The sequence below is a fragment of the Ranitomeya variabilis genome, chromosome 1 (genome assembly GCF_051348905.1).
Source record: "Ranitomeya variabilis isolate aRanVar5 chromosome 1, aRanVar5.hap1, whole genome shotgun sequence".
Classification (NCBI taxonomy): Eukaryota; Metazoa; Chordata; class Amphibia; order Anura; family Dendrobatidae; genus Ranitomeya; species Ranitomeya variabilis.
The window spans coordinates 314,726,683-314,870,861 of record NC_135232.1 but is presented as its reverse complement, the minus strand read 5'-3'; the positions used below and the strand labels follow the sequence as shown (position 1 = coordinate 314,870,861).

At 44.1% G+C, this 144,179-nt stretch overlaps 1 protein-coding gene across 1 annotated transcript; it reads right to left on the bottom strand.

Moving 5' to 3' along the window:
- Positions 1–38,420: 38,420 nt before the first annotated feature.
- Positions 38,421–143,859, bottom strand: LOC143816657 (TPR repeat-containing protein DDB_G0287407-like). Its single transcript, XM_077297314.1, has 15 exons — positions 143,725–143,859; positions 139,841–140,014; positions 139,571–139,755; positions 139,075–139,399; positions 132,497–132,615; positions 132,017–132,254; positions 131,823–131,931; positions 93,608–93,744; positions 92,462–92,665; positions 92,086–92,298; positions 91,778–91,978; positions 54,019–54,240; positions 53,804–53,899; positions 39,160–39,248; positions 38,421–39,086 (listed from the first exon to the last, which is right to left on the bottom strand). The coding sequence occupies exons 1-15, from the start codon at positions 143,785–143,787 to the stop codon at positions 38,966–38,968; spliced, it is 2,496 nt and encodes an 831-aa protein (XP_077153429.1). The 5' UTR covers positions 143,788–143,859; the 3' UTR covers positions 38,421–38,965.
- Between the last annotated feature and the right edge of the window lie 320 nt (positions 143,860–144,179).

The following is a 144,179-nucleotide window of genomic DNA, read 5'->3' as shown; positions in this document are numbered from 1 at the left end:
TCTCTGAATGTGTCTGCTCTTTCAGGCTCCACCTATGGTTTATCTCTAAAAATACATACCTTTATTGATGGTTATTCTTCTTCATCCCCCCGGGGTCCGGGTACTTGGATTTTGGTTTTAATTGGTTTTTAATACTTTTTAATAATTTGTGTTTTCTGTTTCCTTTTGTTTATGTTTGTTATCTTAAGCAGGAACTCCTTTGACTTTCTGCCATCTACTTGATACCTGCCGATGCTGGAATTACCTGTACATCTGGAATGCACAAATACACACAAGAGACTGGTGCCACATTGTATTCGAAACTGGATTTAAACCTGAATATGACACTTTGTCTATATGTCTGCTATCACTATTGTATATCTCCAGTCGTTCCCCATCTCTATGCATTCTCCCCTTCCCCTTTTTTAGGTGTATATGGGGTTATTTATAAATTGTATGCGTCTATTCCTTTCATTGGTGTCACAGTGGGGGTGCGCCTGCGCGCTGTGATCTTGGCCTCCGGCGATGCAGCGGCGTGTCTTTTTTCCTCGTCCGCACGAGCGGGGATTGCTCCTCCTCCTGTTTAATGACTGGATGTGGAGTTACTGTGGCGCTTTGATGTTTTTACTGTATTACTTGTTGTTGTGACTGTGTGTGTTATAGATATACCATTTGTATTAATAAAATTTCTATTTTTAATATATCTGATTGCTCTTGGCCTCTTTGATAATACAAGTTCTAATTTTTGAGCAGGATTTGTTTTTCTCGCTGTTCTTGTGACATGCATGTAAAATTATTGGGGTTTTTGTGTCTCATAATTGTTTCTGTGTTTTTCACAGTTGACCTCAAGTCTAAAATGGACTTTTGCGCACGTGACCACACGTGGCGCACGCTGATTAATGATGCTATGCAGGATAACTCAGTGGGGCTGACCGGGGGAATGGATAAAATTATACAGGATGACATTACCAGGTTTAAAGATCTGTTTAGAAAAAGGACTCGTGTGTGGTGGAACCATGCGTTCCTGGAGAAATACATTCAGAGAGACCTAATACCTAGAGGGCTTAGGATACAGGTGTTCCCTTCGTTTCCCATCCAAGATGAGGAATTTAAAAATAAATGGGAAAATTATGCAAATATGTGTTCGAAGGGTTTCCTTGAATTGCTAAGAGATATGAATGCTACAACCTTATCCTCTCTCGAAAAAGAGATTGAGGAGATTCAGATCACATTACATCGTGAATTGAGCAATGATGCCTTAAAGAAATTTAATGAGGAAATCGAAAATCTCTCCCAGAAATGGGTGCAAGAGGTCCAGTCTACCAAGACAAAAAAATTTCAGAGAGATGTGGAGGATAAAAGACTCCTACGTGTATATTGATGGTGCAATGTGTCTAGCCGGTCCAGACCTAGATCTAGAAATTTCTCTTATTCAAGATCTCGATCAACTTCCATGAGATCCAATGTGTCCGGTGAGGACGAACCAATACCAAGGGGTCCCTTGCAGGGAGTTCCCCCACCAAATACAAATACATCTAAACGTACAACAAGACAAACAACTAAATCTAAACAAAATGGAGGATATTTCAACCCACAAGGGGGATTGCAGGTAGTTAACCTATCTTCACATGTTCTAACTGCAGCCCAACTGAGGGTTCTTAGCAAGGGATTTTCATTTGCTCCCACTAATTCCTTTAATTTTTTCACAGCTATGAAGGATCTCAATTTATTCTCTCGAAAATTACTTCTCAGAAAATTACACCACAAGAAAGATTCGTGTGAGATGATGTCTGAGATTGAAAGAGAGACCCTTCATAACTTAGAGGACCTTCTTGAGGAGCAGGAGGACCCTATTACAAGTAGGTTTCCACCCTCTGCTGTGGCCAGATCAACCAGCTTTCCCCCCCTGTCACTCAGTCCCGTTATTGACACTTTTACAAAATTAGTGACCGAGGAATTTAAGCACCTATCCACCAGACGGCGCTTTGATAACCTCACAAGAGAGGAAAGAACTGCAATCTCGGATCTTCAAAAGTTACCTAATGTTGTCTTTAAGGTGGCTGACAAGGGGGGAAATATCGTTATCTGGCCTCAGGAAAAATATGAACGCGAGGCGTTCCGCCAACTGAGGGATCGGGACACCTACCATAGATTGTCCTTTAATCCCATAAATTCTTATTCTCTAGAGCTTCAGGGGATCCTGATTAGAGCTCTGGATAAGGGTCTGATTACAAAACAGGTCCTGGATGGCCTGACCATAAAATCTCCCAAAGTCTCGACTTTCTATTTGCTACCTAAGATCCACAAGAATGCCCTCGATCCTCCCGGGCACCCGATAGTGTCAGGGATCGGTAGCTTGTGCGATCCGATCTGTCAATTCATAGACTTCTACTTAAAACCTTTAGTGGAAACTCTTCCATCATATGTACGCGACACCACGGACGCCCTGGCTCGGGTCGATGGCATTCTTGTGGATCATGGTACCCTCCTTGTAACGGCAGATGTAGAGAGCCTGTACACATGCATCAATCACCAGCATGGCGATCAATCACCCCTCTTCCTGGGGGCTTCCGACCGGGCCAGCCCTTTCTGCGAATTTATCCTCAAGCTGCTACACTATGTCCTTACCCACAATTTTTTCGTTTTTAAAGATCTATTTTACTTGCAGATGCGCGGCACAGCCATGGGCGCGGCCTGTGCGCCCTCGTACGCAAATCTCTTCCTGGGGGCCTGGGAGAGATCCCTTTTTGGCGACGAGGGCCCACGGGCCGCCTCCCATGTGCTGTGCTGGCATCGTTATATTGATGATGTCTTTTTTCTGTGGGATGGGACGGTGCGGCAGCTCGAGGAGTTTATGGGGCGCTGAACTAGAATGCTTTTAACATCCGTTTAACACATATATTTGACACAAAGAAAGTCAATTTTTTGGATGTTACCTTTGAGGTTGATGAAAGCGGTCGCATTCAGACGGATGTATACCGTAAACCAACCTCAGTTAATGCACTGATTCATGCGTCCTCTGCACATAATCCTTCTACGATTAGGGCTGTCCCGGTCGGTCAGTTCCTGAGGATGAGGCGGATTTGCTCCTCAGATGCCAAATTTGAGAAACAGGCTGCCGATCTCAAGTTGCGGTTTTCCGCACGCGGGTACTCTAATAGATGTATTAGACATGGATACCAACGTGCTAGAGGCACCTCACGAGGAGATTTGTTACAACCATCCAGGAACAAGAAAAGGATATATAATAATGGCCAAATAAGATTCATATCCACATTCAACCATGAATGGGAGGAGATGCGTTATATATTAAAAAAACATTGGTTTATTTTAAACGCTGAACCTTCACTAAGTGGAATGTTGGGGCCAGGACCATCAATGACTGCAAAAAAATCTAAAAATTTGAAAGATCTCTTGGCTAAAAGCCATTATGTCCCATCGCGTGTGTGCCCATTTGGGGCGGTAAGATCAAATTTTGCGTCTATACCTTGCGGTCACTGCCTTGCTTGCACGAATGTCCTGCGCTGTAACACGTTCAGCTCCTCTGATGGTGTCAAACATTTCGATATTAGACAACGCATTTCATGCGGTAGTACCAACGTTATCTATTATGCCACTTGTGGCTGTTCGAAAATCTATGTCGGCTTGACATCTAGGGAGCTGAGAATACGTGTACGTGAACATGTGCGGGACATCTGTGCAGCAAGGACAGTGACTGACATATCCCTCCTCAAAACCATCCCGCGCCATTTTAGACAATTTCATGGAGGGGATCCTTCATCATTTATGGTGCGGGGTATCGATATGATACATTTGGGGATTAGAGGGGGAGATTATAAAAAAAACTCTCGCACAGGTGGAGGCAAAATGGATTGTGGTCTTGGGCACTATGACCCCTAGAGGACTAAATGAGTCTCTCTCCTTTTCTTCTTTTCTCTGAATGTGTCTGCTCTTTCAGGCTCCACCTATGGTTTATCTCTAAAAATACATACCTTTATTGATGGTTATTCTTCTTCATCCCCCCGGGGTCCGGGTACTTGGATTTTGGTTTTAATTGGTTTTTAATACTTTTTAATAATTTGTGTTTTCTGTTTCCTTTTGTTTATGTTTGTTATCTTAAGCAGGAACTCCTTTGACTTTCTGCCATCTACTTGATACCTGCCGATGCTGGAATTACCTGTACATCTGGAATGCACAAATACACACAAGAGACTGGTGCCACATTGTATTCGAAACTGGATTTAAACCTGAATATGACACTTTGTCTATATGTCTGCTATCACTATTGTATATCTCCAGTCGTTCCCCATCTCTATGCATTCTCCCCTTCCCCTTTTTTAGGTGTATATGGGGTTATTTATAAATTGTATGCGTCTATTCCTTTCATTGGTGTCACAATTGCTCCTCCTCCCCACTCGTGCGTGATGATGAGGACGCTCTGCTTCATCTGCTGGGAGCCTCTGATCTGCAGCGCGCATGCGCCGACACGCTCCCTATGATTGGCCGACCGGACATCACATGCCGGTTCAAAGGATCATAAAAGGTCCTGTTCTAAAGAAAACTACATCCCCTTGATAAAGCGGGTCTGTTTACCCGCGAAACGCGCGTCGGGGCACCGGTACCCGGTCCAGGACTCCTGTACTTCGGTCTTTGGTGAGCACTCCATTCCCAGAAACATGTAACTTGATACTTGTGATAATATTGTAGCCTGGGGCTGATGGTGATGTCGCCTATATACGCTGATGTTGCACATTGCACTCTTTTTTTTTTTTTTTTCTATGGCATACTGTTTGCACTCAGCAATTAATGACTGGATGTGGAGTTACTGTGGCGCTTTGATGTTTTTCCTGCATTACTTGTTGTTGTGACTGTGTGTGTTATAGATATACCATTTGTATTAATAAAATTTCTATTTTTAATATATCTGATTGCTCTTGGCCTCTTTGATAATACAAGTTCTAATTTTTGAGCAGGATTTGTTTTTCTCGCTGTTCTTGTGACATGCATGTAAAATTATTGGGGTTTTTGTGTCCCACTAGATCACAGCAGCGGAGCATAAAGCCCATTCACATGTTCCTTTCTTTCTGGTGTATTCCCATGCACACATTCCCACCGAAAAAAAGTATGCGGTTCATGGTTTCTTCTTCTGGTTTCCTGCATCATATCAACAGGTTCATAATGCAACATTCACTCCAAATTTTTAGAGGGTAGTCATGCGGCCCTCACTCCAAATTTTTAGGTCATCAGGCAGCTCTCGATCTAAATTTTTAGAGGTATATCAGGCGGCCCTCACTCATAATTTTAAGAGGATCATCACCCCCTCGGTCCAGATTTTCAGAGGGTCATCAGGTTCCAAATTTTTAAAGGGTCATCAGTTGGCCCTCGCTCATAATTTTGAGAGGGTCATCAGGCAGCCCTCAGTCCAAATTTTTAGAGGGTCATTAGGTGATACTCACTTCAAATTTTTAGAGGGTCATTAGGTGAAACTCACTTCAAATTTTTAGAGGGTCATTAGGTGATACTCACTTCAAATTTTTAGAAGGTCATTAGGTGATACTCACTTCAAATTTTTAGAGGGTCATCGGTTGGACCTCACTCCAAATTTTTAGAGGATCATCATGTGGCTCTCATTCCAAATTTTTATAGGGTCATCATATGGCTCCCGCACCAAATTTTTAGAGGGTCATCATGTGGCACTCGTTGCAAATTTTTAGAGGGTTAACAGGCAGTCCTCACTCATAATTTTTAGAGAGTCATCAAGCAGTCCTCCCTCATAATTTTTAGAGGGTCATCAGATAGCCCTCACTTATAATTTTTAGAAGGTCATCAGGCGGATCTCGCTCAAAATTTTTAGAAGTTTATCAAGCAGCCCTCGCTCATAATTTTTAGAGGGTCTTCAGGTGGCCCTCATTTAATTTTTAGAGGGTCATCATGCGGTCCTAGGACCAAATTTTTAGAGGGTCATCAGGCGACACTTGCTCCAAATTTTTAGAGTGTCATCATGTGACCCTCGCTCTAAGTTTTTAAAGAGTCATCATGTGGCGCTCGTTGCAAATTTTTAGAGGGTTAACAGGCAGTCCTCACTCATAATTTTTAGAGAGTCATCAAGCAGTCCTCCCTCATAATTTTTAGAGGGTCATCAGATAGCCCTCACTTATAATTTTTAGAAGGTCATCAGGCGGATCTCGCTGAAAATTTTTAGACATTTATCAAGCAGCCCTCGCTCATAATTTTTAGAAGGTCATCAGTTGGCCCTCGCTCATAATTTTGAGAGGGTCATCAGGCAGCCCTCACTCAATTTTTAGAGGGTCATCATGCGGCCCTCAGTCCAAATTTTTAGAGGGTCATTAGGTGATACTCACTTCAAATTTTTAGAGGGTCATCGGTTGGACCTCACTCCAAATTTTTAGAGGATCATCATGCAGCTCTCGTTCCAAATTTTTAGAAGGTCATCAGGCGGATCTCGCTGAAAATTTTTAGACGTTTATCAAGCAGCCCTCACTCATAATTTTTAGAAGGTCATCAGGTGGCCCTCACTCATAATTTTTAGAGGGTCATCATGCGGTCCTCACTCATAATTTTTAGAGTGTCATCATGTGACCCTCGCTCTAAATTTTTAAGGAGTCACCATGTGGCGCTCATTCTTAATTTTTAGAGGGTCATCATGCGGTCCTCGTTCCGGAGACCACCCGAGTATTTCAGCGTGCTTGGAGATTTAGTTTATGTTGACGCACCTGCATGATTTGCAACTGCTAGACAGGTTGAATACATGTGGGGCTTGCCTTTTGCTTCATAACCTTAGGCCCATACCTGTCAGTCACCTGTCACTAAATGAACAATTACTAGTTATTTTCTTAAATGGTGTGCCTGAACAACACTCTTATGCCTAACAATTTTAGGCATAATGTGGCCTTCTGAATTTTCACTGCAACACAGTTTTATCACAAACAATTAACCCCAATATTAGACCTAACGATTTTTAAATGGAAATGTGACTTCCTGATTTCTGACTACAATACAGTTTTATCACAAACGATTTGGATTAGCAAATGGGGACACCTGGCTGAACCCCTATATTAGGTCTAACAATTTTTAAGAGGAAATGGGTCTCCTGATTCCTTACTGCAACACAGTTTTAGCACAATCTAGTTAGATAATGGAAGATCGATTTCACACAGGACAGGATCCTATCTCACTATATAACATATTCAGCAGCGCTTTACAGTTTGCACACATTATCATCGCTGTCCCCAATGGGGCTCACAATCTAAATTCCCTATCAGTATGTCTTTGGAATGTGGGAGGAAACCGGAGTACCCGAAGGAAACCCACGCAAACACGGGTAGAACATACAAACTCCTTGCAGATGTTGTCCTTGGTGGCATTTGAACCCAGGACTCCAGCCCTGCAAGGCTGCAGTGCTAACCACTGAGCTACCGTGCTGCCCGATATGACAACTGGCAGCAGCAACAGCAAGCAGTAGAAGCCTCTCTGCACTTCTTCACTGAGAAAATGGCGCCACCAGAACAACATGTCCATTTTTTATATGGAGAGGAACATGTGACATCAATAGACAATGACAGAACCCTTAAGTCTGGATTTTGTGGATGTTTCTATGCCCCGATTGCCTACCGAATGTACACACATTAAGTTAGTACAAAAAAATTACACTGTATCGCTCCTCTGACCGTTCCCCAAACACTCCCTTCATAAAACATATCCATCACCTCCGCCTGCTCACCATACAGAAGTAAAGAACTATCACTTCCGCATCCTCCTCTGCTTCATCCTCTTCCTCTGGGGCCACCATATTCTCACACAGACTATTCAAAGTGTGATCCAGCATGTAGATGACTGGAATAGTGATGCTGATGATGGTAATGGCAGCAATCACCATCTTAGTATACATTTTGAAACTGTGCTGTAGGGTCCAGAGGTCATTCATCTGTGCCCAAGCGTGATTTGCTACACATTCGTACTGCGTTGGGACAGACTATGCAAAATGTCATACCAGGGTTAGTCGCTGCAGCCACAGTTACCGCAACATGTGCAGAATGGAATTCCACAGTGTTGGCACAGCACATATCAACCGGATACATGGTAGCCCAAAAGACCTCTGTAGTGATACAAGTCAATGATACACAGGGTGTGGACTCCAGAAATGAGCACACAGCGACTGTTTTCTGCAGTAGGGCATCCAGGCTGGGATAGTGGCATAGACATTGCTGTATTACCAGGTTGAGTATGTCAGCTATGCAAGGCAAGTGTGCGAGGTTGCCCTGGCATAGGTCTATCACCAGGTTCACAGCATTATCGCACACGGCCTTCCCTGACTCCAGGTTCAGTGTAGACAGCCATTCCTGACACTTGGCCTGGATAGCTGTCCACAACACTTGAGCTGTGTGACTGCGATCTCCAAGGCATATTAATTTAAAATACTGCCCGATTGCGGTTTTCCCTGGCTGCGCAGTACAGAAGTGGGGGGATTCTCTCTGCACTGTTGGAAAGCGTGTCTCATTAATGCAGAGGTTGAGGGCACAGGTGGAGGCCCTAGAGGAGGTGGAGAAGACAGAAGCAGTGGAGGAAGTGTTGGATACCCAGGTTTGTCCCTCAAGCCTTGGGGTTTACAAGATTTTCTGTCTAGTGACACCTTGTTGTCTACGGTTTTATTTCATTATCCCTTGGTGTGTAGTGGATTAGTTCTCCATCCCTTGGTGTGTAGTGGTTTCCTTTTCTCCATCCCCCGTTGTGTAGTGGTTTACTTCTCAATCCCTTGGCATATAGAAGTTAATGTCTCCAAAAGTAGGTGTTTTGTAGTTTAGTCCTCCAACCCGTTGTCTAGTAGTTTAGTTCACCATCTTATGATGTGTAATGGTTCTACATTCCCAAGCGCCCTGCAAACCTTGGGGATTCCAAGACTTGTGGAGCAGTCCCTTCCCCGCCTGTCCCCACAGCCACCAGAGTCACCCAGTGCCCAGTAAGCAAGATGTAACGTCACTGCCCATGTTTGCTTCTTCAAGTGTCAGCGCAGGCAGATCTTTCTTAGAGAAGTAATGGCAACTGGACAACTGATACTAGAGAACTGTGACAACCATCAGCTTTGGGAAACCATCTGTATCCACCAGGCAGAAAGGCTGCATTTCCATGGCCAACAAATTTGTCAAGGATTTCATTCCATTATCATAGATATCACAGGCCAAGAGTCACACAGAAACACCCACTGTAATCTTTGGAGCTCTCAGTAGGCCCCTATCTTCCAGATAAGCGGTTACCAATAATTAGTTATTGGAAAACGATCAGTGTGTACGTGTGGCGCCCCAGGGGTCCGGGTACCACAGTGGTATTGTCTACCTCTTGGGGAGGGTGATGCCATGCCTGGAAGTGAGAAGGGATTCCCTTAACAGGTAACACTAGCATACAACACTTTTCAGGGTAGCTTCCCTATAAGTTCTGGTCTGGAGGAGGAGTTAGTAGTCAGTCTGTGTGAGACAGTGAAGGGAGAGGAAGCACAGGAGGAGAGAGAAGCTGGGAGTGGAGCTGCGATTGAACTCACCCCAGGATTGAGCGCAAGAAACCGGACACTGGAATCCGAGCTTGTGTGGGAACTGAATGCCCCACAGCAGAAACCGGAGGGCAGGAGATTGCAGGTCTCCTGGCCACAGCTGACACCCGAAGGCACGAGAGAGGGACACCTGTAAAAAGGCTCGAACTGCCTGCCATGCGGGTAGTGTTCTATCTGAGGGACAGATTGAGAGAAGGACTTGAGGAAAGCTAATGCATCAAGAACCCAGAGTTCAACGCAGAAAGGAAGGCTTCCAACCCCACCTGGCTAGGGGGATTCCGAACTGCTTCCAGGCTGACTGGATTTTAAAGATCACATCTAACCTTTGCCTCGGACTGTACTGGCAATTAAAAGATAAAGAGACTGCAAACCCTGTGTCCTCCAATTATTTCCTGCACCCCAACATCTACAATCCCTCAGACTGTCCTGGTAGCCATAGAGCTTCTGCTCCACCTGTAGGGAGCAAAACCATCTAAGCTACATCACCATCGGCCCCAGCGGATCCCTTTAAGCAGCATCGGCCATTCCTGGCCGAGTACCACAGGTGGGGTCATGAACATTACTCCATAGACTTTGTCACTACACTTCATCCCCTTTAATTGGATGCCCAGGGCCATGGACCGGGTCCCTGCTTCTGTGACCACCCCTTTAAATACCGCCAGACTCAACCCGAGTACCCTACGGTCCTAGTGGGTGCTCCATACGGCATATTCACCTCCAGATTATACCGCCGTACGATCCCTGCTAACTCCACGATAACCCCGCACTACTCGCTGAAACCACCAATTTTTTATTTATTTAAATAAATATAGGTCGATTAGACCACATTCTTCTTTTGAGGTCCACACCATTAGGCTCTTCCATCCTCTCTCATTGTAGCGGTCATATAACATCCCCCAGACTCAGCCACCCACTTCCTTGACCACTTTTGTGCCTGGCTGCTGCACTTCATGTCCTCAGAATTGCCAACCCTTATCCTGGGAAACTTCAACATCCCCATCTCCCCAACTGCATCCCAGCTTGTATCTCTAGCCACTTCTCTTGGCCTCTCACGACTTTCAACCTTTGAGACACACAAAGATGGTAACACCTTTGATCTGGTCTTTGTCCAGCTCTGTTCAATCTCCTAGCAAGATAATTCACCTCTCTACTTCAAGAAATTAGGACAAACTGCAACTTACAGTTTTAGGTACTCCCCAAAATGACACCTGTTCAGGGCAGCCTATCACGTTCCCTAATCAAAGTCCTTTTTACATATAGCCCATTCTCTACTTTTCGGAACATAATTTGCCAACAAACTCCACCGCACCCAAAAGCACTACAAATATTGGCTGGTAACTACCTCAGTCTTCCTTTATTTACCCCCCATTTAACAAGATGGCTGGGCCATCATTGTAAATAAGCACCTGTACCTTGTGTCACCCCAACCTCATTGCACATTGTAGCCTCTTACGAGCAGGGTCATCATTATTTTGGCTTTAATGATTGGATTATTGTTCACTTTGTAACTTTTATACGACCTGCTACTCATAAAGCACTGCAGAATATGTTTACGCTACATAAAGAAAGATTATTATTATTATTAGTAGATTGGAGATGGTAAAGTTCAAGCTCTTAGCTTTGCCATGCATAGGAGGAAACAATCTTTTTCGTGACCACAATGGCGCGAACGAGGGCTGGCTGCTGTGCTGAGGGAGGGTAGACACAACAAACTGCTGTACTGTGAGTGAGGTGCAGGCAGGGATGTTATGGTGGATTGAGAAAGATGTGATGTGCTCAGTGTCTGAGATTGGACAAAAACAGCAGACATGTCCACTTGCATGGCAGCTGACAGGCTGCCACTCACCACAATATACCGGGTAAACAAATGGAGGTTCTGTGTTTGGAGACCTGGGTGAGAACACTTGCCACTTTGAGGGAGGAGGAAGAAGCAGCAGCAGATGTGGTTGATAGGATGGCCAGTGGTTGGCGAGGTCTGCTAGTACATATTTCAGGGCAGTTAGATTCCCAGACTAACACATATTGATTCCACATGTGCTAGTTCATGCATGTAATAGTCAATTTATTGATTTTTTTCATCTCTACTCAGTCATTTTTTTTTTTTTACAAAGTTGGCAGCTAACCTGAGTTGGGTCATCTTTTGCAGTCTCCAAAAAGGGCCAGGTTAGCCAACCCTTGCCACCCCTGCAAACTGTAGACTCTCAACCACTGTTTGCCAGAGTTGTGACTCAGGATGCAATGCTTCTCATGGTAGCATCACTCAATGTCTGTGTGGGAAGCCACAATGTCACTTACCCGTCTTCCTCCTCCTCTGATGAGCTACTCAGCTGCGTGCCTCTAGGTTCATACCAAGTGGGGTCTACAACCTCATCATCATCCTCTGTTCTCCAACTGCTGTTTCTGAGAATCACCCTCATCCTTCCTGCCGTGACAGTACAGTACAGTCTGCATGCGCCTCAGGTATCTGAAGATCACCTCCACCCCCAATGGTTAATGTCTGGTGACAAGGTTTCGGATCCTACTTCATCCGGTCCCAGATCCAACTGGAAAAATTTTTAACCATCGATGCAGATCCTTTCCTCCTCTTGAGTCTGTGAATTTTTGGAGCATACCTTTAAATCATGGAATAGAATGTGCAAACAGCTCTGCAGACTTGCCCATCTGTCCCCACAGTCAGTTGGGGAGTTGTGACACAGGGGGAAACAAGGGTAATTTGAGTGCCACTTCTAAGGACTGTACTGTGTGTGATGTTAAGGTGGAGGAAGAGAGGCCACTTGATGCAGAGCTTGTCATCCACTGGAGCACATGCTCTTTCTGGCCCTCCTCTACAAAGAATACCACTGTGTGGCTGTCAAAGAAAGGGAGTCGAGTAGCCAGTCCAGTAACAGAAGTTGTCAAAATGCTGCGCAATTACTCACTGCAGCAAAACAAATCTAATTCTCATCTCATATCATCCCTGTCTCACAAACAACCATAAACAGCTATTAAGTACTTTCAATTATCTCCTCCGTCTCCCAGTTCCCCCTCCCTCTCCATTCATCTCAGCTGAAGACTTTGCCTAATTCTTCAAGCAGAATGACAACATAAGGCAAAGCTTTTGCCTAAAGCCCCACAGCCGATCTTCAACTCTTCTCCTCCAAAATAAAGTACTCCACCATCACGAAAGATTAACTTTTTTCTTTAATCTCCAAATCATGTCTCCCCACCTGTGAACTTGATTCAATCCGGTGCCACCTCATTCCAAACCTTACCACAGTCTTCATCCCAACCCTAACCCACCTCTTCAATATGTCACTAACAACTGTTGTCTTTCCCTCATACTTGAAACATACCTCGATCACACCCATCCTCAAAAAGCCCTCTCTTGACCCATTCTTTGTGTATAGTTATTGCCCCATATCACTTATCCCTTATGCCTCAAAACTACTGGAACAACACATCCATTTTGAACTGTCCTTCCACTTCTCTTCCTGTTCCCTCTTTGACCGCTTACAATCTGGCTTTCGATAGCACCATTCCACTAAAACTGCCCTGACTAAAGTCACCACCTACTAATCACCTCTTCCAAGCGACACTACTTTGTCCTCCTCCTGGAGAACCTGTCATCTGCCTTCGACACAGTGGACCATTCCTTCTTAATACAAACTATCTCATCTCTTGGCATTACAGACTTGGCTTTATCTTGGATCTCCTCATACCTAACAGGCAGGACATTCAGTGTCCCCCACTTACACACCACCTACTCATCTATCTGTCGGTGTCACCCAAGGTTCAGTTCTAGGACCCTTGCTCTTCTCCATCTATACATTCGGTATGGCACAACTCATGGAGTCTCACGGCTTTCAGTATCACCTCTATGCTGATGACACACAGATCTACTTCTCTGGACCGGATATTACCTCCTTACTTACCAGAATCCAACACTGTCTGTCTGCTATTTCATCTTTTTTCTCTGCTAGATATCTAAAACTTAACATGTAATCAAATTCATCATCTTTCCGTCATCTGATTTAACCACCCCAACTGACCTATCCATCAAAGTTAATATCTGTCCACTTTCCCCAGTCCCACAAGCTTGACTCTGATCTCTCCTTCAAATCTGAGAACCAAGCCCTTTCCACTTCCTGCCGTATCCAACTAAAAAATAACTTCCAGATCCACACATTCCTCAACCATGAATCTGCAAAAACACTAGTGCGTGTCCTCATCATCTCCCACCTCACCTACTGCAACCTCCTGCTCTGTGGCCTCCATACCAACATTCTGGCACTCATCCAATCTATCCTAAACTCTGCTGTCTGACCAATACACCTGTCACCCCACTATTCTCCCATCTTTCAATCCCTGCACTGGATCCCTGTTGCTCAGAGATTCCTGTTCAAAACCCTCCTCCATACATTTGTGACCTAGTCTCCCGGTACTTACTTGCACGCAACCTGCAATCCTCACAAGCCATCTCTATTCCTCTTTTATCTCCTCTTCCCACAATCCCATACTAGATTTCTCCCATAGATAGCCTGTACTCTGGAATTGTGTACCACAACATATATTCTCATCTACCATGGGAACCTTTAAAAGGATAGATAAACCTATAAACCTACCTTTAAAAGGAACCTGAAAAACCACTTCTTCCAACAAGCCTACAACCTACTGTAACCATCGCTCCACCATACCGCTGCACAAGCAGCTCTACCCTCACCTATTGTATCCTCGCCCATCCCTTGTAGACTGTGAGCCCTCACGGGTAGGGTCCTCTCTACTCCAGTAGCAGTTGGTGACTTGTATTGTTTAAATTATTGTCCTTGTTTTTATTATGTATACTCCTTTTCACATGTAACGCGCCATGGAATAAATGGCGCTATAACAAATAATAATAATACCGTTGTGCAGCTGCCAAACAATTGGAGCCATGTAGACTGTACAGTAAGTTTTCAAACATATGCGAGTAGAATATCCTATTTCTACTCTGGGGAACTTGATGACACTTTAGTGGTGTGTAGCAATAATTTTGGGATGTTTGTACTCTACGTTGGGTCTGCTTCATGTGTGTTACCTGAATTTTGCAGGGCTCCTAGCACAGCAGGCCTACCTTGGTCCCTCAACCACCTCTTAATTTCAACAAAATGTAAAAGCCGTAAATGCTTTCCCAGACCCTGATACCTCATGCATGGCCAATGGCTGACTGCTTCTGTGCCATTATAATATGTTCTACTGTGGGTCAATTTATCAGTCAACTACCTGTGTTACTATCCTTACATTTTTCTACCAATAGTAGTCTATGAAACTGATGTTTGTGCCAGCTGATTGTGGCTGGTAAAAAAATAATTGAGCTGTTGCATGAGGTATCAAGGCTCCCAGCAAAGAAGCCTTATACCACTCCCTTACTTACCACGTCATAGTTGAAAATTCAATTCAAAGGTCTAAATGCTGACCCTGATACCTCTCATGCATGGCTCATGGCTGACTGCTGCTGTGCCATTCTAAAATTTTTACTGGGGGTGAAATGATCAGTCAACTACTTGTGCTACTATCCTTAAATTGTTCTAACATTGGTGGTCTACCAAGCTGATATTTGTGCCACCTTAGTAAAAAAAAAACAAAAAAAAAACAGCAGCTTTTTGCCCCCTGAAGGTGTTGCCTATGCATTTGATTTTGCCTTCCATTGAATTCAATGGGGTTCGAATATGAACGCTTTGATGAACCGTTCAGCGAACATTGGGACATTCGCTGAATCCGAACTGAACCTGGAAAGGTTCGCTCATTTCTGGTATATACTAGTTTTGCAGACTATATCATAGATGACAGTATGATTATATTTAGTGACTCTAGGGAAGTACATAACATTAGTGCCACCTGTGCAGTGGCAAAGAGGACCAAGAGGTAAGAGGGGTCACTTCCACCTCCAAATCTGAAAGCAGATTCGGTCACTGACACATGGTGGGCTGCAAAGAGTCCGTGTACTGTTTTTACACAGCAGCCCTCATCTGCCTGTGTCTGCTCCTGAGTGCAGGGCTGCCATCAGGAATTTCAGGGCCCTATACTGGCAACATTTTCGGGCCCCCTTGAGACACTGCTCAGGCTCCACCACAGCTCCGCCTCCAACCCTCGAACCTTCCACAGTCCCACCACCCACTCTTGGAAAAACTCCACTTCTGCACCACGTCCTCACCAATCACACATTCACAGTTCCCATCTAACACCAGATCACATACATAGCCATCAGCTTTTGTTTTGGCCAAATGATTTTTTGAGCCGCCACCACAACAAGGGAGACTCTTTTGACCGGGCCCTACTCTATTTTTACCTATTAAAACATTCGTTAAAATATTCTGAACTCTTTTTAGGTATATTTTTATTTATGCTTCTTTAAAGGAATGTGTCACATACATTTTTTGAAAGAACAATAATACCATTTACAAGGGACAAATAACATCACACCATGGCTGTACCACATATTACTATCACATAGTGACTGAATAATACCCCATACAAGGAACAGATACCACCACATGATGACCAGACCACATATCACCAACACATAGTGGATTAATAATTCCCCATAAAAGGAACAAATACAGCCACACCATGACTAGACCACATATTACCACCACATAGTGACCGAATAATACCACATACAGTACAAGGAAAAAATACTGCCACATCATGAGCAGACAATATATTACCACCATATGCAAGATACAAATACCGCCACACCATGACCAGATCACATAGTGAATGAATAATACCACATGCAAGGGACAAATACTGTCACACCATGACCAGACCAGATATTACCACCGCATAGTGACCGAATACTACAATACTAATCAATAAAAAAACACAATACTAATATTACCATAAGGGCCATTATACACAGGAGCTCTGTACATAGTATACAGCGTATAGTGTCAGTGTACACGTAATACAGTGATCACCGGTGACATTACACACAGAGCTCTGTAAATAGGGTCAGTATACAGGTAATACAGGGATCACCATTGACAATATACACAGGAGCTCTGTATGTAGAATACAGTATACAGATAATACACTGATCACCAGTGGCTTTATACACATGAGCTCTGCACAGGTAACACACTGATGTCTCTAGTCGAAGTCCTTCATCTTCATCCAACGCACACCACCAACACTTCTTCCAGCCAGGTCTCATCTCTGCAGAAAATAACAGTTCTCTAGAGCACATTCCCCAATTTTTCCCCTACGTCTACACTACGCAAAATGAAGAAAAACAGCGACAGTGTCGCCCTGCACAGTAACTGGGCCTCTCCTCCCCCACACAGAAAACAGTATCATCAAATATAAAATACACCACAGCAGTTATAATACCCCTTAATTAGCCCCTACAGTAACAATGTCCCACATCCTGCTCCCATATGTACTCTATTTTGGTTCTGGACCCAACGTGTATCATTCATGGCCCTATGTGTTTCAAACCTACCCCCATAAAATGTGGCTTTACACCAAAAAGTGTAAAAAAGTTTCTCCTTACCTAGCCAAGGTCCAGCGGTGTTCTCTTCCCGATTCATCTGATGCGCCGATGCGCTGGCGTATGGCAGAAACATTAGCCTAGCGACGTGCACACTGATGGCTGGCATCCTGTGATTAGCTGGCGGCTGTTAACTGTTGCAGCAAGGCTTCATGCATGGCAATATAGATTTTAACTGAAAGAAACATCCAAGGACGCACTTTCAATTACTGAACTGGCAGAATCCTGATGCGGGGGCCTGGTGAGCAGAAGAGAGGTGGCCCTGAGCTCACCGGGCCACATGTGCAGAAAATTAATATGCAAATTGCCTCTTGAGAGAGATGGAGGACTAAAACTTTAGTGCCACCTAATGGAAGCATCAATTCTGAAAGTAAATATCAACCCTTTAACGAGCCTTGCTATAAGATTTAGAATAAAAGCCAAACCAGAATCTCAATTTGCAGACAAAGTGTTTTGGGGTATTGCCCATTGTCAGTGCAAAGTATGATCTGATTTCACTAGGTAAGATGATTAAGAATGGGATCTAAGGGTAATGGTCACTCTCCACAAGGATAAACATTACCCCTTAGATCCCAGAAAATTAATAAGAACAAAATACATGTATTATTTTTATATATTAAACTAAGCCCGGATCCGGACCAGCCAATAGCACAGTCAGATACCTGATGGAGGCAAAGTGATGCAGTGATGTTATCTGCTTGCTTCTGGACACGTCCTGTGCATACTTCTGCCATTCTGTAAGCCACCTGCAGTCTACAAAATGGAAAGTGGTAGGATATTGTGCCCATGGCTCCCTACTCTACTGAAGGGTTTAACTGTATCAGTGTTCTATGCAGGCTAATACAGTTAAGAGTGGAGGTCGATCCAGGTGGGCTACAGTGTGTTAGTAGGCCTGTGGTCACTGTCCCTGGTAGCTATGCTACTACTTTTTGGTACTGGGTTTCTCAACAACCACATTTGTATCGGGATTGCCAGAGTTAAGTGGGGATTGTTACTAAAAATTTCTATTTATCTGGTACAAAAGAGCCATCATTGTTATGAACCATTTTTCTACTGTTCATTCTAAGTTTTCTTTTCTTTCTTAATTTAATTTATCTAGTTATTTTCCACATTTCTTCTGGTGTGTTGCTCATTTCCTTTCTGATAGCAATAAATTCTCTTATTTAATTATACTCTTGTTACATAGACACTTGATGTTACATCCTAAATTACGGCCAATTACTGAGCACCGGTGATTGTTATGTATTTGATGGAAGACAAATGAGAATGAGATAAAGGAAAACAGATCATGTTTAGTAGATATAAATGCAGCGCCCCCACTGCCGCAGGGCCGAGGAGTACCCGGTACCGGGCCTCTGAGTCTCTGCTCTGGGATTGTCACGGTGGCTAGACCCAGTCCGTGACCCTGCTGAGGGGCGCCCAATAATAGTTGTGGATGGTGGTGGTAGTGCGGTGCAGTGCTGGTCACAGTAAATAACGAGGACACCGGGTTGCAGTCTTTTTACCTTTTCTTTACTGGAGGTTTGGAGGTGCCCAATCCAGAGCACTGTTAACAGGGCTGGCTGAGACCGGCCGGTCCAACGGCACATCCGGAGCTCCCTTTTCAGGTGGGAATCAGTGTCTACCTTCTAGCGCCTGTGTGTTGTAGTCCTTCCTTGCTGAACACCCCAGGATAGTCCTCACAACTTATTCTGTCTGTCTCTGATGTTCGTTCTCTCCATCCCCCAGATGATATGGCTAGGACGCACCCATATGATGGGGTAGGCCTGGAGTTCTTCCGGGACTCTAGAGTCGCCCCTCTCCCACAGCTGCCTCCGTTGTCTGCTTAGGTGTTTAAGTGAGGCAGCCAACCTATAATTAGCTGCCCTGCCGTGGTTTGAAGTAATACTTAAAGTCTCTTACTTTCTCGGCGTTCCGGCCACCGACTGTTTGCGCCTCAGAAGGATGTTGCCTCGGTCTTACAGCACAACTCCTTCTGGTCCTATTGCCTCTTTGCTGTATTCCTGCTTTTCTCACTCGGCACACAATAAACTTCGCTTCTTGTCCTTTCTTAGGAATCTGTCAGGATCCCATCCCTGACAGGTCCTCTCTCTAGCTCTTCCCAGTTACTTCTCTCTGTCTTCCTGTCCAACCCCCAGTTTTACCAGAGTGTGAGGAGTGGCCTACTAGATAGAACCACTCCCCCTGGTGGCCGGAGTGTGAAGTGTAGTGTGAGTGTTACCTGATCAGGTGAACTCCTTTAGTGCAGTCAGACGTAACATCACTCCCCTTAGCGGCAGAGCGACATTACTGCAACGACCAGGACTCTGGGGCGCTGCACTCCCCCCCGGTTAAATCCAGTACTCCCGGACTGGGAAAGCAAGAACAACAATACATGTTAACAGGAAACACACAACAATTTGAAATATCATAAACAATTAAACATAACAGTGCTTCCCTTTATGGGAGGTGAGGACTTCTTGAACGTTGCGAAAGTTAGGTCATGCACAGTTTATGACTCTCAGTTCAGTGGTTAAAACAGCGGGGACCCCAGGTAAACAAAGGGGTCCCCTTTTAGAAGTTTTTGGAGCAATTCACTGTCCATTACTCCGTTGTCCATTTTTAAAACCTGTAACAGAAGATATGCACACAAACATTTTCAACTAAATAGCAGCCCTCATTAATACCTCCAAGTTTTGTAGCGGAGGGGAGTTTGATTCTGAGTGCTGCGTGTGGACCTTCGCAGCGCAGTGGTCGCTATTGACCTAGCAGGGCCCGCTATGCTTGCTACCGCTGGTGTAGTGCACTGTCTTCTGGCTACACTTCTAGTGAGTCTGGGTAGCACTGGCAGGCTAGAGCTCTCAGGGCTGCTGCTACCAACAGTGGGTACGATAGATTCGCCGATAGCAGAGGGAGGATTTGCCAGTTCCACGGTCGGCACGGCATCTTCAGGTAGGGCTTGTTGAGGCTGCGGGGCCGGATGATCTGGTACCACCCTTGTTTCTGGTGGGTTCGGCTGGGGGAACGTTAGAACAGGTACCACGATGGCCTGATTTATCTGAGTCCAGGACTGGGGAAAGTCACCAAGGACAGTGTGGATCATCTTCTCCTTTTCTACAGGTGGGGAGATTCCTGGAGCCGTTTTCCTCTCTCTCAACTTATCAGGGCAGACCTTAAGGTGATCCCGGGATATCGCCGTCGAGGTCTCCCCTCTGTCCTTGCTGATGAGACAGACCTTCGTGTTGTCGAAATCGGATGGCAGGATGGTATACGGTTCCGCTTCCCACTGGTCATCGAGCTTGTGTAGTCTCCTCTTTCATTTGAGTACTTGCTCACCAGGTGACAGGGGAATCGCAGGAGCGTGCTGGTTGTAGTCCCTTTCTTGTTTCTGCCTAGCCTGGGCGAGACTTCTTTCCACGCACTCCTGTACTTTGCGGTACCTTCGCTGCCTTTCTGCATCCCAATCTGCATCCGGCGAGGTATCTTCGGGGACTAGGACCCCCATGTCCAGATCAACGGGTAACTGGCTAGTCTTTCCTCGCATCAGGTACGCTGGAGTGCAGTTCGTAGAATTTATTGGGATGTGATTGTATATATCCACCAAGTCAGGCAACTTTGTCGGCCACAGGTTCCGTACCTCTACGGGCAAGGTCTTCAATAAGTCGATCACCACTTGGTTCATCTTTTCGCACATCCCATTGGTTTGAGGATGGTACGGTGTGGTTCTGATCTTCTTACACCCGTACAGTTGGCAGAACTCTTGGAACACTTCTGCTTCGAATGCTGGTCCCTGATCCGTCAGTACCTTCTCCGGGTAGCCATGGGGCCTACAAAAGTACTGCTGGAAGGCCTTGGCGGCAGTCCTGGCCATCAGATCCTTGACAGGTACAACCACCAAAAATCTGGAGTAGTGATCTACGATGGTAAGAGCGTAAATATAGCCTGACCGGCTAGGTGTCAGCTTCACATGATCCAGCGCGACCAGTTCGAGCGGCCGCCTGGTGATGATAGGCTGCAAGGGAGCCCGCTGGCTGCCACGGTCCCTCCTGCGTAGGCTACATGGACCGCACTCTCGACACCACTTCTCAATGGCTCTCTTCATGCCAATCCAATAGAACCTCCCTCGGAGTAGCCTCTCCAGCTTCCTCCACCCGAAGTGTCCGGCTCCATCGTGGTAGGCTCCTAGGACCATGGGCGCATCTCGCCTTGGCACCACTATCTGCCATACCAATTCGTGAGTACGTGGGTCAATGCTTCTCCGGCACAGCTTGCCATCATGGATAAACAGTTTGCTTCTCCCCTTCCACAGCTGTTGGGTCTCCTGTAGATCATCTGGGTCGGGATGCAACCCTGCCTGCGTCAAGAGCTCTTTCACCCGACGGACCGCGGGGTCACCATCCTGGGTTTCCGCCCATCCGTGATGGGGCAGAGGATTCAGCGTGGCATCCGGTTGGTTCTTGTGCCTGTTCTTCACATGATGGGAGTTCTGAGTGGCTTTGGGGCGATGGAATGCAGGCAGCTCCACCTCTTCAAGTGCCTCCGGATCTTCCCCCGTTTCTGGCAAATTGGGCATTCGAGACAAGGCATCGGCATTTGCATTCTTGTGTCCTGCCCGGTACTTGATGGTGAAGTCGTAGTTGGACAGCCGGGCCATCCACCGCTGTTCCAAGGCCCCGAGTTTGGCGGTATCCAGATGCGTTAGCGGATTGTTATCCGTGAAGACGGTGAATTTCGCTGAGGCCAGGTAGTGTTTGAACCTCTCTGTCACTGCCCAGATGATGGCAAGGAACTCCAGCTTAAAGGAACTGTAGTTGTCAGGGTTCCTTTCCGTGGGACGAAGCTTCCTGCTGGCATAAGCGATTACCCTCTCCTTGCCTTTCTGGACCTGGGACAGCACGGCTCCCAATCCTACATTGCTGGCATCCGTGTACAGCACAAACGGTTGGTCGTATTCGGGGTAGGCCAGTACCTCTTCTCCCGTCAGCGCAGACTTTAAACAAGTGAAGGATTCCTCCAGCCCCTCGTTCCAATCAAATGGGGTGTTCCTCCCCTTGGTCTTCTTTGGTTGGCCCACCAACAGGTTTTGCAAGGGCGCGGCCTTCTTGGTGAAGTCCTTAATGAACCTCCGGTAATAGCCTACCAGCCCGATGAACGGCCGGACTTCATGGAGGTTGCTGGGCTGTGGCCAGTCCTGGATCACCGTGACCTTGTCAGGGTCTGGGGCCACTCCTTCGGCGCTCACCACATGGTCCAGGTACTGCACCTTTGGTTTCAGCAGATGACATTTGGACGGTTTCACCTTTAAGCCAAAGTTGGACAGGGCTTCAAACACCTCAGCCAGGTGCTTCAGATGGTCTTCGTAGGTCTTAGAGAAGACAATGACATCATCCAAATACAGCAGTACGGTTTCAAAGTTCTTGTGCCCCAGGCAGCACTCCATCATCCTCTGGAACGTCCCTGGTGCATTGCACAATCCGAAGGGCATGTAGTTAAATTCGCAGAGACCCATCGGTGTCGTGAAGGCCGTCTTCTCTTTGTCCGCCTCCGCCACGGGAACCTGCCAGTACCCACTGGTGAGATCTAAGGTATAGAAGTAGTTAGCAGATTTTAAGGCAGCCAGAGACTCCTCTATCCTGGGCAGTGGGTAGGCATCCTTATGTGTAATGCGATTCAACTGCCTGTAATCAACACACATCCTCATTGTACCATCTTTCTTTTTAACAAGGACTAATGGAGCTGCCCAGGGGCTACAACTGTCTCTCACCACCCCAGCCTCCTTCATTTCTCGCAACATGTCCTTGGCACACTGGTACTGAGCTGGGGATACAGGGCGATATCTCTCTTTTATGGGTCGGTGATCTCCCGTGGGGATATGATGTTGGATACCCTTCACCTGTCCAAAATCTAAGGGGTGTTTGCTGAATACCTGCTCGTAGTCGTGAACTACCCTGTAGGCCCCCTGTTTCTGATGGGATGGGGTAGAGTCAGTGCCCACATGCAATTCTTGACACCAATCTTTCGAGTGTCCTGCAGAACCGTTGTCCTCCGCCACGTTTGACGGGGTCAAGGGTTCAGGTGTCTGTATCACACTATTATTGACAGTGAACAGTTTGGCGAGCGTGGCATACTTGGTGAGGTGAACCTCTTCCTCCCCACAATTGAGGACACGTACGGGCACCCTCCCCTGGCGGACGTCGACCACCCCCCGGGCTGTCAGGATAGTAGGCCTATTGTCTGAATATACGGGTTCTACCAAGGCCTGGTAGTCCTTACCCCTGAGGCCTATGGCTGCCCGACACCATATTAACATCTCACTCCTGGGGGGTATCGCGATGGGTTTTGAATCACTCACAGTGACACGACCAATCTCACCACCAGTCAGCTCTACCTGCTGTCTCTGCATCAGAGCTCTGATTTCTTTTTGCAGGGCGCGTTGTTCACTGTGGCCAGCGGTTTCTGCTACCTGTTGCAACAAAACAATAACTTCTGCAAGACAATTTTCTATAACATTAGTACCGATAGTCATCATGGGATTACATTCTCGGCGATCAATATCAACAATCACAATCCCTTGGGCTTTCAATTCCACCCGCCCCACCTTGATGGTGGCCTCTTTATACCCCACTTGTGGCAACGGCTGACCATTACTGGCTATTATGGTGAAATCGTCATCAGGGCCACGAGTAATATCGGTGTCCTTCCAATACCGTTTATAAAGCACGTAAGGCATAGTCGTCTCCTGGGAACCGGTGTCCAGCAAAGCGTTCAGGGGGATGCCGTCAACCACCACAGGAAGGACTGGTCGCCCTCCAACGTATTTGGCTCTCCAATGCTGCGGGCCTGACCGTCCTACTCCTGGGGGTTGGCCCTTTGCCCCAGGGGTTGCTCGTTTAAAGGACAGTACCTTGCAAGGTGGCCCACCTGGTGACAGCGGCGGCAGATGGGTTGTCCGTCCTGATGGAAACGATCGCTGTCCCGGCCTCTGGTCGGCGGAGTCCTCCTCTGTCGCATCCAGGGGACATCTTCTGGTCTGGAGGCCAGCTGGATCTTTTCCTTGGGGGCCTCCTGTAGGGACTGCACCGTCCGGGCTAGGGCAGCAATGCTCTTGGTCAGCTTCTGCATCTGGAGGCGGAGTCCTACAGGGGAGTCGTCCTTTAGGCTCTGGGCATCGGCCTCGGCGGCGACTGGGGCATCCGACGCCACCTCCTGGTGGTATGTGAGAGCGGGACGCCTGGGAGGCGCTGTACGGCTGGGCTGTCGCTCCTGCAATGCCTGGATAGCTTTATCCTTGAATTGCGCAAAAGTCAAGTCTGGATTTTGCATGGCCAGGAAATGCAATTGGCCCCGTTGGTGACTGCACAGGAGCCCCTCAATGAACCGCTCCTTCAGGAGTTTATCCTCATCCTGCATGCTGCCAGGGTCACTCTGCTTAATGGCCCGCATCGCCTCCTGGAGATTAAGGGCATAGTCCCGTAAGCTATCCTGCGGTCTCTGTTTGCATCCATAGAAAGTCAGTTTAATTTCTGTAGCAGTGCGGGTATCGAAGGTGGCTTTAAGCTTTGCAAAAACCTGCTGTGCAGTTCCCTTATCCGCGGTGGGCCAGGACTTCACTTCTCTCAGAGCCGCCCCGAAGAGTTGGCCGATTATCATATGAACCTTCTGAGGCTCTGTCAGGGGATAGAACTCAAGCAGGCTGCAGATCCCTTCTTTAAAGTCAGTGAACGTATGCGACTCCCCGGAGTATCGTGGGAGCCAGGCCGCTCCGGGCAGGTACGGCATAGAGAAGGGCATTATGGCCTTTGTGGCAGCGGCAGTGTCCGACTGGCTGATGGGGGCAGCAGGTTCTGCGGCACTTGGTGGTGGTATTAGGGCCGCGGCTACGTCCGCTGCGGGGACCGGAGCTGCCCCCGTGTCCACGGCTGCGACCGCCGCCTCCGCTCCTCCCGACTCGGACATGGCTGTCCCTTCCTCCCACTAACCTGCTGGAGGTCGGGGTTCCTCTTCCGGGGTTGGCGCTTTGCCGCGTTTTCTCATTCCGTGCTTCTTTTGACCAGTTCCGCCCACGAAGCTAAGGCTCCTCCCTCCGGGTGCGGAGATAACGAATTGTGGCGGGAACTCTTGGCGGCAATAGTAATGCACAGTCTTTGCAATAAGTCACAGTCCAAGCACAACAAATCACAGTTCCAAGTATAATAAATCACAGTTCCAAGGCACACATGACCTGATTCTTCAGGCTTAAGTAGATCCTGTTCGTGACGCCAAGTTGCAGCGCCCCCACTGCCGCAGGGCTGAGGGGTACCCAGTACTGGGCCTCTGAGTCTCTGCTCTGGGATTGTCACGGTGGCTAGACCCAGTCCGTGACCCTGCTGAGGGGCGCCCAATAATAGATGTGGATGGTGGTGGTAGTGCGGTGCAGTGCTGGTCACAGTAAATAACGAGGACACCGGGTTGCAGTCTTTTTACCTTTTCTTTACTGGAGGTTTGGAGGTGCCCAATCCAGAGCACTGTTAACAGGGCTGGCTGAGACCGGCCGGTCCAACGGCACATCCGGAGCTCCCTTTTCAGGTGGGAATCAGTGTCTACCTTCTAGCGCCTGTGTGTTGTAGTCCTTCCTTGCTGAACACCCCAGGATAGTCCTCACAACTTATTCTGTCTGTCTCTGATGTTCGTTCTCTCCGTCCCCCAGATGATATGGCTAGGACGCACCCGTATGACGGGGTAGGCCTGGAGTTCTTCCGGGACTCTAGAGTCGCCCCTCTCCCACAGCTGCCTCCGTTGTCTGCTTAGGTGTTTAAGTGAGGCAGCCAACCTATAATTAGCTGCCCTGCCGTGGTTTGAAGTAATACTTAAAGTCTCTTACTTTCTCGGCGTTCCGGCCACCGACTGTTTGCGCCACAGAAGGATGTTGCCTCGGTCTTACAGCACAACTCCTTCTGGTCCTATTGCCTCTTTGCTGTATTCCTGCTTTTCTCACTCGGCACAATAAACTTCGCTTCTTGTCCTTTCTTAGGAATCTGTCAGGATCCCATCCCTGACAGGTCCTCTCTCTAGCTCTTCCCAGTTACTTCTCTCTGTCTTCCTTTCCAACCCCCAGTTTTACCAGAGTGTGAGGAGTGGCCTACTAGATAGAACCACTCCCCCTGGTGGCCGGAGTGTGAAGTGTAGTGTGAGTGTTACCTGATCAGGTGAACTCCTTTAGTGCAGTCAGACGTAACATCACTCCCCTTAGCGGCAGAGCGACATTACTGCAACGACCAGGACTCTGGGGCGCTGCATAAATATGGAGAAAGAGAGAAAGAGGAAGCGAAATGAAAGATGCACATTGATTTAATTGTTTTTGTTCAGACTTGGTTAGACTTCAAATGATTGGGCTTTAAATTTTCATGGTTTTCCACTCTTTGGTAAAGAAAGGTCAAATAGAAAAGGAAGAGGAGCATGTTAGGAATGATCTGAAAGCGAGTGTGGGAGAAGCAAAAGGAATGATTGGAATTTCACCCACAAGATTTCAACTTCCTCACATAGAGAGGTAAACGCTGAACAAGTAATTTTTGGTGTCAGCTATAGACCCCCCAACATCCCTAAGGAGTTGGTAGATCAGCTGTACAATCAGCTGGCGCAGGCTGCCCTGGCTGCTTCAGTAGTGATTAGGGGAGATGTTAACTACCCAGATACCGAGAGGTGATAGTTCTACCTCAGCTGCAAAGGGAAGAAATTATAGTTAGTTTGTAGTAGGATAATTTTATGGGCCAGTTTGTGGAAGACCCAATAAGAGGTGACGCTCTGTTGGCTCTGGATATTTCCAGCTATGCAGAGCTTGGTGGAAATGTGACCATCATATCATTTCATTTTGCATACACTGTAAAAAAAAACAAAAAACAAAAACATACTCTGACAGAGGGGCAAAAACTATTTTAAACAGGCCAATTTTCCCAGGTTGAAGGCTGCACTTCAGAACATTGACTGGGAGCAGTTTTAATTCTATACTGTTCAATCAGACTGCAAAATATATTACTATAGGTAACAAGTGTAGACAACAAAAATTAAACCTCACATGGCTTACACCTACAATGCGGAAGGCTATTAGTGACAAAAGGAATCTGAGGGGGTCAGTCCTAGCCAATTAATTGTGACTGATTTAAAAGTCTCCTACTATTTCCCAGGTAATGGTCAAAGGGGTTGCTTAAGGTCAAAGTTCGGACTGACTCTTAAATGTCAGACTATTCTGGATATATGTGGTATATTGAAATATGTACGTACTTTGATATAGTATGTTATCTGGGTGAGGTTGTGAAAAGTTAATGGTTTATATTTTTATAATGATTAATAAATAAGATAAAGATATTTATATAACTGGATTGGGTTTACATTTTATGGATAACAATACTGTGATGGCATGTCATGTAATTATAAACATGTTATTGCTAATTGGCTGGCTTGTAATATTGTGATATATTTTCTCTTCTCAATAATAAACACCTGCTTACCTTCTACTCAGTAGTCAACCTTCACAACACTAGAGCCTTTTCTATCGAATCCTGCAGCCCAGAAATGAAAATCTCAATCCCAATTTCATTCAAATAAACACCATTTCACAATAGAATATCTTTATTATCCCTCCTGGCATTGTGTGCTGTGCTGCCACTTTACCTAATGTTTCCATAAATTTGGACATTCTAATTGTTTTCTGGCCAGTTTCCTAGCACCATGCCAAACACCATAAGTATCAAGAAACCCTTTAAAAGGAACCTGTCACCAGAAAAAAACACTATTAACCTGTAGATATGGGGTTAATAGAATTATTAACCTGCCCGGCGTCCGCTCTTAGCTGCAGGGAGAAAATGAACTTTATTCCCCCCTGCAGCATTCAGGTTTCAGTCACAGGGGCAGCACCGCTCTGAGTATACAGAGCGGTAGCTGTAGCATGCCCCAACCCTTACCGACAGCTGGCCCTAATGCTAAATAAGTCAAAATATTTTCAAGATATTGAGCATCATATCGGTAAACATGTGTGTACATAAAACTTTCTTTCTAGATGGCAAATGATTAAGTAAAAACAACTCTCATGAACTGGCCAAGGGACGAAAGTCAGATTCTATATCTGACTTAGCCATAAGGGCATCCAGACTGGCCCATCTACCAAATATACAGCAGCATTGATGACCTATAAGACACAACCACTTCATCTTTTGGTATAACATCATTTACCAGTTCTCAAGAAGGAAAAGATAAATGATGTATCATCCGAAACCTTCCCCTCAACTTCTTGGGGAGTAGACCAAGTGTCGAAACCGATAAATTCTGAAATGGCAGATCATCAAATGGGCCTGCAATGCATCTTGCTAACTTGTCCCTAACTATATCCAAATAATCAAAAACAGACTTTACATTTTCATCCAGCAAAAGCACCATAAGTAGTATTAAAACAATTCCATATGAAACACTCACGCAGCACTCTTGCCTCCTACCTTCTGGGATATCGTACGACCCTTTGTTTCATCTCACTAGTGTTCTCAGGTGTACAAGCCACTCCAACCCTTGTAGACTGATGGGTTTTTTTTAAACATCACAACAAGGAGTGAGCCCCTCATGGATGGAGAACTTGTGCCAGACCTTACAACTGGACAGGAAACAACAGTACCCATCGTCGAAGAGTCAGCATGCTCTCGTGGGGTGCTGTGTCACCTTCCCGGAAGTGGTGCCAAGCGGCAGGCAGCGGCCTCTGGAAAGGGACGAAATTGTCATTTGGCCACGATCCAGACATCTGTCACCTTGCAGTCCCAACCGATATTTGGGGACAGGGCTAAATTACAGCCTACGATTCACAAAATATTCAAAAAGTTGTGATTTAGTTGAAAATTCCAGAAACTGACCTTTAAATGGCTAATTATTTTCTATCCCATTCCTCAGTACATATACTGTAATACATAAATATATATTCATATTGACTGACTGAGTAAAACTGTAATTGACTGGTTCAGATCCTTGGAGAATATTATTTGAAATGCAAAATACTACCATATCCCCTAAATAGACACATGATCATTTTAAATTTATATAAGTGGTATTATCTCAGCTTGAACTATTAATAGCATGATAATGTCATATTCTTCTAAAAAGTAAAAAGAAATCCAGCAGATGTGGCGATATACTGGAAATACTGTACATGGAATCAGATAATTTAGTTATCATTGATATAACTTCATAGATACTGATATGTTTCTAGTGCAGACTGCCAGCATTTATTTACTGAAAAGCCTTTGGAATAATGAGCAGTTACAGAACACCTACCTAACAAATTCTACATACCGTAAATAAAAGCAAAACAGAAATCTACAGTATATTTCAGCACATTCCTGATTTTATTGAGAAATATTGTCATTCTACAAGAAGGATAAAGAAATCATACAGCCAATTAGGATAAAAACTGACTTAACCCCTTAGTGACAGAGCCAATTTGCAGCTTAATGACCAGGCCAATTTTTACAATTCTGACCACTGTCACTTTATGTGGTTATAACTCTGAAATACCTTAAAGGATCCCGCTGATTCGGAGAATGTTTTTTGTGACATATTGTACTTTATGTTAGTGGTAAAATTTCTTCGATATGACTTGCATTTATTTATGAAAAATTGGAAATATGGCAAAAAAATTTAAAATTTTACAAATTTCCAACTTTTAACTTTTATGCCCTTAAATCAGAGAGATATGTGCAGCGCCCCAGAGTCCTGGTCGTTGCAGTACTGAAGCTCTGCCGCTAAGGGGAGCTATGGTACGTCTGATGGCACTGAAGGAGTTCATCTGACCAGGTATCACATACACCAATACATTTCACAGTCGGGCCTCCAGGGGGAGCTAAGGGTGTTATTTATTAGGCCACTCCTCACCACTGTGGGTAAACTGGGGGTCAGGCAGGAAGTTAGTTGAGAAAGCTGACTGGGTTGGACCAGACAACACCTGGTGGCAGAGGGTGTTGTGGGGGAAGATTCGGTAGGGTCCCTGTCAGGTTTGGGACCCTGACAGAGGCCTGGCAACAGGAAGGAACGTTACGGGACCGTGCCTGCTCAGCATAGCGGCGGTGCCCTAAGAAAGGATCAGAAGCGAGATATATTGTGCTGAGTGAGAAACGAGATCAAAGCAAGAAGGAGAATACCAGTAGGAGTCGTGCTGTAAGACCGAGGCAACATCCTACTGAGGCGCACAACCGGCGGCCGGAACGCCGAGGAAGTATTACTATATTCAGCTTCAGGCAATACTTCAAACCAACGGCAGGACAGTCAGTCATAGGCGGGCTGTCTCACCTAAATCACCTATGCAGTCTTGGGGGGCAACTTGTGGAGAGGGGCGACTCTAGGGTCCCGGAAGAGCTCCGAGCCTACCCGTCATACGGGTGCCGTCCTAACCGTAACATCAGGGAGGGACGGAAGATTAGCAGAACATCATCTAATCGAGTTGTGAGGAAACTTAAGAAACAGACACAACAGTTGTGGGGACTTTCCGTAAGCACAGCAGGGAAGGACCACAACACATAGCGCTAGCAGGTAGGCACAGATTTCCACCTGCAAAGAGAACTCTGGAGGTGCCATTGGACCGGCCGGACTTGTGCAGCCTGGTGAACCGTATTCCGGACTGAGGACCCAGAGACCTTCAGTAAAGAGGTAAAGAGACTGCAACCTGGTGTCCTCGTTATTTACTGCACCGCACCACCATCCACATCTATCATTTACTGTGCGCCCCTCAGCAGGGTCACGGACCGGGCCTAGCCACCGTGACAACCCCAGAGCAGAGACTCAGAGGCCCGGTACCGGGTACCCCTCGGCCCTGCGGCAGTGGGGGCGCTACAAACTTGGCGTCACGAACAGGATCTACTTAAGCCTGAAGAATCAGGTCATGTGTGCCTTGGAACTGTGATTTACTGTGCTTGGACTGTACTTTATTGCAAGGACTGTGCCATTTACCGCCAAAATCTGCCACCATTGCAGCGCTGAGGAGAGCGCAGGAGAAGAAGAGGGGCGTGGAGTAGGCGTGGACAAGCTGAAGGGCGCGAAGGACAATGGCCGCCCAGTCTAAATATTTCTGTACTGTGAGGACGTGTCCGTCAGCAGCGGAGATCCGCCTCCTGATCCTCAACGGAGGGCGGAGACCGAGGAGACGACACCGCCCACGAAGGAGAGAGCGGGAAAAGGACCAGGAAGTGACCCACGTGGAGGACGCCATGGCCAGCAGCTCTGAACCCGAAAGTGGGGTTGAAGCGGAAGTCTCCCCCAACTACCCGGATGAGCACAGCAGCCAGTTCTCCGCGGGCAGCACCGAATTCCTGCAGGTCGAGATGGAGAGCTTGCTCGACCAGCTCCTTCAGCTGAACGTAAAGGCCCAGGCTCCGCACCAGGCAGCGCCGGATAACAGTTTTCCAGCATCGGATCTTATACTGTTGCCGAGGACCTCGCCGACGCCGCCAGAGGGACCCGCCGCGGAGGGAGAGCCTGCATCGGCTGGTGAGTCCGCCGACCCCGTCCCGCCGGCCGAGGGCCTGCTAGTAGGCCCCGTTGCAGCACCCCCTCTCCCTGGAACCCATAGACTTCAGCGCCTGTTGCCATGGGAGGATCCCACGGGCATGGAACACCGCTTAGAGGCCCCGCTTCGACCCACTGCCCTGCTGTGTGAAGTCCGCGCAGAGCGCACAGTGTGCCGCTGGGTGAACCCAGGATCTGACCTTATGGGGTTCCCCGGGGTGAAGACCCAAGAGGGGGAGATGGTACAGGCCCTAAGCTGGGAGGAATACTGGGTTCAGCTCGAGCAGCAGTGGGGGAAGCAACGGAAAGAATACCAGGCCGGGCTAGAGGCCTACCACCAGAAAGATTTGGCGGTCAAGGATCGGGCCCGCAAGGACCCCACCGCTCACCAGGCCCCGCGCAGGCAGGGCGTTATCACCACCTTCAAGCTCCGCGGAGGCTGGGGCTTCATTAAAGAGCTGGGCCTGTATGCAGAAGTGTTTGTTAACCGGAGGGATGTCGAGTCTCACTTGAGGGAGGGTCACCCGGACCGGGACCTCTACCCAGGGGATGAAGTGACCTACACCCGGCACTTTGGAGAGAAGGGGTGGTTCGCTTTAAATGTCTGCAAGCGGAAGTCAATGGAACCCCCGACTAAGGTGCCAGAGAAGCTGGCCCCCGTGGCCAAGGTGGCCCCTTGTGGACGGCCTACGATCACCACTGAGACCACCGTGGTCACCCCAACATGCACCATTGTAAAGACCACGACTTGTAGCATTATGACCTCCACCGCTGTCGTAGCCAAGGAAGCACCTCCTCAGGTGGCCGGTGTTCCTGCTGCCCCAGAATCGAAGACTGTGAGCACACAGACCCCAGATGGGACAGTACTCCCCCATATGCAGTACCAGGCGGTGGGCAATATCCAAAGGGGTTGCCTCCGCCGGTGCTGCCCCCTGATTGGTTTAAGTAAGATCTTAAAACTCTGAATATGTACATAGTTCTTCTAACTGTTTGTTTCCCGTTATGTTGCTGCTAAACCCGTCCAGGGTTAACTCTTAAAGGGATCCCTTTGTTGACCCGGGATCCCTATTGTTTCTGCTGTTTGGTTTGTTTTTCTACCTTTTGTTCCGTTACCAAGAACTGCCGCAATCATGAACAGTGCATGATACAAACTGCTTGTAAATAGTTTGCACCTTCTTAAAGGTGCTCCCTACTGGTTTTACTTAAAGAAGGACTCTTTGCGAAGATACCACACCGGAGCCTTTGCTGAGTATGAACTGGTAGCTTGAGAAGATGTGTTACCTCATACAGACTGGATCCCCTCTTAAAGGGGATGTTCACTTGTTGCACTTAAAGAATGGTATTGCTTTAAGACAGATAGATGGCAATAATGTCTTGACAAAAAGAAAATGATGATGATGCTCACGTGTAAAAGTTATATGTATCCAACTAGTTGATTGTAAGAAATGTTCAATAATGTTAATGGAAGGATGAGGACAGGAAGTGAACCCGTAGGGGTTAGTGGTGAGTCCTCTTAGGAGCCATATAGAGATGGCTCAGTGATCTCAAACTGAAAGAAAAACATGTTCTATACTGTGTATAGTAGTGGAAGGACAGAAGGCTCGGGCAGAAAGGAGCGGTCCTGTGATAGAAAGGAGAGGCAGTAGGTCTGGAGCCGTTAGGACAGGCGGTCCTGCAGATGTAAAGTAGGAGAATGTAGCACAGTTGCTTAAGCCTTATAATGTGTTATAAGAAGGTCTTTAGTGGATTTAGAGTGTACATCCTTAAAGGCAATGTTGAATTAATGTTTAAAAATTTTGCACTTAGTAGAATACCCAGTTGGGTAAGAAGAGTTATTTATAGAAAAGTTATTTAAAAGTATTTAACCATGTTTGTAACGTTCAAGTGTCCTCACCTCCCATAAAGGGAAGCTCTGTTCAAGTATGCTTATTGTTATTGCACTCACAAAAATTGTATGTCTTTTTGCTGACATGTATTGTTGTTTTCTTCCCAGTCCCGGAGTACTGGATTTAACCGGGGGGGAGTGCAGTGCCCCAGAGTCCTGGTCGTTGCAGTACTGAAGCTCTGCCGCTAAGGGGAGCTATGGTACGTCTGATGGCACTGAAGGAGTTCATCTGACCAGGTATCACATACACCAATACATTTCACAGTCGGGCCTCCAGGGGGAGCTAAGGGTGTTATTTATTAGGCCACTCCTCACCACTGTGGGTAAACTGGGGGTCAGGCAGGAAGTTAGTTGAGAAAGCTGACTGGGTTGGACCAGACAACACCTGGTGGCAGAGGGTGTTGTGGGGGAAGATTCGGTAGGGTCCCTGTCAGGTTTGGGACCCTGACAGAGGCCTGGCAACAGGAAGGAACGTTACGGGACCGTGCCTGCTCAGCATAGCGGCGGTGCCCTAAGAAAGGATCAGAAGCAAGATATATTGTGCTGAGTGAGAAACGAGATCAAAGCAAGAAGGAGAATACCAGTAGGAGTCGTGCTGTAAGACCGAGGCAACATCCTACTGAGGCGCACAACCGGCGGCCGGAACGCCGAGGAAGTATTACTATATTCAGCTTCAGGCAATACTTCAAACCAACGGCAGGACAGTCAGTCATAGGCGGGCTGTCTCACCTAAATCACCTATGCAGTCTTGGGGGGCAACTTGTGGAGAGGGGCGACTCTAGGGTCCCGGAAGAGCTCCGAGCCTACCCGTCATACGGGTGCCGTCCTAACCGTAACATCAGGGAGGGACGGAAGATTAGCAGAACATCATCTAATCGAGTTGTGAGGGAACTTAAGAAACAGACACAACAGTTGTGGGGACTTTCCGTAAGCACAGCAGGGAAGGACCACAACACATAGCGCTAGCAGGTAGGCACAGATTTCCACCTGCAAAGAGAACTCTGGAGGTGCCATTGGACCGGCCGGACTTGCGCAGCCTGGTGAACCGTATTCCGGACTGAGGACCCAGAGACCTTCAGTAAAGAGGTAAAGAGACTGCAACCTGGTGTCCTCGTTATTTACTGCACCGCACCACCACCACCATCCACATCTATAATTTACTGTGCGCCCCTCAGCAGGGTCACGGACCGGGCCTAGCCACCATGACAACCCCAGAGCAGAGACTCAGAGGCCCGGTACCGGGTACCCCTCGGCCCTGCGGCAGTGGGGGCGCTACATATGTCACACAAAATAGTTAATAAATAACATTTCCCACATGTCTACTTTACATCAGCACTATTTTGGAAACAAATTTTTTTTTGTTAGGAAGTTATAAGGGTTAAAAGTTGACCAGCGATTTCTCATTTTTACAACAAAATGTACAAAACCATTTTGTTAGGGACCACGTCACCTTTGAAGTCACTTTGAGGGGTGTAATTGACAGAAAATACCCAAAAGTGACACCACTCTAAAAACTGCACCCCTCAAGGTGGTCAAAACCACATTCAGTAAGTTAATGAACTCTTTTCGTGCAGCAAGCAATGTGGAAGGAAAAAATTAACATTTAACTTTTTTCAAACATTTTATTTCAGAACCAGTTTTTTATTTTTATTTTCACAAATGTAAAAAAAGAAAATGAACCACAAAATTTGTTGTGCAATTTCTCCTGAATACACCGATACCCCATATGTGGGGGTAAACCACAGTTTGGGCGCATGGCAGAGCTTGGAAGAGAAGGAGTGCCGTTTGACTTTTTCAATGCAGAATTGGCTGGAATTGAGATCGGACGCCATGTTGCGTTTGGAGAGCCCCTGATGTGCCTAAACAGTGGAAACCCCCATAAGTGATACCATTTTGGAAACTAGACCCCCCAAGGAACTTATCTAGATGTGTGATGAGCACTTTGAACCCCCAAGTGCTTCACAGAAGTTTATAATGTAGAGCCGTGAAAATAAAAAAAATCATATTTTATCCACAAAAATTATCTTTTCACTCTCAAATTTTTTATTTTACCAAGGGTAACAGGAGAAATTAGACTCAGAAATTTGTTGTGGAATTTGTCCTGAATATGCCAATACCCCCACTGTTTGGGTGCATGGCAAAGCTTGGTTTAAGTACCCTTAATTGCTGCCATGAAAAGGCGCATTGGCGGTCTTTAAATACTGGATATTTCTAAATCTTCCTTTATTGTATCATCATTAAAAGTTACACATATGGTGTGTCAATGTTTTGGCCAAAAACAGCCCTTTCTCATGCAAAGCAGTTAAGAAACTATATAGACTCCCATTTTGCGTTTCTAAATATATACCTATTTGGAAAGACCTGAATTTTATACAAGGTTCGCAGATTAAATGATTTAAAATATGGAGGGAGAGGGGAATTAATCCTTTGGGGTATGTTTTATAAACTGACAAAGGGAGACTGTAGAGCAGGACAGAATTCTCGGCCAAATATGGGTTGGAAAATAGTCATTTTCTACAATTCTTACAGTTAACAAAACATTATACAACATTTGTAAAAGATTTAGGAAAGGTGGAGAAAACAAACACCTTTGATAGTTTGATTGGTCTGGCTACAACTTCAGATTCTCTTTCCAACATTCACAATCATATTCAAACACAAACACAAGATCCCTGGAGAACTAAAATATTTGATGCATGGAGTAAGATTATCTCAGATGAGGACTTGTATTAGAAGATCTTAGTAGGGTGGACTAAAGTAAGAAAAGTTATGATTAATGAGCAATGGAAGGAAATGCATTTCAAATTGTTGTGCCACCTTATCTATGCCTTTAATTTCTCTTACAGGAATACCCCTGCCTATTTTCTTGTCAGCTGTCCGAAATGTAATTTATATAGAGCTAATTTACTACGTTGCATTTGGGAGTGTCCATTTATTCAAAGGGCTTGGGAGGAGGTAATTGAATATGTTCAAGAAATCTGGAAGGTTAAGATACCTAAAACTATTCAGGCATGTTTGTTTCATTTCTTCAGTCTGGAAAATGGCACTAGTAATAAGCTTTATAATGTTCCTGACATTATACATATAGTTTTACTGGTTGTAAAAAAAGCGCATTCTGAGGCATTGGCTGGAAAAGCAGAAACCTAGAATTTCTGAAATAGACACCTTAAAATCTTTATTACAGATAGACGCGGAGTCATAAAAGGAGAGGAACACAGGAATCTTCTTCAGAAAATGGGGAACTGTTACTGAATGCCGTTACATGCAAGCAGAAATTACTCAATTGATGATGACGTTTAAAGGACCGTACAGACCAAAAGTTTGGACACGCCTTCTCATTTACATATTATTCTGTATTTTCATGACTTTTAAAATTGTACATTCACACTGAAGGCATCAAAACTATGAATTAACACATGTGGAATTATATACTTAACAAAAAAGTGTGAAACAACTGAAATTATGTCTTATATTCTAGGTTCTTCAAAGTAGGCAGCTTTTGCTTTGATGACTGTTTTGCACACTCTTGGCATTCTCTTGATTAGATTTAAGAGGTAGTCACCGGGAATGGTTTTTACTTCACAGGTGTGCCCTGTCAGGTTTAATAAGTGGGATTTCTTGCCTTATAAATGGGGTTGGGACCATCAGTTGTGTTGTGCAGAAGTCTGGTGGATACACAGCTGATAGTCCTACTGAATAGACTGTTAGAATTTGAATTATGGCAAGAAAAAAGCAGCTAAGTAAAGAAACACAAGTAGCCATCATTACTTTAAGAAATTAAGGTCAGTAAGTCCGAAAAATTGGGAAAACTTTGAAAGTTTCCCCAAGTGCAGTGGCAAAAACCAACAAGTGTTACAAAGAAACTGGCTCACATGAGGACCGCCCAGGAAAGGAAGACCAAGAGTCACCTCTGCTTCTGAGGATAAGTTTATCCAAGTCACCCGCCTCAGAAATCACAAGTTAACAGCAGCTCAGATTAGAGACCAGGTCAATGCCACACAGAGTTCTAGCAGCAGACACATCTCTACAATAACTGTTAAGAGGAGACTTTGTGCAGCAGGCCTTCATGGTAAAGTAGCTGCTAGGAAACCACTGCCAAGGACCGGCAACAAGCAGAAGAGACTTGTTTGGGCTAAAGAACACAAGGAATGGACATTAAACCAGTGGAAATCTGTGCTTTGGTCTGATGAGTCCAAATTTGAGATCTTTGGTTCCAACCACCGTGTCTTTGTGAGACACAGAAAAGGTGAACGGATGGACTCTACATGCCTGGTTCCCACCGTGAAGCATGGAGGAGGTGTGATGGTGTGGGGGTGCTTTGCTGGTGACTCTGTTGGGGATTTAGTCAAAATTGAAGGCATACTGAACTAGCATGGCTACCACAGCATCGTGCAGTGGCATGCTATTCCATCCGGTTTACGTTCAGTTGGACCATCATTTATTTTTCAACAGGACAATGACCCCAAACACACCTCCAGGCCGTGTAAGGGCTATTTGACCAAGAAGGAGAGTGATGGGGTGCTGCGCCAGATGACCTGGCCTCCACAGTCACCAGACCTGAACCCAATCGAGATGGTTTGGGGTGAGCTGGACAGCAGAGTGAAGGCAAAAGGGCCAACAAGTGCTAAGCATCTCTGGGAACTCCTTCAAGATTGTTGGAAGACCATTCCCGGTGACTACCTCTTGAAGCTCATCAAGAGAATGCCAAGAGTGTGCAAAGCAGTCATCAAAGCAAAAGGTGGCTGCTTTGAAGAACCTAGAATATAAGACATAATTTCAGTTGTTTCACACTTTTTTGTTAAGTATATAATTCCACATGTGTTAATTCATAGTTTTGATGCCTTAAGTGTGAATGTACAATTTTCATAGTCATGAAAATACAGAAAAATCTTTAAATGAGAAGGTGTGTCCAAACTTTTGGTCTGTACTGTACATCCTGGTATAACCTTGAGGACCTGGGGGGTAACTTGGGGAGTTTGAGGGCCTGATCTTGTTTTTGTTTTTGTTTTTCGTATTCCATTGTTTGATTTGTACTAATCGGTTGAAGTATTGTTGTAACATATAAAAGATAAATAGAAAAAGGATGAGAATAACCTTGTAATTGTAACAGTTGTAAATTTGATTCAAAGTGATTGTATGTAGACTCATCGAATGAAAAGATTTTGAAAAAAAAAAAAAACCAGCCATTCTCAATCCAAAATTGAAATAAAAAGACAATAATTTTGGCTTGATAAGGCCAATTTCTGTCTGAAACGTCATCATGCCATATTTGTAAGCTTTTAATAATTATGAAATAAAGGAAGATTTGGAAATATTTTATGTTTTGGAAGTCCGCTTTCTGTTCCGGAGTTGAGCGACTGGGTGGAAACTTGCTCCCAAGGAGCACAGAGATTACAGGAGAGGTGCAGGGATTCCAACTTTGAATCATACAGCAAATTATTCAACCACATTCTAAATTAGGTTTATTAGAAACATTGACAAGCATTTTAACAAATCAAACACGAACAATTTAAAAAGTTTAACATAATTAATGTAAAAGAAATTACATTTTTAAGGCAATACATGTTTCCTGGAAGCCACACATTTGGCACAGAAGAGCAGTAGAGGGTGGTGGATGCTCCAGAATCGGTAATTTGCAAATAAAACATTGGGATATGCCAATCCTGGAACAATAGAAGATTTGTAAGGCTCTTAGATAAATTCTAACAGTGCTAATGCTAGCTCCTGATTAGTTACCTGTAATGCTGAGGACATAAGAAGGCTTCTCTCCCCATGATGGTGACATACATTCCGCACAGAACACAGCTCTGCTTATTCACAAACAGCTGTTTGTAAAGAAAAAACATATATTTGTAACATACCAGTATACTGAGCACAAAACACCTGTTTGCTTAAAAAGGACCCATCACCAAGTTAAAATAGCCAGTAATTGCTCTTATTTTATTCTCACTGCTCCCATGGATATTCCATTTTTGGGTTGCTGGGCGTTTTTTTCCATTTGATTCCAGATTTCTGGGCCTGTTTATTTAGTGCTTCCCTTTATGGTCTTAAGAAAAGGGATGTAAATGGAAGTGCCCTAGGTTGTACATGTATATATGTATTAGCTTGCTAGCTATAAATGTGTATATATATATATATATATATATATATATATATATATATATATATATATATATATATATATATATATATATTCGAGTATAAGCCAACCCGAGTATAAGCCAAGGCACCTAATTTTGCCATGGAAAACTGGGTAAGCTTAATGACTTGAGTATAAGCCGGGTATGCATTGTCCCCTCATCCCCATCCAGGTATGCACAGCTCCCCCATCCTGTCCTGGTATGTGTGGCTCCCTCTGTTATATGCATGGCTCCCCCGGTCCCATCGTTGTATGCATGGCTCCCCCGGTCCCATCGCCGTATGCATGGCAACGGCGCCAGGAGGGTGAGTATGATGTCTTCAGAGACACCAACTCCTGCCGCTGCTCCCCCTCCCTCCACCAGCTTCTTGGACAATGACACGTGTATAAGCCGAGAGGGGGGGGGGGGCGTTTTCAGCACAAAAATATGCTGAAAATCTCGGCTTATACATGAGTATACGGTATGGACAACATTTTTCTAATTTTGGTTATAGACATTACCACAATGAATTTTAAACGAAACAATTCAGATGCAGTTGAAGTTCAGACTTTCAGCTTTCATTTGAGGGTGTCCACATTAAAATTGGATGAAGGGTTTAGGAGTTTCAGCTCCTTAACATGTGCCACCCTGTTTTTAAAGGGACCGAAAGTAATTGGACAGATTCAATAATTTTAAATAAAATGTTCCTTTTTAGTACTTGGTTGAAAACCCTTTGTTGGCAATGACTGCCTGAAGTCTTGAACTCATGGACATCACCAGACGCTGTGTTTCCTCCTCTTTGATGCTCTGCCAGGCCTTCACTGCGATGGTTTTCAGTTGCTGTTTGTTTGTGGGCCTTTCTGTCTGAAGTTTAGTCTTTAACAAGTGAAATGCATGCTCAATTGGGTTGAGATCAGGTGACTGACTTGGCCATTCAAGAATATTCCACTTATGCTTTTGTTAGATATGACCAGAACAAGAAATGTCTGGGCATATCAAAGAAAGATGGACAGATGTCCATTTGTGGTCTGTGATTATTTACTGACATGGTTAATTACCATGTAAGGAGATAGCCACTCTGCCAGGACAAAAGGATCAAAGAGATGCTTGGTTCTGGCAGCAGTCCATACCGGCAGGGGTCCGGACACAAGCGCTGATATAATCATATTGGTGTGGGCGCCTGGCACCTGAAAGAGCTCTGCCGCATTGTCAGGGTGCGAGCAGGGATACGCGTGGCCGGGTAGTGACGTCACATGCACCACAACGGCGCTCGTGCTCTGCCTGCACACTTGCAGGAGGTGTTTGGGGTGTAACCAAATGAGAGGCAGCATCGTTCCCACACTCTCTTCTCTTCTATCCTGCCTGCTCCCATCTGTCCTACCACCCTCTACAGTCCCACGTGTCCTCACAACATCCACGGTCCCTTCCTCTCTTTCCCTACACAAGCTGACAATTAATATACGGTATACCACCCTGTAACAGGGGGCATACTTTACATGGCAATAATGATGAGCAGCCTAAAAGCAGCATATGAGATACACCCCTTTGTAACGACAATAAAAACTACTGCTAAATAAAAAGTCTCATGTCCCTGGAACCATATGAAAAATAACCCCATATTCCTTAACCCCCCCCAAAAAAAAAAAAAAAATTAATAAAAAAAAACTAAAAATTCTCAGGGGAGCAGCAGGAATAAAATAATAGTAAAATTTGGACACTTCTGACCCGGCGACGGGTCCTCTGTAAGTTAGCTATACATATAGACTCACATAACAGAACAGCGACAGTCATCTAATATTGGACAATTACTCCATACACACAATTTGATCTATCCGCTATTTATCATGTTAAATTTTAAAACAATTATACACAAAATTGTTCAAAAGTAGTGGTGAGCGAGCGTGCTTGTCACTCGCTCAAGCATCAGTGTACTCGAGATGCTCGTTACTCAGCTAGTAGTTTTGAATGCTCGTGCGCAAGCACGAGTCCCCACCCCGCATATTTGGTGCTTTTTAGACAGCCAATAAACATGTGGGGATTGACTGCCAGTCACTGTAATGCCATAGCCATCTTGGTTGTGGCATTACAGTAATTGGCTGGCCACATAGAGTCATCAGGTCTATATGAGACTCGTGATGCCATGCTCGGCACAGCATACCAACAGACACAGGCACAGCAGGGAGAGATGCCACGCTGCTGAGCTATAGACAGAGTTGTGCATCAAAAGCATACAGGCAGACTTTGTTGGTTAGCAATAGCATTGCCATATTTCTCCTGCACTGTAATAAATCCATCTGAAGTGGGCAAATTTTCCTGCAATTGCAATCCTGGGCGCCACGTATGTCATTCATTATGTGAGCTGCCGCGCCATCCCCTGCTTGCCGTGGGTGCCGTACCTTCACCCACATGGAAGTCCAGGGGCGCATGCGCTGGATAGTTATCCGGCAATGATTCCTTTACTTCCGGGGTCACCAATGTTGGTATGCCGCGGCTCATGTTGCTTTCACTCTCATAAATCTGTTGTCCAATCGTCAGTTACCTTTACAGGTGACAGGCGAGGTCTCATTATTTGCGGTCTCTATCATTGGTTCTTCCGTGTATATATACTATAACTGGCCAGTACCCAACCACCACTGGACGAAGCATTTCTTGCGAAACGCGCGTCGGGTGTGGTGGGTCCTCTGTGCGCTCCCCCAATTGGTAACTATACCTTGGTCTTTATATATTTCATATGATACATTTTGTTTGCGGTGTTACATGCCTGCTCACATTGTGCACATACAGGATTTTTTTTGCTACATTGATGCATAGATATTCCTTATTTTGGATTTACATACATTTTATCTTTTTGTCGTGCTTAATTGCACTGCATTATCCTGTATGACACTTTTGGAGCTTTCTGTGAACTTATTGAATTGTATATATTAATTTCTTATGTGTACTGTGCAAATTTATTGTTGCCATAAGAAGTAGGAGCTAGGGGTTGACGCTCAGAGGTATTCCACCTTTCTTTCCTGTATTGTGGGAATTGCTGTGCTATTTTCAGTGTGTAATAAAGATATATAGTCTATTATGTTGCCTTGTGTGAAGTTGTTCTTTTCGGTTTTCTAGAAATAGCATTGCCATATTTCTCCTGCACTGTAATAAATCCATGTGAAGTGGGCAAATTTTCCTGCAACTGCAATCCTGCAAAAAAAATTTTCAGCAAGGGAATATTATACGCCATTTATACTACACCTGTTCTGCGTCAAAAGCATTCAGCCAGGGGGGTGTGGCCTGGCAGCTGACTAAAAGGGCTGTGTGAGTAATGAGCTTCCTCTCACCCAGAGCCAGTTCAGCAACGTATGCAGCATTCATTCTACTTTTTGTGGCTCATCCCTCTCATCTAACACTTGGCATGATGACCCGAGGTAGAAGAAATCAGAAGACCCAAGGAAAGCTAGAGTTTTACTCCACAGAAGACCGGAGCAAGGAGGGCACCGAGACCTCCATTAACAGCTGAGTCTCCGCGTGTTGCCCCCTGTGACCCGGACACCTCCAGCGGAGTTGCGCTCCCCACCCGCAATGAGTACGGGATCCGCCGGGTTCCTTCCTGCAGCAAAATCACTCACTGGGTTCAAGATTTAGTCCCCTGGCAGACATGGAGGAGGATGTAGTCCTGTCGGGGAGGTGGAGGGATATTTCCTCTCCCACAGTTAACCTAGCTGCACACAGCCAGAGACTGGGGGAGGAGCTGCAAGTGTCAGCAGGGGAATCAGCCAGCCTGCTACATCTAGCACTTCAATAGCTCTGGCACAGTTCACAACATCAGATGAACCAGCATCAGGCAACTTACTTAGACACATGCTGGTAGCATTCAGCAGTTCTATGCAAAAGGTCTTTGCCACTTTAGTATTGCCTATACAAACTCTAAGGAACTAGATAAAAGTATCTCACATGGAAAATAAAATGGGAGACTTTGCTAAATCACATAACAAGCTGATAGATGCATGTAATAAACTCTCAAATGATTTGGAAGCCATTCAAAATAAACTTGTAGATTTGGAAGCTCGCTCTAGGCAAAACAATGTAAAATTGCAAGGGATACCAGAAGATGTGCCTCCTCAAGAAATGAGGGGATTCCTTCAAGATTTGATTAAAGCAGCTATCCCTAACTGCTCCCCATTAGACACTATCATTGACAGAATCCATAGGGTACAGAACCTAAAGCATATACTTGAATCAATGCCCAGAGATGTCTTGGCTCGTATTCATTTCTTTCATGTTAAAGAAGACCTTCTACTCTTTTCTGGATAAAAGGGAGAACTCCCACACCCTTATCAAAAAATTAAGATCTTCACAGATGTTTCAGCAGGGACTCTCTGTTTCCGCAGATTATTGAATCCCATCACTTTGACTCTGAGAGAAAAGGAAGTGACATATAGAGGGGGTTTCACGCTGAAGCTTCGCATAAATTACAGAGGAGAGTGGCACACTTACCTCCTTGGAAGAGGGAGAAAACCTCATGCGTAACTGGAACATTACACTAATAGAACCTCCTCGCCCTCACAGATCCCACCCACAATTTGTGGAAGTCGGCTGGCAACTTTCTTCAACTAAAAACAAGTCTAAGTGCTGAATGATAGAATCTTCTTCATCTGGGTAGAGAGGGAATCATGTACATTTTTCAGCCAATCAGGCAGAACTATTCACACCTCTTCTGGGATACTGACTAGTCAGTTGCACAGAATAAGTAGATCCTTTAGTTGATCTGCTACTTAATTGTTAATGTTAGTCAAATTAATGTTTTGTATTTTGATAAAGATGGAGTTGATGTTGCACACAGATGTTTGGTTGATTGGTTGGTCACAGATTTTATCTGTCTTCAACATTTTCCGAAATATAAAAATGGTGCTTAAGATATGTTCAATTAATGTTAATGGTCTTAACGGTTCACAGAAAAGATCTTTTATGTGGAAAGGGGCGGTTTCCTCTAAATGCAACATCTTTTGTGCCCAGGAAACTCATATCTGTAGAGATGCTGGTAGACTGCGACACCCCCTTTTTCCACATGTGTTACAGGCCAATTATAAGAAAATACAGTGGTGTAATGGTAGCTATCAGCAACTCTGTGGCTCTATCGCCAATATGCTTGGACGCTGACTCACAAGGGAGATACATTATTCAAGTATGTTCCATTAATAACGTAATATATACCATTGTAGTAGTTTATGCGCCTAATATTTCTCAATTAAACTTTCTGCGTAAGTTAATGAAAAATGTAAACCAAGTAAAACAAGGCCATATCATCTACTGTGGAGATTTCAATTTAACACATGATCATGAATTGGACTCTTCATCAATTTCCAAAAGACACTTCCGCCGGTAGCATCTTTAATTAACAAAGAAGATCTATATGATATTTGGAGAATCCATCATATGACTGAAAGAGATGATTCCTTCTTCTCATCTGTGCATAACACATACTCATGCATAGATTTATTCCTGGTGAGCAGATCGCTTCTAGATGATATTGTACTCTCGTCCATAGGCCTCATTACATGGTCGGACCATGCTCCGCTAATGTTACATGTGGAGGAGAGACCCTCGTCCCCTCCCACTAATCTTTGGAAAGCTGATTCGTATCTTTTATCCTATCTACAAAACGTACAGTACCTCTAAAATGATCTACAAGAATATTTTCAAATTATCGCCAATTCAATAGATAGCTCCGCTATGTTACTCACACAAGGCATACATGCGAGGGATTCTTATTAAACTAGACCATAAAATTAAACGATAAAGGGATAAAAAATTCAATGAAATTCTCTGAAATCTTGAATCTAAAAGACTTAAACAAACGTTCCTTCAATAGAGAAAGAGCTGGTAAACTATGTAATCTTCGAATTCAATTGAAAGAATGTTTATTGTATAAATATGGGAAAAATCTTTAAAAAATAAAAGCACATTACTATTCTCAAGACAATAAAGCTGGGAAATTATTAGCAAATAGACTAAAATCCAGAGAAATTAAAGCAAAAATCCCCCATCTCAAAAATGGCTCTCAACAACAGAAATTATACAGCCCTAAAGATATTGCAAATACATTTAAGGAATATTGTTCCTCACTTTATAACTTATTCTCTGCTCCTGACCATATTCCTCCCAAATTTGCTGGACATTGAGTCCTTCCTGTCTAATCTTAGTCTTCCTTCTCTGTCTAAGGATCAGTTGGAACAGCTGAGTGCCCCTCTAACTAATGCAGAAAAAAGAAAACCATCTTATTTCTAACATCACATACATTTTTTTTTCAAACATGTATTATAAAGTCTTTATACATCAGTTAACTCCATATCTGACAGAGACCCTTCAGTATGCGGTTTTTCAGGGTTCAGTTCCCAAAGAGATGTTATCAGCCACAATAATAACAATATCAAAACCCGGTAAGCAGCCGGATATCCCACAAAATTTTAGACCCATATCCTTATTAGGCTACTTTCACACTAGCGTCGTGCACTGCACGTCGCTATGCGTCGTTTTGCAGAAAAAAACGCATCCTGCAAAAGTGCTTGCAGGATGCGTTTTTTCTCCATTGACTTTTATTACAGACGCATTGTCACACGTTGCAAGCGTCGTGCGACGGTAGCGTCGTGTTGCATCGGACCGTCGCCACAAAAAAAGTTACATGTAACGTTTTTTGGTGCGTCGTCTGCAGCATTTCCGACCGCGCATGCACGGCCGGAACTCCGCCCCCGCCTCCCCGCACCTCACTATGGGGCAGCGGATGCGTTGAAAAACAGCATCCGCTGCCCCCGTTGTGCGGCGCTTTCACTGTTAGCGTTGTTGCGCTGCAACGTCGCATAGCGACGTGCAGTGCACGACGCTAGTGTGAAAGTAGCCTTAAATACTGACATTAAGATCTACGCTAAATGCCTAGCGACACGCCCCATTCTCCTATCAAATATCATTAGATCAAACTGGCTTTGAGACAGGCAGCACATAACACAAGGAGGGTCAGACTTGATTGATGTCATAAACAAAAGGAGGGGTCCGGCGGTCCTGATGGCTTTGGATGCCGAGAAGGCGTTCGACCGGGTTAACTGGTCGTTTGCCTTCTCGGTGTTGGATCGAATGGGGTTCAAGTGCTCAATGCTAAATGCAATTAAAGCCCTTTACTCAACACCCTCAGCAAAAGTTTACGCTAATGGCACCTTATCGGAAGAAATTTTAATAACAAACGGAACAAGAAAGGGATGTCCCCTGTCGCCAATGGTGTTTGTGCTCACTATCGAACCTTTTGCACAGGCCATTAGGCAAAATGAAAGAATAAAGGGGGTGCAGATTTCTGGAAGTTCACACAGCATTTCGTTATATGCATGATATGGCGTCATCTTAACCTTAGTGGAGCCTGTGAATTCACTTGGGGAAACCTTAGAGACTATCAAACATTTTGGAAGCATGTCATACTATAAAATAAATGAAAACAAATCCCAGATTCTGCCTTTAAACAGCCCAGGTGAGGTTCTACTACATTTACAGAAGAATGATCCCCTTGATTGGGGTCAGGATCATATTACATATTTAGGAATGTCAATAACTATATCTACATCAAATTTATATAAATCAAATTATATTCCTTTATTGCAGACTCTAGAATCTGACCTAAATAAAGTAGGCCAATATGAGATTTCATGTGTGGGACGTGTTGCAGCCTTTCAGATGTTCTCATTACCTAAATTAATATACTTGTTTCGCACTGTTCCAATCTCCCTCCCAAAAAACGTTTTCCTATCAGTTAAACAGAATCTCAAACACTTTTGTGTGGAGGAACAAAAGACCTCACTTACCTAATCAACTCATGAAAAGACCTAAAAAATTTGGAGGGCTCAACCTTCCTAATATCCAAGATTACTATCTAGCTACCCAATTAGATCAAGTTAGAGCATGGTGGAATGGAAATAAAACTTGTAATTGGGTTTATATTGAATCGCAATGTGTGGCCTCTAAAAATCTAAAAGCTCTATTTAGTGCTTCTTTGATTGCTCCAACTAAAAAGATAGATGCTCTTCCTCTGACAGTGTCATTCATCTCCAGCAGCATTTCATAAAAAAAAGGTTCTAATGCCTCAGCCCTAGTTATGTCCATAACTCCTTTGGAAACCTTAGAACTCCTAATACCAGATCTTAATATTAAAGATTGGACAAAACAGGGCATTGAACTAGTGAAAGATTTGTATGAAGGTCCTAACCTCCTCTCTTTTGCTTCTTTACATAACTATTTCAAAATTCCCAATAAAGAGTTCTATTAATATTTCCAAATTTGGCACTCATTACAACATTTTCCAATATCAGAGGGAATGGCTAGTTCAGGATTAATATTGACTCTTTCAAATGTTTAATTCAATAAAGTGGGCCTTAAACCCATATATGTAATTTAATAGACATGAAAAATATTTTTATAAAGTCGACTCTCTTTTTATCGTGGGAAAAAGAATTGTATAAAACATTCTCGAGCAGTGAATGGACTAGTTTTTGCAGCTCACACCTTCAAATGTGCCTCTTATCTTGAGTCCTATATGAAAACAGTTTTAAGATGGTATTACACCCCAATGAGGCTTCACTCTCTGTTCCCCTCTTCTACTCAACTCTGCTAACGTAACTGTGGCCAAAAAGTTCTTTAATCCACACATTTTGGAGCTGTCCAATAATCACTTCCACCTGGTCGCTTACTTACCAAATAAAAAGATATTGTTAAAAAAAAAACATACAGCCAGACTTTTTTGGTTAGCAGTAGCATTGCTATATTGCTCCAGCACTTTAATAAGACCATTTGAGGTGGGTAAATTTTCATGAGATACTAATCCAGCAAAGTTTTCTCAACAGTGATATATCATACGTAATTTAAAATAGGCAAGGCACATGGTAAGGGACAGGGAAGTGGATGTAATGCTAATGGTGAGTGCGGAGGCAGAGGCAGTGAGCAATATGAAACAGACATCATGTCGATCTAGCTTCCTGTGCCACTTTGCAGGGGGGTGCGGAAAACTACTCTTCAAGCCAGACCAGTGTGAAAATGTTGTTGGATAGATGGCGGATAATGCTTTTAGTCACTTAGCCAACACAACCCTGTCTTCCACACAGTCCAGTCTCAGTAGCTGTGATTCTGGACCACATAATCCTGACCGTGATCCTCCTTCCTCCCACCATGGCGACTGCCCAGAGACAAGTGATCCAACACTTGGACACTCTGAAGAGCTGTTCACATTTCCATTTATAGATTTTGGCCTCTCTCCCTGCCCTTTTCAAGTAGGACATGAGGAGATCGCATGTAGTGATGCCAAAATATTTGAACACCCACGCTCACAAGAAGGCGACGGTGAGAAAATGCAAATACTGTCGCAAGAGATGGATGATGATGAGACACAATTGCAAACACGTGATGCTGTTAAGTCAGCAAGTCAGGTGGAGGACCAGCGTGGGAAAGTGGAAGACGAGGTAGTGGACAATGAAGTCACTGACCCAACCTGGGAAGTTGACATGCAGAATGAGCAGCACAGAGGGGGATGGTTCCACAGCGCCATAACAGGCAGGAGGAGGCAATGGGGTCGCCAGAGACACAAGACGGACTACTGTTCCCCTACTAACACAGGTGTTGCCAGGCCAAGGGTTAGGTGTTCCCAAATCTGGCTTTTTTTAAGACAGTCCAGTTAACCCAAAAAGGGGCCATTTGCAGCATCCGCCATGCCAGCATCAGCAAAGGCAGCGTGACTACCAGCCTGACCACCACCAGCCTACTCAGGCACATGAAAGTTGGGTCGGACGCCAGGGTCCAGAAACCGTGTCAGCGGGTGATACCACTGCAATTTCCCCTGTTCTACGTGCACACCAATAGCCTGTCCATGACGCAGGTGAATTTGCCTCCCACCCTGCACCTGTTGCACACTTGCAACAACTGTCACCAACCACAACCTTGTTCCAGCTCAGCGTTCAGTTGTCCTACCCCAGTCCTTGGAACACAAGCATAAATACACAGCATGCACCCACAGGCCACAATACTAAACAACTACATTTCCAGACTGCTTGCCCTGGAAATGTTGCTGTTTTGGGTTGCGGAGACAGAAGCTTTCCGCAACCTCATGGAGGCGGCTGTCCCTCAGTACTCGGTTCCCAGCTGCCACTATTTGTCCAGGTGTGCCGTCCCCACCTTACACAAGCACTTGTCCCATAAAATCAGCCGTGCCCTGACCAACGCTGTTACTGTGAAGGTCCACTTAACTCTGGACACGTGGACAAGTGCTTTTGGCCAGGGATGCTACATTTCTCTGACGGCACACATTTGGTAAACATTGTAGAAGCTGGGACCTAGTCGGACTCTCGGATGGAACATGTGCTAGCGACACCGAGGATTGTAGGCCCTGGTTCTATCATGGTTTCCCCCACCTTCTACAGAAGTTCCTGCACCTCTTCCTCACCCTCCGTCTCTGAATCAGTCACAAGCTGGAAGCACTGTAGCTCTGCTTCGGCCTGGCGGCATAAGGCTCTGCTGAGGCTAAGGCTACTTTCACACATCAGGTTTTCAGTGTCAGGCTAAATCCAGCTAATTTTCAAAAAAACGGATCAGGCGAATGTTGCTGCCGGATCAGGTTTTTTTCCCATAGACTTGTATTAGTGCCGGATTGCACCGGATGACATTGCATTTCGTCCGGTTTTCGCAAATCTGCCGCTTCCGGTTTCTTGAAAAAACGTCCATTGCAACGTTTTTTGTCTCCAGCGAAAAAAGCCTGAAGCGCCGGATCCGGCGCTTCCGGCTGTTTGCTACAATGGAAGCCTATGGGAGCCGGAAGGTGCCGGATCCGTAAAAAGGCGGATCTGGCGGCCTGATCAGTTTTTTTAAACTGAGCATGCTCCAAATTTTTTTTAGCCAATAATCTAGATAGGCTATCCGGATCCGTAAAAAAAACCGGATCCGTCGCTTCAGTTTTTCAAAATCTGCGCCGGATCCAGTTTTTCCAACATTCGTCAGATTTAGCCTGACACTGAAAACCTGATGTGTGAAAGTATCCTTATCTGTTTAGGTGACAAACCGCACATGCCACAGAGTTATTGAAAGGTCTAACAGACCAGACTGATCTGTCTCTGTTGCCCCTGAGCCTACAACCAGGCATGGTCGTGTGTGACAATGCCCGGAACCTGGTGGCGCTCTGAAGCTTGGCAACCTTGCACAAGTACCATGCCCAGTCCACATGCTCAACTTAGTGGTTCCGCGGGTTCTCAAAACTTACCCAAGATCTGCCTGAGCTACTTGTAAAAATATGCTGTGTGTGTGCCTATTTCCGCAAGTCAGCTACAGCTGCTACCTCCCTGATAGTGTTGCCTCAGCATTTGCAAATTCCAGCTCACTGACTGGTGTGCGATGCCACCATGCAATGGGAACTCAAAGTTACATATGTTGGCAAGACTTTATGAGCAGCAGAGGGCATTACTTGAATACCAGCTGCAAAATGCCAGTCTGTATTCCGGTCAGCCTCTGCACATAAGAGCTGATGAGTGGGCATGGATGTCTGACATCTGTGTGGTTCTCCAAAATTTTGAGGACTTAACCAAGATGGTGAGTGGCGATGAAGCCATAATAAGCGTCACCATCCCGCTTCTTTGTCTATTGAAACGGTCATTGCTCACAATTAAAGAGGATGCTTTGCAGGCGGATCAAGTTGAGATGGAGCAAGAAACTATACAGGGTGATACTACACAGCCCAGCCTCATCCCTTGCACTTAGTGCATACGCTTTACCAGTCTAAGAGACCCCATCCTTAGTAATGGAAAAAAGTACTTTTCTGAGGCTCCATCTTCTAGCTGAGGAAAATTTTTGGAAACAAAACCGGTGGGTTCTATTAGTATATGATCCAATGCCTTGTTGTTGGCTGTCAGGTGGTCATCACATAGTTCTCACACTGCATACAGGAGTTCACAGCCGGGACAGGAGACTTTGTACTAGTAAGTACAGAAGATCCTGGTCTCCTCCATATCAAGCTGCGTAGATGCAAAACGCATCTGCTGGAAATTGGTGTTTGTAAGCAGGTTGTGGGATGCATTGACAGACAGAAGGCAGAGCAAGGGTTAACAAATATAACAGTTTTAATTTAACAGGGGGGTTAACTTCTCACAGCGAGGTGCAGGGTTAAATGGGGGAGAATAACAGTCCAGTTGTAAAGGATATGCAGAGTTAAGGAACAATGAATCAAATAATGGCAGTTCCTGTGAATGCTGCGGGGGGAGTCAATAGCGCCAACAACGGTTGGCGTGGTGCTGGTACAAGAAGGTTCAACTGGTAATGGTGGTCCATCTTCTGGCGGCAGCGGTCTGTCTCCGGTACCTTCCGCTGAGCCCCTAGTCCATGAACATATGCAGCTGGAGCAATCAAGGCGGCAGCACGATTAGGGTCTCCCGTGGGCACGAAGGTATATGCTGGTAAGGTGGGCTGAAAACGTCTGTCCAGTACCCGGTTCTCTCTTTGCGGCATGTGTGCTGTACTCACGATCACGAAGCCACACAGCACCTCCCTCTCTGCCAGCTACTGGGCACGCTGCACTTCTCTCTCTACTGTGCGCTGCCTGTTCCCGCCATGACTGATGTGCTGACAACAGCTGGAACGATGTTTCTCCAACGAGGTTCTGCAGACCAAGGTCCGACGACGAGGGCAGCAATGAACAGTCCTGAACTCTGCCCTGGCTCTTAGGCTGGCGTGCGGCGATTAGCTGAACAGGTCTCCCGGCTCTTTCTTTATTACTGCGGTGGGCTACGGCATCGGATCGGCGGCGTGTCGTTGCGGCCCGGCTGCGCACACACCTTGCCTCTGTCACCACTGGCGGGAAACTGACGACGCTGCGCACGCCTTTACTTATAACCGTGCCCCCATCTTCCGGGTGAGGGAACCTGTCTGGGCCTTTTTGTCTCCCCCCGGACAACATGGGATGCAGTCTCAGCAGTTCCGGCCCGGTCTGGCCCAGGTACTCACAGTCCAGTCTTCCTCCTTACATATTAATTCTGGTCACATACATCTCTTCCACAGTCCATAATTTGATGCACTCACTGACAGATTCATGTTTTTTATGGTGAGCTGTACTGAAAAGTTCATTAAAGCTGGCAGTGTTGCTTGCATTCCTCCAGAGTTTGTCGCTGCCGTGTACAAAAAAAAAATTGGGGGTGTTTCTTGAAGTATGTTTGTTTGGGGTCATTGTCCTGTTGGAAGACCCATGACCAAGGAAGCAAACCCAGCTTTCGGACACTGGACACTACATTGTGACCCTAAATCATTTGGGAATTTTCACTTTTCATGATGCCTTGCACACAGTCAAGGCACCCATTGCCAGAGGCAGCAAAACAACCCGAAAATATCTTTGAACCTCCACCATATTTGACTAACTACTATATTCTTTGTGTTATGTGCTTTATCAAAAGCTCTATCTTGGTCTCATCTGTCCACAAGATGCCTGCTGGCACTCTAAAAATAGTGGAGGCCACCTGCCGGACCTCTAAAATAGTGAGAGCCGCCTAATGGCCTGGAAAAATTTTTTGGGGGGACTTTCAGAGTCCCGCCTTCATAAATGAAACAGGATGTGTCTGATCAAGTCTCACACACTACATGGCCTGATAAGGTAGTAAAATGTTAAAATTACATTTCCTGGTGAATGTCACCATTGAAAGCAATGCAAATGTGCAAAAAACAGTACATGTGAACATAGCCCAAGGTGTACAAGAGTATTTTTGCTTCTCTTATTTATTTTGCCTTATATACAAGTCATTATCCTGGAAACTCTGTAAAAGTGGCGTAATACTCTGCCAACATTGTTCCCAGCAGAGATCTGGGATTCAGATATGCTTTTAGGGGTCTTCTTCATGCTGTTCCCATGCCATTTCACTGCTGTTTCCATCGTTTTCAGCAGTTTTTAGAGCCCTCCAGACTTCCGGCGAGTGGGGGGCCGCTGGAAAAATGCTAGAGTTCCCCCCGTTGACTTCCAGTATACTTGTTACTCGGGTCGAGTACCCGAGCATTAATTTGCTCAACTTGAGTAATGAGCATCACTATTCAAAATTCAACATTTCATTCAACTTTCATACTTTGGACAGTATATATATATATATATATATATATATATATATATATATATATAGTGGATTTCACATTTTTAGCACGAAACCCAGAATAAACATGAGGAGAAGAAGTAGGAGATTGAGATAATAACAACCAACATTTAGAAGCTCTACAGTATATATTGTAGTCACCTGACCGAATGCTCCAATTTTCATTGAACACATGCCACACATCATAGCTTGAGACCTGAGAAAGCCATCACTGCATACATGAGTGCATCGCAGACCCTAAAAAGCACACACATGGAATAGTAAACATCTAGCCAACAACACTATCAACTTTATAACATTCAGATTTGACAATTAATATTATGCAATAAAGAATGGCAATGCCCTTTGGTTTTTACCTTTAGGTACCGTGCTCTGGTGTGAGCCTGAATGCCGTGAGCACGGGGATCCTTTCTCAGGAAATTGACCAGGCGACTGTTCAGCATGGCTTCCCGCAGGAGTCGTGGCAATTGGTGTACCACTGTGGCATTATCGATGCAATTGTACTCATAGTAATCAGTCAGGCTTACTAAATATATAAATTTTGAGTTGTCAGGACTTAGCAAACACTGATCCACTGCCTAAAATAAGAAAAAAAACCGTACAATTATTGCAAAATAGAAGCATGTAAGAAGTGTTACAGTGCCTTGCGAAAGTATTTGGCCCCCTGGAACTTTTCAACCTTTTCCCACAAATCATGCTTCAAACATAAAGATACCAAATGTAAATTTTTGGTGAAGAATCAGCAACAAGTGGAACACAATTGTTAAGTTGAACAAAATTTATTGGTTATTTTAAATTTTTGTGGAAATTTGGGTTGTGCCTGCAAGGGTTGATCTATCTCCCCTCTCTCAGTCCAGCATTCAACCTCTGTTCTATGCTGTAATGGGAGCATAAATCACACACCAACCCAGGCCACGCTGCCACTCACCGAACACACGGGCGATGAGTCCGGAATTATTACTACTACTGTCTGCCAATCAGAAGGCTCACACAGTTTAAGGCTATGGATTCTTTAGAACATGCAAGGTTCAACTTGTTAAAGTTTTATGCTTTAATACAAAAAGGTGCAGTGCTTACAATAAAAAGGGTATAAAAATAAGGTAATAAAAAGACATACAAATATGCAAAACAGTTATAAAAATAAACGGGAGAAAACTTACAGAAATTATCTAACTCTGTAGTCTGCTTTCTGCTCCCTGAGGGGGGACAAATATGGACTAGAACACATCAGCTTGGCTGCCCCTCAATCTGTGAACACGATTCTATGTATACAGGCCTAATTTATAGAGTCACCCGGGAGGTCAGATTTCTAGACCAGCCTCTCAGGTTGATATTATAATTGCTTGTCTCTGATTGGACCATGGCCACTCCACCAATGAATATATTTCCTCTGAAATTCTCTGTGTACGTTTCTCACAGATAGTGTCAGGCTGTAATTGACATCTCCCTTCAAGAGAGCCTAAGGTGTGAAACGTTTCCCCTTTCTGGTTCTTAGCAAGACCCCCTGGTGAGATTGGAGACAGTAGACTGCTTCTCAGGATAACATACAGTACAGACCAAAAGTTTGGACACACCTTCTTATTTAAAGATTTTTCTGTATTTTCATGACTATGAAAAGTGTACATTCACACTGAAGGCATCAAAGCTATGAATTAACACATGTAGAATTATATACTTATCAAAAAAGTGTGAAACAACTGAAATTATGTCTTATATATTAGCCTCAGTTAATGGCAGTGATGTCACCGAGGTTACCTCCGGTCACTGAGGTTCTGTTTCCAGCCGGGCTGAACTGCCGTGACCTTGGTGACATCCCCGCTAGCACCGTGAGAGTTTTTCTCAGCCAAAGACACTGCGCTCCCAGCAGCTCATTCACCAGAGGTTCTCAGCCTGGACGGTTGCATTTTGGCACCGTCCAGGTTGAAAACTGTTTTTCCCCCAAACATGGATTATGGCATGGGACAAAACGACAGACAGGTATGATATATTGTTGCTTTTTTAATTTTAGTTTTATTACAGGAGAATGAGGGCTTCAGTGGAATTATGCGAGGTTGTAAGTATGGTTTAATTGAGATTATTAAAAGGGGTCTGTGTCATTTTTTTAATTTAAGGACTTTATTCTTGGTGTCTGTGTTTTCATACAGTGTGACTATGGGGTTAGTAATTGGGGCATCTTATTGATGCCTCTTCATTACTAACCTCAGGGCTTGATGTCACCGGACAATACAAAGATGACATCAACCCCCCAACTATCACCCTACTTGCCACCGCTACAGGGCAAGAGGGAAGAGCCAGGGAAAGTGTCAGAATTGGCACATCTAATAGAAGTGCCTTTTCTGGGCAGCTGCGGGCCGCTATTTTTAGGCTGGGAGGGCAATATCCATGACTCTTACAGCCTGAGAACACCAGCCCCCAGCTGCCTGTTTTAGCAAGGCTGGTTGTCAAAAATGGGGGGACCTACAACGTTTTTTTAAATTATTTATTTAAATAATTAAACAATACGGTGTGGGGACCCCTCTATTCTTGATTACTAACCTTGCTGAAGCTGACAGCTAAGGGTTGCAGCCCCAGCTGTGAGTTTTGCCTGGCTGGTTAACAAAAATACAGGGGAACACACGCCAGGTAGTTTTTTAAATTATTTATTTACAGTGCGGGAGCGGCTAATGAATATTCCCATCTGCCGCTCCTGCTGTCACTGTTGTTAGCTGCAGCAGGTGTCGAATGATGGGAGCAGTAGTGCCATCAGCTGACACCACTGACCTGAGGTAAACTTTACACCTCTGATCACAGCTGAGCACTCACTCTTTCTTTTGACAGCGTGGGAAGCGCGGCTCTCTGACCGGTGGGCATGGTTTCACCGCCGATCAGAAGCGATGTTTGCTGCGCTGTCATGAACAAAACAGCGCAGCAAATACTGGATGTTCGGGCCCCACATTCAAGAGAATGGGGTCCGTGTTCGGGTCCGGGTACTGTTCTGGTACCCGAACCCAAACAGGTGTCCGCCCATCTCTACTCAAAACCAAATTCTAGAAGTTTATTAAAGGGAACCTGTCACCCCCCAGGCGTTTTTAACTAAAAGAGCCACCTTGTGCAGCACTAATGCGGCATTCTGTCAAGGTGGCTCTTTTAGTTTGGGTCCCTGCAAACACTGCAATAATCGCTTTTATCATTTGTCCCTGATACCTTGAAATAGACCTGGGGACATGGCTTTTCCCCCGGACAGAAACGCCTCCCAGCCATCACTCAGGGCCTCTGCGCACCGGGCGCCGCCTCCTCTTCCTTCATTAGCATCCCCGGAGCCTGCGCTGTAAGTCTTTTTTCGGGCATGCGCAGTTGCGCTGCCCTTCGAACTTACAGTGTCAAGCCACAAGAAAAATAGACAATGCCAGAAGCGTCTTACCTGGGCCAAGGAAAAAAAGAACTGGACTATTGCTCAGTGGTCCAAGGTATTATTTTCAGATGAAAGTAAAGTTTGCATTTCATTTGGAAATCAAGGTCCTAGAGTCTGGAGGAAGAGTGGAGACGCACACAATCCAAGATGCTTGAGGTCTAGTGTAAAGGTTTCACATTGAGTGATGGTTTGGGGAGCCATGTCATCTGCTGGTGTAGGTCCACTTGTGTTTTATCAAACCAAAGTGAGCTGAGCCGTCTACCAGGAAATTTTAGAGCACTTCATGGTTCCCTCTGCCGACAAGCTTTTTGGAGATGGAAATGTCATTCTCCAGCAGAACTTGGCACCTGTCTACACTGCCAAAAGTACCAATACCTGGTTTGAAAACAACAATATCATTGTGCTTGATTGGCCAACAAACTCGCCTGACCTTAACCCCATAGTTATTGTCAAGAGGAAGATGAGACACCAGACCCAACAATGCAGACGAGCTGAAGGCTGCTATCAAAGCAACCTGAGCTTCCATAACACCTCAGCAGTGCCACAGGCTGATCGCTTCCATGCCACGCCGCATTGATGCAGTAATTGATGCAAAAGGAGTCCCGACCAAGCGTTGAGTGCATTTACTTAACATACATTTCAGTAGGCCAACATTTCGCATTTTAAAATCATTTTTCAAGCTGGTGTTATAAAGTATTCTAATTTACTGAGATAATGACTTTAGGGTTTCCATTGGCTGTAAGCTATAATCATCAACATTAACAGAAATAAACACTTGAAATAGATCACACTGTTTGTAATGACTCTATATAATATGAGTTTCACTTTTTGTATTGAAGAACTGAAATAAATTAACTTTTTGATGGTATTCTAATTTAGTGAGAAGCACTTGTATAAGTGTCTGTTGTTTCATCCAGAAGAGGGACGATTTTCTTCTCACTTGTCATCCATTTGCAGTCAGTTTTTTTCTCAGTAGTTATTAAACATTTACACGATCATTTATGTTTCTCTGCGCAGCCTCATTGTATAACATTGGTCAGTGTGCTATCTGATAAAAAAATCGCACACACCTGATATTCATGCTTATTTGCACGAGGCCTTGGCGGCATTGGACTACTGGATTGTCATTATTGGTTTATTATTTTCTACATTCCTATGGGCAAATAAAAATAAATCATGAAAATCTTGTTTAAGTTATCCCAAATTTGGAAGTTATCCCCTATCATAGCATAGGGGATGACTTTCTGTTTGTTGTGGATCTGAGCGCTGGGACCGCCATGATCCTGGGAAACGTAGCTTTGAAGAGCTCTATGTAGATGGAGCGGTGGTCGATCATACGCACTGTGGCACCATTCACACGTGGCTCTTCAAATAACTCCTTTAAAAGAGTGGTGAGGGGTATGACAAAGTATAGCAAAAATTCACTGATCGGGGCTGATGAATGTTATAGTATGTGAGCTGATATGGTTTGTGTGGCAGGGTTGCTTTTTTGTCCCTGTCCGGCCCTGGCCATGCCCCTGATGTTCCTAAACAATGGATACCCCCCACAAGTGACCCCATTTTGGAAAGTAGACCCCTCAAGGAATGTATTTGAACATCCCAGGTGCTTCACAGAAGTTTATAACATTGAGCAGTGAAAAAAAAAAAAAATCACATTGTCCCCACAAAAATGTTATTTTAACCCCATTTTTTAAAATTTTCACAAGGGTAACAGGACAAATTCCACCATACAATTTGTTGTGCAATTTCCCCTGAGTACTCCAATACCCCATATGTGAGGGAATGCTACTTTTGAGGCACAGTGCAAAGCTCAGAAGGGAAGAGGTGCCTTATTGGAGTCCTGATTTTGCTGGAATGGTTTGACGGTGCCATGTCACATTGGCAGAGCCCTTGATGTGCCAAAACAACAGAAACCCCCCCTATATGTGAACTCATTTTACAAACTACACCCCCGCAATGAATTCATCTAGGGGTGCAGTGATCATATTGACACCACATGTGCCTCACAGAATTTTATACCATTGAGCGGTGAAGAAAGAATAAATTACATTTTTACCACAAAAGTGTTGTTTCAGCCCCAAGTTTTTAATTTTTATAAGGGTTAATAGGATTTTTTTAAACAACAAACTAAGGTCCATTTTATCCTGAGTGTGCCAATACCCTACATGCAAATCGGGAAATATTTTTCAGGCACAGTGCAAAGCTCAGAAGGGAAGCAGAGCCATACTATAGTGCAGATTTTACTGTTATGGTTTGCGGGTGCCATGACCCACTGGGAGAGCCCCTGAGTTGCCAGAACAGCAGAACCTCACATAAGTGACCCCATTTTACAAACTACGCTTCTCAACAAATTAATCTAGGGTTACAGTGATCATATTGGTACCACGGGTGTGTCATAGAATTTGATATCACTGGGCAGTGAAAAAATATAACTACATTTTTACCACCAAAATTTAGTTTTAGCTTTCCCTCAAGTGACCCCATTTTGGAAATTATACCCCTTTGGGAATTTATCTACAGGTGTAGTGACGATTTTAACTCCATGGGTGTTTTCCAGAAACAAGCAGCAATGAATGTTGCTGAGTGAAAATTGCCAACTGCCATTGTAGTGACCAGTACGTTATGGCCAGCCCCGTGCTTCTGGAGACATGCACCCATAAATTAGGTGGTGTGACGGGGTGTACGGCAGAGCAAGAAGGGACAACAGGCCAAGGGATGATTCCACAGATTTATTATCAAGAACGCTGGAACAACACAGGCAGGTAGATCTACAGAGTCCACAATTAGTCCAACGGAACAGGTTCGGGGGCACCTCCCGATAATCCTTGTGCCAGCTAACCAAATTATAGTCCACACGAGTCCAAGAGATCCCAAACAATCTCACGAACGACGAGATATGGCCTCAGCTCAAGTCTCGCTTCCGCAGTCACAGATGAACGTAGGGTCTTGCCTCAGCTAAGAATCCCTACTCCTTCTCCTTCCAGCATCAACTCACATCTGATCTCAACATAAGAATGGATTGTCTGAGCTCCTGGGATCCGCCCATGAAGGGGTAGGGGTCACACCTTCTGTTCAATGGTTGAGTTCACCAGAAGATTCTATTTTGGTCAGCTCCACATAGTCTAAGTAATATGTACATTTGACTAGCCACCTGCTGTGAGGAACAATGGCTATTCCTTCCTAGTGATGTTGACAAAGCTTAATTACATTATAGCTTAGGGCTGCAAGTATTGGGGGAAGGAGACATTTTGTTACAAATTAACTCAAAGCACAAGAAAATACATATGATTCAAATACAGGACAGGGCAAAAGTACAGATCATGACAATCCCTTCCCCTCCCAATTTGTGTACGTACTAGGGACCTCCACAGGTCGCTGGTTAAGTACACACAGGCATGGCTGACCGGGCTCAGGGCTCCTCTTGCCTGGACAGTCCATCTGCATTTTGGTGTTGGCTGCCTCTTCTATACTGTATGGTAAAGTTATAGGGCTGCAGAGCCAGGCTCCATCGTAGTAAGCGTCCATTGTCCCCAGAGACTCTGTTCAGCCAGATGAGGGGATTGTGATCAGTAACCACAGTGAATTCTCGTCCATACAGATACGGTCTTAGTTTCCTGAGGGCCCACACTACAGCCAGACATTCTTTTTCAACAGTTGCATAGGCCAATTCTCGGTCCAGCAATTTCCGGCTGAGGTAGGCAATGGGGTGCTCATCCCCAGCTGCATTCACCTGGCTGAGTACAGCTCCCAGTCCATAAGCAGAGGCGTCAGTCTGCACAATGAATCTCCTCTTGTAGTCTGGAGCAGCCAGAACAGGGTCGCAGACCAGAGCGTCCTTCAGCCTGTTAAAAAGCCTCATCACAGGCTGGAGTCCAGACCACCAGCCGGGGCATCGTTTTCTTGGTCAGGTCGGTAAGAGGCTTGGCCACCGTGCTGAAATGAGGAACAAATTTTCGGTAATAACCGGCAGTGCCCAAAAAAGCCATAACTTGTTTCTTAGTTTGGGGTACAGGCCAGTCTCTAATAGCTTGGATTTTGGCAGGTTCAGGACGGAGCTTCCCTCCTCCCACTCTATGCCCTAGGTACTGAACTTCACCCATCCCCAATTGGCATTTATCTGGTCGAATGGTTAGGCCTGCTGCAAGAAGCAGGTCAAGAATAATGGCTACTTGGCTCAGATGTTCTTCCCACGTCTGGCTGAAGATTGCGATATCATCCAAGTAGGCACAAGCAAAGTCACCACATCCCCGGAGGATCTGGTCCACCATTCTCTGGAAGGTTGCAGGGGCAGTCTTCATTCCAAAGGGCATGTTTAGAAATTCATACAGACCAAAGGGGGTTATAAAAGCGGACCGTTCTCTCCCTTCCTCCGTCAGAGGAATTTGCCAGTAGCCCTTACTGAGATCCAAGGTAGTGACATATCGGGACCCAGCCAGGCGGTCTAGAAGTTCGTCAATACGGGGCATTGGGTACGGATCACTGACGGTATGGTCGTTTAGTCGTCGATAGTCCACACAAAACCGGGTACTCCCATCCTTCTTGGGTACTAACACCACAGGAGAGGCCCAAGGGCTATGGGAGGCCTGGATTACCCCAAGCTGTAACATCTCCTCCAGTTCGTGCTGCATGGTGTGTCGAACTGATTCAGGTACCCGGTAAGGAGCCTGTTGTATGGGACGGATACCCTGAGTGTCCACATGATGTTGGGTGATGGTGGTTCGACCTGGTTGGGATGAGAAAGCAGCCCGTCTCTGTTGAAGCACTCCCAGCATCTGTTTTTTCTGTAAGGAATCCAGGTGATCTCCCAGTGGAACCTGTTCCACAGTGGATGGGGCTCTCGCTGCTTCCATGAGATCAGGTAGGGAGTCCTCATCCTCTTGACCATCTTCTGAAGCCAGCTGGCAGCTTGCTATCATTGGAATGTTCCGGTCATGGTACTCCTTAATCATATTTACATGGACAGTCTTTTGTCTTAGCCCCTGATCATCTAAAGCAAGAAGATAATTGGTGTCATTTAGTTTTCGGAGAACCCGGAAGGGACCCTCCCATGTGGTCTGCAGTTTATTCTGCCGATGGGGAACAATCATTAAGACCTGTTGTCCTTCTACAAACTCCCGATAGCGTGCTTTACGGTCATACCATGTCTTCTGTCTGGTTTGAGCCATCCGCACATGACTCTGGGCAAAACTAGCAAGTTGAGCCAGGGTTTCTCGCAGCTTTAGGACATAAGGGACAACAGGGGCTCCTGTATCCTCAACTTGCCCCTCCCAGTATTCCTTGAGCAGGGTTAAGGGTCCTCGGACCTTTCTTCCATAGAGTAGTTCAAAGGGGGAAAACCCAGTGGACTCCTGTGGAACTTCCCGATAGGCAAACAAGAGATGGGGTAGGTACTTCTCCCAGTCTGAATCTCTGTCCGTGAAGGCCCTTAGCATATTCTTCAGAGTGCCATTGAATCGTTCACAAAGTCCATTTGTTTGGGGATGATACGGAGTCGTTCGGATCGCTCGTACTCCACAAGTGCGCCACAGGCACTGGACCAGCTCTGACATGAACTGGGAGCCTTGGTCTGACAAGATCTCACTGGGGAATCCTACTTGGGTAAAGATGGTAACCAAGGCCTCGGCCACCTTGGCTGCAGAAATACTTGACAAGGCCACAGCTTCTGGATATCGGGTGGCATAGTCCACGACAGTGAGAATGTACTGCTTCCCAGATTTACTTGGCTTAGCAAGAGGTCCAATGATATCGACAGCTACTCTTTGAAAGGGTTCTTCTATTATAGGGAGAGGTTGCAGGGGTGCCTTTGGGTGATCTCCGGGTCGCCCTCTACGCTGACATATGTCACAAGTTCGGCAGAAATGCGCTACGGCTTGGGAAATCCCTGGCCAATAGAAAGTTTGAGTCAATCGTCTCTCCGTGCGAGTTTTGCCTTGATGGCCAGCCGTAGGAATGTCATGAGCAAGGTGTAATAGGGGAATTCTGTACTTCTGAGGAATAATCAGCTGTTTGCTATAAGTCCAGGGCTTATCTAGGGAGTCGGCATTGGTAACCCGATATAGAAGTCCATTTTCTCTGATAATTCTTTCCCCGTTCTCCCCTAGCTGCCCTATCTCAGCTCGAGCTCTAAAACTAGCAAGGGTGGGGTCAGTCTCTACCTCTTGTCTAAACTGAACTTTATCCCAAGTAACATTCATATTATCCCCACAAGAAGAATCCCTCACCGGCTGTGACGGCATTTCTGGTGGCCTCATTTCCATGGATGGGTTGTACACGTCCACATCCACTGCCCTCTTGGCTTGACTTCTGGTTACCGCACCGACAAAGTGGCATTGAAGATTTCCCACATCATTTCCCAGAAGAACATCTGCAGGGAGGCCGCTCATCACACCGACCATACATTGTTTGGCCCCAAAGCCATAATCCAGGGTCACACTCGCTCTTGGAATATATCTCTGGGTGCCTCCAGCCAATTCAATAGCAATTCCTGGTCCCTTTTGAATTGCTTCTGGTTGAATTACTCGGGGATCGGCTATGGTGAGGAAAGCCCCAGTGTCACGGAAGCCAACAACTTTTTGGCCATCCAGCACGACCTCCTGTAGATGCTTGTGCTGAAGCTCAGAAGAACAGGTGGCTGGGGCTCGCACCCCATAGACTCCTGGTAGGGGATCCAGGGGATCCGAGTCGCTTGGCAAGTCATCAGGGACTATATCCAGCCCTTCTCCTGGTGAGGGGGTCTGTAGATAATGAACGGGCAAAGGCAGTCTGTAGCGGTTCTGCCTCCGAACACCTGGACATTATAATTGCAGATGCCCAGGCTGCCCACATCCATAACATCTGCGCTCTGGGATTCTTCCTCCATGTCGTATTCCCAAAGGTGGAGCAGGAGTAGTGCGAGGCACAGTCACACGAAGGTCACCATGAGTGGGGGGTCTAGTGGGATGGTAAATATTGGAGGCCGAAGGACCAGGGGCTGCCAGCGTTGGGGGGCTGGTAGTTTTTTTCTCACTGAGTAGTAGTTTTTTCCACTGAGGCTTGATGGTGAGAACCTCATCAGCTAGAGCTGCAGCTTCCTCCACAGTGGCTGGTCTCCTCTCACGCACCCATTCCCGGATCTCAGCAGGGCACTTGAAGTAAAACTGCTCTTTTAGGATAACCTGGAGAAAGGTCTCCCAGGTTAAGGCCTCCTCTGCTTCCAGCCAGCGATTACATATTTGTTTGAGTCTGTGGGCATACATCTTGAAAGACACTTCCTCATCGCAGGCTAAAGTACGGAACTGAGTCCTGTAAGTGTCTGGTGTCACAGCATAATGTTCTAGAATAGTCAGTTTAATCTCCGCATACTCACAGTTCTCTCGAGGGCCCATAGCTCTATAGGCTGTGGCAGCTCCACCCTCTAAGAGCCCCACCAGATGTCAGACTCGCTCTCTGTCCGGGACTTCCATTAATCGACACTGATGCTCAAAGTCCTGGAAGAAGCCCTCGATGTCTCCTGAAGCCTCATTAAATGGCTTGAAGTCTTTGCGGGACACTCTGGGGAGTTCCCTCATGGTGGGTGCGGGGGTTACATTCTGTCTGGAGCTTCTAGCTGCTTCCAAAGCGATCTGCCTCTCCAGCAATGCCATCTCCTGAGCTCTGTCCTCGGCTCTGTGAATGGCCTCCCTCTCTCTCTCCTGAGCTCTGTGAATGGCCTCCTTCTTATCGGCGATGGTGAGCTCCTCTCCCAGCAATGCCAACTCCTCCTCGTACCATACAACCCACTGACTTTTTTGGGTATTTACCTCCGGCTGCAGTCTTTCCTCCATTTGTTGTGAGGATCCCTCCTCAGCGTCATCTTGCAGGCGAACTCCTTCCAAAGCCTCAATTAGCTGCTCTTTGGAGAGCCCCTTGTAGCTGACTCCCAGTTCACGGGCCTTTGTTTGTAAGTTCACCACAGTCCAGTTCTTGTACTCTGCGGTGCTGGTTCCAGATGTTGGGCCATTGTCCTCCATTCCTTCTGCTCTGATCCCGCTGCTGCCACCAGTTTGTGACGGGGTGTACGGCAGAGCAAGAAGGGACAACAGGCCAAGGGATGATTCCACAGATTTATTATCAAGAACGCTGGAACAACACAGGCAGGTAGATCTACAGAGTCCACAATTAGTCCAACGGAACAGGTTCGGGGGCACCTCCCGATAATCCTTGTGCCAGCTAACCAAATTATAGTCCACACGAGTCCAAGAGATCCCAAACAATCTCACGAACGACGAGATATGGCCTCAGCTCAAGTCTCGCTTCCGCAGTCACAGATGAACGTAGGGTCTTGCCTCAGCTAAGAATCCCTACTCCTTCTCCTTCCAGCATCAACTCACATCTGATCTCAACATAAGAATGGATTGTCTGAGCTCCTGGGATCCGCCCATGAAGGGGTAGGGGTCACACCTTCTGTTCAATGGTTGAGTTCACCAGAAGATTCTATTTTGGTCAGCTCCACATAGTCTAAGTAATATGTACATTTGACTAGCCACCTGCTGTGAGGAACAATGGCTATTCCTTCCTAGTGATGTTGACAAAGCTTAATTACATTATAGCTTAGGGCTGCAAGTATTGGGGGAAGGAGACATTTTGTTACAAATTAACTCAAAGCACAAGAAAATACATATGATTCAAATACAGGACAGGGCAAAAGTACAGATCATGACAGGTGGGCTCTCATTACTTCAGAAATCCTAAACATGTGGACACTATATGTGGTTTAGGTACGCTGTGGGGCTCAGAAGGAAGGGGACACTTGGATTCGGGAGCGCTGAATTTCTTTTGAGGGACGCTTTTCCAGAGCCTTTGTACTACCAGTAATGTGGAAGCCCCCTATATTTTCGTTAACAGATTACAGACCTGAGTGGGGACTTGCTTTTTTCGTGTATTGAGCTGAAGCTTTTATTGGGAACATTATTCATAACATTTAGGATCTCATTGATCTGGTGCTCTATGTTGAGCACTTACTTTGGGGTTTCCATCCAAATCTCTGAGTGATGTGATTCAGATGAAACCCCCGAGGGATCCATTCACTATAATGAGGCAGCAGAGTTACTCTGAACTCCGTCTGGCGTCTGTTCAGCATTGTCCTTTACAAAAGTTCACAAAACTGTGACCGATGGCAGTTTTATGCTCACATAAAAAGACGGACTCCGCCTATGGCGTCCACAGTGCCTCCATCTTCCTCATTATAGGGAATGTTCTGACGAGGGTTTCGTCTGAATCACGTATTTCAGAGTTTTACATGGAAACCCCGGTGTAAGCGCTCAGCGTAGGATAAATATGCTTCGAGCCTTACTGCAATGTTTGGGAGGCAGAATGAACAAATCAATAGCAGGTGAAGAATTGGTTGCATTTATTTTTTACGCCATTCCGCGACAAAACAGAATTCATCATCTTCATCTCACTCTACCCCTCCACTAGACCTATCCATCAATGTCAATGGCTGCTCACTTTCCCCAGTCTCACATGCCCGTTGCCTCAGGGTTTTCTTCTACTCTGCCCTCTCTTTCAAGCCACATATCCAAGTCCTTGCCTCCTTCCTGCCATCTCAAACTCAAAAATATTTCCCGGATTCCCAAATTCCTTGACCACAACACCACAAAAACACTAGTGCATGCCCTTATCATCTACCGCCTTGACTACTGCAACCGCCTACTCTCTGGACTCCTCTCTAGCACTCTGGCACCACTCCAATCCATCCTACACTCTGCTGCCAGACTAATCTACCTGTCCCCCCACTATTCCCCAGTCTCTCCCCTATGCCAAGCCCTTCACTGGCTTCCTATCGCCCAGAGACTCCAGTTCAAAACCCTCACAATGACATACAAAGCCATCCACAACCTATCTCCTCCATACATCTGTGACATGGTCTCCCAGTCCCTACCTACACGCAACCTCCGTTCCTCCCAAGACCTCCTTCTCTACTCCCCTGTCATCTCTTCTTCCCACAACCGCATCGAAGACTTCTCCCGTGCTTCCCCCATACTCGAACTCTCTACCCCAACACATCAGACTCTCGCCTACCATAGAAACCTTCAAAAAGAACCTGAAGACTCACCTCTTCCGACAAGCCTACAGCCTGCAGTGATCCTCAACCTACTGAACCACCGCACAACCAGCTCTACCCTCTCCTAGTGTATCCTCACCCATCCCCTGCGACTGTGAGCCCTCGTGGGCAGGGTCCTCCCTCCTTATGTACCTCTGTACCTTGTTTTTTGCTCATATTTAATGTATTTGTCTATATTTGCCCCATATTCACATGTAAAGCACCATGGAATAAATGGCGCTATAAAAATGTATAATAATAATAATAATAATAATAATAAATAATTAGGAGATTTTACTCTTTGGGTCGGTGCGATTACAGTGATACCAGATTTATATCTTTTTTTATTTTCGGCTGCTGTCACACACTAAAAGACGCTTTTTATTGCAGAGCTCAAACTAATTTTTGCATCACCATTTTTTTAGAACTATAATTTTTCCATATTTTGGCCCACAGAGTCATGCGAGGGCTTGCTTTTTGCGGGACAAGTTGACGTTTTTTATTGATACTATTTTCAGACACATGACATTTTTTGATTGCTTTCTATTCTGATTTTTGGGAAGCAGTATGAACAAAGAGCAGCATTTCAGGAATTATTTTTTTTCGGGATGGTGGGGGGGTTATGTCATTCCGTGTGTGGTAAAATTGATAAGGCAGTTTTGTTCTTCGGGTCAGTAAGATTACATTGATGTCCCATTTATATAGTTTAAGTTTTGGTGCTTTTACAAAAAAATTTATAGAAAAAATAATTATTTTCGCATCACTGTATTCTGAGAGCTATAACTTTTTTTTATTTCTGCCCTTATGGAGCTGTTTGATGGCTTGATTTTTTGCATGACAAGATGACGATCTTAGCGGTACCATATTCATTTATATTTGTCTTTTTGCTCACGCTTTATTCCACTTTTTGTTCGGCTCCATGATGATAAAGCATTTTTTGTCTTGTTTTTCACTTTTTGATGGTGTTCACTAAAAGGGTTAACTAGTGGGACAGTTTTATAGGTCGGGTCGTTCTGGACGTGGCGATAGAAATTATGTATACTTTTATTGTTTATATTGTTTAAATAAAAATATTTATTTATTAGGTACAATATAGTTTGATTTTTTTAATAATTTTCTTTTTAAAAACTTAATTTTAACTTTTTTTTTTTCTTTTTTACTTTGTCCCACTATTGGACTTTCATTTTTTGCAGGCTGACTACTTGTATATGACTCGCCCGCCAAGGCCGTGGGGTACTCGGTACTGAGTCCTGCATTCACAGGGGGATGTCACCGTGGCTGCGACCCGGTCCGTGGCCCTGGGCACCGATGTAAAAGGGAAAGGTCTTTAAAGGGAATAAAGTTTATGTTCGTGACGCCACCTGTGGTATTCGGTCAGTGGGGACTGACACTGCTTTAAGGGGTCCTCTGGGGTGATGTTATGGCAGCTAGATGGTATAACTTCCCACAGGTGAAGTGTATCCCCAGGGCTCCCGGTGTGTAGATGAAAGATGGTGGATGGCGCAGTAAAGAACGGAGACACAGGTTTGCAGTCTCTTTACCTGGTTTACTGAAGACTTCAGCAGCCACAGTCCAGGGCACCAGATCACAGGGCAGGCAGGGTCCAGCCGGCTTGGAGGCAAATTAGGAGTCCCCTTATCCAGGTGGAAATCAAAGCCTTCCTCTAGCGCCGTAGTGGTGTAGTCCCTTACTGTCTATAGCTTCAGATAAGGTCCTCATAGATGTTCTCTCTCTCTCTCTCTCTCTGTCCCCCATATAGGATAGGATACAACCTGTATGACTGGTGACTTGAGCCGGCTTATAGGGACTCTAGCACGCCCCAGGCTCTAAGGGTGTCACCGTGCCTCCTCGGTACTAAGGCGGACAGGTAACTTGGAGTTCAGCTGTCCTGCTGATCTCTGATGTAAGTCGAGGAGGGCCTTACAACTTCGGTGTTCCGGCTACCGGTCTCTGCGCCTCAGAAGGAGGCAGCATGCTCGTGGCTGATCTCCCACTGGTATCCTCTCCTGTGCTTTGCTCTCCTGCATGTTCACTGCAATATATTCGGCTTTCTGAATGTCTCTTTCCAGGAACTGCAGCACTGTGGCTACACAGCTCTGTATACCCTCTCCTGCCTCAAAATGCTCCAGTCTGTCTCCTGGCAAGAACTGACTGAAACTGAAATGAACTTTTCTTCCAAACTACCATATATATGGGGAGTCACCTAGTAAATAGGATCAAAAGCTCCCCCTGGTGGCCTGGAGTGTGAATGTGTTGCATGCTTGTTACCTGGTTACAGTTATCCCTTCTTGCCTTCAAGCGTAACATCACTCTCCCCATGAGAAAAGCAATGCTACTGTGACAACCAGGACCCTGGCGCGCCACACTTAGCATAGAGATGCAGGAGCATCCCTGCTAAACTGTCAGCCCTGCACTGACAGAGAAAGTTGCTTCATTACGCTTTGAGCATGATAAAGCAACTTTGCTACCTATGGTGACCCAGATGTTGTCATAACAACATCAGGTCACCATGGCAACGATCAGGACCCCGCAATGACGCCCTGGGGTCTCCGATTCAATGGCAAAGGGGTTGTCTTCCCTTTGCCTGCTACCGAAATGCTGCGATCTAGTTCAATCTCAGCATTTAGAACAGGGGTGGGGAACCGTTTTCCAGCCGGGGGCCATTTGGAATTTTCTACCATCAATCGGGGGCCACACAAAAATGATCACCTTGAAAATTACCCCGGCATATTTAGTCAAACAATTAATTACGGTAACTCAACCCCTTCACCCCAAAGCCTGTTTTCACCTAAGTGACACGGCCAATTTTTACAATTCTGACCACTGTCACTTTATGAGGTCATAACTCTGAAACGCTTCAACGGATCCTGGTGATTCTGAGATTGTTTTCTCGTGACATATTGTACTTTATGATAGTGGTAAAACTTCTTCGATATGACTTGCATTTATTTGTGAAAAAAACAGAAATTTGTCGAAAATTATGAAAATTTAGCAATTTTCAAATTTTTCGTTTTTATGCCCTTAAATTAGAGAGTTATATCACATAATATAGTTACAACATTTCCCACATGTCTGCTTTACATCAGCACAATTTTGGAAACATAATTTTTTTTTGTTAGGGAGTTATAAGGGTTAAAAGTTGACCAGCGATTTCTCATTTTTGCAACAAAATTTGCAAAACCATTTTTTTTACGGACCACCTCACACTTGAAGTGACTTTGAGGGGTCTATATGACAGAAAATGTCCAAAAGTGACACCATTCTAAAAACTGCACCCCTCAAGGTACTCTAAACCACATTCAAAAAGTTTATTAACCCTTCAGGTGCTTCACAGGAATTTTTGGAATGTTTAAAAAAAATTGAACATTTAACTTTTTTTTCACAAAATTTTTACTTCAGATCCAATTTGTTTTATTTTACCAAGGGTAACAGGAGAAATTGGACCAAAAAAGTTGTTGTACAATTTGTCCTGAGTACGCCGATACCCCACATGTTGGGGTAAACCATTGATTGGGCACATGGCAGAGCTCGGAAGGGAAGGAGCGCCATTTGACTTTTCAATGCAAAATTGGCTGGAATTGAGATCGGAACCCATGTCGTGTTTGGAGAGCCCCTGACGTGCCTAAACAGTGGAAACCCCCACAAGTGACACCATTTTGGAAAGTAGACCCTCTAAGGAACTAATCTAGATGTGTGGTGAGCACTTTGAACCTCCAAGTGCTTCACAGAAGTTTATAATGTGGAGCCGTAAAAAAAATTAATATTAATTTTCACAAAAAATGATCTTTTTGCCCCAAATTTTTTATTTTCCCAAGGGTAGCAGGATAAATTAGACCCCAAAAGTTGTTGTGCAATTTGTCCTGAGTACGCTGATACTTCATATATGGGGATAAACCACTGTTTGGGCGCATGGCAGAGCTCGGAAGGGAAGGAGCGCCATTTGACTTTTCAATGCAAAATTGGCTGGAATTGAGATCGGAACCCATGTCGTGTTTGGAGAGCCCCTGATGTGCCTAAACAGTGGAAACCCCCACAAGTGACACCATTTTGGAAAGTAGACCCTCTAAGGAACTAATCTAGATGTGTGGTGAGCACTTTGAACCTCCAAGTGCTTCACAGAAGTTTATAATGTGGAGCCGTAAAAAAAATTAATATTAATTTTCACAAAAAATGATCTTTTTGCCCCAAATTTTTTATTTTCCCAAGGGTAGCAGGATAAATTGGACCCCAAAAGTTGTTGTGCAATTTGTCCTGAGTACGCTGATACTTCATATATGGGGATAAACCACTGTTTGGGCGCATGGCAGAGCTCGGAAGGGAAGGAGCGCCATTTGACTTTTCAATGCAAAATTGGCTGGAATTGAGATCGGAACCCATGTCGTGTTTGGAGAGACCCTGACGTGCTTAAACAGTGGAAACCCCCACAAGGGACACCATTTTGGAAAGTAGACCCTCTAAGGAACTAATCTAGATGTGTGGTGAGCACTTTGAACCTCCAAGTGCTTCACAGAAGTTTATAATGTGGAGCCGTAAAAAAAAATAATATTAATTTTCACAAAAAATGATCTTTTTGCCCCAAATTTTTTATTTTCCCAAGGGTAGCAGGATAAATTGGACCCCAAAAGTTGTTGTGCAATTTGTCCTGAGTACGCTGATACTTCATATATGGGGATAAACCACTGTTTGGGCGCATGGCAGAGCTCGGAAGGGAAGGAGCGCCATTTGACTTTTCAATGCAAAATTGGCTGGAATTGAGATCGGAACCCATGTCGTGTTTGGAGAGCCCCTGACGTGCCTAAACAGTGGAAACCCCCACAAGTGACACCATTTTGGAAAGTAGACCCTCTAAGGAACTAATCTAGATGTGTGGTGAGCACTTTGAACCTCCAAGTGCTTCACAGAAGTTTATAATGTGGAGCCGTAAAAAAAATTAATATTAATTTTCACAAAAAATGATCTTTTTGCCCCAAATTTTTTATTTTCCCAAGGGTAGCAGGATAAATTGGACCCCAAAAGTTGTTGTGCAATTTGTCCTGAGTACGCTGATACTTCATATATGGGGATAAACCACTGTTTGGGCGCATGGCAGAGCTCGGAAGGGAAGGAGCGCCATTTGACTTTTCAATGCAAAATTGGCTGGAATTGAGATCGGAACCCATGTCGTGTTTGGAGAGCCCCTGACGTGCCTAAACAGTGGAAACCCCCACAAGTGACACCATTTTGGAAAGAAGACCCCCTAAGGAACTTATTTAGATGTGTGGTGAGCACTTTTAACCCCCAGTTGTTTCACTAAAGTTTAGAATGTAGCGCTGTGAAAATCAAAAAATCATTTTTTCTTTCCACAAAATGATGTTTTAGCCCGCAATTTTTTTTTTCCCCAAGGGTAACAGGAGAAATTGGACCACAAAAGTTATTGTCCAATTTGTCCTGAGTACGCTGATACCCCATACATTGGGGGGAACCACTGTTTGGGCGCACGGCAGAGCTCGGAAGGGAAGGAGCGCCGTTTGAAATGCAGACTTAGATGGATTGGTCTGCAGGTGTCATGTTGCATTTGCAGAGCCCCTGATGTACCTAAACAGTAGAAACCCCCCACAAGTGACCCCATATTGGAAACTAGACCCCCCACGGAACTTATCTAGATGTGTTGTGAGAACTTTGAACCAACAAGTGTTTCACTACAGTTTATCACGCAGAGCCATGAAAATAAAAAATATTTTTTTCCCACGAAAATTATATTTTAGCCCCCACATTTTTATTTTCCCAAGGGTAACAGGAGAAATTGGACAACAAAAGTTGTTGTCCAATTTGTCCTGAGTACGCTGATACTTCATATATGGGGATAAACCACTGTTTGGGCGCACGGCAGAGCTCGGAAGGGAAGGAGCGCCGTTTGAAATGCAGACTTAGATGGATTGGTCTGCAGGTGTCATGTTGCATTTGCAGAGCCCCTGATGTACCTAAACAGTAGAAACCCCCCACAAGTGACCCCATATTGGAAACTAGACCCCCCACGGAACTTATCTAGATGTGTTGTGAGAACTTTGAACCCCCAAGTGCTTCACTACAGTTTATAACGCAGAGCCAAGAAAATAAAAAATATATTTTTTTCCACGAAAATTATATTTTAGCCCCCATGTTTTTATTTTCCCAAGGGTAAGGCTGGTTTCACACTTGCGTTTTTTTTAAAAACGCATGTGTGAAAAAACGCATGTAATCGCGGTAAAACGCATGCGTTTTTTTAGACGCATGCGTTTTTATAGAAAAACACAAGAAAACAAGAAAAACCCAAAAAACCTTAACCCTACCCCTAACCCTACCCCTACCCCTAACCTGAAATACGTGGCACTGAAATACGTGGCACTGAAATACGTTTATATACGTATATAAGTATATACGTATATAAGTGCCACAATATTTCAGTGGCCACGTATATAAGTGCCACGTATATAAGTGCCACGTATATAAGTGCCACGTATATAAGTGCCACGTATATAAGTGCCACGTATTTAAGTGCCACGTATTTAAGTGCCACGTATTTAAGTGCCACGTATTTAAGTGCCACGTATTTAAGTGCCACGTATTTCACGTAAATGCCACGATATTTCAGTGCCACGTATTTCACTGAAATACCATGGCACTTAAATACGTGGCACTGAAATATCGTGGCACTGAAATATCGTGGCACTGAAATATCGTGGCACTGAAATATCGTGGCACTGAAATACGTGGCACTGAAATACGTGGCACTGAAATACGTGGCACTGAAATACGTGGCACTATGACTGTCAGAAAATGTTCATTAAACGGTTAGGGATGAGTTTAGGGGTAGGGTTAGGGTTAGGGTTTGGATCCCTTTATCACCTTGATGGTGGTGGGTGACTTTTCAGTGTGTGTTCTGTTTTTTTTCTATAAAAACGCATGCGTTTTTAACGCAAACAAACGCGTTGAGATCGGACGCCATGTCGCGTTTGGAGAGCCCCTGATGTGCCTAAACAGTGAAAACTCCCCAATTCTAACTGAAACCCTAACCCCAACCCTAACCCTAGTCCTAACCCTAGCGCTACTTTCACACTAGCGTTTTTTTGCATACGTCGCAATGCGTCGTTTTGGCGAAAAAACGCATCCTGCAAAGTCATCTGCAGGATGCGTTTTTTCCCCATAGACTAACATTAGCGACGTATTGACACACGTCGCAAGCGTCGTGCGACGGTTGCGTCGTGTTGTGGCGGACCGCCGGCAGCAAAAAACGTTACATGTAACTTTTTTTGTGCTGACGGTCCATCATTTCCGACCGCGCATGCGTGGCTGGAACTCCGCCCCCACCTCCCCGCACCTCACAATGGGGCAGCGGATGCGTGGAAAAACAGCATCCGCTGCCCCCGTTGTGCGGCGCTTGCACAGTATGCGTCGGTATGTCGGGCCGACGCAGCGCGACGGCCCCATACCGACGCTAGTGTGAAAGTAGCCTAACGGGAAAATGGAAATAAATATATTTTTTAAAATTTCATTATTTTTCCTAACTAAGGGGGTGATGAAGGGGGATTTGATTTACTTATATAGCGTTTTTTGGGCGGATTTTTATGGTTGGCAGCCGTCACACACTAAAAGACGCTTTTTATTGCAAACAATAGTTTTTGAATCACCACATTTTGAGAGCTATAATTTTTCCATATTTTGGTCCACAGAGTCATGTGAGATCTTGTTTTTTGCGGGACGAGTTGACGTTTTTGCTGGTACCATTTTTGGGTACATGACATTTTTTGATCGCTTTTTATTCCGATTTTTGGGAGGCGGAATGAACAAAAACCAGCAATTCCTGAAATTCTTTTAGGGGGTGCGTTTATACCGTTCCGCGTTTGGTAAAAAGGATAAAGCAGTTTTATTCTTCGGGTCAGTACGATTACAGCGATAACTCATTTATATAATTTTTTTATGTTTTGGCGCTTTTACACAATAAAAACTATTTTATATAAAAAATAATTGTTTTTGCATCGCTTTATTCTGAGAGCTATAACTTTTTTATTTTTCTGCTGATGATGCTGTATGGCAGCTTTTTTTTTCGGGACAAGATGACGTTTTCAGCGGTACCATGGTTATTTATATCCGTCTTTTTGATCGCGTGTTATTCCACTTTTTGTTTGGCGGTATGAGAATAAAGCGTTGTTTTTTGCCTCGTTTTTTTTTTTTTTTTTTACGGTGTTCACTGAAGGGGTTAACTAGTGATATAGTTTTATAGGTGGGGTTGTTACGGACGCGGCGATACTAAATATGTGTACTTTTATTGTGTGGTGTTTTTTTTATTTAGATAAAGAAATGTATTTATGGGAATATATTTATTTTTTTTTTCTTTATTTAGGAATTTTTTTTTTTTTTTTTTACACATGTGGAAAAAAATTTTTTTTACTTTTTTACTTTGTCCCAGGAGGGGACATCACAGATCGGTGATCAGACCGTGTGCATAGCACTCGGTCTGATCACCGATGTGACAGGCACGTTCCACAGGCTTGCCGGCGCCTGCTATTAGGATTCTCAGCAGACGCCGGCAAGCAGGGTCATCTTATGACCCGGAAGGAGTCCCGCGGCCATCTTGGATCCGGGGACTCCTTCCAGGTCACCGGAGCAGCGCGATCTCATCGCGCTGCTCCGGTGGGAGAGCGCAGGGAGCCCCCGTCCCTGCGCGATCCCCCTCTATGCCGCTGTCACTATTGACAGCGGCATCAGAGGGGTTAAATGCCCACGATCGGCGACAGCGCCGATCGTGGGCATTGCTGCGGGGTGTCAGCTGTCATATACAGCTGACACCTGCACCCGATCACCGCGGCGCTCAGCGTGAGACCGCGGTGATCGGGGCGCCGTACTAGTACTGCGGCTGGCACTAATGCAGTGCCGGCAGCGCAGTACTAGTACGGCGCATGTCGGGAAGGGGTTAATGCGACGGCTGGAGCTGCTTCTTTTTGGTGCAGCTGTGATGTTAGGTGATACTGGTCATGTTGCTTTTCACAGCTGCTTCTCCAGGTTTGTGTCCGCCAGGAGAGCAGTCAACTTTTTGTCATATCCTCCCCTCCTTGAGGACGTGTGATATACAGCACTGAGGGGGACAGGCATCACCGGGGAGGCACATAGATCCTCTGGGGGACACAGAGATCACCGTGGGAGTGGCACGAAGATCACAGGGGGAGATCAAAGATCACAGGGGGTACATAGCTGGGGTGTACAGAGATCACCGGGGGTGGCACAAAGATCACGGGGGTGGGGGCACAGGAATCACAGGAGGGCACATAGCTGAAGGGCACAGAGATCACAGAGGGCACATAGCTGGAGGGGACAGAGATCACAGGAGACACAGAGATTACATGGGAGCACAAATATCACAGGGGGTACAAAGCAGAGGGGCACAGGGATCAAAGAGGGCACAAAGCTGGGAGCCACAGAGATCACAGGGATGCATATAACTGGGGGTACAGATATCACAGGGGGCATATAGCTGGTGGGCATATAAATAACAGGGAGGCATATAACTGGGGGGCACAGATCATGGGGGCATATAGCTGGTGGGCACATAAATCACAGGAATGCATATAGCTGGGGGACACAGATCACAGAGGGGCATATAGCTGGGGGGTAGAGAGCTCACAAGGGGAACAGAGATCATGGAGGGGCACATAGCTGGGGGCATAGAAATCACAGGGGGCACATAGCTGGAGGGCACAGGGATCACAGAGGGACATATAGCTATGGCTCATAGAGATCACAGGAGGGGCACAAAGCTGGGGCAACAGAGATCACAGGGGGCACAGAGAGCACATGGGGGCACATAGCTGGGAGGCGCAGAGATCACAGGGGGGGCATATAGTTGGGGGAAACAGATTACATTGGGGCACATAGCTGAGGGGCACAGATCACCAGCAGAAAGTGACAAATCACCAGAAAAATAAATTACCAGCCGACAGGCACTGAGCTGCTGACACAGAGATTGCTCTGGACTCTCTGGCAGCAGCTCCTCTTCTGGGAAAAGAGGATGGGAGAGCATTGGGCGCTAACCCTGCCTACCCTGGCACTAACCCCGCCCATCCCAATGACATCATCATTCATGTGCAGGCAGCATTCTGTAATGACCGCTGTGTGCACTTGGGGGTTAAAGGGTCAGCAGCTGGAAGGTTACGGCTGCCGCCCGAGCATTGCGGACTCCGGGGACCTGCCCGCGGGCCGCATGAAATGTCACCGTGGCCTGCGGGCTGGAGGTTCCCCACCCCTGATTTAGAGGGTTAAAGTGCTGACACAAGGCGGTGATCGTGTGTGCACAGATGCTGGGACAATCGCCAGACGGATCCATACAGCACAGGTAAATAAGTCCCAGGGATGTATGGATGTCTCTTGAAGGAAAAAGGTAAATCTATTTTTTTATTATACTTTCAGAAGCAGTCTAGTGTCAGTAGGATTGGTATCTCCACTTTGTAACTAAGAGAGGACATCAATGGAACTGAAGAAAAGGGGCACTCCGTCCCCCAGGATGAATTCTTGTACTTAATTCAAAAATCAAGTGCATAGATAACCTGTAAAAATATGCACCAGAATATCTTGTTATGCGTTTCAGAATTAAATTCCTTAAAGGGAACCTGTCACCCCGTTTTTTGAAGATGAGCTAAAAATAGCGTTAACTAGGGGCAGAGCTGGGCGTTACATTAGTGTCTTTTGTGTGCCTTTATTACCCACCTATGCTGCCGAAATACCTTTGTAAAGTCGACGTTTTCTGCTGTCACTCACGCTGGTCTGGTCCTATGGGCGTGGTGACAGCGCTGTTTCTCCCCCAGAATCCTGCTCATCATTACGTTGGTGTGTTAAATATTAATTAATTGACTTATTCTTGGCTCGATGCAGTACAGTGCACATCGCTTCTTGCTGACAGTACAAAGAGCTATTTTTGTGTATGTATAAGTCAACTCCATATACAGGGAACACGTGATCCGTAGAGAAGATATATAAGCGTCTCTTAGAAGGGTGTGGGGGGCCTTTTGTCACGTGGGACTGTCACCTCCCACCTTCACATCATTCTCCATGGATATCTGACAAGTCACAAGGAAGGACAGCTGGCAGCAGTAGCCATGAAAACCTTCAAACTTCAGACTTCACACAGACAGACTGCTTTTACCATTCAAACTTCGAGAAAGCTGAGTATCAAATGCTGATATCTATACATGGACAATCTGTTCGTAACTATTTCGTCTATTTTTATGTCTTACTGCAATGTGGTTATTCTGTGGACAATTCAATAAACCACTACCTTTTTCATGAGAATATCATGACATTTTTCTTTAAGAGTAATACACCTGGTGAATAGTCTTGATTAAATAAATGTGCAAAATAAGCATATTTAACATCGCCGAAGCCAGCCAGTTTTGATTTTTGTGCTATTTTTGCGTGGATTTCCTTCACCTTCCACAGGGGGAACATAGAAGAAGCTAGATTTTGTGCAAGTTTTCAGGAATTCCACTTCAAAACTTCAAGTCACAAAGATCTCACAAGAAGAACCTACGAATTACAGAGACTAACGGGTGTCAGATGAATTGACAAGTAGTAGGAGTACTACAAGTGCCGGACGTGCTGAAAATAGACGTGCTGAAAATAGCTGTGGTGAAGTGAAGTCCGGAGCCCAGCAAAAGAACTACAAGCTGAGATTTCAAGGTAAGACAATGAATTTGATTAATTCTTATGCTAAATCAAGTCAGATAGAATTTGTAAGTTTGTACAGATCTAGTGTAGAAATATTTTGGCTTTCTTTATTTGCGGAATGCAGAATCGCAAATTTAAAGTTAGATTCTAAGCTAGTATCTAGGAAAAAAGAAAAAGAGCAACTGAAAAATATATTACATATGGTTAATGTATTTCATGAGTTTGTTACAGAGAAGTCCAAAAAAGATTGTGTAGAAAGAATTTCTAAGGAAATGGAAATTAATGATGTTCCCAAGATTGACTGTATTGTAAAGAGTGAGGAAGAGGAAGAAGTGACGCACATGTCTGTTATGACCACCCAAGGTGACTTTGTGCCTCATGATGAAAAACAAGATGGAGGACACGTAGGAGATATGACAACTGACAAAGATGATGTACGAGGGACAGATGTACAAGGGCCACTAAAAATAGAAGACGGCTCAGAGGCCCAATTCCAAACTAAATCTAGGAAGACTTTGTTAAAATTATGTAAAATCATTCCTGCATATGATGACAAAATCGATGTGTGCAGAAATTCAGAGATTTTTGAAAGTTTTGCCGATAAGTTTAATTTAACTAATATTGAGAAGAATTGGTTGTTTAAAATTTGGCTTCCAGTAACTTTTATCAGGAAATTCTCATTAAAAATGCAGGATGAAGAATTCCATGAAGAAATGACTGATGTAGAAAGATTAAAAATTTTGATATTTTGTGGATTACAAGAAAATTATCCAGATCTTGATATTCTTCTAAAATTGAGGATTGGCCGGAAAGAATGTACTTTTACATTCATGTCCATTTTTGAAAGGGTTTACAGACTGATCAGTACAAATTTGAATAAAAAATCAATGATAAATTGTTTTGTAAACAAATTTAGATTCCTAAATCCTGTATCTCGTGTTATTGCGTCACAGAAAGATTCTTTATATGAATGTGCGCAATCCCTTGAATTTTCTAGAAAACATGAGAATCTTGAAAGGAAAACAAATCATACTAAGGTTTTTAAATCAGACAGAATTATATCTTATGAGAAGCCAAAATCAAAATCTCCAAAATTGACCCAAAATCAAATCTATGAAGTACGAAGAAAATTACCCGTATTTTCCGGCATATAAGACGACTGGGCGTATAAGACGACCCCCCAACTTTTCCAGTTAAAATATAAAATCTTCTTAAAAGTCGGGGGTCTTCTTATACGCCGTATGTCGTCTTATAGGGCCGGTGACTAATGTGCCTTTTGGGGGGGAGTGGTCCTGATGACGAAGAGGGGGCATCTCACAGGAAAGTGTGAGTGGAGTATCCCCCATTACCTCATTGTAGCTGCAGTGTGGGGTGCTGGGGAGCGGCGGCAGCCACTGCCCCACAGCACAGCACCCATGCGGCACAAAGAGGAGCAGCAGCTGCCGCCTCTCCCCAGCACAGAGACCCCATGCTGCAGCTACAATGAGGTAATGGGGGATACTCCACTCACACTTTCCTGTGAGACGCCCCCCTCTTCATCATCGGGACCTCTCCCCCCCACCCACCATATACACATTGGTGTCTGCACTCGGCGTACAAGACGGCACCCGGCGTATAAGACGACCCCCGACTTTTAAGAAGATTTTCAGGGGTTAAAAAGTAGTCTTATACGCCAGAAAATACAGTACATATTTGCTACAAACCCTATGAGTCTTCCACTGAAGCTGCACTGAAAGGGTTAAAAGCTGAAGGGTCAGATCTCCCTGTAAAAATGGCGGAAATTGACAGATGGAAACAAGTGAGTATCCCAGGGCCTGCTCAGCTGAACACTCCATTATCTCAGCTCATAAGTTTAAAGATGATTTTATTAAATAGTGCTTGTCAACAGATTATTGACAGAGAGGTAAATTTTGGGTTAGGAATTGGATAAAAATGTAATCAATTATATGATGTGTAGGGGAGTTATACAATGTATTATTTGTTAATATGTAATTATTTTATACAATATATTTCTGCAGTTATATATATTAATATAGTATACAGTAAGTACTGTAGCATATTTGTATAAGTAGAGATTATATTAACTGTATTTTTATATGTATAGAGAAATAATAAAAATTTATTCCAGTAATAATACTTAGAATTACATTAATTACATATATTAAATATATACATATGTATAACATATTTAAATTATTTTGTTTTTAAATAAATATGAAATTAACCGTTATCTTTTATTCTTCCTTAGAGCTTTCATTTCAAAACAGGAATTGAACAAAAAAACTTCTTACATGAATGTATGTTTTATTTACACAGGAAGCTATAATAACTGCATGATTGTATATATTTAACACATAATAAAAAAATAATACATAACTAATAAACTAAAAACTTGTTTTTTTTCCTTTGCATGGAAATAATGTAGTTTTTTTCCTTCACTGCATGGCGCGACAGGTCACACTCTTGTTTCAATTTAAAGCTGTAAGAAGAAACTTTAGAAGTTCCAGGTCCTGTGCCAGAAATAGCTGTGGAACAGATACCCTTGTTTCTTACAGATGAGTCTTATCCATAGGATAGAACATAGCGTTACTGTAGATAATATTTGGGGAATATTCAAATAAATATTAGAATACTAAATTTAATAGTATACAATGCGCATTGATTGATAATTAGAACACAATATTTTGGGTTACTATACATGTTCTTTGTATGTAAAATATATATTGTTAACTTTTATATGTGAGTCATAGTTTGAGTGACACATGACAGATGAGCAGCTGCTAAGTGCACTTAATGTAAGAGTGGAATGTATGGTATGTGAGAGGCCTCATGACTTATGGTATTTAGAGAGAAAGAAAAAACAACCTTGTGTGTAAGAGAAAATAAGATTCACTTAAATTATTAGAATATTAAGATATATTTAAATATTATTTACTCAATATATATATATATATATATTTCTTTAGTAATTATTATTTATTGATTTAGTTAATAGTGAATAAGTGCAATCACACATCAATAAGGTTTATCAAGGAAAAATCTACATTTAGAATAATTTTTATAAATTATAATTTTATGATATCTAGTGTTTTTTTTTTATTACATAAATGGATACCCATTTTCAAACAAATATATGGCACAAGCTGATCTGACAGTTATAAAATTGATTATTTTTAATTTTGGTTTTTACAAATTAATTTTTTCATAAAATAATATTTTTTGATATTAAGGGGGAAATGTGTTTTTGATCCAGATTACATCATCACATTTCATCAATACCTCTTTTTCACACATTTTAATAAAAAAGAAAAATTAATAAGGTATTATTGGGTACAATACAATAAGTATTATAAAAGTCATTTTTTTCTCTAATGAAGGTTATTATATGCGAATCTGCATAATTTCAATATTTTGGTAATCCAAGGTTATGACAAAATCTAGATAATGGAAATATTAAAGGGAATGTGTTATTGAGACATAACCTTTGCATTTATCATCAACATATAAAGGCCTGATTTTTATTTTTATTTTCATTTTTATTTTCCACTTTTCATTTTTCACTTTTTCTTCAATTTTTATTCTCAATTTTTATTTTTCATTTTTCACTTTTTCTTCAATTTTTATTCTCAATTTTCATTTTTTATCTCAAAAAGAAAAATCAATATTTAATAAAGTAATGTCTAATACAAATATAGTGATCATATGGTTTCATTATATAAGAAATGTTTCAATTCTGAGTTAAATACAACAATTCTTTCACTTATTCATTTATTCATATATATATTCTTATTTTGGTTCATGGCTACACATTCTTACATATTATTGGTTATAGTTTATTAATAAAGTTTTAGTAATATCAACACTTGTTACATAAAAGACACACTGACATCTATGGGTCCAAAAAGAAATTACACCCATGACATAAAAATGTCCTATCACATGAAGAATATGGTTAATAATATATTATCATTATTATTATTATTTTATTTTCCCAAATATGAATTCCATATTAATATAATTTAATAATTATATGGATATTATTGATTGCTATGGTAAGCTATGATATTATAAGTTAGGAAAATTACCAGATTTGGTATAGAATAGGGAATGAAGACTTCAATCAAGATACCGAAAGTTACGTTAATAAAGACTTTTCATATTTTTATATTCAATTAAAAGTTACAAGAAGAAAAAGACGTTATCTAGAAGTTCCACAAGGTAACAATGCTATGATTTCTGAATAATAATAGACTGTGTCAAATACAATTCATGTCACCACTCACAACTACAACATCCATCACTGACAAATATGAGTACAATATCCTACCTGCCAACCACGAAGGGGACGTTGATCCTATGACGCTAAGATGAACTGTGTTATTACATTCCAGTGGTTTCCTATCACCTATAAGACTTCCATGAAAGCTGGTGAACAATCAGGTAATTGTCAGGACGCTACAACCCTGACATGTGTCCTGTGCACTAAGGACTGGTTATGGTGCTATGTTTAGCAGGGAAGAGTCAATGTATCCCTTGCTGTGCCGACCACAGATGTCACCTGTTCCAAGACCAGTGCGGATGATATAGAAGGATTCCAGAAATATCCAAGGAGAGCCAATGTAAGTCCAGGTTTTTAAAGGTGACACTGCACAGATATTACAGCTACATCTCATCTATGAACTTTGTTTTCTTATCAACATTTGAATTTGTGGACTTTGATTGACACATGACACACAGTCTCTACAATATCTACATGCTATCATCTATTTCAAAAGAATTATAATAAATATTGTTTAAAAAGAACCAAGAAGAAGACATCAAGATGAAGACCAGATGACATCGGATGACATCAGACCTGAGATGCTTCAAGTAGATATAGGGAAGTATAATTATATATTTTATATGAATATTAGTCACGGCTTACCATAACATGAATTTACATAACATTATATTATTGAGTACATATAACAATATTATTATTATTATTGATATTCTGAACACTAAATTATTTTGCCAAAGAAGAAGAAAAGAAGATCTTATTAATATATTTAATTTGAGGGTTCCAATCAATGAATGTCTGTCACCCTCAAAAGGGGAATTGTTAAATATTAATTAATTGACTTATTCTTGGTCTCGATGCAGTACAGTGCACATCGCTTCTTGCTGACAGTACAAAGAGCTATTTTTGTGTATGTATAAGTCAACTCCATATACAGGGAACACGTGATCCGTAGAGAAGATATATAAGCGTCTCTTAGGAGGGTGTGGGGGGCCTTTTGTCACGTGGGACTGTCACCTCCCGCCTTCACATCATTCTCCATGGATATCTGACAAGTCACAAGGAAGGACAGCTGGCAGCAGTAGCCATGAAGACCTTCAAACTTCAGACTTCACACAGACAGACTGCTTTTACCATTCAAACTTCGAGAAAGCTGAGTATCAAATGCTGATATCTACACATGGACAATCTGTCCGTAACTATTTCGTCTATTTTTATGTCTTACTGCAATATGGTTATTCTGTGGAAATTCAATAAACCACTACCTTTTTCATGAGAATATCATGACATTTTTCTTTAAGAGTAATACACCTGGTGAATAGCCTTGATTAAATAAATGTGCAAAATAAGCATATTTAACATGGTGGCGTAGTGGTGTGCGCATGTCCAAAGAGAATATCCACTGCCCAGGAGATGAAAAACAGCGCGATCTGCACTATTCAGCCGTTTACCGGTGGGCGTGGCCATCTTTCCTGTGGCCGCGCATGCGCAGATGGAGCGCTCTGCTGCCCGGGGCTTCAGGAAAATGGCCGCGGGATTCCGCGCGTGCGCAGATGGAGATCGCGGCGGCCATTTTCCTGAAGCCCCGGGCAGCAGAGCGCTCTATCTGCGCACGCGTGGCCACAGGAAAGATGGCCACGCCCACCGGTAAACGGCTGAATAGCGCAGATCGCGCTGTTTTTCATCTCCTGGGCAGTGGATATTCTCTTTGGACATGCGCACACCACTACGCCACCAACGTAATGATGAGCAGGATTCTGAGGGAGAAACAGCGCTGTCACCACGCCCATAGGACCAGACCAGCGTGAGTGACAGCAGAAAGCGGCGACTTTACAAAGGTATTTCGGCAGCATAGGTAGGTAATAAAGGCACACAAAGACACTAATGTAACGACCAGCTCTGCCCCTATTTAACGCTATTTTTAGCTCATCTTCAAAAAACGGGATGACAGGTTCCCTTTAATCACAACTATAATTAAAGAATTTCATTCCAAAAAGCGTAAGAGGATGTTATGTTGCATTTATATTCATGCCCACTCAGGATGTCGAGCACCCAGAATGTTAATGTTGCAGGTGTGGTGAGCTGTTCTGTTTTCCAGTGTGGATTAACCCCTTCCCGACCTTTGACGCATACGCTGCGTCATGAAAGTCTGTGCCAATCCGACCTATGACGCAGCGTATGCGTCATGGAATGATCGCGTCCCTGCAGATCGGGTGAAAGGGTTAACTCCAATTTCACCCGATCTGCAGGGACAGGGGGAGTGGTACTTCAGCCCAGGGGGGGTGGCTTCACCCCCCCATGGCTACGATCGCTCTGATTGGCTGTTGAAAGTGAAACTGCCAATCAGAGCGATTTGTAATATTTCACCTAAAAAACTGGTGAAATATTACAATCCAGCCATGGCCGATGCTGCAATACCATCGGCCATGGCTGGAAATACTTAAGTGACCCCCCCCACACCCACCGATCGCCCCCCCAGTCCTCCGTTATGGGGTCCGGTCCCCTCCGTCCGCCTGCCGGCTCCCCCGTCCTCCTGTCCGCTCCCTCCTTGTTTGTATTCACCCCCCCTGTGGTCCGATCACCCCCCCTGTGCTCCAATCCACCCCCCCACCACCCCTTCATACTTACCGATCCTCCCGGTGTCCGTACGTCTCCTCGCTGGGCGCCGCCATCTTCCAATATGGCGGGCGCATGCTCAGTGCGCCCGCCGAATCTGCCAGCCGGCAGATTCCTTACAAGTGCATTTTGATCGCTGTGATAGGTTCTATCACAGCGATCAAAATAAAAAAAATAATAAATAACCCCCCCCTTTATCACCCCCATAGGTAGGGACAATAATAAAATAAAGAAAATATTTTTTTTTATTTTTTTTTTCGTTTTCCACTAGGGTTAGGGTTAGAACTAGGGGTAGGGTTAGGGGTAGGGTTAGGGTTACGGGTAGGGTTAGGGTTAGGGGTAGGGTTAGGGTTATGGCATGTGCGGATTTGGCTGCGGATCCGCAGCGGATTGGCCGCGGATCCGCAGCGGATTGGCCGCGGATCCGCAGCGGATTTGGCTGCGGATCGGCAGCGGATTGGCCGCTGCGAATTCGTTGCAGTTTTCCATCAGGTTTACAGTACCATGTACACCTATGGAAAACCAAATCCGCTGTGCCCATGGTGCAGAAAATTCCGTGCAGAAATGCTGCGTTGTATTTTCCGCAGCATGTCAATTCTTTGTGCGGATTCCGCAGCGTTTTACACCTGTTCCTCAATAGGAATCCGCAGGTGAAATCCGCACAAAAAAACACTGGAAATCTGCTGTAAATCTGCAGGTAAAACGCAGTGCCTTTTACCTGCAGATTTTTCAAAAATCGTGCGGAAAAATCTCACACGAATCCGCAACGTGGGCACATAGCCTTAGGGTTAGGGTTGGAATTAGAGTTAGGGTTGGAAATAGGGCTAGGGTTGGAAATAGGGTTAAGATTAGGCTTGTGGTTAGGGTTACGGATAGGGTTAGGGGTGTGTTGGGGTTACAGTTGTGGTTAAGGTTGGGATTAGGGTTAGGGTTGGGATTAGGGTTAGGATTAGGGTTAGGGTTGGAATTAGGGTTACGGGTGTGTTGCGGTTAGGGTTGTGGTTAGGGGTGTGTTGGGGTTAGGGTTGTGATTAGGGTTATGGCTACGGTTGGGATTAGGATTAGGGGTGTGTTGGGGTTAGTGTTGAAGTTAGAATTGAGGGGTTTCCACTGTTTAGGCACATCAGGGGTCTCCAAACGCAACATGGCGCCACCATTGATTCCAGCCAATCTTGCGTTCAAAAAGTCAAATGGTGCTCCCTCCCTTCCAAGCCCCAATGTGCGCCCAAACAGTGGTTTACCCCCACATTTGGGGTACCAGCGTACTCAGGACAAACTGGGCAACAACTGTTGGGGTCCAATTTCTCCTGCTACCCTTGCAAAAATAAAAAATTACTTGCTAAAACATAATTTTTGAGGAAAGAACAATTATTTTTTATTTTCAGGGCTCTGCGTTATAAACTTCTGTGAAGCACTTGGGGGTTGAAAGTGCTCACCACACATCTAGATAAGTTCCATCGGGGGTCTAGTTTCCAAAATGGGGTCACTTGTGGGGTGTTTCTACTGTTTAGGCACATCAGGGGCTCTGCAAATGCAACGTGATGCCCGCAGACCATTCCATCAAAGTCTGCATTTCAAATCTCACTACTTCCCTTCCGAGCCCTGACATGCGCCCAAACAGTGGTTTACCCCCACATATGGGGTACCAGCACACTCACAACAAACTGGGCAACAAATATAGGGGTCCAATTTCTCCTGTTACCCTTGTGAAAATAAAAAATTGCTTGCTAAAACATCTTTTTTGAGGAAAGAAAAATGATTTTTTTATTTTCACGGCTCTGCGTTGTAAACTTCTGTGAAGCACTTGGGGCTTGAACGTGCTCACCACACATCTAGATAAGTTCCTTGGGGGGTCTAGTTTCCAAAATGGGGTCACTTGTGGGGTGTTTCTACTGTTTAGGCACATCAGGGGCTCTGCAAATGCAACGTGATGCCCGCAGACCATTCCATCAAAGTCTGCATTTCAAATGTCACTACTTCCCTTCCGAGCCCTGACATCCACCCAAACAGTGGTTTACCCCCACATATGGGGTACCAGCACACTCACAACAAACTGGGCAACAAATATTGGGGTCCAATTTCTCCTGTTACCCTTGTGAAAATAAAAAATTGCTTGCTAAAACATCTTTTTTGAGGAAAGAAAAATGATTTTTTATTTTCACGGCTCTGCGTTGTAAACTTCTGTGAAGCACTTGGGGGTTGAACGTGCTCAACACACATCTAGATAAGTTCCTTGGGGGGTCTAGTTTCCAAAATGGGGTCACTTGTGGGGTGTTTCTACTGTTTAGGCACATCAGAGGCTCTGCAAATGCAACGTGATGCCCGCAGACCATTCCATCAAAGTCTGCATTTCAAATGTCACTACTTCCCTTCCGAGCCCTGACATGCGCCCAAACAGTGGTTTACCCCCACATATGGGGTACCAGCACACTCAAAACAAACTGGGCAACAAATATTGGGGTCCAATTTCTCCTGTTACCCTTGTGAAAATAAAAAATTGCTTGCTAAAACATCTTTTTTGAGGAAAGAAAAATTATTTTTTATTTTCACGGCTCTGCGTTGTAAACTTCTGTGAAGCACTTGGGGGTTGAATGTGCTCACCACACATCTAGATAAGTTCCTTGGGGGGTCTAGTTTCCAAAATGGGGTCAATTGTGGGGGGTTCCTACTGTTTAGGCATATCAGGGGCTCTGCAAACGTAACATGATGCCCGCAGACCATTCCATCAAAGTCTGCATTCCAAAACGTCACTACTTCCCTTCCGAGCCCCGGCATATGCCCAAACAGTGGTTTACCCCCACATATGGGGTATCAGCGTACTCAGGAGAAACTGGACAACAACTTTTGGGGTCCAATTTCTCCTGTTACCCTTAGGAAAATAAAAAATTCTGGGCTAAAAAATCATTTTTGAGAAAAGAAAAATTATTTTTTATTTTCATGGCTCTGCGTTATAAACTTCTGTGAAGCACTTGGGGGTTCAAAGTGCTCACCACACATCTAGATTAGTTCCTTGGGAGGTCTAGTTTCCAAAATGGGGTCACTTGTGGAGGAGCTCCAATGTTTAGGCACACAGGGGCTCTCCAAACGTGACATGGTGTCCGCTAATGATTGGAGCTAATTTTCCATTCAAAAAGCCAAATGGCGTGCCTTCCCTTCCTAGCCCTGCCGTGCGCCCAAACAGTGGTTTACCCCCACATATGGGGTATCATCGTACTCAGGACAAACTGGACAACAACATTTGGGGTCCAATTTCTCCTATTACCCTTGGGAAAATAAAAAATTCTGGGCTAAAAATCATTTTTGAGGAAAGAAAAATTATTTTTTATTTTCACGGCTCTGCGTTATAAACTTCTGTGAAGCACCTGGGGGTTATAAGTGCTCACTATGCATCTAGATAAGTTCCTTGGGGGGTCTAGTTTCCAAAATGGGGTCACTTGTGCGGGAGCTCCAATGTTTAGGCACACAGGGGCTCTCCAAACGCGACATGGTGTCCGCTAACGATTGGAGCTAATTTTCCATTCAAAAAGTCAAATGGCACGCCTCCCCTTCCGAGCCTTGCCGTGCACCCAAACAGTGGTTTACCCTCACATATGAGGTATCGGCGTACTCAGGAGAAATTGCCCAACAAATTTTAGGATCCATTTTATCCTGTTGCCCATGTGAAAATGAAAGAATTGAGGCTAAAAGAAATTTTGTGTGAAACAAAAGTACTTTTTCATTTTTGCGGATCAATTTGTGAAGTACCTGGGGGTTTAAAGTGCTCACTATGCCTCTAGATAAGTTCCTTGGGGGGTCTAGTTTCCAAAATGGGGTCACTTGTGGAGGAGCTCCAATGTTTAGGCACACAGGGGCTTTCCAAACGCGACATGGTGTCCGCTAACGATGGAGATAATTTTTCATTCAAAAAGTCAAATGGCGCTCCTTCCCTTCCGAGCCTTACCATGTGCCCAAACAGTGGTTTACTCCCACATGTGAGGTATTAGTGTACTCAGGAGAAATTGTCCAACAAATTTTAGGATCCATTTTATCCTGTTGCCCATGTGAAAATGAAAAAATTGAGGCTAAAATAATTTTTTTGTGAAAAAAAAGTACTTTTTCATTTTTACGGAACAATTTGTGAAGCACCTGGGGGTTTAAAGTGCTCACTATGCTTCTAGATAAGTTCCTTTGGGGGTCTAGTTTCCAAAATGGGGTCACTTGTGGGGGAGCTCCAATGTTTAGGCACACGGGGGCTCTCCAAACGCGACATGGTGTCCGCTAAAGATTGGAGCCAATTTTTCATTGAAAAAGTCAAATGGCGCTCCTTCCCTTCCGAGCCCTGCCGTGCGCCCAAACAGTGGTTTACCCCCACATATGAGGTATCAGCGTACTCAGGACAAATTGGACAACAACGTCCATGGTCCAGTTTCTCCTTTTACCCTTGGGAAAATAAAAAAATTGTTGCTAAAATTTCATTTTTGTGACTAAAAAGTTAAATGTTCATTTTTTCCTTCCATGTTGCTTCTGCTGCTGTGAAACACCTGAAGGGTTAATAAACTTCTTGAATGTGGTTTTGAGCACCTTGAGGGGTGCAGTTTTTAGAATGGTGTCACTTTTGGGTATTTTCAGCCATATAGAACCCTCAAACTGACTTCAAATGTGAGGTGGTCCCTAAAAAAAATGGTTTTGTAAATTTTGTTGTAAAAATGAGAAATCACTGGTCAAATTTTAACCCTTATAACTTCCTAGCAAAAAAAAAATTTGTTTCCAAAATTGTGCTGATGTAAAGTAGACATGTGGGAAATGTTATTTATTAACTATTTTGTGTCACATAACTCTCTGGTTTAACAGAATAAAAATTAAAAATGTGAAAATTGCGAAATTTTCAAAATTTTCGCCAAATTTCCGTTTTTTTCACAAATAAACTCAGAAATTATCGACCTAAATTTACCACTAACATGAAGCCCAATATGTCACGAAAAAAACAATCTCAGAATCGCTAGGATTCGTTGAAGCGTTCCGGAGTTATTACCTCATAAAGGGACACTGGTCAGAATTGCAAAAAACGGCAAGGTCATTAAGGCCAAAATAGGCTGGGTCATGAAGGGGTTAAGAAGACATCAGGGCTTAGAGCATGGGTCCTCCATCTGTGGTTCAGGAACCACATGTGTCTCGCATGCCTATGATGTGTGGCTCATAGCTGTCTGCCAGTTTTCTGCATTAGCATCTGGTCTAGCAACCAACTGTGAAGAGGAGGTCTCCAGAAGTGATTTTTATGGAGTAGCCCTGTACAGAAGAGAAGATCTGGATGTGCATATATTTGCGGGAGGGAAGGGGGAAAGGTGGAGAGAAATGAATATAGTAAGCTTGAGCTAAGATGATACTGTTAGAGGGGAGCTAGAAGCCAGATGCAATAGTGTGGATAATGTGCTTGAAACGAGAATACCAAATGAGGGCAAAGTGGGAACCTCTGGATGCAATTATACTGCCTATACGGGAGGTGGGCACAAGGTCGCATTGTAATTTTCATATGAATAAAATATGAATTTCTGCAAACTGGACACCAGATAGCGGTGAAATAGGTATCCAAACAAATGTTTACACTACCCTATCATGCATTCTCATAGTCTAGGGTAAACGTTAAGGATTTCAAGTGTTGGCATATGATAAATTATGACAAATCATAATTAGCCCTATCCCACGGGAAAATATTTCTAAACATACCTAAATTTGTCATGATAGGCAATATGATGTGTACAGGATTTTCTAGAAAGAAATTGACACCATAAATTTAAATTAAGGCACTTACAACTAGTCATGCTTAATTGCCCAAGATAGATGACCCTATTGGGTGGCCATTCTCCTGGCTGACAGCACAGGTTAATAACATTGCAATCTGTATTGCTACTACACATATTTAATCATGACATACATCTAATTTGTATTCTATTTGATATTTGTTTCAAGATTTGTATACCAAGATTTCGGTTATCTGTTCATAACCAAAATCTTGACAATGGACAGGATGGATTTAGTTGGATAGAACATGGAGCACACAATTTTGGATTACATACTAAAAAATATCTGGCATTAAGCTTCATCCATAGCCAACGTTACCTTTGCTACACTGCCGTGTAAGAAATGAAGAATGTCTCTCCCTCTATGATCTCGGCCTACTCGTAGAAGACAGTTCAAAGCTCTGCGAAGCGATGCCCAATCTATGGTGGGTATTTCTGAGACACCTTCTAGAGAAGACATTGCTCCTTTCAAGTCTTGCTCAGCGACACCCTCCTGACAGCAATGCAGCAGACAAAGTAGCTAAAAAGAAAAAGACCATATCATTCAACTTTGTGTGGGTTTGCCAGACATCAGATCTTTAATAGCAAAACATAATATTTAATACTATTGCTACTAATTCTTCTCACCCTTTTAACCCGACTACTGTGGTCCTCCTGCACCAGTCTCTGAATGATACTTTGCAGCAGACCTTGCAGTGTGTCAGGTAATTCAATAATCTTTTTGGTCAGCATCTCAAACGATCCATACACACGGAGTTCCTCACAGGCAAGCGATATCCACACAGGGTTTGTAGAAGAGGATTTTTGCAGAAGTTCATGAAGTTGCTCAGTGCTTAATATCTGTATGATTTGGAAAAGGGGCAGATTAGGTAAACAGAAATATCCATAATCAATCAGGAGTAAAACAGGTGAGCAACAACATCTGCCATCAGCAATGCAATGGATAACCACTAGGTTCCCTTCTTTCTTTTTTACTCTCAATACATTACACTACTGCTGTCACCTTACTATAGAGAGACAGGTATAAGACCACAAGGCTCCGTGCTGCCTCCAGAGACAGAAGATCCAGTTCCAGACAGTTAGATGATGGCATACTGTGGAGAGCAGAGGTAGGGGTACAGCTCATTACACACTTGTAAGAAGGAGGAAGAAATCCTTGGGTGCTCATCCAAGAGAACAGATCACTGACATCAGATGGAGATGAAAGCTAAAGGAAGAAATGTCAAAATTTAGACATTTATACTTTAGTTCAGTGCTGGATTCACAGTCATGCTGCTCAGTAATACTGTGTAATGTTTTGTAATGTTGCTGTTGTTGCTTCTAGTCTCCATCCACTAGCTTAGAGAGAACTGAAAATAAGTGATAGAGCCTGAACAGGGGAAAACTGATGAATAATGCAATGTACAAGTCATATAATGACCAGAAATATAGTGTTATTCCTCATGTACACAAAAATTACAACTAATTCTGAAAAGTTTCATGAAATAACCTCTTCTCAATGTATGGTGTAACAGTACATCACATCAGGTGCCAGTATACAGAATCAGCTCAGAAGCGAAGCCTGCACCATGCACTGGAAATGATAGCCAATTTACACAGCCAACATCTTACTGTAATAGAACCATTTGAAGCCTGCTCTTATAGGTGCTGTTTAACCATTTAAATGCCACTTTCAATCACTAAACAGGCGACACAGACCTAATTTTATTTTTTAAAAGGAAATCATAATGCCAGGTCACTTTACCAAACAAACCCAGAAAAATCAAGGATTTTTTTTTTTTTGACATCTCACTGCACTTGGAATTTTTTTTCATTTTCCATTACATAGTTTGTTAAAATGAGTGGTATCATTCAAAACTACAATTAGTACTGCAAAAAAATCAAGCTCTCATATGACTATGCTGACAAAAAAAACTAAAAAAAAGCTATGGCTCTTGTAAAAAAGTTAGGAGAAAACAGAAGAGCAACAGATAAAAAAAACACCTTGTTGTGAAGAGGCATAAATCTCATTAAAAACTTGGACAAAAGGACGAACAATTTAAAAGAACGCATATTGCAGCCTAAAAACATACTAAGAAGATACCTGCTAAATGATGGTGTAAAGGTGTAAAGCATAGGAAGAGTCAGTCCAATAATGCATTTATTTCACCTGATTTATGGAATCGATGAATAGGTAAGTGGAAATGTCAGTGAGATTGACAGAAGTGTTCAGGACATGCTGCAGTATGTCTTTTATCTCTTCATTTCTCCAACAGTTTCTCAGCTTCATAAGAATATCATCTCGCGCTGAAAACCACAAGGTAATAAAAACCATCACATAAGGCAAGAGCGGCCTGAGGCGGCACTACTGAGGGTCTGAGGACATTTCTTGGTTAATATTGGTGTATTAAGGACATTTTTGACGTATTATGGAACTTACACAAAGGGACCATAGTGCAATCTTAGGCTTTAGGGCCATAGCTTCAAGTAAATATATTTGGCACATCTGATGACTACATAAAGAGGTAAGAGGCACTGCGGATGTTGCATCGATGGCCACTGGACAAGTTATTTGCAGAACCAGCAGACATCTTCTAATTAACAGCATATTCTAATTAAAAGCATACAGGACCCACAAGAGACCTGCGGATACAGGCAAGCGACTGTGGAAGCAACATCCGCAGTACATCTCCCACCTAGTGACGCAAATTACCTCAAAGTAGAACAGGTAGACCTGGCTGATATGGAGGTAGACAGAAGGTAGTGGTCAGACATACACTTCTTCCCCCAAGCGTTGATGAGAGAAAGTATGTATTAAACTATCAATTTGGTTTGCAGTTACGCTTTTAAGGGAATCTGTTACCAGATTCTTGCCAACGCGTCACTTACTGGACTTAATGCTTTAGTTTTGAGAAAATGACTGTTTTATCAACAACAGATTATTATCTGTAGAGGACTAGTAAACCTTCTGCCCTGTAGTTCTGTGTAAGATATACATATATAAAATGTTACACCATATTGATATTTCCAGCTTAAGAATACCTTCAGTTATAATACAATAGTCATAACCCTAACCACAAGGTGCTAGAATGGTATCTTAATCAGTCATGATGGAAAACAGGTTCAACGTGAAAGCAGATATAAACATACACGGAGACATGTATTATAGAACAATGGTAGAAAACTTTATTGATGCATAAAAAGTCAATTAAAATATTATAGCCAATAGTGCTTAGTGAGCCAGGAATAACAACAGAAGGCGTCACCAATAGGAGGGTAAGATATTTGCAAAAAATGTAATCACAAAGCATACCACAAAGGAATTGGGTAGGGATAATGGATCATAGACAGAGGGAGATTAAAAAAAAATCGCCAATAATAAATCCTTGAATATAAATAACTATCCCAAATGTTATGAAATATAAATCCCAAATGTGCAAACAGTGACAAATATGGATTCTAGACCATGGGTTATAAGTAAGAGGACATAGTATAAAGACTAAGGGCAAAAAGACCGCAAGCTAAGTCCTAACTACCCAGGGAGTACATAAAACCCAAATGTACAGCTAAAACAGTCCATGTGGTCAGCGTAAATAAATGTACATAGATCTTACCAACACGTGTTTGGAGACGCCGCAACCCCTATGCGCATTTCGGCAGAGTGCCTTCCTCAGGGGGAGTGGCATCACATCAGGAATAAGCCCATTTTATATGAGTAATGGCCAATGAAGGAGGATGTCTATACACACCTGACCGGAAACCAAGCCGCAAGGAGTGCCGGTATTTGTAGTATATCTTAGACCCTGTGGTCAAAAGACGGCGCATGTGACTGGACATAGCCCCGCCCGGCAAAGTCAGCGAGTGCGTCATGGGTGAGGGCGGAGCACCGGGGAGAGGCAACCAGGGACGCGCTTCAGCGCGAACATGGAGCGGCCCCCCGAACTCCGTCCACAGCCATAAAAGACGCCGTCGCCGGCAATGACAGCAGGGGTGCCAGTACATATGCGCACAGAGACAACAAGGTCCGATATATGGAATACACAAATAAAACGCAATTACCATCATATTATCATATCAAACAAAATACAGAGCACAGTAGCAATACTACATAATATACGCTATATGAATATAGTTGGAACAACTGTAGTGGCTATGTGACATCCAACAAAGAGAATATAAAAACTACAAGAGATAGATAATGTGTTATAACTCACATAAAAAATATAAATAATAAAATAAGAAGAAAGAATAAAAAAGGAGATATATCGTGACAAACTACCTGTGCAGGAATAAATAAAGTACCACCAACCAAAAATGACACCAAATGAAAGTGACAAAAAAGTACGTAATTGTGTGAACAAAAGATTTTAATAAATATATTATATTAGTGCACAAACTCCGATATAAACATATCATTACGTATACCATATTAAGGAAATAGGTGATTAAGATCAAAATATCCATAGAGGAAATATATAAAAACCAAGTGAAAGATAAACAAAATATATAAAAAAATGAGAAAAAACGTGTATTAAATCATACATAAAAAGACCTTACTGAGTAAGATATACATAGTACTGCTTGTGCATATAAATACCCATACATATATTGTGTCCATATATAAATATACACAAAAGAAATATACATATAGTAAATACTATTACATGAAAATCATCACATATACTAAACAACTGTAACACAGTAACAGTCCAAAAACAGTATTTTAGAAAACGTGCAAAAAATGCTAATAAAATGAGACCAATACAAAAAAAATATAAAAAGTCCTTTAGAAATAGGTAAACATGAGGAATAGCGGATAAACATATTCAGATGGTCCGTGCTTCAATTATAACCACAAAATACAGTCCCATATATAAATAGTTGGTTCGAAAGTGATTCTTCATCCAATACTCCTACTTCAATATATTGGGAGAGAGATGTATACCACCAAGGCCATGGTCATACTAAAAGGGCATATAAAGTAGCACAAATTAGTATAATAATAAAAACAATAAAAACATACAAAGACAACATAATTAAAACCAAAGCAAAAGGATGCCATTAAAAGATATATAATGTATATATACAAAAACACTAATTGCACGAGGTCAGGAAACTAACTAAAAGGGGCGAAGCTCAGGGATTCGTTAAGACCATTAGGATGGAGAGTACATAGGGTCCAAATCCATTTTGCTTCTTTTTGAGCAAGACGGCGGCTGAGGTTACCCCCACGAAGATTGGATATAATATGGTCAATACCTTTAACTCGGAGACCAGATGGATCACAGGCATGATATTGCTTGAAATGTCTTGGAATTGTCTTTAGTTGTTCCAAATCCTCTACTTTAGCTGCTGCAATAATATCACGCACATGTTCCCTGACTCTAATATTCAAAGTGCGCGTAGTCAGGCCTATATAGATTAGAGAACAGGGACAGGTAGCGTGATAAATTACGGTTTGTGTAGAGCAATTAATTGAATGCGTAATTACAAAGATACGTCCATCAGAAGAAAGGAACTCCTTAGTTTTTTCAATATTGGGACAAGCGATGCATTTCCCACAAGGGCTGCATCCCCATATCTTAGTCCCACTTTTACCCTTATAACCAAAGACTTGGGGTTGGTTGGTCGGTGAGTAGTAACTCTTAACCAGATGGTCACGCAGGTTGTCACATCTACGAGCGGTGACAACCGGTCTATCAGGTAAGTATTGTCTTAATGTTTTATCCGCCAATAATACCGGCCAATGTTTCTGCATGATCTCATACATCATTTGCCACTGTGAGTGGTAACGTGTCACCATTCTTGGGGAATCCATTTGTGGTTTTGTTTTTTTAGAGAACATCAGATCATGGCGATTGGCATTTTTTGCACGATTATAAGCATATTTGATAGAACGTTTGCTGTAACCCCGTTCACAAAACCTATCCCTCATTTCCTTTGCACGTTCTTCGAAATCAAAATTAGTGGAACAAAGGCGTCTAAGCCTCAAGAATTGGCCGACCGGGACTGACCTCACTACATGTGTTGGATGAGATGATGTAGCATGCAAAATAGAGTTAACTGCAGTTTCTTTCCGAAATAAATCTGTCTGCAGTAAACCCGTACTATCCTTCTTTACCATTACATCCAAAAACTCGATTTGGCAAGTATGATATTTATACGTCAGTTTAATGTTGCAGGGATTGTTATTGAGATTTAAAAAGAACTCCTCCAACTCAAACGGGGTACCTCGCCAGATCAGGAAAATATCGTCGATGTACCGTGCCCAAAGAATAACCCGGTCCATCGACGAACCCTGATCTGACGAGAACAGGTCCCTCTCCCACAGCCCCAGGAACAGATTAGCATAGGAGGGCGCACAGGCCGCCCCCATGGCTGTTCCCTGGAGCTGTAGGTAGAAGGACCCGTTAAAAAGAAAAAAATTATGGGTAAGGAGAAAATCCAAAAGCTGTAACAAAAACTCTATCTCCTCATGTGAAAAATTAGTCATGGAAAGAAAGTATTTGACGGCCTTTAAACCATCATGATGTCGAATACTTGTGTAGAGGGACTCCACATCACACGTGACAAGAAGCATGTCCTCGTCCATGTGTATGGAGTCCACTCTACACAAGAAGTCCGACGTATCCCGTAAAAAAGAAGGAATAGTTTCAACAAGAGGTTTAAGGAAAGAATCAATATACTTGCCAACATTCTCTGTTAGACCCCCCACCCCAGAAATAATGGGCCTACCTGGGTTTTTTTTTATGTCTTTGTGGACTTTTGGCAAAAGGTATAGAGTTGGAACAGATGGGTCCTTAGTGCAGAGAATGTTGCATGTATCCTGAGTAATGACCTCTTTGTCCACCGCTGACCGAAGAATTTTACCAAGGAGATCCCTGTATGAAGACATGGGGTTATAAGTAAGCTTCTTGTAACAAGACGGATCTCTCAATTGTCGATATGCTTCACTCTCATACATTTTACATGGCCACACCACCACATTACCACCCTTGTCGGCGGGTTTGAATACTACGTCATCAAGTTTTTTAAGATGTTTAAGGCCAGCTGTTATGACCCCAATGGCGAGGGTCTCAGAGGAACGTGGAAGTCTGCAGAGTACAAAAATCCAGCTCATAGGGCAGTGGTAACTGGATTGACCATATATCTACTCCTAACGCCAACACTAGAAGTAGCCGGGGATCATTCCTACGTTGATTCTAGATGACACGCTCCAGCCGGAGAATCTAGCTACCCCTAGTAGAGGAAAACAAAAGACCTTTCTTGCCTCCAGAGAAGGGGACCCCAAAGCTGGATAGAAGCCCCCCACAAATAATAACGGTGAGGTAAGAGGAAATGACAAACACAGAAATGAACCAGGTTTAGCACAGAGAGGCCCGCTTACTGATAGCAGAAATAAGAAAAGGTAACTTATATGGTCAACAAAAACCCTATCAAAATCCACACTGGAAATTCAAGAACCCCCGAACCGTCTAACGGTCCGGGGGGAGAACACCAGCCCCCTAGAGCTTCCAGCAAAGGTCAGGATATAGATTTGGAACAAGCTGGACAAAAATACAAAACCAAAACAAATAGCAAAAAGCAAAAAGCAGACTTAGCTGATATAACTGGAACCAGGATCAGTAGACAAGAGCACAGCAGACTAGCTCTGATAACTACGTTGCCAGGCATTGAACTGAAGGTCCAGGGAGCTTATATAGCAACACCCCTAACTAACGACCCAGGTGCGGATAAAAGGAATGACAGAAAAACCAGAGTCCAAAAAACTAGTAACCACTAGAGGGAGCAAAAAGCAAATTCACAACAGTACCCCCCCTTAGTGAGGGGTCACCGAACCCTCACCACGACCACCAGGGCGATCAGGATGAGCGGCATGAAAGGCACGAACTAAATCGGCCGCATGAACATCAGAGGCGACCACCCAGGAATTATCCTCCTGACCATAGCCCTTCCACTTGACCAGGTACTGAAGCCTCCGCCTGGAGAGGCGAGAATCCAAGATCTTCTCCACCACGTACTCCAACTCGCCCTCAACCAACACCGGAGCGGGAGGCTCAGCAGAAGGAACTACAGGCACAATGTACCGCCGCAACAAGGACCTATGAAATACATTGTGAATAGCAAACGACACAGGAAGATCCAGACGAAAAGATACAGGATTAAGGATTTCCAATATCTTGTAAGGCCCAATAAAACGAGGTTTAAATTTGGGAGAGGAGACCTTCATAGGAACAAAGCGGGAAGAAAGCCATACCAAATCCCCAACGCGTAGTCGGGGACCCACACCGCGGCGGCGGTTGGCAAAGCGCTGAGCCCTCTCCTGTGACAACTTCAAGTTGTCCACCACATGATTCCAGATCCGCTGCAACCTATCCACCACAGAATCCACCCCAGGACAGTCAGAAGGCTCCACATGACCCGAAGAAAAGCGAGGATGGAAACCAGAGTTGCAGAAAAAAGGCGAAACCAAGGTGGCGGAACTAGCCCGATTATTAAGGGCAAACTCAGCCAACGGCAAGAATGTCACCCAATCGTCCTGATCAGCAGAGACAAAACACCTCAAATAAGCCTCCAAAGTCTGATTGGTTCGCTCCGTCTGTCCATTAGTCTGAGGATGGAAAGCAGACGAAAACGACAAATCAATGCCCATCCTACTACAAAAGGATCTCCAGAACCTGGAAACGAACTGGGATCCTCTGTCTGACACAATATTCTCAGGGATGCCGTGCAAACGAACCACGTTCTGGAAAAACACAGGAACCAGATCGGAAGAGGAAGGCAGCTTAGGCAAAGGAACCAAATGGACCATCTTTGAGAAGCGATCACATATCACCCAGATAACGGACATGCCCTGAGATAGCGGAAGATCAGAAATGAAATCCATGGAGATATGTGTCCAAGGTCTCTTCGGGACAGGCAAGGGCAAGAGCAAACCGCTGGCACGAGAACAGCAAGGCTTAGCTCGAGCACAAGTCCCACAGGACTGCACAAATGACCGCACATCCCTTGACAAAGAAGGCCACCAAAAGGACCTGGCCACCAGATCTCTGGTGCCAAAAATTCCCGGGTGACCTGCCAACACCGAGGAATGAACCTCGGAAATGACTCTGCTGGTCCACTTATCCGGGACAAACAGTCTGTCAGGTGGACAAGACTCAGGCCTATCCGCCTGAAATCTCTGCAACACACGTCGCAGATCCGGAGAAATAGCTGACAAGATAACTCCATCTTTAAGAATACCAACAGGATCAGCGACTTCAGGAGCATCAGGCACAAAGCTCCTAGAAAGAGCATCGGCCTTCACATTCTTTGAACCTGGTAAATACGAGACAACAAAATCAAAGCGGGAGAAAAACAATGACCAGCGGGCCTGTCTCGGATTAAGGCGTTTAGCAGACTCGAGATACATCAGATTTTTGTGATCAGTCAAGACCACCACACGATGCTTAGCACCCTCGAGCCAATGACGCCACTCCTCAAATGCCCATTTCATGGCCAACAACTCCCGATTGCCCACATCATAATTTCGCTCGGCAGGCGAAAACTTCCTAGAGAAAAAGGCACAAGGTTTCATAACAGAGCAACCAGGGCCTCTCTGCGACAAAACGGCCCCTGCTCCAATCTCTGAAGCATCCACCTCAACCTGAAAGGGAAGTGAGACATCGGGCTGGCACAAAACAGGCGCTGAAGTAAACCGGCGTTTCAACTCCTGGAAAGCCTCCACGGCAGCAGGAGCCCAGTTGGCTACATCGGAGCCCTTCTTAGTCATATCCGTCAAAGGTTTCACAATGCTAGAAAAATTAGCGATAAAACGACGGTAGAAGTTAGCGAAACCCAAGAACTTCTGAAGACTCTTAACTGACGAGGGCTGAGTCCAATCAAGAATAGCTCGGACCTTGACTGGGTCCATCTCCACAGCAGAAGGGGAAAAAATGAACCCCAAAAAGGGAACCTTCTGTACACCAAAGAGACACTTTGAGCCCTTGACAAACAAAGAATTTTCACGCAAAATTTTAAAGACCAACCTGACCTGCTCCACATGCGAATCCCAATTATCAGAAAAAACCAAAATATCATCCAGATAAACAATCAAAAATTTATCCAGATACTTCCGGAAGATGTCATGCATAAAGGACTGAAAAACTGAAGGCGCATTGGAGAGCCCAAAAGGCATCACCAAGTACTCAAAATGACCTTCGGGCGTATTGAATGCGGTTTTCCATTCATCACCTTGCTTAATGCGCACAAGGTTGTACGCACCACGAAGGTCTATCTTGGTGAACCACTTGGCACCCTTAATCCGGGCAAACAAGTCAGACAACAGCGGTAAAGGATACTGAAATTTGACAGTGATCTTATTTAAAAGCCGATAATCAATACAAGGCCTCAAAGATCCGTCCTTTTTTGCCACAAAAAAGAATCCCGCACCAAGAGGGGAAGAAGACGGACGAATATGTCCTTTCTCCAGAGACTCCTTGATATATGAACGCATAGCGGTATGTTCAGGTACCGACAGATTAAACAGTCTTCCCTTAGGAAATTTACTGCCTGGGATCAAATCTATAGCACAGTCACAGTCCCTATGAGGAGGCAGTGCACTGGACTCAGATTCACTGAAGACATCCTGATAATCAGACAAATACTCCGGAACTTCCGAAGGCGTAGAAGAAGCAATAGACACAGGCAGGGAATCCCCATGAATACCCCGACAGCCCCAACTTGAGACTGACATAGCCTTCCAGTCCAGGACTGGATTATGGGTCTGTAACCATGGCAGCCCTAAAACAACCAAATCATGCATTTTATGTAAAACCAGGAAACGTATCACCTCGCGGTGTTCAGGAGTCATGCACATGGTAACCTGTGTCCAATACTGCGGTTTATTTGCTGCCAATGGCGTAGCATCAATACCCCTAAGAGGAATAGGATTCTCTAATGGTTCAAGAGTAAAACCACAGCGCTTAGCAAATGACAGATCCATAAGACTCAGGGCAGCACCTGAATCTACAAACGCCATGACAGGATAAGACGACAGTGAGCAAATCAAAGTTACAGACAGAATAAACTTAGGTTGCAAATTACCAACGGTGACAGGACTAACAACCTTAGCTATACGTTTAGAGCATGCTGAGATAACATGTGTAGAATCACCACAGTAGTAGCACAAGCCATTCCGGCGTCTATGAATTTTCCGCTCATTCCTAGTCAGGATTCTATCACATTGCATTAAATCAGGTGTCTGTTCAGACAACACCATGAGGGAATTTGCGGTTTTTCTATCACATTGCACCGAATTAGGTGTCTGTTCAGACAACACCATGAGGGAATTTGCGGTTTTGCGCTCCCGCAACCGCCGGTCAATTTGAATAGCCAGTGCCATAGTATCATTCAGACCTGTGGGAATGGGAAAACCCACCATAACATTCTTAATGGCTTCAGAAAGGCCATTTCTAAAATTAGCGGCCAGTGCACACTCGTTCCAATGTGTCAGCACGGACCATTTCCGAAATTTTTGGCAATACACTTCAGCCTCGTCCTGCCCCTGAGACATAGCCAGCAAGGCCTTTTCTGCCTGAATCTCAAGATTGGGTTCCTCATAAAGTAAACCGAGCGCCAGGAAAAACGCATCAATATCAGCCAATGCCGGATCTCCTGGCGCCAGCGAAAAAGCCCAATCCTGAGGGTCGCCCCGTAAGAACGAAATAACAATTTTTACTTGCTGAGCAGAGTCTCCAGATGAACAGGGTCTCAGGGACAAAAACAATTTACAATTATTCACGAAATTCCTAAACTTAAACCTGTCTCCGGAAAACAGTTCAGGAATCGGTATTTTAGGTTCTGACCTAGGATTTCTGATAACATAGTCTTGTATGCCCTGCACACGAGTAGCCAGCTGGTCCACACTTGTAATCAAGGTCTGGACATTCATGTCTGCAGCAAGCAAAGCCACTCTGAGGTAAAGGGGAAGAAGAAAAAAAAAAAAACAACTCAGAATCTTCTTTCTTATAATCCCTCTTCTGCAATGCATTAAACATTTAATACTGGCCTGGCAAACTGTTATGACCCCAATGGCGAGGGTCTCAGAGGAACGTGGAAGTCTGCAGAGTACAAAAATCCAGCTCATAGGGCAGTGGTAACTGGATTGACCATATATCTACTCCTAACGCCAACACTAGAAGTAGCCGGGGATCATTCCTACGTTGATTCTAGATGACACGCTCCAGCCGGAGAATCTAGCTACCCCTAGTAGAGGAAAACAAAGACCTTTCTTGCCTCCAGAGAAGGGGACCCCAAAGCTGGATAGAAGCCCCCCACAAATAATAACGGTGAGGTAAGAGGAAATGACAAACACAGAAATGAACCAGGTTTAGCACAGAGAGGCCCGCTTACTGATAGCAGAAATAAGAAAAGGTAACTTATATGGTCAACAAAAACCCTATCAAAATCCACACTGGAAATTCAAGAACCCCCGAACCGTCTAACGGTCCGGGGGGAGAACACCAGCCCCCTAGAGCTTCCAGCAAAGGTCAGGATATAGATTTGGAACAAGCTGGACAAAAATACAAAACCAAAACAAATAGCAAAAAGCAAAAAGCAGACTTAGCTGATATAACTGGAACCAGGATCAGTAGACAAGAGCACAGCAGACTAGCTCTGATAACTACGTTGCCAGGCATTGAACTGAAGGTCCAGGGAGCTTATATAGCAACACCCCTAACTAACGACCCAGGTGCGGATAAAAGGAATGACAGAAAAACCAGAGTCCAAAAAACTAGTAACCACTAGAGGGAGCAAAAAGCAAATTCACAACAGCCAGCGCGCTCAGAGATGGTCAGATTATCCCTATAAATGGTTTTAGGTATCTTTTCAAAATCTCCGGCAACAAGTTGAACAAAAATTTCAATGTTTGAACACACCGACAAGGGGGGAAATTTCTGAGATTTTTGTTTTAATGAAGATGGTAAAATACCTAAAGGTGGTAGGTCATGTTCTTTGCTGAGTTCTTCAAGAATCCGTAAAGCTTCTTGTTCATCTGGTAAAGGAAAATTACGCCTAGTGTCCTCGTTGTGGAACCACTTCTTAAAGATAAGAGACCTCGCAAAGATATGGAGATCCTTGGTCGCCGTGAAGGGGTCAAATCTACTAGTGGGTGAGAATGTCAGGCCTTTAGATAACAAATGTAATTCAGTACTAGAAAAACAATGCTCAGATAGGTTAATTACCTTTGGTCCACTTTTTTGTTCCTGTTTAGACTCATATGATCCATGTTTAGCTGACGGCAGCTTATATTCTCCTTTCCGTTTGTTACCCCCAAACCTCGTTTTCATCGGTTTAAAGGAATACTGCGAACTATCAGATGATTCACCAACCGAAGACACTGATGACATAGATGCTGATCTTCTGTTTCGCCCTCTAGTGTTGCGGTGACGCCACCTATACACCTTATTTTGTTGATAATCAGTAGCATCCCTGGCAAGTTTTTTTGCCTGTAGTGTTTTTATCTGAGTCTCCCACTCTTCAGATTTTTTAGATAAAGATGTATTGAAGGCAGAAATAGTCTCGGGAGTAGCATCACGTTTAAAAGAGGTATACAGTTCATCAATCTCGGTTTCAATTGCAGATATAGAATCCTTATTGAGTTCAATCAATAATTCCATGAACTGATTAGACCCCCTACTACAAACATCCTCCCATTTGGATATAAATCCTTCATTGTCAACCGGAAAGGATGGAAAAATTTGAATACGGAGGCCGCGTGGAATATACTTCTTTTTCATATAATTTTCCAAGAATGCCCTGTTCCACCAAATCTTTGTCCTTTTGTGCATTAGCCGCTGAATTTTCAATTGCAAAGTACTCAGATCTATCAGTTCACTTGACCCCGTGCAATTAGACTCACCAAACACTTGGGCTACTTGTGATAGGCAGACACTATCTCTAGCCTTGAAGTCCATTATTGCGGAGAATATCCAAATCTGTGAAAATACACAGCAAACAATATCACACCATATTGATATTTCCAGCTTAAGAATACCTTCAGTTATAATACAATAGTCATAACCCTAACCACAAGGTGCTAGAATGGTATCTTAATCAGTCATGATGGAAAACAGGTTCAACGTGAAAGCAGATATAAACATACACGGAGACACGTATTATAGAACAATGGTAGAAAACTTTATTGATGCATAAAAAGTCAATTAAAATATTATAGCCAATAGTGCTTAGTGAGCCAAGAATAACAACAGAAGGCGTCACCAATAGGAGGGTAAGATATTTGCAAAAAATGTAATCACAAAGCATACCACAAAGGAATTGGGTAGGGATAATGGATCATAGACAGAGGGAGATTAAAAAATAATCGCCAATAATAAATCCTTGAATATAAATAACTATCCCAAATGTTATGAAACATAAATCCCAAATGTGCAAACAGTGACAAATATGGATTCTAGACCATGGGTTATAAGTAAGAGGACATAGTATAAAGACTAAGGGCAAAAAGACCGCAAGCGAAGTCCTAACTACCCAGGTAGTACATAAAACCCAAATCTACAGCTAAAACAGTCCATGTGGTCAGCGTAAATAAATGTACATAGATCTTACCAACACGTGTTTGGAGACGCAGCAACCCCTATGCGCATTTCGGCAGAGTGCCTTCCTCAGGGGGAGTGGCATCACATCAGGAATAAGCCCATTTTATATGAGTAATGGCCTGGGTATGGCGATGGCTCTGTGCGCCCACTATATTTCTCAGTGGGTTACAACAAGCGTCTGTTCTTCACACTAAATCAGATGTACCATATTTTTTTTTAAACCAATGGCTTACATCATGGAGGTGACTGATTGTGGATCTCATTACTGTACAGCCATTAAATTAACAGAATGATTCAAGTAGGAGTATTGGATGAAGAATCATTACCGAACCAACTATTTATATATGGGACTGTATTTTGTGGTTATAATTGAAGCACGGACCATCTGAATATGTTTATCCGCTATTCCTCATGTTTACCTATTTCTAAAGGACTTTTTATATTTTTTTTGTATTGGTCTCATTTTATTAGCATTTTTTGCACGTTTTCTAAAATACTGTTTTTGGACTGTTACTGTGTTACAGTTGTTTAGTATATGTGATGATTTTCATGTAATAGTATTTACTATATGTATATTTCTTTTGTGTATATTTATATATGGACACAATATATGTATGGGTATTTATATGCACAAGCAGTACTATGTATATCTAAGGCTGGGGTCACACATGCGTGTTTTACGTACGTAAGAGCGCAAAAACTACGTACGTAAAACTCGCATTACATACGGCACAATGCTTCTCAATGGGGCTGCTCCTATTAGCCGTATATTACGGTTCAGTATTATACGGCGTTCTACGGCCGTACAAAATCGCAGCATGCTGCGTTTGTCAGCGTATTGCGCAAATAATACGCCAATGAAAGTCTATGGGGGCGAGAAAAATACGGATTCCACACGGACCAGCAGTGTGACTTGCGAGAAATACGCAGCGGTGTTAGTGAAAAGTCGGTAATTCAATTGCCGGCTTTTCATTTCTCCTTCACAAACCCGACAGGATATGAGACATGGTTTACATACAGTAAACCATCTCATATCCCCTTTTTTTTGCATATTCCACACTACTAATGTTAGTAGTGTGTATGTGCAAAATTTCAGCGCTGTAGCTGCTGAAATAAAGGGTTAAATGGCGGAAAAAATTGGCGTGGGCTCCCGCGCAATTTTCTCCGCCAGAATGGTAAAGCCAGTGACTGAGGGCAGATATTAATAGCCAGGAGAGGGTCCATGGTTATTGGCCCCCCCCGTGGCTAAAAACATCTGCCCCCAGCCACCCCAGAAAAGGCACATCTGGAAGATGCGCCTATTCTGGCACTTGGCCACTCTCTTCCCACTCCCTGTAGCGGTGGGCTATGGGGTAATGAAGGGTTAATGCCACCTTGCTATTGGAAGGTGACATTAAGCCAGATTAATAATGGAGAGGCGTCAATTATGCCACCTATCCATTATTAATCCAATTGTTTGAAAGGGTTAAAAAACACACACACACATGATTTAAAAGTAGTTTAATGAAATAAACACAGCGGTTGTTGTAATAATTTATTGTTCTCGCAATCCATCAGGAACACCCTCGCTTGGAAAAATAATAAACGCACAAGATACATACCTTCTGGTGAACCGTCTCGTCCCACGAAGTAATCCATCTGAAGGGGTTAACTAATATTACAGGCAGGAGCCCTGCTAATGCAGCTGTGCTCCGTGCCTGTAATCCCCGGCGAATGAATGAAATGTAGGTCAATGACCTACATTTCCTTCAGTCGCGGTGATGCGCCCCCTGGTGGATGTCCTCATATGACCTGGAGCGTGGGAAAAAGTTCCCAGGCTGCAGTTCATGAGAACATCCACCAGAGGGCGCCTCACCGCGACTCAATGTAAGTACAGATCACTGCTTTCCTTTCAGCACCCGGGGATTACAGGCACGAGCGAGTGGTTTATCGCAGCTCTGCCTGTAATATTAGTTAACCCCTTCAGATGGATTACTTCGTGGGACGTGATCTGACATCAGAAGGTATGTATCTTGTGTGTTTATTATTTTGCCAAGCGAGGGCCTGGAAATGGATTGCGAGAACAATAAATTATTACAACAACCGCTGTGTTTATTTCATTAAAATCCTTTTTAATCATGTGTGTGTGTTTTTTAACACTTTCCAACAATTGGATTAATAATGGATAGGTGTCATAATTGACGCCTCTCCATTATTAATCTGGCTTAATGTCACCTTACAATAGCAAGGTGGCATTAACCCTTCATTACCCCATATCCCACCACTACAGGGAGTGGGAAGAGAGTGGCCAAGTGCCAGAATAGGCGCATCTTCCAGATGTGCCTTTTCTGGGGTGGCTGGGGGCAGATGTTTTTAGCCACGGGGGGGCCAATAACCATGGACCCTCTCCTGGCTATTAATATCTGCCCTCAGTCACTGGCTTTACCACTCTGGCGGAGAAAATTGCGCGGGAGCCCACGCCAATTTTTTCCGCCATTTAACCCTTTATTTCAGCAGCTACAGCGCTGAAATTTTGCACATACACACTACTAACATTAGTAGTGTGGAATATGCAAAAAAAAAGGGGATATGAGATGGTTTACTGTATGTAAACCATGTCTCATATCCTGTCGGGTTTGTGCAGGAGAAATGAAAAGCCGGCAATTGAATTACCGGCTGTTCACAGATATCGCGCTGAATGAAATCTAAATACAGAATATATATATGTGTCTCAATGACATATATATATATATATATATATACTGTATATATGTTTTCCCTAACATTTGAGCACATAAATCCATTAGATGTCGGTTTTGCAAGCCTGCGCGAAAATCTCGCAGTACGGATGCCTTACGGATTACATACGGAGGATGCCATGCGCAAAATACGCTGACACACCCTGACTACGGATCACTATTTTGGGAACATTTCTCCGTATTACGGCCGTAGTACGGACGTATAATACGTGGCGTATTGTCTTACGCCATGTGTGACTCCAGCCTTACTCAGTAAGGTCTTTTTATGTATGATTTAATACACGGTTTTTCTCATTTTTTTATATATTTTGTTTATCTTTCACTTGGTTTTTATATATTTCCTCTATGGATATTTTGATCTTAATCACCTATTTCCTTAATATGGTATACGTAATGATATGTTTATATCGGAGTTTGTGCACTAATATAATATATTTATTAAAATCTTTTGTTCACACAATTACGTACTTTTTTGTCACTTTCATTTGGTGTCATTTTTGGTTGGTGGTACTTTATTTATTCCTGCACAGGTAGTTTGTCACGATATATCTCCTTTTTTATTCTTTCTTCTTATTTTATTATTTATATTTTTTATGTGAGTTATAACACATTATCTATCTCTTGTAGTTTTTATATTCTCTTTGTTGGATGTCACATAGCCACTACAGTTGTTCCAACTATATTCATATAGCGTATATTATGTAGTATTGCTACTGTGCTCTGTATTTTGTTTGATATGATAATATGATGGTAATTGCGTTTTATTTGTGTATTCCATATATCGGACCTTGTTGTCTCTGTGCGCATATGTACTGGCACCCCTGCTGTCATTGCCAGCGACGGCGTCTTTTATGGCTGTGGACGGAGTTCGGGGGGCCGCTCCATGTTCGCGCTGGCTTCAGCGCGTCCCTGGTTGCCTCTCCCCGGTGCTCTGCCCTCACCCATGACGCACTCGCTGACTTTGCCGGGCGGGGCTATGTCCAGTCACATGCGCCGTCTTTTGACCACAGGGTCTAAGATATACTACAAATACCGGCACTCCTTGCGGCTTGGTTTCCGGTCAGGTGTGTATAGACATCCTCCTTCATTGGCCATTACTCATATAAAATGGGCTTATTCCTGATGTGATGCCACTCCCCCTGAGGAAGGCACTCTGTTTTCCATCATGACTGATTAAGATACCATTCTAGCACCTTGTGGTTAGGGTTATGACTATTGTATTATAACTGAAGGTATTCTTAAAGGGAACCTATCACCCCGTTTTTTAAAGATTAGATAAAAATAGTGTGAAATAGGGGCAGAGCTGGGCTTTACATTAGTGCCTTTTTGGTGCCTTTACACCCCCGTTAGGCTGCCGAAATACCTTTGTGAAGTGGCCGTTTTGTCCTGTCACTCAAGTTGGTCAGGTCGGATGGGCGTGGTCACAGCGCTGTTTCTCCCCCAGATCAGGCTCATCATTACGTTGGTGGCGTAGTGGTGTGCGCATGTCCAAGGTCCCGAATCCTGCACAGGGGTGTGAAAATAGCAGCGATGTCCGTTATTCCATTGGTGGTCGGTGGGCGCGGCCATCTTGTTTTGGCCGCGCGTGCGCAGAAGCGACGCTCTGCTGGCCGCGGCTTCAGGAAAATGGCCACGGGCATCCGCACGTGCGCAGATGGCTATCGCGGCGGCCATTTTCGTGAAGCCGAGTTCGCATCTCGGCTTCACGAAAATGGCCGCCGCGATAGCCATCTGCGCACGCGTGGATGCCCGCGGCCATTTTCCTGAAGCCGCGGCCAGCAGAGCGTCGCTTCTGCGCACGCGCGGCCAAAGCAAGATGGCCGCGCCCACCGACCACCAATGGAATAACGGACATCGCTGCTATTTTCACACCCCTGTACAGGATTCGGGACCTTGGACATGCGCACACCACTACGCCACCAACGTAATGATGAGCCTGATCTGGGGGAGAAACAGCGCTGTGACCACGCCCATCCGACCTGACCAACTTGAGTGACAGGACAAAACGGCCACTTCACAAAGGTATTTCGGCAGCCTAACGGGGGTGTAAAGGCACCAAAAAGGCACTAATGTAAAGCCCAGCTCTGCCCCTATTTCACACTATTTTTATCTAATCTTTAAAAAACGGGGTGATAGGTTCCCTTTAAGCTGGAAATATCAATATGGTGTGATATTGTTTGCTGTGTATTTTCACAGATTTGGATATTCTCCGCAATAATGGATTTCAAGGCCAGAGATAGTGTCTGGCTATCACAAGTAGCCCAAGTGTTTGGTGAGTCTAATTGCACGGGGTCAAGTGAACTGATAGATCTGAGTACTTTGCAATTGAAAATTCAGCGGCTAATGCACAAAAGGACAAAGATTTGGTGGAACAGGGCATTCTTGGAAAATTATATGAAAAAGAAGTATATTCCACGCGGCCTCCGTATTCAAATTTTTCCATCCTTTCCGGTTGACAATGAAGGATTTATATCCAAATGGGAGGATGTTTGTGCAGCGCCCCAGAGTCCTGGTCGTTGCAGTACTGTGGCTCCGCCACTATGGGGAGCTATGGTGCGTCTGATGGCACTGAAGGAGTTCATCTGATCAGGTATCACAGACACCAATACATTTCACAGCTGGGCCTCCGGGGGGAGCTAAGGGTGCTATTCATTAGGCCACTCCCCACCATAGTGGGTAAACTGGGGGTCAGGCAGGAAGTTAGATCAGAAAGCTGACTGGGTTGGACCAGACAACACCTTGTGGCAGAGGGTGTTGTAGGGGAAGATACAGTAGGGTCTCTGTCAGGGGTGGGATCCTGACAGAGGCTTGGCAACAAGAAAGAACGTAACGGGACCGTGCCTGCTCCGGGTAGCGGCGGTACCCAAGAAAGGATTAGAAGCGAGATAGATTGTGCTGAGTGAGAAACGAGATCACGCAAAGGAGAGATACCAGTAGGAGTCGTGCTGTAAGACCGAAGCAACATCCTACTGAGGCGCACTACCGGCGGCCGGAACGCCGAGGGAGTATTATAACATTCAGCTTCAAGCAATACTCCAAACAGCGGCAGGACAGTCAGTCTAAGGTGGGCTGTCTAACACATATCACCTATGCAGTCTTGGGGGGCAACTTGTGGAGAGGGGCGACTCTAGGGTCCCGGAAGAGCTCCGAGCCTACCCGTCAAACGGGTGCCGTCCCAACCAGAACATCAGGGAGGGACGGAGGATTAGCAGAACATCATCTAATCGAGTTGTGAGGGAACTTAAGAAACAGACACAACAGTTGTGGGGACTTTCCGTAAGCACAGCAGGGGAGGACCACAACACATAGCGCAAGAAGGAAGGCACCGATTTCCACCTGTGAAGAGAACTCTGGAGGTGCCATTAGACCGGCCGGACTTGTGCAGCCTGGTGAACCGTATTCCGGACTGAGGACCCAGAGATCTTCAGTAAAGAGGTAAAGAGACTGCAACCTGGTGTCCTCGTTATTTACCGCGACCTGCACCCCACAACTGCACCGCCATTATCATCACATCGCATCTATCATTGTGCGCCCCACGACAGGGTCACGGACCGGGGCCTAGCCGCCGTGACAACCCCAGAGCAGAGACTCAGAGGCCCGGTACCGGACACCCCCTCGGCCCTGCGGCGGTGGGGGGCGCTACAATTTGGCGTCACGAACAGGATCTACTTAAGCCTGAAGAATCAGGTCATGTGTGCCTTGGAACTGTGATTTGTTGTGCTTGGACTGTACTTTATTGCAAAGACTGTGCTGCGCCATTTGCCGCCAAAATCCGCCGCCATTGCAGCGCTGAGGAGAGCGCAGGAGAAGAGGAGGGGCGTGAAGTGGGCGTAGGCAAGCTGGAGAGCGCGAATGACAATGGCCGCCCAGTCCAAGTATTTCTGTGTCCTGCGGACGTGTCCGTCAACAGCTGAGGTCCGCCTCCTGATCCTGTTTGGAGGGTGGAGACCATGGAGACGGGGCCGCCCACGAAAGAGACCGCGGGAAGAAGACATTGGAGGAAAAGCAAAAATGGCGATGCCGGAGACCCCGCATGGGAATGATCAGACCTGGAGAGAGGTCGAACAGCCCGATGCAGCCCAAGAGACGCCGTCACCGCAGGAGCTGACCCTTGCCGAGCCAACGATGGGCCAACCTCCCCGGCCGCTATCCGAGGAGTGCCTGGCCGCAGCCGAGGCCCGGCGGATGGCTTCCCGCTTAGAAGCCGAGGCCCGCGTGGTCGCTCGGCTGGGCCGACCAACGGAGGTCCGCTTGTCCCCAGTGTCCCCTGCCTCCTCCATCCAGGCCGCGGCAGAGTGTGAGCTGTGCACCTCGGGCATGAGGCTTCTGCCAGAGGCCGAACATCTGCGGCGTCTCATGGCAGCTTGGCGGGACAGACCTCAGCCTGCCGCCGTGGTGGATCTAACTCGTGTGGACGAAACCCCACTGTCCCACTGGGGTGTAGTGGTCTCCTTCAACTCCCGACATGGGAAGGGAGTCATCCAAGAAATCGGAGAGCCACTGCAGGTCTGCGTTGACCGGGAAGAAGTCGAGCTCTGTGGAGGAAGGTATGACGCAGACCTGGAGCCTGGCGATGCTGTGACCTACACCCGGTGGAGAAGGGAAGCGGGTGGAACAGGCTGGGTAGCTCGGGGTGTCCAGCGGTGTGTCGCTCTGCAGGCTGCTACCGAAGTGCCGGAGGATGAGCCTTCTGAAGGGAAGGAGTCGGAGCCCGTCCCTGCGGAACCCCAGGAGGTCCAGGTTCACCGCGTGCCTCTGGGTCGCGCTTGCCCACAAGCAAGGAGGGCATCCCGGCGAGGGATCCTGTCGCTGTTGGAGCCAGGACCGGCCCTTGCTACACCAAGGCGACCCGTTGGCCAGGTGAGGCCTGGAAGAGGACCACCCTCCACATTACAAGATGAGTAGGATATTACTACTTTATATATGTACATAGTTAACTGTTTGTTTCCCTGCTTTTTGCTGCTTTAAACCCGTCCAGGGCAAACTCTTAAAGGGATCCCCTTGTTGACCCGGGATCCCTATTGTTTTGTTTTTGTTGTTTTTCCAAAGTTTTGCACAAGTTTAAAGTTGAAAAGAACTGCTGAAATCATGAACAGTGCATGATCCGAACTTCTTGTAAATAGTTTGCACCTTATTAAAGGCGCTCCCTACTGGTTTTACTTAAAGAAGGACTCTTTGCGAAGATACCACACTGGAACCTTTGCTGAGTATGGACTGGTAGCTTGAGAAGACGTGCTACCTCATAGAGACTTGGTCCCCTCTTAAAGGGGATGTTCATTTGTTGCACGTAAATGGTGATATTGCTTTAAGACAGATAGCAATAATGTTTGATGAAAGAAAGAGATGATAATGTCTACATGAGTAAGTTATATGTATTTAACTAGTTAATTGTGAAGAAATGCTGATGATGTTCTCGAAAAGGAAAAAGTGAAAGATAGCAGAAGGATGCAGTGGGCCCGTAGGGATAGACGTGGTGTCCAGCATGCATGATCGAAAGATAAAGAGAAGGCTTAATGTTCAATAGAAAATGTTTTGATAATGTTGATAGATAGTTAGGATAGAAGGTAAACCCTGAGTCCTCATAGGAGTCATGTAGAGATGGCTCAGTGCTCTTAAACTGAAAGTAATGTTATGTTCTATACTGTGTATAGTAGTTGAAAAGGCAGTAGGCCCTGGCTGAACGGGGCGGTCCTGTAACTGAAAGGAGAGGCAGTAGGTCTGGTGCCGTTAGGACAGGCGGTCCTGCAGATTTAAAGAAGGAGAACGAAAAAGTTAAATTACCTTATAATGTGATTATAGGAAGGTCTTTAGTGGATACAGAGTGTATGTCCTTAAAGGCAATGTTAAATTATTGTTCAACAGTTTTGCACTTAGTAGAATACCCGGTTGGGTAAGAGTTATTTATAGCATGTTGCTATGATATTTAACCATGTTTGTAACGTTCAAGTGTCCTTACCTCCCATAAAGGGAAGCCTGTTCAAGTATACTTATTGTTATTACACTCAACAAAACTGTATGTCTTTTTGCTAACTTGTATTGTTGTTTTCTTCCCAGTCCCGGAGTACTGTGTTTAACCAGGGGGGAGTGCAGTGCCCCAGAGTCCTGGTCGTTGCAGTACTGTGGCTCCGCCACTAAGGGGAGCCATGGTGCGTTCGATGGCACTGAAGGAGTTCCTCCAATCAGGTATCGCAGACACCAATATGTTTCACAGCTGGGCCTCCGGGGGGAGCTAAGGGTGCTATTCATTAGGCCACTCCCCACCATAGTGGGTAAACTGGGGGTCAGGCAGGAAGTTAGATCAGAAAGCTGACTGGGTTGGACCAGACAACACCTTGTGGCAGAGGGTGTTGTAGGGGAAGATACAGTAGGGTCTCTGTCAGGGGTGGGATCCTGACAGAGGCTTGGCAACAAGAAAGAACGTAACGGGACCGTGCCTGCTCCGGGTAGCGGCGGTACCCAAGAAAGGATTAGAAGCGAGATAGATTGTGCTGAGTGAGAAACGAGATCACGCAAAGGAGAGATACCAGTAGGAGTCGTGCTGTAAGACCGAAGCAACATCCTACTGAGGCGCACTACCAGTGGCCGGAACGCCGAGGGAGTATTATAACATTCAGCTTCAAGCAATACTCCAAACAGCGGCAGGACAGTCAGTCTAAGGCGGGCTGTCTAACACATATCACCTATGCAGTCTTGGGGGGCAACTTGTTGAGAGGGGCGACTCTAGGGTCCCGGAAGAGCTCCGAGCCTACCCGTCAAACGGGTGCCGTCCCAACCAGAATATCAGGGAGGGACGGAGGATTAGCAGAACATCATCTAATCGAGTTGTGAGGGAACTTAAGAAACAGACACAACAGTTGTGGGGACTTTCCGTAAGCACAGCAGGGGAGGACCACAACACATAGCGCAAGAAGGAAGGCACCGATTTCCACCTGTGAAGAGAACTCTGGAGGTGCCATTGGACCGGCCGGACTTGTGCAGCCTGGTGAACCGTATTCCGGACTGAGGACCCAGAGATCTTCAGTAAAGAGGTAAAGAGACTGCAACCTGGTGTCCTCGTTATTTACCGCGACCTGCACCCCACAACTGCACCGCCATTATCATCACATCGCATCTATCATTGTGCGCCCCACAGCAGGGTCACGGACCGGGGCCTAGCCGCCGTGACAACCCCAGAGCAGAGACTCAGAGGCCCGGTACCGGACACCCCCTCGGCCCTGCGGCGGTGGGGGGCGCTACATTTGTAGTAGGGGGTCTAATCAGTTCATGGAATTATTGATTGAACTCAATAAGGATTCTATATCTGCAATTGAAACCGAGATTGATGAACTGTATACCTCTTTTAAACGTGATGCTACTCCCGAGACTATTTCTGCCTTCAATACATCTTTATCTAAAAAATCTGAAGAGTGGGAGACTCAGATAAAAACACTACAGGCAAAAAAACTTGCCAGGGATGCTACTGATTATCAACAAAATAAGGTGTATAGGTGGCGTCACCGCAACACTAGAGGGCGAAACAGAAGATCAGCATCTATGTCATCAGTGTCTTCGGTTGGTGAATCATCTGATAGTTCGCAGTATTCCTTTAAACCGATGAAAACGAGGTTTGGGGGTAACAAACGGAAAGGAGAATATAAGCTGCCGTCAGCTAAACATGGATCATATGAGTCTAAACAGGAACAAAAAAGTGGACCAAAGGTAATTAACCTATCTGAGCATTGTTTTTCTAGTACTGAATTACATTTGTTATCTAAAGGCCTGACATTCTCACCCACTAGTAGATTTGACCCCTTCACGGCGACCAAGGATCTCCATATCTTTGCGAGGTCTCTTATCTTTAAGAAGTGGTTCCACAACGAGGACACTAGGCGTAATTTTCCTTTACCAGATGAACAAGAAGCTTTACGGATTCTTGAAGAACTCAGCAAAGAACATGACCTACCACCTTTAGGTATTTTACCATCTTCATTAAAACAAAAATCTCAGAAATTTCCCCCCTTGTCGGTGTGTTCAAACATTGAAATTTTTGTTCAACTTGTTGCCGGAGATTTTGAAAAGATACCTAAAACCATTTATAGGGATAATCTGACCATCTCTGAGCGCGCTGGCCTTAAACATCTTAAAAAACTTGATGACGTAGTATTCAAACCCGCCGACAAGGGTGGTAATGTGGTGGTGTGGCCATGTAAAATGTATGAGAGTGAAGCATATCGACAATTGAGAGATCCGTCTTGTTACAAGAAGCTTACTTATAACCCCATGTCTTCATACAGGGATCTCCTTGGTAAAATTCTTCGGTCAGCGGTGGACAAAGAGGTCATTACTCAGGATACATGCAACATTCTCTGCACTAAGGACCCATCTGTTCCAACTCTATACCTTTTGCCAAAAGTCCACAAAGACATAAAAAAAACCCCAGGTAGGCCCATTATTTCTGGGGTGGGGGGTCTAACAGAGAATGTTGGCAAGTATATTGATTCTTTCCTTAAACCTCTTGTTGAAACTATTCCTTTTTTTTTTACGGGATACGTCGGACTTCTTGTGTAGAGTGGACTCCATACACATGGACGAGGACATGCTTCTTGTCACGTGTGATGTGGAGTCCCTCTACACAAGTATTCGACATCATGATGGTTTAAAGGCCGTCAAATACTTTCTTTCCATGACTAATTTTTCACATGAGGAGATAGAGTTTTTGTTACAGCTTTTGGATTTTCTCCTTACCCATAATTTTTTTCCTTTTAACGGGTCCTTCTACCTACAGCTCCAGGGAACAGCCATGGGGGCGGCCTGTGCGCCCTCCTATGATAATCTGTTCCTGGGGCTGTGGGAGAGGGACCTGTTCTCGTCAGATCAGGGTTCGTCGATGGACCGGGTTATTCTTTGGGCACGGTACATCGACGATATTTTCCTGATCTGGCGAGGTACCCCGTTTGAGTTGGAGGAGTTCTTTTTAAATCTCAATAACAATCCCTGCAACATTAAACTGACGTATAAATATCATACTTGCCAAATCGAGTTTTTGGATGTAATGGTAAAGAAGGATAGTACGGGTTTACTGCAGACAGATTTATTTCGGAAAGAAACTGCAGTTAACTCTATTTTGCATGCTACATCATCTCATCCAACACATGTAGTGAGGTCAGTCCCGGTCGGCCAATTCTTGAGGCTTAGACGCCTTTGTTCCACTAATTTTGATTTCGAAGAACGTGCAAAGGAAATGAGGGATAGGTTTTGTGAACGGGGTTACAGCAAACGTTCTATCAAATATGCTTATAATCGTGCAAAAAATGCCAATCGCCATGATCTGATGTTCTCTAAAAAAACAAAACCACAAATGGATTCCCCAAGAATGGTGACACGTTACCACTCACAGTGGCAAATGATGTATGAGATCATGCAGAAACCGGCCGGTATTATTGGCGGATAAAACATTAAGACAATACTTACCTGATAGACCGGTTGTCACCGCTCGTAGATGTGACAACCTGCGTGACCATCTGGTTAAGAGTGTCTACTCACCGACCAACCAACCCCAAGTCTTTGGTTATAAGGGTAAAAGTGGGACTAAGATATGGGGATGCAGCCCTTGTGGGAAATGCATCGCTTGTCCCAATATTGAAAAAACTAAGGAGTTCCTTTCTTCTGATGGACGTATCTTTGTAATTACGCATTCAATTAATTGCTCTACACAAACCGTAATTTATCACGCTACCTGTCCCTGTTCTCTAATCTATATAGGCCTGACTACGCGCACTTTGAAGATTAGAGTCAGGGAACATGTGCGTGATATTATTGCAGCAGCTAAAGTAGAGGATTTGGAACAACTAAAGACAATTCCAAGACATTTCAAGCAATATCATGCCTGTGATCCATCTGGTCTCCGAGTTAAAGGTATTGACCATATTATATCCAATCTTCGTGGGGGTAACCTCAGCCGCCGTCTTGCTCAAAAAGAAGCAAAATGGATTTGGACCCTACGTACTCTCCATCCTAATGGTTTTAACGAATCCCTGAGCTTCGCCCATTTTAGTTAGTTTCCTGACCTCGTGCAATTAGTGTTTTTGTATATATACATTATATATCTTTTAATGGCATCCTTTTGCTTTGGTTTTAATTATGTTGTCTTTGTATGTTTTTATTGTTTTTATTATTATACTAATTTGTGCTACTTTATATGCCCTTTTAGTATGACCATGGCCTTGGTGGTATACATCTCTCTCCCAATATATTGAAGTAGGAGTATTGGATGAAGAATCACTACCGAACCAACTATTTATATATGGGACTGTATTTTGTGGTTATAATTGAAGCACGGACCATCTGAATATGTTTATCCGCTATTCCTCATGTTTACCTATTTCTAAAGGACTTTTTATATTTTTTTTGTATTGGTCTCATTTTATTAGCATTTTTTGCACGTTTTCTAAAATACTGTTTTTGGACTGTTACTGTGTTACAGTTGTTTAGTATATGTGATGATTTTCATGTAATAGTATTTACTATATGTATATTTCTTTTGTGTATATTTATATATGGACACAATATATGTATGGGTATTTATATGCTCAAGCAGTACTATGTATATCTTACTCAGTAAGGTCTTTTTATGTATGATTTAATACACGGTTTTTCTCATTTTTTTATATATTTTGTTTATCTTTCACTTGGTTTTTATATATTTCTCCTATGGATATTTTGATCTTAATCACCTATTTCCTTAATATGGTATACGTAATGATATGTTTATATCGGATTTTGTGCACTAATATAATATATTTATTGAAATCTTTTGTTCACACAATTACGTACTTTTTTGTCACTTTCATTTGGTGTCATTTTTGGTTGGTGGTACTTTATTTATTCCTGCACAGGTAGTTTGTCACGATATATCTCCTTTTTTATTCTTTATTCTTATTTTATTATTTATATTTTTTATGTGAGTTATAACACATTATCTATCTCTTGTAGTTTTTATATTCTCTTTGTTGGATGTCACATAGCCACTACAGTTGTTCCAACTATATTCATATAGCGTACATTATGTAGTATTGCTACTGTGCTCTGTATTTTGTTTGATATGATAATATGATGGTAATTGCGTTTTATTTGTGTATTCCATATATCGGACCTTGTTGTCTCTGTGCGCATATGTACTGGCACCCCTGCTGTCATTGCCGTGACGGCGTCTTTTATGGCTGTGGACGGAGTTCGGGAGGCCGCTCCATGTTCGCGCTGGCTTCAGCGCGTCCCTGGTTGCCTCTTCCCGGTGCTCCGCCCTCACCCATGACGCACTCGCTGACTTTGCCGGGCGGGGCTATGTCCAGTCACATGCGCCGTCTTTTGACCACAGGGTCTAAGATATACTACAAATACCGGCACTCCTTGCGGCTTGGTTTCCGGTCAGGTGTGTATAGACATCCTCCTTCATTGGCCATTACTCATATAAAATGGGCTTATTCCTGATGTGATGCCACTCCCCCTGAGGAAGGCACTCTGCCGAAATGCGCATAGGGGTTGCGGCGTCTCCAAACACGTGTTGGTAAGATCTATGTACATTTATTTAAGCTGACCACATGGACTGTTTTAGCTGTACATTTGGGTTTTATGTACTACCTGGGTAGTTAGGACTTCGCTTGCGGTCTTTTTGCCCTTAGTCTTTATACTATGTCCTCTTACTTATAACCCATGGTCTAGAATCCATATTTGTCACTGTTTGCACATTTGGGATTTATGTTTCATAACATTTGGGATAGTTATTTATATTCAAGGATTTATTATTGGCGATTTTTTTTTAATCTCCCTCTGTCTATGATCCATTATCCCTACCCAATTCCTTTGTGGTATGCTTTGTGATTACATTTTTTGCAAATATCTTACCCTCCTATTGGTGACGCCTTCTGTTGTTATTCTTGGTTCACTAAGCACTATTGGCTATAATATTTGAATTGACTTTTTATGCATCAATAAAGTTTTCTACCATTGTTCTATAATACGTGTCTCCGTGTATGTTTATATATAAAATGTTGCATGCACGCCACTCAGGCCTATTTCATTATTTTTTTTTATTTTTATTTTTTTTAATTCAGTGGGACCATGGTTGAAAAGCAATGTCTGACTTTCATTTGCTCATTTTCAGAGATTTATTTTATGTATTATTACTTTTGTCAGATTCAAGTTATTTCTGTGACTTATTGTGGGTTTTTCTGTCATTAACCCCTTAGTGACAGAGCCAATTTGGTACTTAATGACCGAGCCAATTTTTACAATTCTGACCAGTGTCACTTTAAGAGGTTATAACTCTGGAACGCTTTATCGGATAACGCTGATTCTGAGATTGTTTTTTCGTGACATGTTGTACTTCAAGTTAGTGGTAACATTTCTTCGATATTACTTGCAATTATTTATGAAAAAAATGGAAATATGGCGAAAATTTTTAAAATTTTGCAATTTTCAAACTTTGTATTTTTATGCCCTTAAATCAGAGAGATATGTCACAAAAAAATAGTTAAAAATAACATTTCTCACATGTCTACTTTACATCAGCACAATTTTGGAATCAATTTTTTTTTTTGTTAGGGAGTTATAAGGGTTAAAAGTTGACCAGCAATTTCTCATTTTTACAACACCATGTTTTTTTAGGGACCACATCACCTTTAAAGTGATTTTGAGGGGTCTATATGATAGAAAATAACCAAGTGTGACACCATTCTAAAAACTGCACCCCTCAAGCTGCTCAAAACCACATTCAAGAAGTTTATTAACCCTTTACGTACTTCACAGGAACTAAAACAATATGGAAGAAAAAAATGAACATTTAACTTTTTTTTGCAAACATTTTACTTCAGAACCATTTTTTTTAATTTTCACAAGTGTAAAAACAGAAATTTAACCACAAATTTTGTTGTGCAATTTTTCCTGAGTACGCCGATACCCCATATGTGGAGGTAAACCACTGTTTGGGCGCACCGCAGAGCTTGGAAGTGAAGGAGCACCGTTTGACTGTTTCAATGCAGAATTGGCTGGAATTGAGATCGGACGCCATGTCGCGTTTGGAGAGCCCCTAATGTGCCTAAACAGTGGAAACCCCCCACAAGTGACACCATTTTGGAAACTAGACCCCCCAAGGAACTTATCTAGATGTGTGGTGAGCACTTTGAACCCCCAAGTGCTTCACAGAAGTTTATAACGTAGAGCCGTGAAAATAAAAAATCGCATTTGTTTTCACAAAAATGATTTTTTCGCCCACAAATTCTTATTTTCACAAGGGTAACAGGAGAAATTAGACCACAAAAGTTGTTGTGCAATTTCTCCTGAGTACGTCGATACCCCATATGTGGAGGTAAACCACTGTTTGGGCGCACCGCAGAGCTTGGAAGTGAAGGAGCACCGTTTGACTTTTTCAATGCAGAATTGGCTGGAATTGAGATCGGATGCCATGTCGCGTTTGGAGAGTCCCTGATGTGCCTAAACAGTGGAAACCCCCCACAAGTGATACCATTTTGGAAACTAGACCCCTTAAGGAACGTATCTAGATGTGTGGTGAGCACTTTGAACCCCCAAGTGCTTCACAGAAGTTTATAACATAGAGCCGTGAAAATAAAAAATCTCATTTTTTCTACAAAAATGATCTTTTTGCCCCCAAATTTTTATTTTCACAAGGGTAACAGGAGAAATTAGACCACAAAAGTTGTTGTGCAATTTCTCCTGAGTACGTCGATACCCCATATATGGGGGTAAACCACTGTTTGGGCGCACCACAGAGCTTGGAAGAGAAGGAGTGTCGTTTTACTTTTTCAATGTAGAATTGGCTGGAATTGAGATCGGACGCCATGTCACGTTTGGAGAGCCGCTGATGTGCCTAAACAGTAGAGACCCCCCACATATGACACCATTTTGGAAACTAGACCCCTTAAGGAACTTATCTAGATGTGTGGTGAGCACTTTAAACCCCCAGGTGCTTCACAGAAGTTTATAACGTATAGCCGTGAAAATAAAAAAATCGCATTTTTTCTACAAAAATGATCTTTTTGCCTCCAAATTTTTATTTTACCAAGGGTAACAGGAGAAAATGGACCCCAGAGGTTGTTGTACAATTTGTCTTGAGTACGCCGACACCCCATATGTGGGGGTAAACCACTGTTTGGGCGCATGGCTGAGCTCGGAAGCAAAGGAGCGCCATTTGACTTTTCAATGCAAAATTGACTGGAATTGAGATCGGACGCCATGTCGCGTTTGGAGAGCCCCTGATGTGCCTAAACAGTAGAAACCCCCCAAAAGTGACCCCATTTTGGAAACTAGACCCCCCATGGAACTTATCTAGATGTGTAGTGAGAACTTTGAATGCCCAAGTGCATCACAGAAGTTTATAATGCAGAGTCGTGAAAATAAAAAATATATATTTTTTAACAATAAAGATTTTTTAGCCCCCAAGTTTTTATTTTCACAAGGGTAACAAGAGAAATTGGACCCCAAAAGTTGTTGTCCAATTTGTCCTGAGTATGCTGGTACCCCATATGTGGGGGTAAACCACTGTTTGGGCGCACGGCAGAGCTCGGAAGGGAAGGAGCGCCATTTTGGAATGCAGACTTTGATAGAATTGCCTGCGGGCGTTATGTTGCGTTTGCAGACCCCTAATGTACCTAAACAGTAGAAACCCCCAACAAGTGACCCCATTTTGGAAAATAGACCCCCCAAGGAACTTATCTAGATATGTGGTGAGAACTTTGAATGCCCAAGTGCTTCACAGAAGTTTATAATGCAGAGTAGTGAAAATAAAAAATATTTTTTTTCCCACAAAAAAGATTTTTTTAGCCCCCAAATTTTTATTTTCACAAGGGTAACAAGAGAAATTGGACCCCAAAAGTTGTTGTCCAATTTGTCCTGAGTATGCTGGTACCCCAGATGTGGGGGTAAACCACTGTTTGGGCGCACGGCAGAGCTCGGAAGAGAAGGAGCGCCATTTTGGAATTCAGACTTTGATAGAATTGTCTGTGGGTGTTATGTTGCGTTTGCAGAGCCCCTGATGTACCTAAACAGTAGAAACCCCCACAAGTGACCAAATTTTGGAAACTAGACCCCCTAAGGAATTTATCTAGATATGTGGTGAGAACTTTGAAAGCTTTAACTTTAGCCCCCGTCGTCACAAAAAAAGTTCAATGTAACCTTTTTTTTGTACGTCGCGTCCGCCATTTCCGCGCATGCGTGGCCGTAACTCTGCCCCCTCCTCCCCAGGACATAGACTGGGCAGTGGATGCGTTGAAAAACTGCATCCGCTGCCCACGTTGTGCACAATTTTCACAACGTGCATCGGTACGTCGGGCCGACGCATTGCGACCGCCCCGTACCGACGCAAGTGTGAAAGAAGCCTAAGGCTACTTTCACACTAGCGTCGTACTCGGCCCATCGCAGTGTGTGTCGGGCCGACGTACCGACGCTAGCGTTGTAAGCGCCGCACAATGGGTGCAGCGGATGCTGTTTTTTCAACGCATCCGCTGCCCCATTGTGATGTGCGGGGAGGCGGGGGCGGAGTTCCGGCCACTCATGCGCGGTCGGAAATGGCGGACACGTCGCACAAAAAAGTTACATGTAGTTTTTTTTGTGTCGACGGTCCGCCAAAGCACGACGCATCCGTCGCACGACGGATGCGACATGTGGCAATCCGTCGCAATGCGTCGCTAATGCAAGCCAATGGAGAAAAAACGCATCCTGCAAGCACTTTTGCAGGATGCGTTTTTTCTCCAACGACGCATTGCGACGGAAGCCAAAAAACGCTAGTGTGAAAGTAGCCTATCCCTAACCCTAGCCCTAACCCTAAATTTAGCCCCAACCCTAACCCTAACTCTAACCCTAACCCTAACTCTAACCCTAACCCTAACCCTAACTCTAACCCTAACTCTAACCCTAACCCTAACCCTAACTCTAACCCTAACCCTAACCCTAATTTTAGCCCCAACTTGTCTTCTCCTGCCGGCCGGCAGATGGCAGCAGATGGCGGGCGCACTGCGCATGCGCCCGCCATGATGAAAAAGCCGGCTGGCAGGAGAAGACAGAAGAGGACCCAGGGACACCAGGTGAGTATGTTAGGGTCCCCGAATCCCCCTATTTCTCTGTCCTCTGATGTGCGATCACATCAGAGGACAGAGAAATAACTGATCGCTTTTTTTTTTTTTTTTGCGGTCGCCGGTAAACTGTTAATTACCGGCGATCGCAAAGCAGGGGTCGGTGCAAACCGACCCCGATCATGTTCTTTGGGGTCTCGGCTACCCCCGGCAGCTGAGACCCCAAAGATCTTCCGGGTGCCGGGCGGCGGGCGTACTGCGCGTGCGCCCGCCATTTTTTCCCGGAAAAAAGATGGCGGCGCCCATCGGGAGCCACGAGGAGCACCGGGGGAGGTAGGTAAGTATCGGGGGGCTATTGGGGGCCATCGGGGACCACATTTCTCTGTCCTCCGATGTGCGATCACATCGGAGGACAGAGAAATTAAACGGCAAATCGCGTTTTTTTGTTGTTGTTGCGACCGCCGGTAAACGGTTAATTACCGGCGATCGCAACTCGGGGGTCGGTAAAAACCCCCCGAATCATGTTCTCTGGGGTCTCGGCTACCCTCGGCAACCGAGACCCCAGAGAAAATCCGACTCTGGGGGGCGCTATTCACTTTTTCCACAGCGCCGTTAATTAACGGCGCTGTGGTTTAAGTACCCTTAGCGGCCGCCGTTAAAAGGCGTATCGGCGGTCGTTAAGGGGTTAAACGAGGGGCACCAACAATTTTGACCACGTGTGAAAGTAAGTTAATAAATTGGTGGTAGTGGGTTGCCTGGTAGTATCAATGGGGCCTGTGTCATCAGGTCATTCACATAATGTCCACAGTGAACACAGGGTACACTAAGCTTATGTAATTTATGCCTCTCTATTATATTTGTTAATGGGTATTTGTTTTATCAATGTTATATTATTTACTTGGCTCGGGGTATAAAATATTTTCATTTTATAAACTTTTGTTGGTGAGCTTTCTTTGCTGACGGTCTCTTAGAATCTACGTAAGGGCATTGTTATTGTGCGGTGTTCTTATCGGTTGATATTGCTGCAGCACCCCAGAGTCCTGGTCGTTGCAGTAACGTTGCTTCTCCACCAGGGGGAGTGATGGGACGTCTGATGGCACTAAAGGAGTTCACCTGACCAGGTATCACACACACGCTACACTTCACACTCCGGCCACCAGGGGGAGCAAAAGGCCCTATCTATTAGGCCACTCCTCACATATGGGTAAAACTGGGGGTCGGATAGGAAGTTAGCCTGGGAGAGTTCCAGGGAGGACCTGTCAGGAGTGGGACCCTGACAGCGGCCTAGTACAGACAGATCGTTACGGAGCTGCACCTGCACAGCATAGCGGCAGTCTCTTAAGAAAGGACACGAAGCTAAGTATATTGTGGAGAAGTGAGAAACGAGATCACAGCACAAAGAAGATAGAACCAGAAGGAGTCCTGCCATAAGATCGGTAACATCCTTCTGAGGCGTGTAGCCGGTGGCCGGAACACCGAGGGAGTAATAGGCTCTACGCATTACTTCAATCCACGGCAGGGCAGTGAATTCCAAGTTGGCTGTCCAACTTTTACACCTAATGAAGACAACGGAGGCAATTGTGGGAGAGGGGCGTCTCTAGGGTCCCTATAAAATAGCTCCAGGCCTACCCCGTCATACGGGTGCGTCCTATCCATACCATCTGGGGGACGGAGAGAGAACATCAGAAACAGATACGACAGTTGGGAGGACTATCCCGTGGTGCTCAGCAGGGAGGTACTACAACACACAGGCGCTAGTAGGAAGACTACTGATTTCCACCTGCAAAGGGAACTCTGGATGTGCCTTTGGACCGGCTGTTCTCAGCCAGCCCTGTTAGCAGTGCTCTGGATTGCGGATGCTGAAGCCTTCAGTAAAAAGGTAAAGAGACTGCAACCCTGTGTCCTTGTTCTTTATTGCACCTTGCCCATATATAAACTCTTTTACTGGACACCCCTGAGGGCCACAGACCGGGTCAGCCACCGTGACATCCCCAGAACCGAGACCGAGGGACCCGGTACCGAGTATCCCATTGCCCTACACTGAGGGGTGCTCCATTTTGGCGTCACGAACAGTATCTACTTAAGCCTGAGAATCAGGTTATGTGTGCCTTAGAACTGTGTCTGAATTGTGCTTGAACCGTAATTTATTGCAAAGACTGTATTGCCAATTGCCGCCAAAATCCGCCATTACCGCGCCGTGTGGAGTGCGAGGGGGAGGAGCCGCAGCTTCGTGGGCGGAGTCAGCCGAAAAGAGCGCGAAGCAGGAGGACGGGTGCCGATTGCAGAAAGGAACCCCGACCCCCACCAGGTTATCGGAGGGGGGAGAGCAGCCATGTCCGATCCAGGAGGGGAGGTGGCGGTGGTCGCAGCCGCAGACGCAGAAGCACCTCCAGGCCCCGCAATAGGTGCAGCCGCAGGCCTTGTACCGCCGCTGGGTTCCGCGGAACTTGCCGCTCCTCTCAGCCAGCCGGGCACTGCCGCAGCTACAGCGGCCATTATGCCATTCTCTATGCCGTACATACCTGGAGCGGCCTGGCTCCCACGATACTCTGGAGAATCGCATACACTAACTGATTTTAAAGAAGGGATCTACAGTCTGCTTAAGTTTTATCCCCTGACGGAGCCTCAGAAAGTTCATATGGTAACAGGCCAACTCTTTGAAGCGGCTCTGAGAGAAGTGGAGTCCTGGCCCGCCGCGGATAAGAACTGCGCAGCAGGTCTCTGCAAAGCTTAAAACCACCTTTGACACCTGCACAGCTACAGAAATTAAGTTGACGTTCTATGGGTGCAAGCAGAGGCCGCAGGATAGCTTACGGGACTATGCCCTTAATCTCCAGGAGGCACTGTGGGGCATCAAGCAGATTGACCCAAACAGCATGCAAGATGAGGATAAACTCCTAAAGGAGCGGTTCATCGAGGGGCTCCTGTGCAGTCACCAAAGGGCCCAACTGCACTTCCTGGCCATGCAGAATTCAGACCTGACTTTCACGCAATTTAAAGATAAAGTCATCCAGGTGCTACAGGAGCAACAGCCCAGCCGCGCAGTACTTCCCAGGCGTCAAGCCCTCACGAACCACCAGGAGGTGGCACCAGATGTTCCAGTTTCTGCTGAGGTCGATGCCCAGATCCTGGAAGACGATTCCCCTGCAGGACTATGCCTCCAGATGCAGGAGCTGACCAAGAGCGTTGCTGCCCTAACCCGGACCGTACAGTCCCTACAGGAGGCCCCCAAGGAGAAGATCCAGCTGGCTTCCAGACCGGAGGTTGTCCCCTGGCAGCGACAGAGGAGGATTCCGCCGACCAGAGGCAGAGACGACGATCGCTTTCATCGGGATGGACGACCTATCTGCCGCCGCTGTCACCAGGTGGGCCACCTTGCAAGGTACTGTCATTTAAACGAGCAACCCCTGGGGCAGAGGGCCAACCCCCAGGAGTAGGACGACCAGGCCCGCAAAATAGGACAGCCAAATATATTGGAGGACGACCCGTTCTCCCCATTGTGATTGACGGTATCCCCATGAACTCTTTGTTGGACACCGGATTTCAGGTGACCACCATGCCTTACATCCTATATAAACGATATTGGGAGGACACCGACAATACTCGTGGCCCCGATGATGATTTCAACATAATAGCCAGCAATGGTCAGCCATTGCCACAAGTGGGGTACAAAGAGGTCACCATTAAGGTGGGGCAGGTAGAATTGGAGGCCCAAGGAATTGTAATTGTTGATATTGACCGACGTGAATGTAACCCCATGATGACCATTGGTACCAATGTCATAGAAAATTGTCTTGCAGAGGTTATTGTCTTGTTACAGCAGGTAGCAGAAACAGCTGGTTACAGTGAACAACGTGCCCTGCAGAAAGAAATCAGAGCTCTGATGCAGAGACAACAGGTCGAGCTGACTGGTGGTGAAATTGGCCGTGTCACAGTGAGTGATTCAATTCCCATTGTAATCCCTCCCAGGAGTGAAATGTTAATATGGTGTCGGGCAGCAATAGGCCTCAGGGGTAAGGACTACCAGGCCCTGGTAGAACCTGTATATTCAGATAGTAGGCCTACCCTCCTGACCGCCAGGGGAGTGGTTGAAGTCCGCAAGGGGAGGGTGCCAGTACGTGTCCTTAACTGTGGAGAGGAAGAGGCCCACCTAACCAAATATGCCACACTTGCCAAACGGTTTACTGTTGGTAGTAATGCGGTACAGACACCAGAACCCTTGGTCCCCTCCAACCAGGCAGAGGACAATGGCTCTGCAGGGCAAACGGGTGATTGGTGTCGGGAATTGCACGTGGGCACTGATTCTTCCCCATCACACCAGAAACAGGGGGCCTACAGGGTGGTTCTTGAGTATGAGCGGGTATTCAGCAAGCACTCCCCAGATTTTGGGCAGGTAAAAGGGATTCAACATCACATCCCCACAGGAGAACATCCACCCGTAAAAGCTCATTATCAGTCTGCCAAGGACATGTTGCGAGAGATGAAGGAGGAAGAGGTAGTGAGAGACAGTTGTAGTCCCTGGGCAGCTCCATTAGTCCTCATCAGGAAGAAGGATGGTACAATGAGGATGTGCGTTGATTATAGACAGCTAAACCGCATTACACATAAGGATGCATACCTACTGCCCAGGATAGAGAAGTCCCTGGCTGCTTTAAAATCTGCGAATTACTTCTCTACCTTTGATCTCACCAGTGGGTACTGGCAGGTTCCCGTGGCAGAGGCGGACAAGGAAAAGACGGCCTTCACAATGCCAATGGGTCTCTGCGAGTTCAACTACATGCCCTTCGGACTGTGCAACACCCTGGGAACGTTCCAGAGGATGATGGAGTGCTGTTTGGGACACAAGAACTTTGAAACCGTGTTGCTATATCTGGACGATGTCATTGTCTTCTCCAATGTCTGCTGTTTTAAATTTGCACTTACTGGACTGGGAGTCATAGACTATGCATGACCAAGACTTTGAGCTTAGGATAAGGAATGTTAAATTATTGTTAGAACACTTAATAGATAGTATACCTTTAGTGGGTACCTGCTCTTACGCCCTTAAAGGAAAAGTTAAATCGTTGTTGTAGGATTGCACTATCTAAATATGTTTTGTTGGTAACGTTCAAGTGTCCTCACCTCCCATAAAGGGAAGCACTGTTAAAATTTACTTGTTTATAGTATTCTAAAATTTTGTATGGCTTTTGCTGACATGTATCGTTGTTCTTCTTTTCCCAGTCCGGGAGTACTGGATTTAATGGGGGGGAGTGCAGCGCCCCAGAGTCCTGGTTGTTGCAGTAACGTCGCTTCTCCAACAGGGGGAGTGATGGGACGTCTGATGGCACTAAAGGAGTTCACCTGACCAGGTATCACACACGCTACACTTCACACTCCAGCCACCAGGGGGAGCAAAAGGCCCAATCTATTAGGCCACTCCTCACATATGGGTAAAACTGGGGGTTGGATAGGAAGTTAGGGAGAAAGCAGCCTGGGAGAGTTACAGGGAGGACCTGTCGGGAGTGGGACCCTGACAGCGGCCTAGTACAGACAGATCGTTACGGAGCTGCACCTGCACAGCATAGCGGCAGTCTCTTAAGAAAGGACATGAAGCGAAGTATATTGTGGAGAAGTGAGAAACGAGATCACAGCACAAAGGAGATAGAACCAGAAGGAGTCCTGCCATAAGATCGGTAACATCCTTTTGAGGCGCGTAGCCGGTGGCCGGAACACTGAGGGAGTAATAGGCTCTACGCATTACTTCAATCCACGGCAGGGCAGTGAATTCCAAGTTGGCTGTCCAACTTTTACACCTAATGAAGACAATGGAGGCAAGTGTGAGAGAGGGGCGTCTCTAGGGTCCCTATAAAATAGCTCCAGGCCTACCCCGTCATACGGGTGCGTCCTATCCATACCATCTGGGAGACGGAGAGAGAACATCAGAAACAGATACGACAGTTGGGAGGACTATCCCGTGGTGCTCAGCAGGGAGGTACTACAACACACAGGCGCTAGTAGGAAGGCTACTGATTTCCACCTGCAAAGGGAACTCTGGATGTGCCTTCGGACCGGCTGGTCTCAGCCAGCCCTGTTAGCAGTGCTCTGGATTGCGGATGCTGAAGCCTTCAGTAAAAAGGTAAAGAGACTGCAACCCTGTGTCCTCGTTCTTTATTGCACCTTGCCCATATATAAACTCTTTTACTGGACACCCCTGGGGGCCACGGACCGGGTCAGCCACCGTGACATCCCCAGAACCAAGACCGAGGGACCCGATACCGAGTATCCCATTGCCCTACATTGGGGGGTGCTCCATTGGTATTGTCAATAATAATATTTCTTGATGTTGTTACTTTTCAACATCTTTATCATTAGATAGATAAATGGGTCTGTAGCAATGAAAACTGGATAGCAATGGAAATATGAAGGAAAAACTAGGTTTGGCTACTATGGGCATAACATTTTGAGTGCATCTGTCACTATTTACTGTTAAGGTACCACTACAGTTGTTTTTTTTTTTTTATTTCACCACCAGAGTGATATAACTAATACCTGATCACTGCCTGTAGTAAAATACTTATCAGCTGCTGTCTTCTGTTGTACCAGGCACTGCTCTGGTCTTGCTCCGCCATTTTGTGACCGCAGCTCCTGACTTACAGGAAGTCATAGCTAACAATCACTAGCTCTCAATAAATGTCTTTAAGCACCTTGTTCTGGCTCTCAGACTTACACTGAGTAGTAACTTCCAGTCCACCCAGAAAACACTAGAGTGAGTCATCAGGTCACAACTAGCAGAAGACTACAGGAGCAGCACTGAGTATAGCAGAAGATGACTGAGGCGGCTCCAAGAATAGCAGAAAACGGTGGTTGGAATTTTACTACAGGCAAGGAACATACTTTAATGATTCCAGGAGAGAGGAAAAATACAGAAGTGGTGCTATAAGGAAGGATGTTTAATCTGCTTTTATTTTCCAACTTATTTTTTTTACAAGATCATTTATAAAACGTACCTGTTCCACCTGGCATGAGGTCGCAGCAAAGACGCATCACTATATTGGAAAGTTGAACAGATGAAGGACAGCAGCCGACAAAATGGTAAAACACCCTGATGCCAGGAATCTGCATAAACATCCAAGAACGGATACTTGAATATGATGGTTTTAGAAAAGCTGGTTGTAACTCTACGGATGGAAAAGTCTCTCACCTGTTGCACTCTAGATATACAAGCAGCCATTAAACATGACTTGCCTCTTCCAGGCTCTGAAACTATCAGGTACACAGGGATCCTCCATTCAGTTGACACTTTATTTTCCTGTATGGCAGAATCAATTTGATCAGTGTGTAGGAACTCTAGGATCTTCTTTACCTCAAGATCTCGACCAAGAAACAACTGCTGCTTTTGATGGAGAAAGATGTGATGATGAGCTAATTCTGTCTCCTGCCTTCAAATAAATACAGACAACTATCAGCTTTTTTCTTCTTCTTCATGACAGCATCCATTCCAGATCTTTCATTAATAATAATAATCTTTATTTTTATATAGCGCTAACATAAGGCTGCAGTGCTAACCACTGCACCACCGTGCTGCCCATTAAAAAAGCGGAATGGAACATTAAGCTGTAAATGGCTGCTAAGAATAAGATCTTACCAAAACTATCTATGTATGCATATTCAATCATCTTACCAAGAAATCTGTCCCTTCTGGGATGTATTTTCTGAATGTTCTGGGAACGTAAGAAGAATTTGCTTTTTAAGAAACTCTAAAATCCACAAGGAGAATTCAGAGGAAAACCTCAATTCCACCTAAAACCAAAAAATACATACATCAAAATCTACACTCACAATGAGCCGCTGAGCTCAGTGATTGGAGTGCGGTTGTCAGGTCACTGCTGTAACCGGTCAACTAAGAATGGAACAGCGAAGGGTGAATAGCAGATCTTTATTATTTCAATTAATTTGTACAATTCAATTGAGTTACGGAAATTATGAAAATGTAATCCTTATTTCTCGTAGATATTTTTAAAATAGGACAAGCTGATAATAACCAGCACTGAAAACTCTCTGAGGCAGATGATAGCGGCAGTGCTACTAAATGGCTCCACTCCTATACTCTGGCATTATTCCTTCCTTCCATAGTATGACTCCATTAATTATTACTTTCCCTTTTACTAGAAAGCAAAGTAAAAAAAGAAGGCCTGAGAGTAGAGCTCTCAATTCAATAGATAGAAACCACTAGCTGGCTCAATTTGTAGCCATCTGCCTTATATTTATCCCGGAATAGAAGATATACGGCACTCCCATTATATGGGTGCAGAAGAAGGGTTCCAATCTTTTGAACACAGTAGGAAGATACGTGACAGTCCAACTTATGTCAGATGTATATGGTTGTATTACAAATACCATCCACAAAATTAATCTGCTATGAACTATAGGAAATAGAACCATGAGAAAATACGACTGCCTTTGGGGTTTGTCAAAAATATTAACAAGATAGTCAGTGCTCCCATTAATTGTTGTGTAGGTTTATGGTTGGTGCTAGTTCCCATTATGCCAACCACTACATCACGTTACAAATTATTATGCAGATGCTATTTTTCTCTGATTTGCAGCATTAAGCAGTCACATTCACTGAAATCAAAAGCTTTTTCAATCAAAACAGACCAAGATTCATGTTAACATAGGACCCCTTCTTTGATATCACCTTCACAATTCTAGCATCTATTGAACTTGTGAGTTTTTGGATAGTTTCTGCTTTAATTTATTTGCAGGATGTCAGAATAGCCTCCCAGAGCTGCTGTTTTTATGTGAACAGCCTCACACTCTCATAGACCTTTTGCTTGAGGATACTCCAAAGGTTCTCAATAGGGTTGAGGTCAGTAGAGGATTTTGGCTACACCATGAGTTTCTCTCCTTTTATGCCCATTGCAGTCAATGATTAGGAGATATCATTTGCAGCATGAGATCATTTTACTATTGATGGCACGGTTCTTCTTTTTGTACCATGGAAGAAAATGGTTAATTAGAAACACTATATACTTTGCCGAGGTCATTTTAACACCTTCAGGGGCCTACCAGCTCTCCACTCTACTTCCTTGCTGACATTACAGCCTTGTTGGGACATGGTGGCCATCCACCAACCATTCACTACTCCATCCATCTGGACCATCGAGGGCTGCATGGAACTCATCTTTAAACAAAACTGTTTCAAAATTAATCTTCATATATGTCTGGGCCCTCTTCAACCATTTTTGCTTGTAAGCACTGATTATTAGTTGCCAAATAGTAGATTTATGCACAACTGCAAGCTTCTGGCAGATCCTACACCTTGAGGTTTGCAGGACTCTAGAGGCAACAGCAGCTTCAAATACCGTTTTTCTGCTTTGTTATGGTATTTTAGCAGCTGTTCTCTTAATCCGATGAATTTGTCTTGCAGAAACCTTCCTCATTATGCCTTTATCTGCACAAACCATCTGTGCTCTGTATCAGCCACAAATCTGTTCACAGTAAGATGATCACGCTTAAGTTTTTGTAAAATATCTAATGTTTTCATATCTTGTCCAAAGCATTGCACACTTTTCGTCAGAAGAGAGATCCTTTTTCTTTCCCACATTGCTTGCTTAGTAAGGTGGAACATGCTTCCTACCTAGTTTTCTTTTAATTTGGCTCACCTGGTAAACTAATTATCACAAGTGTTTGAGATTGAGTTCAGTGATCCAAAGAGCCCTGAAACACAATACCATCCATGAATTTATTTGAAAAAGAAAAAAGTACAGCTTTGGAAAAAATTAAGGTATATTTTTGAGTAAAATGTAAATTGTTCATTTATTCTATAAACTTCTGACAACGTGTCTACAAATTTCCAAGCAATAAATTTGGTACTTTTTTTTCTGAAAAGGAGAAGTGATCAAAATTACAAAAAACTCAGTGCTTTCAGACCTCAAATAATGCGAAGAAAGCAAATTCATAATCATTTAGAAACAACAATACTAATGTTTTAACTCAGGAAGAGTTCAGAAATCAATATTTTGTGGAATAACCATGATTTTTAATCACAGCTTTCATGAGTCTTGGCATGCTTTGAACCAGTCTTTCACACTGATTCTGGCACAAAAATGTAAGCAGTTCTTTGTTTGATGGCTTGTGACTATCCATCATCCTCTTGATTACATTCCAGAGGTTTTCAATGGGGTTCAGGTCTGGAGATTGGGCCACCCATGACAGCGTTTTGATGTGGTGGTCTCTTAATTTTTGCCAGAGCTGTACATCTTTATCCAATTTGCATGATAATTTGAAATGCGGTGTAAGCTCCCATCCGACTACACGAATAGAAGGAGGAAGACGCTGCACACCAAATGTAAACCAGGACACATCTGTACATCACACATATGGCGGTGTGATTTACGTTATGTACATAATATATTAATAATATGGTATATTATGCTTGAAGCATGCTTTTGTGTCATTTGTGTTAGCAGGTGACCAGATACGCAACGCACAGATGAGCACAAGGCGGAAACAGACAACAAACTATTTATTGCTTCTGGTATAGTGGGAACTTATGAAGCAGTTTAACAATAGAAAACAGCACAAACACAAGTGGATTATGGTATACAATGCAGAACATACAATAATTTCAAGCTAAATAACCGGAGAAGTGTCTTAGGTCACGTTCAGTATTTGATACCAGTATTTTTATGTCAAAATCAGGAGTAGAACAATCAGAGGAAAAGTATAATAGAAACACATGCACCATTTCTGCATTTTTCACCCACTCCTGGTTATGGCTTACAAATACTGATGTCAAATGCTGAACGTGTGAATGTGGCCTTAGATGATTATAGTGGTGTCTCTCTGACAGGTGTGGTACACACATTTCTGGGAAAGCTGCTACACTAGGTCCTCTTGACACAATGACCCTAACCAGGGGCCACCGGCTTTTCACACTAGGCCACAAGGCTTCCTAACAAAGTCTATCAAGGAACGCTGAGCCTCCTTTGCCCCAGGTGACCCCCACTGCACCTGATGTTGTAGCCCAGGCATATCCCTGTACGGTACGTCGGTGCCGGAAGCGACGGCCCAGCTCACTCGTGTCTCCCTCCTATCACAGCAGGCGTCCTCCCCTGGTTGAAGTCTCCTCTTGGATCTTTGATACTTGACTGACAGTGGATGTCTTCTGTGACTGGGTCAAAGGGCTGTGTTCTGGCTCTCAGCTGGTGTCACCTGAACTCTGGAACTTGATCAGCGTAGAACAGGTATTCAGATCTTGACCGGCACACTCTGAGCTCTTGCACAGCATAGATCTGCTCTTTGGGTACTGATCGTCATAGTCTGTTATTTAGGACCAAAAAGGAGCAAACGGGGGCACCACGGTCGGTGGGACTCAAACCTAGGCCCAGAAAACACTATATGACAAATAAAGAGAAAAAAGATGGGCCTAACAAAAAACGGGAGTCACCACCATACAAATAACAAGAAAGCAGCTTTATTCCACACATATGCAAAAGACAGAACATTTTAAAAACATTAAAAACTAAGGGATGTGACATATCCCTGTACAAACCAAAGGCCCATAATACGGCCACAGCACCGCATCACTCCCAAAGGGGTATTATTTGCACATGCCCAAAATAATACAAAATCTGTCCCACAGGCTCATGTGAAGGCTAAGAATAAAATTAACCAGCTCCCTGAATGCTGACTGTCACTAAGATGTGAAAATGCAATGCCTACCTAATAGTGGTATGCAATCTGAAAAAGGAAGAAAATGCACACAATTTTACACATGAAAAAAAACCATCAGACTAGGACAGCATGCTGTAAATAACCATGGATGAAATACCCACCAGTAGAGGGAGAATCATGACCTGGAGCGCAAAAACACATGCAATAACGCAGACATACCACAGATTGCTAGCATGGGCATGTATACCCTAAGGGAGGTGCGGGCGGCAGACACCCAACGCGTGTCGCCACACAGCGGTGGCTTCGTCAGACGAAGCCACCGCTGTGTGGCGACACGCGTTGGGTGTCTGCCGCCCGCACCTCCCTTAGGGTATACATGCCCATGCTAGCAATCTGTGGTATGTCTGCGTTATTGCATGTGTTTTTGCGCTCCAGGTCATGATTCTCCCTCTACTGGTGGGTATTTCATCCATGGTTATTTACAGCATGCTGTCCTAGTCTGATGGTTTTTTTTCATGTGTAAAATTGTGTGCATTTTCTTCCTTTTTCAGATTGCATACCACTATTAGGTAGGCATTGCATTTTCACATCTTAGTGACAGTCAGCATTCAGGGAGCTGGTTAATTTTATTCTTAGCCTTCACATGAGCCTGTGGGACAGATTTTGTATTATTTTGGGCATGTGCAAATAATACCCCTTTGGGAGTGATGCGGTGCTGTGGCCGTATTATGGGCCTTTGGTTTGTACAGGGATATGTCACATCCCTTAGTTTTTAATGTTTTTAAAATGTTCTGTCTTTTGCATATGTGTGGAATAAAGCTGCTTTCTTGTTATTTGTATGGTGGTGACTCCCGTTTTTTGTTAGGCCCATCTTTTTTCTCTTTATTTGTCTCATAGTCTGTTATTTAGATTTCACTGAACGACGTCCGGGCTCTGTCTGACAGCGGCCAGCACGCTGCTGGCACACGCTTTCCACTAAGGCCTGTCACTCGGGCTTCAGCATCGTCCCAGGTCCACACCTCTCCCTCTCTTGGCACCAAATCACCTTGCAGTTTGGCACTCAGAACCTTTATATCCAGGAAACTTGTCATCAAAGGCCCTGAACTCGTCCCCCCTGCCACTCTTCCTGTGCTGATTGGTTCCCATCTAGTCAGTAGGTGGCAGTCTTCCCGCACTAATGATACATCAAGCAGGGGCTCTTCAGGAGTATCATTGCCTCCTCTTACATTTGTATTCATCATAGTTTTTTCCTTCTTCTACTGTTTAACTTTGTAGTTTGTCTGAGGAAGGTCTAACCTACAGACCAAAACGTCATTTTGTGAATTTTTTGGATTGCATTTCAAATAAAACCATTTATATCTGCAATCACTTTGGGAGTGCCAAGCACCTTTCGAGCACCTCCTCACAAAAAAAAAATGTCAAGACATTTATTCAATACATTATTATTAGTGATGAGAGAGCTTTTTTGTGTGCTAATAGAGTATCTTCGGCGAGCTTGAATACTATGTTGGAGTCGCCATGGCTGAATGTCTCGCAGCTGTTCAACAAAACACGTTCCCTGCACACTTGCGCAACGCTAATTATGATTGATTTGAATTGTCAGGTGCTAGTAGTGTGTAGACGAGATGATATTATCACTGTAGGAATGTGCTTGCTGCTTACACATAATGGAAAGGTTGCTGGCTGTGTTCAGTGACTCAGCTGCTCCTCTTATATACAAATGGCTCACCCTTCTCCTTTCTAGTGATACCTGCCTATTATATCAGAGACTAGAGGCTGGCCTTAGATGACTAATCAGAGCTAGCTGAACAACTCTCTAGTGGCCGTCCATAACCTGTCACCCACTGCCACATATTCAGGTTCCAGAGCCGACGCAGAGAGGGATTGCTGAAGCTATGGAGGGTGTATAACAGCTCTTTTTAATATCTTAACCTAGTGCAAGTAAATAGGCTTTACTGAGTATACTCAGTGCATTCAACTAAATACTGCAAAAATTAGTACAAAAACACACAAAAAAAATTCCCCGGAAATCCTCTGCAGGATTTTCGTTTTTTTTTTTAAACATGAATTTCTAGGTTTTGTGTTTCTTTAATACATAAAGTGGCACTGATGGGCACTAACTTTAATCTCTTCTTTCTCCCTGTGGTATTTTACACACGGTACCACAACACATTGACATCCACAAATCTTAGCACTAGCAATCCATAAAATAAAAGTAACTAAAATAGTAAAAGCAAAATATTACAAACATAAGTACTAATTAACAATTTACAAGGTTTATTAGGTTCGTCTCATAAATTAAAAATCTATGGTCAAATTCTGTATCTTGTTGATTCTTCATTAAATTTGTGAGAAAATAAAAAAAACACACTCAGTAGGTAATTTACAACTGATCAATTTAAAAATTAAAATTAAAAAAGATCTGTCTTTTTCTGACTTACTTATATATAACACAATACTCTGTTTAGTATATTTGCATTGTAAAATATTATCTATTGCAAAAATGTAAATCCTAGTGAACAAATAACCCAATTGCAGATGTTATTGCTAAATGAAAGAATGAGAAGTTTCATTTTTTACCTTCTCTGGTCCAGCAGCGGAGTCAGTGGCAAGTATCTGGCAGCCATAGTATAGAATTTGATCTTTTGGAAATCGGTGATGTATTTGTTCCTTGAGAGACTGCATAAACAAAGCTTTATGACCTTTGTCTTGATACCTTGGAAGAACCTCCTCTGGCAATTCGGGTAGAAAAGATGGATCTCGGAGGCAAAATGCTGCATTGGGATTGTAGTTTCTATAAGCACCATGCAAAATTTCTGTTCCTGTGACCGACAAGCCATTGATCCAGTGATAGACATCAACAATTTCTTCAGGTACCTCTGTTGCATCTGGTATCCAGCCGGCACTTCAAGAAAATAATCATTTTCAGTTTTTGCTTTTATTATGCACAATAAGAGGAGTTACAAGATAATTTCTTCTTTATCAGTCTCGCTACTTCTTGTTACTTATCATATGAGAGTTGTATTTTAATAGATTTGGAGAAAGTAGTTAAGATAGAAACAGAAAACGTGTTTACCGTTCCCCTAGAAGCACCACCATGAACGGCATTCCACAGGTGTCCTGGTGACATCGATCTAGTTCACCAAGGCATGTGGCAAAAATTTTGCCTGAAGGAGTGTCCTTAGGAATTCCCCATCTTAAATCACACTCCACCAAGCACATACTGCGATCTTCACACCACTCTCTGAGTTCAGGGAACACCTGTAATGTCAAGAACAAACTTAAGAATGAAATTATTCTTTGCTACTCCATGATCAATACTGGTCTTGCACAACGTATTACTTACTTGCTTTATGAGCATCTCTCTCTCCGAGTAGAAGTCATCAAATGTGGATGACACAAACACTCTTACAGTGATCCATCCGGAAGGCACATTGTGGGAAGAGCGATTATGTGGTACTTCGACAAACGGTAAGCTATTAATCAAGTTCCACATCTGAGGTAAATCCACAGTTGACTCCTGACAACATCGAGATGAATCATATAATAAAAAGTGGAAATTTATGGTCAAATTTTATCCTGGAGAAATTTTTGGATTTAAGAATACTTGTAATTGTAAGTACAGAATTCACAAGCAGGCACAAAATGCCCGACGACTGACTCTGCCCATTAAATAGATCACCCTTTACACTTTATTAATAGCCATGAATATTAATAAAAGGTGGGAGCCACCTATTGTCCCTGTTCTGACAAATGTAGTGGTCGCCAGCCATGTAATTAAGAGCTTGTTTTACATAAATAGAATATATTCTTTTACAGCCTACCTAAAGGGCATATTGCCCTCTTTCCTGAAAATATTTTCTCTTTACAAATTCCAATGATCATATATTGATGTTCTAAGTGACTTTGACCAAGATCAACCCAAACATGACACTCCCCCCAACCGCACTAAAAAACACACAATTATTTTTGTATCCTGTGTCTGACCTTTGTGGGCTAAAACTTTAAAACCATTGAAGCAAATAACATTGACTACCTTTTTACCATGTCATCCTTCAAAATCATTTTGCAATAGTGTTTCCTTAAAAAAAATGTAACCATTTTTCTTCTATACACATAAACATTGTAAGGACAATGGTAGCACTATATGCGCAAATGATCACTTTAATTTCAACAAACTTTGTATAAATCAATAGTAATAGCAAACAATCAATTTCATAATATATCTCATCAGAAAACATGGCTTCTTTCTCCACTTATGAACAATTTTTGTCCACTTCCTTTGGCTCCTGAACTCATTATCAATGCTGAAAAACAACTCAAATCTGTCTTGGTCAAAGCAACACTTGCTCAATGAAGCATTAAGCTCCCACTTAAAAACAAAAACTAAGTAGAGATGAGAGGAGATGAGGAGCAGAAGTAGTGAGATGAAACAACACAGGCATAAAAATAGATCTGTGCTGCATTTTCAAGCAAGTAATTAATCTAATCACAGAACTGGATTCCTATCTACTTTAGTCAGTTCTGCTATATAATGCTCTAAATGCTGCTGCCTTCATCTGTGTCACAAAGAACAGGAATCTATCCCTGTGTATACTGTGTGAGAAAGAAATCACAGCAGCTGGTCTCCACCCACCAACACAGAGAGAACTGAAAATTAAAGATAAGGGAGTAGGGGAGAAAACATGTGAAAAATGAGGATACAAGTCATATGTTGGCTGCAGATTAATCTCTGTAGTGTCCAGCCGTTCAATGGTGAATAGATATTTATTCAGAAACAAAGATAACACCGCTTACAACTGGCATTTCTTATAGCTTAGGCTCTTAGCATCTTGTCTGTCAGCTTGTAAAGTGAAAGTAGAAATGTGCTCCTGCTACACACACAGCGAGTCCTCAGGAACTTCTTGGTTTCTTTCTTTTTAACAAAGCATTACTGGCACTACTACTACTACTAGAAACAGAAAACCATGCACTATTAAATAGTAGTTAGTAATTGATGCAATATATACAATAATAGGCTATATTCCAACACCCCTTCTCAACAACTACTTATCCTGATATTTCCGGGACCGGAGATGACAGTGTCTGTGTGTGTAATATTTGCTGCACACGTGTGGCAACTATGTGCCGCATCAGTACCACACGGACAGGCTCTAGGGAAGAAGCGCTACAGTAAGCGACACTTACTGTGGGACTGGATGCCTGAAGGGTTAAAATTGTATACTAATTAGTTTCACAAAATAATGTTTGGCTGCACATTATGTGAAAATAGTAACCATAGGTTCATAGCTATTCATTTGCGGTCTCTGGACACATCAAAACTCCACATGCGGACACATCCACATACAACACATGTCCCTGCGTACTCAATGTTAAAGATTAAAAAAAGAGAAATATTAGAGCAGCACAAAGAAGGTGCGCAAAACCACATTCAAGAGGTTTATATTAACCCCTCAGGTGCTTTACGAGAACTGAAGTAGTGTGGAAGGAAAAAAAATCTATCTTTTATCACAAAAAATGTACTTTGGAAGCAAACTTTTTTTTATTTTCACAAGGAGAAAATGGACCACAAAATTTGTTGTTTAATTTCTCCCGAGTACGCCGATACCCCGTATGTGGGGGAAAGCCACTGTTTGGGCGCATGGCAGGGCTCAGAAGCACCGTTTGACTTTTTGAACGCAAAATTGGCTGAAATTATTGGTGGGCACCATGTCACGTTTGGAGGCCCCCATATGTAGCTAAAGCCCCAATTCTAACTCCAACCCTAACATAGCCCTAACCCCAACACACCCCTAACCACAATCGTAACCCCAACACAACCCTTACCCTATCCCCAACTCTAGCACTAACCCTAGCCCCAACCGTAACCTTAGCCCTAACCCTAGCTCCAACCCTAACCCTAGCCCAACAATAACAATAGCTCTAACCCTAGCCCCAACCCTAATTCTAGGTCTAACCCCAACCATAACCCTAGACCCAACCCCAACTCTAACCCTAATGGAAAAATGGAAAAAAAAATATTTTATTATTTTTACCTAAGGGGAGTTTGATTTACAATTTTTTTTTTTTAGAGTTATAACCTCATATATTGACAGTGGTCAGAATTTAAAAAATTGGCTTGGTCATTAAGTACAAAATTGGCTCTGTCACTAAGGGGTTAGGTTACGATTTTGATAAATACATATTAACAAATATGACATATATTGACAAATACATATTAGAAATTTGACAACAATGACTAAAAATTAGTAATTTTCAAACTCAAAGATTATCCTTTTGATCCAGATAGTCATACCACACAAAATAGTTAATAAGTAACATTTCCCACATGTTTACTTTACATCAACACCATTTTTGAAATTTTCTTTTATTTTGTTAAGATGTTAGAAGCTTTAAAACTGTAGCAGTAATTTTCCGTTTTGTTTTTTTTCAAGGAAATTTACAAAACATTTTTTAGAGACCTATTCAGTTTTGAAAATATTTTGGGGCACCAATATATTGGAAAACACTAAAAAGTGATAACATTTTGAAAATAACACCCTTCAAAATGGCTGTCAATCAATTTATTAACCCTTTAAGTGCTTTTCAGGAATATTGTTAATTTTTACCACCTTAATGTTGCTAATTTCTTAACTCACTATGGACCCTAAGGCCGTTATTTGGCCTTGAATTGCCATGGCAACCATCAGAACCACACTTTCATGTTCTCAGGATGCCAATGGAGTTAAAGAGGGAGCCCCCACACTCCCTCTTAACCATCTGTATGCTGCAGTCACTAAAGACTAAGGGGTTAAATGGCCATGGCCGGTGCCAACACTGATCATGGCTGATATAGCAGGATTTCCAGTATTGTGTACAGCTGCTGCATTTTCATCTGTCGGGTGTGCTATTCTCTTATCTCTCAGGTAAGTTTCAAGTCGTACTGGTGGTCATTATGCCATTGACTACTGCATAATTAAAAAAAAAAAAAAATAGATACGGAATCTGTGGTCATTTGCTCAACACATAGAACAGCAGACCACCTTCTAGGCTTTGTTTTAAAGGTACTGACCATATCTCTCTAAACTTCTAAATGTTATAAATATGAAAATCTGCTTCATTGACATCAGTTCATTGCAAGTGGAAATCAGATTTATGAGATTCAGACATTTCCCTTTTACTCTATTTAATGCCAGTGAGTCCAGCACAGACTGTTCATAGGGAACCCACCTAATGTGACACTTATTTTACCTTGACACTTCCATGTGCATCGTCTTTCTTCTGCCTCCTCATTGTGCTTACTACAACCCCCATTGGAAAACCGCAGCTGCCGGTCAGGTTGGGAACCAGTATACTCCCCACCAGGAGTCAATTCATGTCAGTAGCATGTCTACACAAACTGCTGGGTAACAGGACACCATGCATCGAGCATAGTGTACATTGTGTGTAGCCAGGTAACCCATCGTAAATTATAGGTTCTCAATGTCACTAGGCAAATAAATGAACTTAAAGAAACACTATGCTTATAACAATTATCTTTACTGTGCAGTTGAATGCAGTTTATTAACCCCTTAGTGACGGAGCCAAATTTTTGAAATCTGACCAGTGTCACTTTATGTGGTAATAACTCTGCAATGCTTCAACAAATCCCAGTGATTTTGAGAATGTTTTTTCATGACACATTATACTTTATGATAATGGTAAAT

Coding starts and splice junctions, on each gene's coding strand:
- LOC143816657 (XM_077297314.1), bottom strand. CDS start 143,787: ATGGGGGTTGTAGTAAGCACAATGAGGAGGCAGAAGAAAGACGATGCA. Junction 93,745..131,822: donor CCTCATGCCAGGTGGAACAG/GTACGTTTTATA, acceptor TGTGGTTTTCAG/CGCGAGATGATATTCTTATG. Junction 92,299..92,461: donor ACCTGTCTCTCTATAGTAAG/GTGACAGCAGTA, acceptor CAAATCATACAG/ATATTAAGCACTGAGCAACT.